Source organism: Bactrocera latifrons, unplaced genomic scaffold (genome assembly GCF_001853355.1).
Source record: "Bactrocera latifrons isolate USDA-ARS-PBARC rearing strain unplaced genomic scaffold, ASM185335v1 scaffold_34, whole genome shotgun sequence".
In the NCBI taxonomy this organism is placed as follows: domain Eukaryota; kingdom Metazoa; phylum Arthropoda; class Insecta; order Diptera; family Tephritidae; genus Bactrocera; species Bactrocera latifrons.
In genome coordinates, this window is record NW_017536979.1 from 939,819 (window position 1) to 1,083,997 (window position 144,179).

At 38.3% G+C, this 144,179-nt stretch overlaps 6 protein-coding genes across 6 annotated transcripts in view; 3 read left to right on the forward strand and 3 right to left on the reverse strand.

Moving 5' to 3' along the window:
- The window catches only part of LOC108971309 (acetyl-CoA acetyltransferase, mitochondrial), a 1,597-nt gene extending 331 nt beyond the window's left edge, over positions 1–1,266 (forward strand). Inside the window, exon 2 of the mRNA XM_018937276.1 lies at positions 1–1,266. This exon is cut by the window's left edge and continues 201 nt beyond it. Within this exon, the coding sequence (XP_018792821.1) occupies positions 1–1,046 (1,046 nt within the window). The 3' untranslated portion in view covers positions 1,047–1,266.
- A 104-nt stretch (positions 1,267–1,370) lies between these two features.
- LOC108971297 (glutamate receptor 3.7-like) lies at positions 1,371–3,564 on the forward strand. Its single transcript, XM_018937261.1, has 4 exons — positions 1,371–1,382; positions 1,473–1,879; positions 1,941–2,469; positions 2,569–3,564. The coding sequence occupies exons 1-4, from the start codon at positions 1,371–1,373 to the stop codon at positions 3,562–3,564; spliced, it is 1,944 nt and encodes a 647-aa protein (XP_018792806.1).
- A 727-nt stretch (positions 3,565–4,291) lies between these two features.
- On the forward strand, positions 4,292–6,306 carry LOC108971298. The gene is made up of 3 exons (XM_018937262.1): positions 4,292–4,659; positions 4,736–5,249; positions 5,317–6,306. The coding sequence occupies exons 1-3, from the start codon at positions 4,292–4,294 to the stop codon at positions 6,304–6,306; spliced, it is 1,872 nt and encodes a 623-aa protein (XP_018792807.1).
- Positions 6,307–7,553: 1,247 nt separating this feature from the next.
- Positions 7,554–9,552, reverse strand: LOC108971299. The gene is made up of 3 exons (XM_018937264.1): positions 9,227–9,552; positions 8,632–9,172; positions 7,554–8,567 (listed from the first exon to the last, which is right to left on the reverse strand). The coding sequence occupies exons 1-3, from the start codon at positions 9,550–9,552 to the stop codon at positions 7,554–7,556; spliced, it is 1,881 nt and encodes a 626-aa protein (XP_018792809.1).
- Positions 9,553–11,800: 2,248 nt separating this feature from the next.
- On the reverse strand, positions 11,801–13,872 carry LOC108971300. Its single transcript, XM_018937265.1, has 3 exons — positions 13,523–13,872; positions 12,918–13,452; positions 11,801–12,808 (listed from the first exon to the last, which is right to left on the reverse strand). Exons 1-3 carry the CDS (start codon positions 13,870–13,872, stop codon positions 11,801–11,803), a joined length of 1,893 nt encoding a protein of 630 aa, XP_018792810.1.
- Positions 13,873–58,475: 44,603 nt separating this feature from the next.
- LOC108971317 (carbonic anhydrase-related protein 10) lies at positions 58,476–111,725 on the reverse strand. Its single transcript, XM_018937287.1, has 8 exons — positions 109,696–111,725; positions 73,378–73,425; positions 66,887–67,023; positions 66,053–66,244; positions 65,752–65,914; positions 62,747–62,901; positions 58,685–58,816; positions 58,476–58,569 (listed from the first exon to the last, which is right to left on the reverse strand). Exons 1-8 carry the CDS (start codon positions 109,778–109,780, stop codon positions 58,483–58,485), a joined length of 999 nt encoding a protein of 332 aa, XP_018792832.1. The 5' UTR covers positions 109,781–111,725; the 3' UTR covers positions 58,476–58,482.
- Between the last annotated feature and the right edge of the window lie 32,454 nt (positions 111,726–144,179).

The following is a 144,179-nucleotide window of genomic DNA, read 5'->3' on the forward strand; positions in this document are numbered from 1 at the left end:
GCATCAGCAAGGACCAGGTAGACGAAGTTATAATGGGTAATGTCGTCTCTGCCGGCTTGGGTCAAGCACCAGCACGCCAGGCAGCGATCTTCGCCGGCTTACCTAAGAACGTGTGTTGCACAACAGTGAACAAAGTGTGCTCTTCTGGTATGAAAGCGGTAATGTTGGGATCACAGTCGCTGATGCTCGGCCAAGCAGAAATTGTGGTTGCCGGAGGAATGGAGTCCATGTCGAATGTACCATATTACATGAAACGTGGCGCTACACCCTACGGAGGCATCCAACTAATCGATGGTATCGTCTTTGATGGTCTCACCGATGTCTACAACAAATTTCACATGGGCAACTGCGCAGAAAATACAGCCAAGAAAATGGGTATAAGCCGTCAAGAACAGGATGAATTTGCTATACAATCGTACAAGCGCTCAGCAAAAGCATGGAGCGAAAAAGTATTTGATGCTGAAATCGCACCAGTAAAAATACAATTAAAACGCAAACCGGAAGTGACCATCACTGAAGATGAGGAATTCAAACGCGTCAATTTCGACAAATTTGGGCAACTATCTACCGTATTCCAGAAGGAGAATGGTACGGTTACAGCCGGCAACGCCTCCACGCTAAATGACGGTGGTGCTGCCACAGTGCTGATGACTGCTGAAGCAGCCGAACGCTTGAAACTGAAACCAATGGCACGTATAGTAGCTTTCCAGGATGCCGAAACAGATCCAATCGATTTTCCCATTGCACCCGCCTTCGCCGTGCCAAAGTTGTTGCAACGTGCCGGYATAAACAAGCAAGATGTTGCCATGTGGGAAATCAACGAAGCTTTCTCGCTGGTAGTTTTGGCTAATATAAAGAAACTCGACATCGACCCTGCCAAAGTGAATATACATGGYGGTGCTGTGTCCATAGGCCATCCAATCGGTATGTCAGGTGCCCGTTTGGTGACGCACTTGTCACATGCTCTGAAACCTGGCGAGTTCGGTTGCGCTTCAATCTGCAACGGTGGCGGTGGCGCCTCCTCCATTCTTTTGCAAAAGCTGTAAGGAAAAAAGGAATTATGTGAAAAATACAAAAGGAATCCCAGAAGTGCATTTATTTTCATAAATTTTTTATAGCAATTCGATTTAAGCTAAAAGCTACTATTTACATAAAAAAAACGTGTCATATGCACACACATGTGCTTGTTAATATTCTTTTTTATCATGTCTAAACAAATAAAGTCAATTATTAGGTAATAAATATTTTGCAAAGCAAAAACATTGATATTCTTATGTTGTSTTAATAAAACCAATATATTACAACCCATTTATATTAGGCATCGGAGTCCACCATTTTGACTCTGTACTATAGGATTTTCAGAATGATTTATGGCTTCAGGGGTACGCCTAGTATCAGCCTTACCTTTCAAAGTTCATTAGAGGCCATTCCACGAATATTATAGGCTTTTAATTTAATGGCACTAATAATAGGTACATCGCGCAGTTAGAGGCCCGGTAAATGAAATTTTATGTTTAATTGCAATTGATATGTGGTCGACGATAGTGCGTGTCACAATTTCTGCCTGCCTGTTGTCGCTGTGCTCTGTGCAGGCTAATGTTGAAGCCAACGTACTAACCACARGAACGCAGTTTTCTCATATGTTCGGTGCAATTCTGCATTACCAAGCGAATTTCTTCAGGAAATATACGAAGAGTTATTCGATCTCGATGCGCACAAGTGATGACGGAGCTGTTGATTATTTCATTGACTTGTTAACGTCGGTCTTAATGACCGCAAAGGAAATGAAGGTGGAGATCAATGTACATGCGGGTTTGGCGACACCGAAGAAWTTCGACTTATACAACATATTATTGATCGACTCGTACGAAGCGCTGACGTAAGTCAAGACATATTGCATAACCCTTGCAAATGTTATCGTTATTGAAATATTCTTTCAGTGACATTGACCCGGGGTTTCACGCCCAGCGTAATGATTTCAGCGAATTCTATTTGATGATCATGCCTCCGGTAACTAATCGTTCTCATCTAATGTCGGGATTATCAGCGATTTTCGATTATTGTTGGCGTCACTATATTTTAAATGTGGACGTGCTCGTGGAAGTTAACGGCACTGGTATAGAGCTTTATACGTACTTTCCGTTTTCGCGCGATCGCTGCAAGAGCACTCTACCGATTCAATTGAATCGTGGTAAATCCGTTACTGAGATGAGCAGCTCAGCACTRTTCCCTGATAAGGTGCGAAACTTTTACGGCTGTCCCATAATGGCAATTCTGTGGAATGTGCCCCCTTATGTAACGTTGCCCAAGCCCGAAAAGGGTCAGTTGCAGTATGGTGGTATGGAAGGCGAACTTTTAAATCTTTTGATAGCTAAATTAAATTTTGATGTGAATTATACGACGCCGCTACGTAACGAACAACGTGGATTGGTAATGTCGAACGGAACCTTGACGGGGGCCATTAAAATGGTGCGTATATCAAAGTATTGATTATAAAAAATGAACAAATTTTGTTAGGAATGATAGAAAACCTTACCTTTGCCCTTTCGTTCGTGTTTTGTATTTCAGTTGAGTGAAAAGTCGGGCGACCTAAGCTTGGGTTGCTTTCGAAGTACACTGGAACGTTCAACGGTGCTCACCTCRTCGTTGACATTTTATCAAACCAATCAAGTACTCGCCGTATTAGCGAAGCAAGAACCTTGGTCCACGTACGAAATTTTAACGTATCCCTTCAATATTTATGTCTGGAGCTCCTTACTGATCTTCTATTTATTGCCGATATTTCTAGCATTTATATTACATCGGTTAAGCCTACGCCTCTTATACTTTATCTTTGGCATACTGCATATTAGAGAGATGATTTTCATGTGGTCGGGTATTCTTCTGGCTCAAATAGCAATACCCGAAACGTCGTCAAATCTTGCGCGCTATATATTCGTCATGTGGCTACTACTCACCTCAGCTTTGCGGTCTTCCTATCAAGCTCTACTTTACGATTTTTTCAGTACGCAAAAACTCATCTCGGCACCTGCGACCCTGGACCAACTGATTCACCGTGGATACAAGTTGGTTGTGACAGCGTCCACGGCCGACTCTATGTCCAAAATTAAGGCAGTGGAAAGTCGAGAGATTGAACTACTGATGATGAATGTTAGCGATACCGATGTATACACTGTTTTGGAGGATAATCCGGAGAAAAATTTGGCAGCATCCACGCCCAGTGACTTTCTCAGATACTATATGATCAGTGAACAGAAAAACGGTAAATTCATTATATTGAACGAGGACATCTACGTACATCATATATCCGTCTACTTTACGAAACACTCTTATTTGGCAACGCCGGTGAATAAAATACTGCGAAACTTACGTGCGAGCGGCATAATCAATCACTGGTCACGGCTGTTTGTTGGGGAAATTCATGCGAATAAAAAGGGGACAGATTTACACAAGCCGTCATTGACACTAAAACAGCTCTACGGTATATTTGAGATCCAATGTTATATGTGGGTCATCGCATTGGTGGTATTCTTTGYCGAGTATGTGAGGGGAAATGAGGAGTAAATTCCGAGGAAATTCTTATTAATATTATACCTGTATATGTCTAAAGAATAATGATCTAAATATAATATATCAGAATCAGATAGGATTCCAAAAAAAATAATTTTACTTGATGAGTACAAATCATAACCGATACTGCGGTTTGGAGTAATCAGCTTAGGAGAGTTTACTCACGTTGAAGGTTTAACTATTTAATATCTGACCAAGTATCCTCTACCTCTGAACACTGAACTTTCAACCAACCTAGGGAAGACTCTTGGATTTTGAGGAAAGCAATCGCATAATATACGACGAAGAGTACACGAGGAGTGTTTGGTCTGTAAAGAAATGATTGAATCGGACTAAGGGCGCCACTTAAATAAATCAAAAATATTTTAAAAAACACTCRCATTACTATAATCCCGAAAATCGGGCTCAAGTCTACCACTTTATATGTGGACTCGTCCTGTGTACATCAATAACACTTAGCTGTAGTTTTAGTCCGCGCAAAATTCCGGTTTCACTTTCATCCACTTGTTCGTGAGTTAGTGATAACARCGATTTAATTATATTTTCATGGCGATTTAGTGGAATTATGTTAATAATTCCATTAACAAAATTATAGGAAGATAACCGAGGGTGTTATTAACGTTTGTTGCATTTCATATAAAAGAGAATCTCGCGACTACCGGCCGTACATTGCTATTCACGGGTACGTTAGAACCGAGTGACGTTCTCCAAGAATTTCGAAATGTGTCCTCAAACGGTTTTGTACGTCGCTGTGTTCCTATCGCTGTTCCGCGGCGGTAATACTATGTTTATGCAAAGAAAGGGAGTGGAAGATGGTCCTGACTACGCAGAGATTGCTGGAAATCTCTCTGCCGCTATTGTGGAGATGGTGCAGAGCAGCTTTATCGGCAACCGAAAGGTGCGCACCTATAACCTCTACGCCTTTGTTCAGCGGCCAGAGAGGCGTTACCTGCTTGGTGACATTATGGAAAATGTACTGTGGTCATCGGGTAAAAATACCGCAGTGCGCGTTGGTATGGCCGAACCGGTGCCGGGCGATTATGAACGTCACTATAATGTACTACTGGTCGATTCTGCAGCTTCTCTAAAGTTCGTGTGCAGAGAGTTGATACATTTTTGGTGGTACTTATCATATGTTTTGTTTTTTTCTACATCATTCATTTAGATCGCTCTATGCGGAGTTCGCCAAGTATCACCTCTACACGAACGGCTACTTCGTTATCGTCTTACATACCTTCGACTCGGCGCATTACTATGATGTGCTCTTCGAAATATTCGAGCTCAATTGGTTTTTGGGCATAATCGATGCCAACGTCTTGGTGTATGCGTTGACCAACTTGTCGCTGCTCTACAACATTCAYCCCTTCAATGAGTTCCATTGCAAAGGGTTGGCGCCGACTATAAGCAACCGCTTCACCAATTCACGGTGGTGGCATACCAACTTYTATCCCGACAAACTGGCAGACTTACATGGCTGTGCTCTGCTTTGCGCGACTTGGCAGGAAATGCCATACCGCAGTTTCAAGGGGCCGAGCGGTGAAGTCGGTACACTGGCAGGTATTGAAGGCAAGCTGTTGGAATACTTAGCAATGACTTTGAACTTTTCCTTGAAATTTCGTTTGCTTGACGACTATGAGAGCACGCATACCCTGGATAAGAAAGGTATGGTTTTTAAAGAGGTGAGCACAAAACATTTGACATTAGTCACATGTTAATCTGTTAATCAATTTWCACACCTCGAACTAGCTTATTGCGAACGGAACGGATTTCGTAGTTGGTGCTTTCCCATATAGAACGCCAGCTAAAGACGACATTTTCACGCCCACATTTCCTTATTTCTTCAGTACTTTGAACTTCATTGTCAACTCCAAYCTGGAGCCCTACTCACCGTTTAGAAAGTTATTTTTGCCGTTTAGAAGCCACATTTGGCGTTTGCTGTTGTTTATCTACCTCGGCGTATTTGCGCTTCGGCTGATTTTTTCTTTGATGGGCGTAACACGAAGTCACTTTGTGTTTGGCGCCACAAATCACATGCCGGGAATAAATATGTTTAACGTTTGTTTGGGCGGAGCACTCCCGCCACGTCAGGTGCCACGGCGAAATTTCGCACGGTACGTTCTAATGCTTTGGCTAATAATGACAATGTTGCTGCGCAGCTCCTACCAGGCRTTCTTGTACAACCTGATTAAGTCCAATATAGGTCGACCGCCGCCGAATACAATTGAGGAGTTATTGCGTCAGAACTATCAGCTGCTCATGACCGATGATGTGTTGGCCACTATACACAATTTGACCGTGATTTCTTCGAGCGCGCAAGTCTTGAAYATATCACGTTCTGAAAGTTTCGAGTTGGTGCGTCGGCCAGATCAGCGCATTGCCATACTAACGCCATACGAATATGTGGGTTACTTCAAGCGTTACAATTTGTCCTTTACCAAGGGCGTCCACGTGGTAGAGGAACGGGTGTTTACGCAACAGTTAAGCTTCTACATGGCGAGCAATTCCATGCTCTTACATCGCTTCAATGACATCATTTTGCGATACATCACTGTGGGTTTGTGGGAGAAATGGGTTAGAGAGCTGCTGGATATGAGTCTGCGATTCGAMAGTGGATCCGAGGAACCAATAACAAAGGTTACTGTTCAACAATTGTCCGGTGCCTGGTATGTTTGGCTTACCGGAAATGTGCTGAGTGCTTTTGTTTTAGTCGTTGAAAGGCTTTGGAAATGGGAGTAAACATCCCAATTGGTTACTAAATGTAAACGGCGCATTAAGAGAACTTTCAAATAAAATTATGAAGATAAATTATGACTGTGTATATTTGAAAAGCTTTCCTACCTTTTTATCTATTGGAGATATTTAAGGAGAGCAAATTTGGTGTGGGATTCATGGTGGGAGAGAGACTCCGTCGCCGTATGCTGGCATTCACCCTGGTGAATGAACGACTAGGCASGATTCGTATCAAAGCGAAGTTCTTCAACATAACGCTGATTTTCTAAGTCCCGACGGAAGAGAAGAAGGATGTGACCAAAGATGCCTTCTATGAGCGCTTGGAGCGCACCTATGAGAGTTGCCCCCAYCTCGTGCTTGACGACTTTAACGCCAGGGTAGGCAGTGTGGGAACGCTCCGAGGTCCCGAAGATACACACCCGCCTCTGCGTAGCAAAAAACGGACGTCAACAAACAAAAGGAAGGTTCGACATCGAGAAGGTGCAATYATAACTTGTATTCTTGCTCTCTGAGAGTATCTCGGTATAAGGGARCTGTGGGACGGTATTTCAAATTCTTTACTTGATGCTTTAAGTTTTACAGAACACTACTCAAATTGCGGGAACAGGTTTGAATCTGATTTTACACTCATGCACGAAGGACTTTATTTCTCTCTACTCGACTATTAATAACTCCAAATAATACACTAAATAAGGTCGAATTGATTAGGTCGTACTAAGATAATCTCTACCGATTACMCTGGACATAGCTATTTCAATGAGGCATCAAAGGTTTTGTCGAACGCATGACTTGAAAAGAGAAAGTGTAAWACCCAAAAATCAACGGAACCTTATCTTTATGGCACCAGACCAGGTCTGTTCAGATATTCACCATGTGGCAGAACATGGAAAATGGTCGCAATAAAGGAGCTTTATCTTTCGCCTCGTCTAAAATTTCTTTATGTGTGATTCATAGTTGAAGAGGTCCTTAAATGGATATAGGACATTCTAGCAGCTACGTTCCTATTCGCAACTAATAAATAATAACAWAGTCACCACACAAATTATCCAATACTTTCCAATTACTACTAAGTGTCCAAATACAAATAACTRCGGCCACCTCTTGAGATTTTCATAGAAGCAATTTTTATTCAGATGCACACAATTCGTGTTAAAAGAGTTAGGAACAATTTGGTTACTTCTATCAGCAATATTATTTTGTCTTCTACAAGTATTTCGTAAATATTTTATTCGGTTAATCACTGCAATTCTCGCTTAATAGTTCAAAAAATCCATCAGCATTTTAGTCAAAGGCGATCGAACTGTCCAAAGCTCCAAGAGGAAAATCAGAATGCATAGGATCAGTAGAGCTCCATAGAGGCTAAATATGCCCAGCAGCAGGAACAGTGACAATTTCACAGGCTCTTGTGATTCAGTGATCGGGTTAATCGAGCGATAACTTTTCTCAAATTTATCGACTATGCCTACTCCAATGAACTCGAGAATAATTCTGTTGATTGGCCAAAGCAGATAGGAATGTTTGGGCATATACATTGTGAGCGGCGTCATTATCAGCTTTTGCGGCAGAATTGCCACCCTTTCATCCTCCGTGGTCTGTTGATAGTTGAAATAAAGCAATGCCGGCTCGATTATAGTCAGTGCTTCCTTAGAACCGTGGGCGATTCGTTTCAATATCCTCGGCATAGTGTTTTTACCGCCGTCAATATGACCAATAGACGATTCCCCAAGCGCTGAACTCAATAACTCGGTCAATACTGGTGCGGTATTAACGGTGTAATTCTGCTCGGCTATCTCCTTAAATGATTTTAACGATGTGAGTGCGCGACCATCCTGCAAATTGATAAAAAGCTGCCCGGTATAAGCGGAGCGTAAAACCAATGTGCACAGCAACCACAGGCCCAGGAGATAACGCGAAAAGTTGCGATATGGTAATTGATTATGAATAACATTGCCGTAAAGCGAGGCCCACAGATTGCTGAACGGAATTCGATTACTGCTGCCAAAGACAAATGAAACRAGACCGTTGCTGCCTAGAAATTTGAGTGCGTATATGAGGAGCACGGCCAGCACGATATTGGAGCCAATCAGCGTCCAAATTATGAACTTAAAAGGTCTCAATAGGCGCTGCAACGGAGAGAGCGGACGTCCATGCGGTATGGCGAGCAATAAAGGAAAGCTCATGTACGAAAAGGTCGCATCCATAACTTGGGCACGTTTTTTCTCATACATTATGTATATAATCGTAATATTTGCGTTGGCCTCCGCTATCTATGGATTGGGTCGGGATTTTAAAGTTAATATCGCTAGAGCAAGGAGACTTCCTTTTACTCACCATTTTTGTGACGCCGGTAAGTGTGCCATTTTCAAAAATAGCTCCGCGATCTCGAGGTTGTGGATCCACAATTCTTATAGTAAAATTCATAGCTTCTGCTAAAATGGTGATCAGCAAGCCCTCGATACCTTCGACTGAKTTGATGCGACCGCTAACCGGATCTTGATCCAAAACTATAAATGGTGGATCGTGCCATGTCACTATGGCCAACTCACAGCCATGCAAATTGCGCACTTTAGGGGGGAAAAATATTTGGTGACCTTTGTGTTTGAACCTTGCCTGGTTGTTGCGAAACGAAAACAGTAGTTCGGGCTTGGCCGAATGACATTTGTTCGGCGTAAAAGGGAAATAGGTGTAGGCAAACGCAGTTGTGTCCATTAGCAGAAAAACGTTTACATTTATAACGAAAAGTTCGAAAAAACGGCTGAATATACGCTTAACTGTTGTTAAGCGTTCGATTTCGTTGCCGGTGTAGACGAGTACAAACAAACCACTGCGTTTGTATGTGCTCTTCGGATCCTCCAAATCCGTGGCTAGCGCACTAGAAAGTATACAAATAATAATATGGTTAGGTAGCATTGAGCTATCAACTTACTCAAAGGAGTTCCAGCTGTCGACGAACCAAACTGCGGCTTCTGAAAAATCTCCCCAGTCAGAGTGAGACTCATTGCCGAAGAGCGTTTCTTCCTCCATAAGGAAGACACGATAGTGCCGCTGCTGCAAATGTATCATCAAAGCTTCGATAAGCTGCGCCTGATAAGCGTGAGCCTGAGGGTTGCTCGCATACTGCGATATAACCAATGGTGCTGAATTATACTTCCCATAAGCGTGAATAATTGTCCAGGCAATGGCCATTACCATTGTGTAGTTTCCAGTATTCTCAAAACCACCATTCCCAAGGTCACCCAAAATCATATCCATGTCGTTTGTTACGCGAAAACAATTTTCGCAAACTGACTTCCGCCAGTCCCACATACGAACTATTTAGCATACTGTTCGGTAAGCGGCACTAGGCGATTTCGACTTTCACTTTGCATGTCTGACGCATCCGTTACACACGAAATGCTCTTAACCAGTTAAYCTAGGACGTTCCACTTCCATTAGCGTACATCATTTTACGATGGCACGCCGAATTTTTACACACCCCCACTCTTGTTGGCGCCATGCACAGCCAACATGTTGACGCTGTTGCTGCATGAGTATGATATAAGCCGATCCATTAAGATTTTCGTGATAGTGTAGTTGGCGCGAAATAACATAGATGGGTCTATAATTTTAGATAGCGATCGGCGAGGTATTTATATAGTTTATTTCCGTAATGGTGCGAACTTGTTTACAATTTGTAAATTTGCTTTACAAAATAGGTATGCTATACAGAGAAGGTCAAAGTTCAAGCTGAGAGTGTGTCGATTAAGAAATGAGGAATATTTATTTAAAATATTCGAAAGACATTTGAGTGTTCAATGGCGATTCTCTATACTTTCGTATGCAGTCCGACCCTCGAGCCCAGCAATCGAATGTTTATTCCAATTTTCTGGTCTAAAGTAAAAAATTTTGGAAGTTTGAAAGATTAAACAGTGAAAGACCCTTTACCCTTCTATTGGGAATGGTTTCACTCTTTCTAAGCTCGTCCATAAGCTATCTCAAAATTATTCTTCTTCTTTATTGGCGTAGAAACCGCTTACATGGTTATAGCCGAGTTAACAACAGCGCGCTAGTAGTTTCTTTTTTTCGACAGGAGATATTTCGTCTTGCCCTCGTTCACCACCTGACCCATTTGCTTCCATATTGGAGAAAGCAGAACTAATCAATATCATCAACATACACCAACAGCTGCACACTCTTATAGAAGATGGTGCCTTCTCAGTATAGTTCTGGAGTTCGAATTACGTTGAAGAAGTCGCAGGAAATGGAGTCACCTTGTCTGAAACCTTGTTTGGTATCGAATGGCCCGGAGAGGTCCTTCCCGATCCTGACAGAGCTTTTGGTATTGTTCAACGTCAGTTTTCACACCCATACTAATTTTTCGGTGATACTATATTTAGACATCGCGACATAAAGGCAACTCCTTTTCATGCTGTCAAAAGCAGCCTTAAAATCGACGAAGAGGTGGTGTTTGTCGATCCTGTTTTCACGGATCTTTTCCAAGATTTAGCGCATGGTGAATATGTGGTCAATTGATAATCTAGGTTTTTTCTGCTCCAGACTGGACAAGGAAGCAAAACAAATGGGTCGGGCAGTGAACGAGGGCAAGACGAAATATCTCCTGTCATCAAACAAACAGTCGTCGCACTCGCGACTTGGCGCTCACGTCACTGTTGACAGTCATAGTTTTGAAGTCGTATATAATTTCGTCTATCTTGGAACCAGCATAAACACCACCAACAATGTCAGCCATAAAAACCCAACGCAGGATAACTCTTGCCAACAGGTGCTACTTCGGACTGAGTAGGCAATTGAGAAGCAAAGTCTTCTCAAACTCAACAAATAAAAACTAACTAAACTGTAAGTCACTCATAATTCCGGTCCTGCTATGTAGTGCTGAGACATAGGCAATGACAACAACTGATAAGTCGACGTTGGGAGTTTTCCAAAGAAAGGACCTGCGAAAGATTTATGGTCCTTTACGAGATATACTCACACGACGCCATTGACATAGTTCAGCGRATTAAAAGACAGCATTGGMTAGGTCATGTCGTACGTATGGACGAAAACACTCCAGCTCTGAAAGTATTCGACGCAATATCAGCCGGACGAAGCAGAGGAAGAAAAAGACCTCCACTCCGTTGGAAAGTCCAGGTGGAGAAGGACCTGGCCACGCTTGGAATATCCAATTGGCGCCACGTAGCGAAAAGAAGAAACGCCTGGCGCGCTGTTGTTAACCCGGCTATAATCGCGTAAGCGGTGYCTACGCCAATTAAGAAGAAGAAGAAAGCCACACTGATAAGGTCCAATCAGTTTGTTGACGGTGTTCTTTAATCTTTCACACAATAAGTCGATAGAAGCTTAAGCTTAAGAATTTAGTATACTTGTAGATAAAAAAACGTGGTTAAGGCTGCAGCAACATTGGCTTCTCAGATATCCCAAAAACTAAAATGGATTTCACATCAAGGGTTTTTTTTTTTATTATAAAATTTTTTAAATGTTCGTTTTGCACTGGCTAAGCCTATCACATTGTCCATCCCCATCTGCCCCACAGCAATTCCACAAGAAATACCAGCGTCGCTAAGGCAACCAACGCCAGATACATCAAAAACAATCCACCCAGGTCGTCTAAATYCAGCGCATCGTTCTCTACGGCCGCAGCTGGATCAAAGTAACTCACRTCTAGATACTTCTCAGCCCAGTGATCGATCAGACCTTCGCTGCGCAATTGCATGAGCAAGAAATTRAACCGATCAATCAAGTAGCTATGCTTTGGGAAGTACATAGTGATGTGGTGAGCAAAGAATCGATCGGGCAGCACATAGAAAGCACCACGTTCACCCTTCGACATCACATAGTAAGTGAGATAGTCTTTTGGCGAAACGCCAGCCAACCTTCCACCTATTTGCTCCACCATTTCGTAAGTCTTCCATTCGTATGTGCTGTTGTTTAGTATAATTGGTATGTGACCGCTACGTATCAGGGGAGCCACATTCACTGTGCGCAGTGTAGACGGGGTCATTACGAGAGAGTAACCGGCTTCGATGAGTTCGAAGATAGTTTGTGGCGGTGTACGGTAGAGATCAGTTTGTAGTAGTTGATAGAGAAAGCTCTGATAGGCACTGCGCATCACATAACCATAAATGATCCACATAATCAGTACGAAACGTGTGAAGTTTGTGCGTGGAGTTCGTTGCACGGCAATACCGAGAAACAAGCTGTATGCGTTGATTAGGGGAGAACGTGGTTTCGGATAACCAATCATAATGTGGGCAAGCGCTGAGTCCTTGCTGCGATGGTATACAATATAGGCTAGAAGCATGATTAATTGGAAACTGAATAAGAGTCCAAACCAAGTCCCCGCGTCGAAGGGGAGTGTGAATATTTCCAAAGATGAGTAGGTTTCACCAGTCAAYTGGGCACCAAATATTTCCCAGGTCTGATAGTACGGCAGWGCACCAGTGAGCAGCGCACAACGTTCTACAGTGTAACGGAAGCAACCCAAACTTAAGTCCGCCATATGATCATGCAGCTGAGTAAGAAAGAGAWGATGAGAGAAAGTATGTAAGAATAATGGATTGGATAGCAATAAAGCTTTGATGAAATTAACGGAGGAAAATACTTAAGAAAGACTTATATACCAATTGCAAGGCGCCAGTTAGGCTACCATTCTCCAAGTAGCGACCGCGTTGCTCATCGTTCGCTGGCTCCACCAGCTCCATGCTAAAGTTGAGCTTCTTCGCTAATTCGACGAGCATATCGCCTTCGAAAGAACCCAACTGCGCAAAACCACTTCTATTGGGGTAGTAACTTAAATACGGCGGCGAGTCCCAGACAGCCACTGTGAGCGAACAATTCTGAAAATCCGTGAGCTTRTTCGGAAAGATATTCGTCGCCAGTGGCTTAGCCCAAGTGCCATTGTACGCATTAATTAAACGCACGTTGTTTGCCTTACACGCACTTCTATCCATGAAAGGAAAATATGTGTAGACTTCGACATAATYGGGCTTACTTTCATACAAAACGCTGACGTTGATGAGATAGTTGCGAAAGAAGTAGCTCAAGATGCTGGTGATGAGCAGATTTGGCATAAGAGATGTGTCTGGGTCTATTAGGAGTATCAAATAGTGCTCGGGGAAATCGAAGTCTTTCGTATACAATGCTGGATCCAGCTCACTGTGTGTAATGAACGATGAGTTTAGTTAGATTTAAACGATCGTTAGAGTATCTGCAAAGGCATACTCACCTTAACGCCTGCATTCCATCGATAAGCAGCAGATTGTAATTTCTTGCATGGGTTGGAAAGCGTGGCGCGTCCAAGGTTTCGATTTGCAGCTTGATGTTAAACATAAATGGCATCGCACAAGTGAGCAAATCCTGCATGAGCCGCCACGACTGCTTATGCTTCGCATGGGCGGACACCATCATTTCGCTGGAGCTTGGCACGAAGTATCTATTCACAATAGTGCTCACTGCATATCTAACATTGTAGCGTATCGTTGAGTTACAGAGGGTGTCCGGCAACTCCATGCTATAGGCCGCATCGGACTCAATCGCGTATGTCAACACGAAAATCAACACAAAATGTCCATACATGGCAACTGAAATTGGCGCGGATGTATTCGCTAGATATGTGCGTACTGTGGCGATGCTACATTGAAGACTGCCGTTATGCAAATGAGTGGAAATAAGCACGGCATGAAGGCAGTCGCATCGAACGTTGGTTAGAAGTTAATGCTTTCGGTGGTAATGGCGGGGCGTACCTTTTGACAAAACCGTTAAATTTAAATGAATGCTCTATCATTGTTGATATTACAGTTAGCCATGAACTAGAAATCAATTAGTGAGACCGAGAGAATCGGGAAAGAGAGACAGCTAGAGATTGCGTGAAAATGAGTCGAGTCTTGTTTGCTTTAATAATGTACATAATATATTCCCTGAGTGAAAGCTTAATTACTTGCTCACTTTGTTTTGTAATGGAAAAGAATGGTGGGACATAAAAAGTTGATCGTATCAGCGTAAAGGCTGTAAATATAATTGTGTTAAACTAACAAAAATAATGTGATGATTACATACTACTGTGGACAAAAACTAGTAAGGCTTTTTAATCTTAACTTTTGTGCGAAAACCTATTCGTCGAAATATTTTTTTTGCTGGGTTGGTAAAACTGTCAATGGCATCTATGCCAAATGTGACATCAAAATAATCATTAGTGTTTTGTTTTAAGTACATAAAGTACATTCGGCGATTTTTACGATGAGTGGAATTATTTAACGAAGAAGTTCCAATAAATTTTGTGTGCGGAATCAAATTAYTCGTGTCGAAATGTTCAGAATGTTGGAAAATGCCTTCGGTGATAATTGTTTTTYGCGAGCATGTGTTTTTGTTTGAGAATTTTGAGAAATGACGATTAACAGCTAGAGATCTTACTGRGATTGTTGGATTGTTGGAAGAATATGTGAAAAMTATTTTGAAAGATCATTTGGGCGTAAGAAAAGTGACAGCACGACTGGTTCCAAAATAACTAAATTTTTTCGAAAAATAGCTTCGCGTTACGTCTGTGAAACAATGTCTTTAAACGTATTATTACTGGCGATGCGTCTTGGATCCATGCTTACGATCCTGAAACAGACGTTCAATCGGCCGAATTTCRTGTCAAAGRTGAGACAAAGCCAAAAACCCATRTCAAAGCAGGTCAAAAATCAAGTTATGTGACAGTTTTCTTTAATCGAGCTTCGTGTGACTTTTGGCTATTCAGCAAACTCAAACGACTGTTTTGAGTCAATTGTAGACGTTAAACGTGAATYCCTACGCGCATTGAAGGCTCTTCGGGAAATTGACTTTAACAACTGTTTCGAGGGTTGGAAAAAACGTAGGCGCAAATGTGTTGGGGCCAATGGGGATTACTTTRAGGGGGACGACAGTCTTCCTAAACTTCTAATCGGTTCAGCGATCGTAAATACTTATTGATAAAACTGGGGACGGATATTCCGAATACTTGATCTTTGAAGTAAAGCCCTCGGCAATAATGTTCTGGAAAAGCAGCGAGATATTTTCAGGTAGGGGTCATGGTGTATGTTTGTTGAAAATAGTGAAGACAGCATATAAACAAATTCAGTTGAGGATGCAGAGCTTCAGCGGCGATCGTTTATTATTTCACACCTTCAACTTTAATATTTTTTTGTATTGATGTAACTTTCGAAATTAAAGAGCATATCAATAAGTCTAAGTATACTGCACGCGAAAGCCGATTCGACATTTTTTTTTCATCCTTGATACAAACTTTTTTATGTTTGCAGGAATTCAATCCAGTTATGTCAATGGTTGTGGTTGACAGGTGTTTATTTACTTCGCGAAAAATTTGTCTGGCGATTTTTACCATGATTAGAAATTTAACAATAATTGAAATTTTTTTGTTTCTAATGAAATTACGACTTCAGAATCGTTTTAACTGTGCCGGAAGTGTGGGAGGCTACTTTATGACGAGCACAAGTGTGGAGGGGTAGCAAACGTAACATCGAAAAAGTTAAAACAATAATGCTGGAAAACCGTTTAGTGATACCAGAGAAGTAGCAGGGGATCGCAATTTCTCTTATGGAACGACTCAACACATTTCGGTTAAGGTTATGGGTACCAAAATATCTTATTTCTTGCAAAAACGATGTGAGTAGATGTAGGAAAAAATATCGTTGATAATGTAGTTGAGAGTCCTACATACATCAAACGCTTTGTTACTGGAGACCAGGTTTGGGATTATGAGTATGAAGTGAAAATTGCCCAACATCTAGCGAATAGCGCTCTGATGGCCACCCCAGCAGAAGCTTACAATAAGCGATTGTATTAATATATTGGGTTGAAAAAGTATTTTCGTTTTTTGTCAATAGATGTCGTTGCAGTCGTATATCTCTAGTGCAACCAACAACATTGCGTCATACCATATAGTGTTGGAAAGATGAGATTTTAAGCTTCACCCAACCAAAAAAAAATTAAATTCCAAGAGAAATTGAAAAAAAAAAGTTACAGCTGTTCGAAAATGAGTGAAAATAATAAAGAAATTCTCTATATTTTGAAAATTTTTATAAAGATGGAAGARTTCCACTCAAGCCACCAATGAAATTTGTGACGATCAGTTCGAGTAGCACAACAATGGTTCGCTCTCTTTCGTTCTGGAAATTTCGGCTTACACCGATGGAATAATGCCTCTAGTGGACGATTGGCAAAACTGGTACATATTTGTTTATTTACTTATAGCATTAGTATATATATAAAAAATAAGTTAGAGTTTGATTAGAAATGCGAAAAGACTTTATCGATTATCCAATATACATATATGTACATGTATATAAATGCCGCATAACGTAAAAAGAAGATATCAGCGATTTCAAATATAGCGCAAATGATAATAAATTAAAAAAATAAATAATATCACTTTACCATCGCATGTCAATCTCTTACATTTCGAGCTAATTTGGTAAAGCTTACTATCTTTCAATTAATTTATCTATAGCTGAATGTGTTTTGTTTTTAATTTTTAATATTTTTGATTAACAACATGTCATTAACTTATTTCTAAATAAAAATTTCTATGCCGCAAAAAGTACCGCTATAAAGTGCTGTCAAATATGCACAATACTTGAAAGTTTTGAGCGGTAAGGTTTGCGTGGMCACGAGTGTATTTGAAAGTGCTAGATCAACGATATAAAATTATTATGCATTTTGTAAACTATAACCTTATTTAATAGGGTAATGTCCCAAAAACTATGAAAACCTTTGTTAAGGAATCGGTGGTCTCCGTATTTAATCAAATATAATCCAAGAGTTTTATGTAGCGACTAACGTAGTTAAGGCAAGATTCGGATTGAGTTGAGTGGTTCTGACTTAAGGAATATGTAGAACTACTCGCAGTTACTAGCACACCTCAAACGTGATAACTTCTCTACATTGCCTTCAAACTTCTCAATTTGTGTGTGTTGTTATTTTTGCTTCAAACTTTCAAACGCCCTTCGTTCACTGACTATATTTATATATTATATTATATATGTATCATGTATTACACATACATACGTCTTATAAAGTCCGATTGATACAAAACCTCAACGGGATTGCAATCAGCGTATTTTATGCGGATTCCCTAACTTTCCATTCGGCGGCACCCCGTATAAAGTTTACGCATTCTGATGTGTGTGCAGTCGGCACGCGTTGCACATGATGCACGACGCGGTGGCATGCTTGTCAGCGTAGGAAATGAAGACCTCACTGCGCCGCCGACCGCCCATCGACTATCAAGGGCCGAGCCGCCTGGCGCCAGACCATGCCCGCAACGCATTTCCATATAATGAACTTTTGCCTGATTGCCACGTGCATGAGTGCGTGTGTTTGTTAGGGAATGTTTGTGCATTWGGGTACGTGTGTTGCCACATACTGTTGCATATGAATCTGACAATGATTGTGGGATTGTCCTCTGCTGTTTCACCACACACGCAAACAAACGCGTCAATGCTTATGCATGAATGTGTGTGATCATCTGCCACATACATACATATGTATATCGGCATGTATGTATGTATGTATGTATGTAGATACCATATATTCCACTCGTATATTTTCTTTGCTGTCAACATTGCGCATTATACATGCAATGATTTAATTTCGCTCGTAATTGTGCTGTGGCAGGCAACAACCAAATAACCGCACACACATACACACACACTCATGCTGCCAGCTGTGGCAGTCCGTTGTTGGCAGCACGACATGTTGCTGCGGTAATTTTCAGTATTTCTTCTGATTTGGTGCGTGCCTGCATACATACATACCATACATATATATATATATGTGTGTGTGTGTGTGTGTGTGTGCGCGAAGTCGCTTGCTTCATCTGTTTCTTCTTCGTTATTTTGCAGTCTTGGCGCATGGGTGAGGGTTGTTTTGTTTCTTTCTGCTGATTTTAATTCAATTATTATTCAAATCATATAATTTCATTTCGCTACTGCTTTGTGGCAGCAACAAATGAAAACATATTTCACGCTGCGTTAATAAAGTGATGACACAATGCAGACAGAATTAGCACAGCTTGCTTGATGCGTGCTGGAAATTGAATTTCATGATTATTTGCCAACAATTTATTCCACATTTTATAACTGAAAATAACACGAGCTTTACTCATGTTGCCGCACAGATGCCAACACTACACATGTGTCTCTACTTGAGCGCATATTAATGAATAAGATAGTTATGATAAAAAAAAAATAAATGAGGAATGCTCAGCACGGTTCAAATCCAATGTTATTTTTATCTTTATCTCTATCCTGAACCTCATCTTTACCGTTCTTATTATTATCCTGATGCTTTTCCTTATCTTCATCCCTTTCCTCATCATTTCCTTCGACCTCATCGTTAACCTCATCCTTATCCATATCCCTATCCTTATCCGTATCCTTATCCTTGTCCGTATCCCTATCCTTATCGTTATCCTTATCCTTCCCCTTATCCATACCCTTATCTTTATCCCTACCCTTATCTTTATTCCAAATTCCTTATCCTTATCCTTATCCCTACCATTATCCATTTTCCTCGTCTTCTTCCTTATTCTTATCCTTATCTTTATAAATATAAAATACCCGCTGTTAATATCTTACTGGGCTTTAAAAATCCGTAATAAATACAATGCCGTGCAAAATAATCACTTTTGCTACTTCTCTTTATTTTTCCCTCGCGGCGAAATGCGTTTTCGTTGTGCTTTAATTACCATTCATTATACGTTGTCGCTTGTCATCCATTCCACGCTCTTCAGCCCGATTTTCATTATCATCCTGCTTTCGTGGCTGTTCGTCGTCCACCTGGCTCGAGGTCATTTATGACATTCATAAGCCTGTTTCTGTCGAATTGTTTACGGGCAAATATGTCGGCAGTGGGTGGCTGTGCACAAGTGTGTGTGAATTCGCGGAAGTTCGATCTTAATATCACAATTGTGTTCATATTTGTGGTTCCACTTGCCGTTCCCATTGCGCAGGCCAATTGCTACTTCTTCGTTCTTTTTTTGTTGTTCTTTAATAGACTTTCATCACTCATCTGTATGCCGACGGCGGCGTTGTTCAGCACAATACGGGTTATTAATGTCGCTCATTGACACTTCCGGAGTCGACTGGTTGGCGACTGCTGGTGGATCTCCTTTAGATCAATTAATAAGCTCATAGGCATATAATTTTTATGAATGTAAATCAGGCTATATATAGAATGAGCCCCAGTTTTGTGATAAAGAGAAAGATAATTTTCTTTTCGCCTCAATATTTGGGTCCATCCTTGTTTAGTTACCTTCTCTCCCAAATATAAAGGCTTGTGTGAAATTTTAACATTTTTATTAAATAGCTGACTCAAATAAAAATTGCAAATATTGCCAAAGCTTCAATTCGATGAATACACAATACAAAAATTCTCAATGCAAATTCCTAATTGAGCGAAAGGTGTCCTCTAAGGCCTGAATTGCAAGTTATAGAAGCAAAGATTATAACTTAATTGTCAGGTTCAGATTTTGTTTCATAAAAGATGCAGCAACAGCAACCAAAACCTTTCCAAAACCAACAGTTGACAACATTCATTAAAACGCTGCCAACAGTAGTCAAGACTACTGACATGACAACCAAAAAATTGCCACTAACAGTTGAGGAGTGGCTGCAGAGCAGTGCAGAGGGAAATTCAAAACGCTCCGAACATAAGGTGCTACATGGAAATCATCCAATCAAATTTAACCAAAACGTCAGCAGTTATTAACTCACACCGACGAGCAGACGAAGGCGAGCTCAAGGAAGAATGCAGGCCGACCGAAAATAGTAAATCTCACATGCAGGAATCATCACAGAAGGCGCACAATGAAATGAGCGCTTCACGTATGCAAGTGCGTGTGTGTGTGTGGGTGTTGAATTGCCTCATGAGTCCAGCAGTGCGTATGTGTCGTTCAAACACAGAAAGTATCTTCATTTAGTTAAGAACCCCAGTCGAGTGGAATTTGGCGTATCGTTGTGCGCTTGCAACAAGGCAAAAGCTTTCAAGAACTAAATAACTAACTGGTTGACATAGTGACTGCTTGAATACAACTGCGCGCCCATACACACATACTACTAGTCCGGCAGTCAGCGTTGTGTGCGGACCCACTAAGCTATTATAGAGCCATTTGTAGTTTGGTCGACCGGTCAACCAGAATTTAAGGACCTTTTGCGGAACAAGCATTATTGCTTCTATAAATAGACAACATGGCAACAACACGGCCCGTACTGCATTATTTTGGGAGCACATATCAACACCGAATGGTGTTGGAGAATATACAATGGAGTGAAAGAAATGTGGGCAGGGGCGAAGAATGGCATTGCTAGACAATAGGCCTGAAGAGTGTTGTTGCAGTTTTTGTTGTAGCGGTGCAAGTGAAAACAGTTGCTGTCTTGCTGTTTGATTGCCAGCAACCGAAGATATGAATAAAGTTGCAAGTGGCACTAGAACTAGTCAGTATATATACGTACATTTGTATATATTGCGGACTAGCAAAAGTTCGCCACAGTTGTGTATAATTAGAAGGAAAGTCGAGTGACGCTTGTCGCTTGCTCGTACTTTCTAAGTTTGCAGTTGCAGAGGAGTAAGGCCGCGCTGGCAGCAAATTTTTGTTTCTGCTCAACACGTGTACTCAAATGAACAGAAATGCATGACTTTATTTTCTATATATGCTTGTTAGTACAATCGTTTCATAATTAAATTAAGGCGTGTATTTTTGGGTTTAAGATGTAATAATAGCACTCTTTATCTTTATCTTTATCTTTATCTTTATCTTTATCTTTATCTTTATCTTTATCTTTATCTTTATCTTTATCTTTATCTTTATCTTTATCTTTATNATCTTTATCTTTATCCTTATCTTTATCTTTATCTTTATCTTTATCTTTATCTTTATCTTTATCTTTATCTTTATCTTTATCTTTATCTTTATCGTTATCTTTATCTTTATCTTTATCTCTATCTTTATTTCTATCTACACCTACATATATGTATGTAGTTGAATTAACTATGTAAGAAATGCACTGTGCCAAATGTCTTTTACATGTTTCACAACAACAATAGCGAGCATGACATTTGAATTGAAGTTGCATTTATATGAATTTATCTATATATGCTTTACAAACACCCGTATCTACTCGTATGTTTGAGTGTAACGTGATTCTAGTCAACTTCATAGTTTTGCAATCTGTTCACACGAGCAATTAGTAGAAATGAGACTCTTGCATAATGAAAAACTACTCAAATGTTTACCATTAGATTCTGTATATACATGTCAGCAAATACGAACGTCGAAATAAAAGCAAAAACTATGTGGTTTGTTGCAATCGCCGGCGCAAGTCAAGCTCTGTCAGCCCACAATGCTATGACCACAGGAATTATGGGTGTACTTCCTTCACACAGAGTCATATTTACAGTTACATATATATGTGTGCGTGTATGCTGTGTTTGTAGGGAGGTACAAGTTAACAGTAAATCAATTATGCAGGTGTTAGTACTTAAATGCCTGATGGAGCATATATCGGCATACAAGGAGGTTGCAGCGTTGCCACATGTTAAAAATATATAAATAATATTTTTTAAAAGTAGTAAGTAAGAAATAAGTGGTAAAAATAATATTTGGCGTCGTTTGTTGTGAGTTTCTGATCGGAATTCTTCTAATACGTAATGAGTTATTTAGGCATGGGATAATAAAAGAGAGCCATCAAGCACTCATTCTCTACTTTTATGCATTTCAATTAGCGAAATTTTCGATTTACAGAAATCGCATTTTCATATTTCTAAATTCTAAATTATTATCGCGAAAATGCTTCAATGCGCCATAAGAGGCGGCTGTGGCGTATGAATAACATTTTGAACTTTTGCTGCATGCTGCCAGCAACATTTGTGCTGTCGTCCCCGAATTGTTGACGGAGGCATGTTCATGATGGGTATGTGTCCGAAAATTGTGTTAGGCTATGAGTTCGAGCGTTAACTCTTTGTTGCTGCTGTGCCAGTGCTATCAATGGCACATGTACTACTTAAGTAGTAATTGTTGTTGTAGCTAATGCGGCTGTCGTTGACCACTCATTTCGAAACATGAAATTTCAATTAGGCTTTCAAACAGTTTTTTCCAGGTTACAGCATTCGATTTGTCTGCGGCGAGTATGCGGAACCACTCAGCGCCGCCTGTTGTTGTTGTTGTAGTTGTTGCTATTGTTGTAATTAAAGTTGTTGTTGTCATTGAAAGTTGCTACGAAGCATTAGCGCTGTCGGTTATCACGATTGTGTGTGTGTGCATTTGAGTACGCCAGGCTGTGGCACAGCCAACGATCGCTGTGGATTTCATGCCTAGCCACTGTGATGCCTCAACTCGCCCGCCCTCCGCTCCGCTTCGAGTGGCAATACTCAGTGGCTTTTATTTAATTTCTCCCCTCATTGTTGATGCCGTTTTCGGTCATTTTGACTCGGTGGCCATTTCTGCCGTTGCATCCACTTTTGCGAATGTTGTTATTGTTGTTGCCGCATTGTTATAGCTGCAGCAGTCGGTGTTGATGTTCGCAATGATTGCATTACATTCATTGCCTCTTAATCCGGGCAACAAAAACGGCAACGGTGGCGGCAACAGTTGTGGCAGCGCCGATGACACCAACAGTTTTCCGGCTTTCAACAGCCCGGCCCTCCGCACACACACGCGTGTAAATCGTCTGCATCCTTCATGTACACACATTTACCGTGCATTTCCCCGAGGCCCCCGCACACACACRCACGTGTGTCGAGATTTATGGCGAACGAGTTGTAAATGTTGCAATGGTGCAGCCCAATGTGCAACAGTCGTCGGCATTGGTAATTACTGTTGCCACATTTGCCAGTTTGTGGCACTCGGCATTGTTGCAGTTGCTGCTTCCATGCCTGACGCATGCAGTTTTTGATTGGAATATTTTCGTTACTTTCCCTGCGCCTAATGCGATTTTAGGCGCCGAAGCGAGTTGGAAACCTGAGTGAAAGCGAATGACGCGCTTAAAACGACAACAATGCAATTAAATGCAGCACACACAACTACCACTGCGTCTATTTACAGTGACACACACACACACCTGTCTCTTATACACATCTAGATGTGTATAAGAGACAGCGCATACATACATACTATACATATGTATATATATATGTGTGTGTGTGTGTGTGCGAAGTCGCTTGCTTCATCTGTTTCTTCTTCGTTATTTTGCAGTCTTGGCGCATGGGTGAGGGTTGTTTTGTTTCTTTCTGCTGATTTTAATTCNATATATTTATACATCATACAAAGGACAAATCTAATCGCTGAACGACCGAAAATTCGTAGAGTGCGCCGCCGCAGAGGCTTAAGGGGGCTGTGTGTTCTCGACTTCCTCGCCGCCAGCCAGCGGTCGCATATGTGCGTCCATTGTTTGCCGGCTAAATATTTGCAATGTTATTATTGTAGCAATATATACGTTTGTAGCCGTTGTTGTTGTGCTTTCATTTCTCATTTCTGTCGGTTCTCCGCGTGTTTGCACGCTGCATACACCGCTCGGATGTCCCAGCCACACGCCCGTTAGCGTCCATCCTCTTGGTCAGTCTGTGCGCGTTGATTTGTTGCCTCTCCTCTTGCTGCTGCAAGTAAATATGTACGCGCGGCAGTGTGGCAGCTAGTGGGTGTGTGCAACCGTAATGTGATGCGATCATTTACACGTCGTTGCATCGGCCGACCGGTGATTTTGCGAAAATTGCTCAACAATACAGCAATTGCCCGTCGCCGTGTTGTTGTTTTCGGTGTTGCAGCATGAATACGTTGCTGCGTGCTTACGTTTTCTCTTGTCCTTTACTCATTTTCAATTTTCTTTCCAATTTTCACATTGTTGCTCTTGTGAAACGTTCGCTAATGAATTGTTGTTGCTCACTGTTTATTTGTAAATGGTAAATGAGATCTGATTCCTGTTCCTTTCAAGCAGCGAAATGCATTACAAAGTATCTGCATTCGTATTTACTATAATAACGTTAACAGTACAGCATGCAGGAGAGCTAAAGGCGAACTAGCACTCAATGTTGAAGCATTAATTTCTGCTACCTTGTCTATATTGAGTGCTGGTCTCAGGCTCTGTGTTACAAACTTCTAGCCAACATACATTAAAAATTTGTATTACTTCTAGATATTTGTGTGGATTTGATAGTTATAGAACCCTACTATGGACTACAAGTAACCCATTGAGGTGATTCATCTTCTTATTCCCAGAAATCCGTGCGTCGGGTGAGCTCTTTTTGCCTATCCCGTATAGACAATTTTATAAGGTTGCTTCAAAACTTGAGCACCATTGTGCTAGTCGTAGTTGGGAGCTTCTCCCTCTGCCCTTTGATCCTAAGTAAAGTGCTAAGTAAAACATCAGAGGGCAGATAAATTACCTTTCAAGACATCAAATGGAATAATCACATTTGACTTTCCATTTAATTAAATATTTAGTTTTTTATCTTTAACTAACAGTCCTTAATCTATAATATTTCATACGTAATCGTTAATCGGTAATCTTGAAAATGTAATAATTAATATTCAATCTATATTATTTCATATTTTATAGTGAATGTCCTTAAACTTAAATCTTTTATATCTACTATAAATCTGTAGTCTATAATATTTTATATCAATCGACTATCTATTTTATCTTCATTTATCTTTAAATATTAGTGTCTAATCTTTAGAATAGACAGCCAAACGATTTTCTACTCGGTTTGCACTCCTGCTCTCTGAGAGCACTCGTCAACAACTCGGTATAAGGGAACTGTGGGACGGCATTTCAAACTCCTAACGTACAGCTGTAACCCAAACCATTGACTTTCGGAAAATGCAAATGAACAGCTGGCGCGATGAGGACTGTCGTATCGCAGCGGAGAGAAAACAGACTGCTGACTTCAACGTTACGATCGACCACAACGCGTGCGGGATGGCATAGATACCGAAAGTTGAAGTAGGAAGCAAGACGCATTTGCAGACAAATAAAGAGGCTGAAATGTGTGAGTATGAAAAGCTTGATAAGCTGGCCGACAGGGGTAAATGCTACGAAAAAATGCGGCGACTAACAGGAGGTTTCAAGACCGGAGCATACTCTTGCAGAACCCCTAGAGGGGATCTAGTGACTGATGCCCAGAGCATACTAAGATTATGGAGGGAAAACGTCTCCAGCCTGCTGAAAGGCAGTGAAAGCACAACACCAAGAGAAGGTGAACCCGATTCCCCAATCCATGACGATGGAGTGGACGTTCCATTTCCCATCCTGAAGAAGTTCGAAAAGCAATTACCCATTTGAAGAACAGCAAAGCAGCGTGGGCCGATGGATTGCCGGTCGAGCTACCGTGGAATAAGACTCCACATCGCGTATAAGGTTCTAACGAGTGTATTTAGTCAAAGATTAAAGCTCACCGCCAACTAACTGATTGGAGCTTATCAGTGTGGCTTTAGACCTGGAAAATGCCTTTATGCCGCTATGTCTAAATTAGGCATCCCCGCAAAACGAATACGGCTGTGTAAACTGACGTTGAGCGGCACCAAAAGCTCCGTCAGGATCGGGAAGTACCTCTCCGAATCGTTCGATACCATACGAGGTTTCAGACAACTCGACTCCCTATCGTGCGACTTCTCCAATCTGCTGTTGGTGAAAATAATTCGAGCTGCAGAACTTAGTCGAGCAGGTACAATCTTCTATAGGAGTACAGCTGCTGGCGTATACCGCTGATATTGATATCATCAGCCTCAACACCAGCGCCGTCAGATCAGCTTTCTCCAAATTGGATAAGGAAGCAATGCAAATGGGTCTGGTAGCGAACGCAAGACGAAATATCTTCTGTCATCAAACAAACAGTCGTCACACTCGCGACTTGTCTCTCATGTCACTGTTGACAGTCATAACTTCGAAGACATAGGTAATTTCGTCTATATTAGAACTAGTATTAACACGAACAAAAATGTCAGCCTCGAATTCAAACGAAGAATAACTGTTTCCAACAGGTGCTACTTTGGACTGAGTAGGCAATTGAGAAGTTAAGTCCTTTCTCGACGAACAAAAAACAAATTCTACTTGTACATATATGTAACTCATTTTGGCTGGTACAGACGTGGACGATGAGAAAATCGGATGAGTCGACGTGGTGCGCTTTGGTCACGGCGAATATCGCATTTGATGGAACAATAAGCTGTAGGAGGTATACGTCGACATTGACATAGTTCACCGAATTAAAAAATAGTGGCCAGCGTAGCCAGGTCATGTAGTAGGTCATGTTGTCCGAATGGACGAAAACATCCCACTTCTCCAGGAAGACCTCGACTCCGTTGTAAGGACCAAGTGGAGAAGGCCTGGCTTGGCTTGAAATTCGCTTGGCGCCACCTTGCGAAAGAAGAAACGACTGGCACGCGGTTGTTAACTCGGCTATAGTCGCGTAAGCGGTGTCTACGCCAGTAAAGAAGAAGAAGAAGAAATTTTTGTGACGACTTAATGATTAAAACAATGCAAATCATATATATATTTGAAACAAAACAGATAAAAACAAATAAAGTGTTTTAAAAACAAACTATTCAAACGGTATTTCCTATAACAATAAATCGCCTCACTGCCTGCTCCTTTGTAGCATAAAGCAATAAGCTTGCAACAAGTGCAACTAAGCATAATTGTGCAATTTCACTATTGTTGTTATTGTTATTCGAAATGTGGTGCAGATGCCGCACAGACGGTAATGCAACCGCTTTAAATGCCCTCAAATTATATACATTTTAGGCAAATTATTACCGTTATTAGCATATTTAAGCTCATTGAAGTGTGAAAGTTGCAAGACAAGCGAGCGGACGGGCGATGCCACAAGTGTAATGACTGCGTACTCGAAGCCAGAGAGCGAGGTGGAAGAGTGCAGTGCGCATTTAACTGAGCTAAGTAAGTAGATAAGTATGCAAGCGTAAGCATTTAAGCAAGCATTCACATTATAGTAAATTAAGTAAGTGTGTGTGTGTGTGATTGCCAAAACAGTATCACATAGCCGCATATTTGTAAGCGAGTGTGTGCGAAGAGTTCATTTGTGTGAATTTAGGTGCAGATGTTTGCAAGAGTGTGTGTGTGTGTGTGTGTGTGCATTAACATGCGTATTAATAAATCGTGCCATGAATTATGACTGACTAACTGACGTGAGCACACAGCTGTCACCAGAGCGCGAGGCAAACAAGGCTCAACTGCTTAGTTGGCTCTTTGATAACTATGCAGGTACACTTGTGTGTATGTGTATGTGTGATGCCTAGTTATGCATGCGTAAGTTTCCGGAAATGTGTCAATTTGTACATAATTTGCTGTTTATGATTCGCCGCCTGTCAAGTGCAGCCACAAAGCGGTGTTGGGCCGCGCGACGGGTGGTGCAGTGCGGCAAGAGGTGCCACATTGACAGACGGGCTAGGGTGGCAGCTGCAGCAGTGTCAGTCATGCATGCAGCCTGACAGTTGCTAGCTGTTATACATACGCACACACTCACACCGGTTGGCAACACGCATCTTAAGTCCCGCGAATTTTTAGTGTTTCACGGAAGCCTTCCTTCAGCCCCTCCTTCCAGTCGGTCGCACCGCCAGCACCGGCTCATTAAGTGACTAATAAACTTTTGCGTGCTACGTCGTGCAACAGAGCGAGAGAGCAACAGGAGAGGCGACACTCCAAGTGGCACTTGTGTGCCTTGATTTGCCTGTGCTTGCATGCTCGTGTGCCGGGAGCTTCTCCGCTACGCGACACTTTGTTTGTGTTTCTTCGTTTTGTTTGCATTCGCCATATTTCTAGCACTGCGTCGCAATTTGAATTATTCGCGAAGTTTTCGCTTCAAAATATTTTTGTATTTGCTTATCACACCTCGTAAACACTAAGTGAGCATGCGAGAATTCGCCACAAATATGCTTAACGTTGCAATAACTTTATTTGTCCTTACCACCCCGCGGATAAATAAACTAGAGAATGCGATTTTATGCGGATCGAAATTTACAGGGTGCACTAAATTTCTTATCGATGATTTTGAAAAAAACCAGAGGCCTAAGTTTGAGTTATTTGTACCGCGAACAGGGGTACGTTAAGTTTGTCACTAAGTTTATATAACCCAGAAGAAAACATTGGATACTCTGAAAAGTAAATATTGGGTAGTCGGAAAAATCTTCTCGCATTTCTTATCAAATTTCAACTAATTTTTTTTATAGTATTTATAATGAGACTAAACGAACCAACTATGTACCATTTTGGTCGACCACTTTTTGCTATTTTTCCGCTAGTGACAATGTATTCCATCACATAGTGTACAACATTGACCGAAACAAATGGTAGTCCGATGTTACAAAGTCAGGGTTATATGGTGGATCTATCAAAGCCTCCCAGCCAAGCTCTCCCAGTTTTTGCCGAGTCATCAAAGATGTGTGTGCTCTAGCGTTATCCTGATGGAAGACGAAGCCCTTCTTGTTGATCAGTTCTAGCCGTTTTTGTCTTGCTTCAATCCCATCAGTTGTTGACAGTAAAATGTAGAATCAATCGTTCGACAAGGCTGGAGCAGCTCCTTTCGAATCCCACGGATCACTCAGCATAACCTTTCGAGGCGTCAATCATGGCTTTGCGACCATTTGTTGAGTCCACGAGGACATTATTGTCACATTTGATCCACTTTTCGTCTTGTGCTACCATTCGCTTCAGAAATGGATGGATTCATTTGGATTCATCGAAGAATCGCTGAAGTCAAGGCTGCTTATTGGACGGTCCTGGCCAATTTTTCCCGTAACTTCATCGACTTTTTCAACGATCATCTTTCTTATCGAAATTTCCAGAACAGAAGCGAGCGAACCATGTTGTGCTACACGAACTGATACAGCATCGTCTCCGTAAACTTTACAAATTTCATTGTTGACTTGCATGACATTCTTCCCTTTTTTATACAAAAATTTCAAAATACATCGAATTTCTTCATTATTTTCAGTTATTTTTGAACGTCTGTAACTTTTTTTCAACTTCCCCGAATTTTTTTTTTGGTTGAATGAGTCTTACGAAATAAGTATAAGACGAAATAAAACTAGAAAACGTCAACTCGTAACATGCGTATAACTTTACTTTTTTTCTTTACTCTTTCGATCATCTCTCTCCGTATAGCAAAGATTTTGTCATGAATAAAAATTACTAATGCATACTATACTTTAGTTTTCATAAAACTTAAAAAATAGAAGTTAGGGAAAGTGAAATCTGTGGGTAACCAAGTAATGTTTCCTTGACATTAACGATTTTCATTGAAAAGTGACACAATTTCGGTTAATGTTTCGGTGAGAAATATGGTCAGAAATCTGTTGAATTGAGATTTTCAAAATAAGCCTAATTTAAAATTTTATTTAACATGGAAGTTTGCTCACTCTATATATGTCTAAGAATATTGCAATTCATTTAAGTCAAATACATTTGAGACTAAATGGCCAATTAAAGTTATTTTTTTTAATTTTCGTCTGCTGAACTGGAGAAATTCGTTGCAAAATCATATATAAGAACTGATTGTTGTTATAATCTCACCACACAGGCGAAGGAAGATGACGTTTTATCCGAATGGTAGGTTTCGAAAATAACACGTAAGAGGAATTAGTCGTTTTGTTTCTGCTATAAGCTTATATTAATTATTTGCACTCCTAATACCGTTTAGATGTAAAAGCGACTCAATTTTACACTACACTCACTTTTTTCACTGTTTGACTGACCACACATAATGAATTACTCTAGTTTATATCCCGATTTCCATTAAAATCTTACACCTGCCGCGACGCTTGCACCAGTGAAATTACACCAATAAAAATTTTGTGCACCACTTCGTCCTGTTGAAAGTACAGCGAGAGAATGAGCCTATCCCACTATCCCACAATATTCAAATTATTTTTAATTAGTTTCATTCACGTAATTTTCACGGCGGCTTTTATGGCCCAAATCCTTTCGGTGCTCTAGTGCCCTTAATTGCCTAATATGCGTCAATATTTGTTGCATTTTGGTGTAATCAACAAATAGCTAACGGAAGGTATGTGTGCGTGTGTTTGTAGGTTCATATGTGTGCTGAAATATTTCCCTGAAGGAAGCGCGAGTTTCGAAGTCACCAATTTGGCGAGCTAATTTGGGTATTATGTCAATAAAATGTCTATAATTTTTACGTTAGGGAAATATTGTAGTTTAAGTTATATATAATTTAAAATGAGTAAGGAAGAGCTTGGTACCGGCATAATCGAATATTTTATATTCTTGCAACTTGCTAGCATCAAACCCGGAGAAATACCTTCAAGTATTAGCAAAACGTCATGTTAAATAAGTGAGAAAAGGCTAAATTCGTTTGCAACCGAACATTTTACGAAGTAGTATTAATGTAAAAATTTTGGTAATTGTTATATGAGGACTAGGTAAAGTTATCGCCCAATTGTATCTACTTCAGGCACAATGACATACTGTTATGAGTAAAAAATGTTCTGTAATTCATTTGATTGTGATAATACAAATATTGGCCTCTTTGATGCACAGAGTAACTATTGCCAAGAAAGGATTCTGTTTGAATTTCAATTGTATACCTCACAAATTGGCCGACATTTTCGATATATGGGCTTCAAAAAATTTATTGGATTTAAACGAGTTTTGATCATAAATACATTATTCGTGCAAAGTTTCATCCAGTTGTATCAATTGCTTGCTTATTTGTGTACTGCAAAGTGAAAGAATCAATTAGAATTTAAAAATGTGTTACGTGGAAGTAGGCATGGTTGTGGTCCCATATCGCCCGTTTTTACGTAAGAATATAACAACACTGCCGCGTACAGAGTTTAGTAGAAAACGGTAGGTTGGGTACCGAGATACGTGCTTTCACCCAAAAATTTACGTTATATATATATATTTATAACAATACCGTTATATTGAGATTGAACGGTGTTATCTTCCCATTTTCACACTGTCGGCAGTTCCTATAATATTTTGGCTCAGCAAATTTGGTTGCCATAGCTTTAGTGGATTAGAAGATACAGCTTTAGAGCTTAATTTAGTGCTGAGTTATGGCACTTTATACGTTTTCGGTTAATGGCGATTTGTGGGCATGTCAGTGGTCCAATTATGCTCATCAACGATTTTTTTTTTGTACTAAAAAACCCACATACCAAATTTCATTGAAATATATAAATTTTTACTCAAGTTAGAGCTTGCATGGACGGACGGAAGGACAGTCAACCGGATTTAAACTTTTCTCGTCACCCTGATCATTTATATATAATATATATATACATATATATAAGTATATAGTATAAGACTATCAATCTTTATTAGTTTTAGGTTGGGTGAACAAAACTATTATACTCTGTAGCAACATGTTGCGGGAATATAACAACGCCCCAATGGAAAAAATACCATATGCTTAGACCATGTAATAATATATTAAGAATATGAAGATATTCTAAAAGTTCCGCAGTTATTTATGAAAATATTACAATGGTTCCAGTGCCTTTGTAAAAAACCTCATAAGATCAAAACCTTCAATAGTTTTAGAGGGATTATGAACGATTAACTGCCTTCAGCAGACAGTCAAGACTGGTACAAAGGCTCATTAATGCTGACGATGACTTTAATGCAAAATTAGTTCGGTTTTGCTATGTAAATAATTTTTCTAATTGAAAAGACAGTGAAATCTCCCTTAAGCGGACACTGATGGGACCAAAGTAGTAGATTGTCCTTAATAAACACCAAAAAATGTTAAGATCGACCAATGTGCCGCTTGGGTTAATGGGTATTACCGCTTAGTACACCATCGGTTTATTATAGTTATTAATGAGCTAATTAAATTACATTTTGGTACTCGAATTAAAAAGCAAGGTTTAATAATTCCTGACTAAACGAAATAAAGGGTGAATCAAAATTCTAATTACTTTCAAAAGATGGAAATCAACTAAGAAATATTAATATAATATATTTATTTATTATGTAAGGAAACAATTAGACTAGCACAACATCTCTTATGATTCGCTCTCAAAATATTTGGTTAATGTTTTGGTGTTTGGTGTGTGTTTGAAGTGTGTCATTGTTACTTGTACGAAAACACTTGACTCTTCTACAAAACATGCATCCATCAAACTCAACATTACTGGACTTATCTTCATAAAAATGAAGTTGAAACTGTCTAATAATCGGCAAATGGCACTACGAAAATGAGTCCTAACCGAAAAAATCTAAATTCGACGAAGGCCATGCCAGCCGAAGCTTCTAAGAAATGTATGAAAAATAGGTTTAAACATTTCACCAGGAGTCTAGTCTGAAGGCTTTAATTAAGATTTTTATTAAAATACGTAAAAATGTTGTTTTCGTTGTCTGTTCGGGTCAAACTTATATTTCTTATTTTGATAATTATTCAAAACACAAAAATTTTAAGTCCGGTTTTTTTTTATTTTTTCGCCATTAATCAATTTGTATTTGCCTAGGAAATTATAATTAAGTACCGTATAGCTGTTTACTCGTTCATCAGCAATTGCACTTATACACAACAACAACATAGTAAATATTTGCAAAACACTTCGTTCGCTCACTTAAGCCTGAATCACCAACGTCTCGCCTCCTTCCGTACCTCTCTCTCGTGTTCTTCTCACTTGCTCAGCAACATACATACATACTGTCGCAGTCATAAACATGTATATGTATGCTTGTCAGCAATGAAATTCCGAAGTTAGCCGTTGCCGTTGCGTCTGCTGCTGCTGCAGTCATTACTGCGAATGTGTCCGCTTATCGCTGCCGTAGTTGCTGCTGCTGCTGTTGCTGTTTATCGCACTCCCAGCGACGTTCTCCTAAGTGATTATGGGTTTATTGAACAGCATTGGCAACATTTGTATTCAGTAATCGATGTAAATGACGCTTAGCCAGCCAAGCGGTGGGCGGATAACGATAAGTGGCACTGATGAGTTGCAATGAAGCTAGAAGTGGCGCGCAACAGTGTAACGGTTATGGCAAACGTTTGTACATCTCGACACTTGTGTGCATTGCTGTTTTAGTTGTCTTAAAAGGTATAGATGCTGCAGTTATGGGAAGATTCTCAAGCGAGTTGTTTGAGTTGAAATCTTTGGATTTTGTGAATTTTCGCTTCAAATGCTCAGTAAAATAAAACTGAATGATTTTAAGTCAACATAGATTTTCTTTAGTCATATACATATATTATATATATATGCATATATAAATAGGTATGTATGTATATACATAACAGCGAAATTGCAGTTTTTGTGTTTATTTTTTGAAGCTTAACCCAGCAGTTGGAAATTAAAGTTATTTTTTTAATTTCGAAAATTATGAAGATATTTTGATTAATTTTCCAAAAAACTGAAATCTTTTTGGTATGCTTTACAATTAGAGTTATATTGAGAAAAAACATTAATTTCGGCAGCACCGTAGCTAGTATACCCTTCACAAATAAAAAAACTTTTTATAAACGAAATAAATTTTTTTCGGTCGGTTTGTATGGCAGCTATACGTTATAGTGGTTAAATCACAAACATTTTTGCGAATATTTTTGTTTGTCTTTGGACATTAATCTTTGCAAAATTTCGTGGTGATAACTTTGTTATATAAAAAGTTTTCAATAGACTTGATTAAAATCATTCAATTTGTATTGCAGCTATATGTTATAATTGTCCAATCTAAACAGCTTCTTCGGAGATGGTAGCCATGCTATGAAAAATAAGCCATGGCAAATTTTGTGAAGATATCTTTTCAAGTGAAAAAGTTGTTTATACAAAGACTTGATTCCGATGAATCAGTTTGTACGGCAGCTATAGACCATAGTGGTCCGATATTGGCGGTTCCGACATATAAGTAGCTTCTGTCACAAAAACTTAGTTCGCATATACACAGACGGACAGACGGACATGGCTAAATATTGATTTAAAACTAGCTCCGTGCGACATGGCGTATGAGTAACATTCCTGTATTAAGTTACTCTGCGCTTTGTGACTCTTTCAACATTATTTATATAACAGCGCTGATTGTTAACCCTCAAGAAACATCTAGCTGAGCTAAGACAAATATCTCAAATCATAAAAAAATATCTTTTCAGTAAGAAATCGAGTTCTTCTGGAGAGTTTAGCGCGATATTAGGAGAAACTTCCATTTATATGAAGGCACATACAACTCTTCCCTGTACAATTTCAGAAAGCGAACAGCGCGGAGTACTCCATTGCAACTGAGCATCATTATTCTCTTTCGTTCGATTAGTTTTCAATGAGTTTTCAATTGAGTGCATCGCAGCGGAGGAGTCGAGTGCCTCCAAAGGACCTGCGAATAACTCCACAGCCTTCGATTGCACATAAACTTCGGCTGCTAACACGAAACGTATATTGGAAGACATGAGATCATGAAATAGTGGAAAAAAGGACGAGACAATATTGTCGAAATTCGCCAAGCTGTGCGCTCCAAAAATCGAAGCGAGACTGGCTGAGTTGCCCGCCAAGATCTGCGCAGCGTGCGGCTGCTTCAATTTCACTACTAATACATATGTACTTAAGCATAATAAAATTTCTGAAACAGCGGAGGCGACTCCATAAAAACACATCGCATTTATTGTCAATGCTGCTCGAGTTTTTGTTGTACAAGTGCTCATTATTCATAATCCGCGTGCAATGGATGCGAGTTAGAGTGGAAATAGATGAAGCGCAGCGGATAAAGGAACGGATGAACCGCATCGATGGCACTGAAAAAGATGCAAATAAAAAGACGTTATGGAATTTTAAGACGCTTCGAAGGGCGGCGGGATAGCTGGCCCTCGAAGTGCTCGGCTGCGTGGAGTTGAACGCATTCGTCGTTTTGGCTGCTACAAGTGCAAAGGCATAAAAATGAGCTGTTCGCCGATTTGACTCACTCACTTCAAGCCTTGCAGCAGTGACTTCTTAAGCTTCAAACGCAAGCAGCACTTCTCGGCAGTGCACGAGTGCGGATGTGTGTGAGGCTTGCTTGTGCGCTCGCTTGTAATTTTCTATGCTTACTTAAGCTTTTTGAAGATTTATGCAAATCGATTACTTCTTGTTGTTGCAACATCGATATTTGAAATTACATTTGAGGACACTAGTCTATGCCATTGACTTGCTCTCTCGCCAGTTTTGCGTCGACTTGACTCGGCTCATAAATTCTGGACTTCACTGTGCCATGAAAGTGACATTGTTATTGTTGTTGCGCTAATGCATGCATTTGCTGTGCGTATGCAGTTGTCGTTGCCGTTGTTGTTGTTGCATTTATTGCTGTTGTTGTCGCTGCTGCCGGGTGTGAAGTGCATATATTGGAAATTAATTACATTGAAAATTTATGTAAAATGGCTGACACAGCATGCTGAAGCTGATAAACTGCTATGGAATCACTTAAAATGTACATATTTAATCGTAATTTCGTATTATCGGCCAATTGCAATTTGCCGTAATTTTGCTACAATTTGGTGATGCGAGTAGTGGAATTGCTAAAATTAGGAGACATTTAAGACTTCATTGGATTTTAATTTCCTCAGTAATGAGCACACATTGTGGATATTTCTCTATATTTGGTTCATAATGAGAAGTGAAAAGGGGAAGGTTGTTTCTTAGAGGGGGTTATTTAGCTTCATTTTCGTCGAATTTCGTCAGATTAATCAGAAGAATAATTTGTCATAGCGGCTGTAATGTTTCCGTTCACTTTTGGTGATCTTAAATATGTGCCTTGGGGACATTTTGAGTCTTTGTGCACGTTTTTTGAATTTAAATTTCTCGGTAGACATCAGCTTCAACATGAGCCTTAGGAAGCCATAAATGAACATGCTCTTCGAACTTAGTGGAATGACTGGAGTTGACACTAACATATCTTTCCAAAAGTACCAGCGTTGTTCGATGATTGAGTACTTTGCGTACAGTAAAGAAGATTCTACCTGTGATATCAACCCTACGACCTAACTAAACCTATTTATTGCAAAAATATTTTGGAGCAGAGCTTAGAGTTCTCAGTGATACTACTTTGGTTTATGTCTATTAATTTTTACACAAAATATATAGAAATTTATGATTTAGATTAAAATTCTACAAAAATAAGGTAACAATTAAATAAATATATCACTTAAACTAAAACCAGGATTAAGGGTGTTAATAAATAAATCCCTAGAGTGAGAAAACTCAAGTAGAACTTTCTCTGAAGTCGAGTTAAACTCACGCATAGTACGCTTGAGAGGGGCGTGATCTCAATAAAATGCGGAAATAGATCTGAAACAAATCTGAGGAGTATTGAAACTAATTTTCCCTAATAAATAGGGACAGTCAATACCTCAATCACATTGAAAAAAATGAAAGGCAGAGAACGGAGCGTCGATTTTTAAGTGATTTAAGATGTAATAGCAATAAACGAAATGTTTACGATGGCATGGGGTCAAAAAATTTTAAGGAAAACTTGGAAGCATTTCGACGGTCAAAGCCAAATACAGAGAATAGTTTGGAAGTGATATAGGTGATGTCATTAATGAAAGAAAATCTACTCTCAAACATTATCCCAAGATATTTGATTTTTGTTAAGCATTTTAGAATGCAATTTTAAATATTTTAACTATTGATAAACAGCACAAAGATAAGAGAACCTAGAACGCTACCTTGTGGCACACACACGCAATTAAAGAATCCGACAACACTCCATCGATAATAAGAACACAACGTCTATTGTTCAAATATGACTTAATCCTCTGAAAGAAGACTGAGTGAAAACCTAAAGAGAATAATTTTTTAATTAGAATATTATTATTTGAAACTTTATCAAAGGCTTTAGAAAAAATATGTGTAAACACAATCTACTTGAAATCCAGCGGTAAATTTGAACGACCAGAGGAAAACCCATGATTACTGACGAAAAAAAAAAAAAAAAAAAAAACAGCTTAGAAATAGGCCTGTAATTAAAGACTACATACTTTTTAAGTGGTAGTGAATGTCAATTTCCAGTCTGAATAAAATTACCAGAGACAGAGACTTATTGAAGAGAATCAGGAGAGGATATAACAAGGCAGGACAATGTTTTATATGTGCAGGCGGCAGCCCATCCAGATCCAATTTGAGAGAAAGCTTAATATTCCAAATAATCTTGGCAATATCATCCTGCGAAAGACACGGAGTTCCAAAATTTATGGATGATTAGCTGAAAAAGGGAATGTAGTTCCAAGCTTCCAAGTATTGAGCAAACAAGTTGGAAATTCACCAGGAGTGCATGTTGGCTTATCACCCCAGCGTTAAGCGGTAGGAATTTTCGAAAACGCCTTTCTAGTTCTAGATTTTATGAAGTTCCAAAAAGACATAAGCTTCGACTTAATGATGGACTCCGTGCTGTCAATAAACCTTTTATAAATTAATTTATATTGACAAGAGCATAATGATAAGTATCAATCTCAAACGTTAAATAAGAATCATGAATGGTAGCTGAAGTAATTGAAAATAATTCATCAAGAAACCTTAAGTTTAAATTATCACTGAGAAAGGCTAAAACTATTCTAGTATGAGTTGATTTGAATCAGATTGAGACTAAGCAGGCTATCAATGAGAAATTACTAGTGAGAAAACGACAAATTTGAGAGATATGGGAGCAACACAATATTGCTTAGATTAAAGTCACCAATAATACAAATATTTTTCTAATTGCATGAATCTTATGCATCCCTCGTATGAAACTACAATGAACAGAGCGTCAGATCGCAAGAAGAATCAAGAATAAAATCATCATTATCAAGCATTATTAAAGGAGGACGAAATTTGCGATAAACTGCTAAGACTTGGCGTGCTAAGACAGTCAATTTTATTGTGATCTCTATCCATAGGAAACAAAGTAGAGTTTTGAATCGAAATATTCACTGTCATAGTACATATGCATAATTGATAATATCAAAGCCAATTGTGAAGAACAATTGCGAATAATATCTGAATAAGATTTCATACCCGATACATTTTTATAATACACCTTAAGAGAAGAGCCATTAGATGAAGGTGCATAAAAAGGATAAGCAAACTTCTCTCTTTGGAAAAACTTAAACGGTCGCACTTAATGTCTGGTAATTAGTTTTTGTTTACGAATCTTGACACCCGACAATTGAAACTGCTCTATCAATTTCATATTAATAGTTATTTTCAAATCAAAGTTACCTGAACTTAAGCTCACTCAATCAACACAGTGATTTCGAATAAAGTAGAAATATAAAGTATTTGTTGAGTTAACCATTAATTGACCGCAAAAAAAAAACATTATTTTCCCAAATTCTGCTGTTTAAATTGAAAATCTTCATACTAAATGGTATCAACGGTGAACAATTAAAAGTAATTAACGCGATTAAGCAAACATAAAAAAGTTATAATAAATCAAATTTTAATTGTAAATATTAGGCATCTGTCTGTTTTTTTTGTTGAAAATTTAAAAGTTGAATGTTGAAACTCAGTTTCTAAGCAAAGAAAAAATTGCTAAATTAAATGAAATTGTATTAAATTTTCAAAGAACTCGCAGCAAATGTGTGTGAATTAAATACTTTTCCATTTCAAACTAACAATTACTCAGCGAAAAGCAGGACAAAACATAATTTAACACCAATATGCAGTGGTGTACACACATACTTATGCATATAAAATTTAAATGTTCGAGAATGATACTCCTGAGGCATTCAAATAAAAAAAAACTTAATTTGACAAATACTGAACTCTGAATGAGACAGTTTTAAGGCAATTAAACAGACATCACACTACTAACGGCGAGTTTTTGACCACTGAATATACCATCTCACAATATTTGACATCGGGTGATACTTAGTAGATCTTTTGTGACCTTAAAGCGAATTTCAGTGAAGCTCAAACTTAGAACAAGCCTTAACCAACACAGCGCAATCATATAATTTTTTTTATAAATTTCAAAAGATAAAAAAATTAAACTTAACTATAAGTTGGTTCTGAGAAGCCTAACAGTTACCTTTAAATAAGTGCATGCTGGTTGGATTCTTACAACCGGCTATAAAGTCCTACAGGGCGTATACTCAACAAGCTACAAACTACTATATTAGGATAATTTAATCATCTCTTCCACAGCAACCACTCATTTACACAAAAACACAAGCAGATAGGTAGAGGTAAGTTGTGTATGTTGACTCCAGTATTGTCTGTATTAAAATTGATTTATGGTTTTTGCATCGGATTTTATTAATTTACTGCCTTTTTTGTGTAATAAATAGTAATTTAATTTAAGTAATTGCCCTTTTTTCAGGTTTGTAAACAATTATTTTTTTTGTTTGTTAATTTCTGCGTTTCTTACTGCTAATAATAATTACCATTTCATACGAAAAAATATAGCTACTGTTATTATGTTTTGCTTGATTAAAAGCAGACTCAAAAGATAAAAAAGGGAATTAAGCTGGCTTTGAATGAATATTTCGCAGTTTTTGTAGAAATAAGTAATAATTAATGAATTGTGTGAAGTTTTACGCAAAATTTTAAAAGTCACATCTATCAAAATGTGTAAAATATGCATATATTAACGGAAGTTGTTTTGGACGAAGAATAATTTATGCCATATACGGACCATGAATCTAACTTCTGTACTTGATCAATTTGCAATTTTAGAGTTATTGCTGTTCTCTTATATTATTCGAAAAATAATGGTCTCGTTTGCAGCTGTATGTAAGGAGCCAATTGCTGATGAGAGCTCTCAGAGAGCAACAGTGCAAGTCGAGTAAAAAATCGTTCGAATGTCTGTTGTGATTACAGCTTCTCGACGTCGAACCTTCCTTGTATTTGTTGACGTGCGCTTAGTGCTGCACAGAGCCAGCCTGCATGTATTGGCCGGAACAATATAGATAGAGAATAGTTTGTGGTTGTGTTGTGTCCCAAATGCATGGTGACCAGAGAACTTTCCTCACTTGCAACTTCTACATATGGCCCTATCCTCAAATATGGACATACATGTACATATAATATGATTTTTAAGCTTGATCTTTCTAGCTTATCGGGAATAATTTTATTATGCAATATAGCACAATCCATATCAAAAATAAAAGAGTTTGGCTTAGACGAAATGAAAGCCACGTCAAAGAGGCCGCAATAGAAATCCGAACTGCACCGTTATGCCACCCTCCACTGCTTGCACAGTTATTGCGCTGATATTCCACCAAAATCAGGTTGGGTTGATTTGCAAATCCGACATGGAAATAATAATCACACGTCGGCAAATAAAGGGTTCTGCAGCAGTCACGATGTCAAAATGCAATGCAATTGTCCGAAACATACAAACATGCTGCCGCAACAGCGTTGCATGCAATATCGAAGTAGGTAGTCATGGTCAAATGCCGACTGCCTGCTGTTGACTGCCGACTGCCGCCAAATCCGAAATGCTTTATGTCAAACTCAATGACATCTTTGTGCCACGGATGAGCTGGAGTCGATTATGCGCCTAAACACACACACACGCACACGCACCTAAGCATACTGCGGCATTCGCAAATACACATTTCTTAGCGCACACGTACCGTTATGCTCGGTGTATTCAAATGATTGCCAGGTGTGTGTGCGTTGCAAATCGAGTGCGAGTCCTGATTTGACTTTCATGGCTGCGTATAGAGCCAAGCAGCGCTGGTAATGCGTGCTACATTGCTGCAACAACTGAGCAACCGAGTATGTGCATACAGTTGTCGGCTTTTGTTGCTGGCAAAGACGGACATCGAACCAGCAAATCCATTCGTGCAATATTTTGATTGAAGGTGGTGCGGTTGCAGCTGCACACGTACAATAATGATGCAATGAAAGCAATCAATATACCGTTATATGCGGCAGCATATCGAAAGCTAAGGCCGATGAGACATTGAAAGGCTGCCGAGGGGTCGTTCGACGGCGGCAGATGAGGTGTCATGATCGGAATAAAAGAGCTGCTGCTCGTATTAATGTTGAACGTGTTGAAAATCACGAATACGAATGTGCAATGAACATGCAAAATGTAATAGAAAATATAATCCAACCGCAGACGCCAGCTCCATTGTGAGTTGCGCAACAGGCTTCTGGCATTCATTGACTGGTTGCGATGGAAACGTGTGAAAATTGCAAGTATCATGTTGGCTGGCCGGGGCAATTGTGAAATCTGCATAGAGATTGTTTGAGTCGAAGACTTTTTCATTAATTTTGGCTTTGCATACATGTGACTCGATTGGGTTTGATGCTTGTATAATTTCGTCAAATAATACTTGAATAGTTCTTTAATAAATGCGCCAAAATGTAGGCTTCTTTTTCGATTAAGCTATTTTTTGGAAATCAAGAGGAGCTTATAACTCTGGCAGGTTAGAATTTTGGTTTTAGGTTGAATTTTCTTTGAGTTATTTCTTTAATGAAAGAAACTTTGCTAAAGTTTTACTTCATCCAAATATAAAGTCTCCATTTCCAATGCGTGATTCCTCAACATTGACTTCCGTCTGAGCAGCACTGCGTGTTGTGTATGTGTAGACAATGAAAGCCCGAACCTGACAACCAAAATTATTAGATTTAACTTGTAGCTGAATTCCACTTGAGTTGCATTGCATGCTTTAAGGCGGACAGTCATGTCCAAGCGATTATAATAATAAGAAATTCGACTCGGATACCTACACATACACATTTATGTAAGAAATAGGGAAAAACAATAAAAACAATGATGCTTTGTTGTGGTTGTAGCGAAAGGTATGAAACGCGCTTTGCATGCTTACAGGCGCTTTTAAAATTTATTTACTAAACGCCCTTTGAATGCAGCAACCGTAGCGCGATTTACACCCAAAAACCGCTTCGTGTAGTTTCGTGTATTATTTGCCACATTTGATGCTTTAAATGCGCTTGTAAGTACCGTTGCTGCAGTTGCTCGACCGTCGGATATTGCCGTTGTTTTAACTGCCGTCCATAAATCGTATTCTCGCTGTAATTTTTGCTCATTCAACATCTGCCTTCCATCCTTCGTCCGGTGGCTACGTTTCACTGCAGCCGACTTTGAAATCGTCGTGGCGTTTAGAAAGGCTGGAAGTAGCGAGGCTAAAGCGGTCTGCGGGTGAGCGGTGCCCTGGGAGGTTGCTGTTTAGTGGGTGTGTCTCGGCTAGCGGGCTTTGTTGCCAATTCAATAAACGTATTTATTAGCTGAGCACCTTGAGCTAGCAACAATATTTGTGTTATTATTGTTTTCCCAGTGGATTTCAGGGTTCTCCTTTTTTAGTTTCGTCTTTATATGTCAGACTGAATGGCTGGAAGTACGTTTTGCATCGTTTGTCTGCGTGAGGTTTCCATAAGCTTTAGAGTTAGAGACACGCTCAGTAAGAAAGGTGAGATATTTTATTTTGTGATTGGCATTTCTGAAGAACCTAAGCTCTTGACGCCAGCAGTTGTACAATCCTGTAGAAGATTATACCTTCTCAGCTCAGATCTGCATTATTTGCTCCAAGAGAAGATTGAAGATTTTACTAGAAAGGGAGTCGCATTATCTAAAACCTCATTTGGTATCGAACGACTCGGAGAGTCTTTTCCGATCTTGACGAAGGTTTTGGTATTGCTCAAGGTCAGTTTTCACAGCCGTATTAGTTTTGCGGGATGCCAAATTCAGACGTCGCGGCATAAGGCAGTTCCTTTTCGTGCTGTCGAAAGCAGTTTTGAATTCGACGAAGAGATGGTGTGCGTCGATCGTCTTTCTAAGGAGCATCTTTTGTTTGTGGGCTTTAGTCTTTCACACAGTTTGCTCGATAGAACCTTATATGCGGTGTTGAGGAGGCTTATCCCACGGTTGTTGGCGCAGGTTGTGGGGTCTCCCTTTTTGTGGATTGGGCAGAGCACACTTAAAGTAAAATATCGTTGGGCATGCTTTCGTTCAACCAAATTTTAAAAATAATCTGATGCATGTTCCTTATCAGTTTTTCGCCGCTGTTTGCTGCTCTTCAGATGGGTTGTTGCTATTCGGACTAAAAGTTCTGCTCCATTGTCATCGATTTTTCTCTTTTACCTCGTATATATTTTCCACAGGGTTGCTACTGCTCTTTTCCCTCAAATATTTTTGTAAATAATTTAGAAATTTAATAGTGCATACTTATAAGAGCAAAGTATGCGCACATGCTGTGTAACCTTAAAGCTAGGAAAACTGAAAACTAAAAATATTTGTACGAGCATGATTTGGTATATTAAATTCAATGCAAGGATGGAGATATTAGTAGTTGGCTTTACTGCTTAAAGCGTAAGCTCTCAGGCGCTTAAAAGCCGACAGCGCGCCGTTAGCAAATATGAAACCCCACACGCACATATAAAGCGTGAAACATTTACCTTGCATGACCTGAGTAGACTTCAGGCTATAAATTCTTTTCTCACCATATTAACATTTCTTTGTCATGCTGCTTCCGCTCTCACAGCCCGCTTCACAGTTTCGGTTTCGGTATCACTCCGCTTTTGTCTGCTAAAATAACATTTCGCCGAGCGCGTCTGATGCGCCCGCAAAAAAGCGTCTAAAAAGTGGCAGCCGCTTTGTAGTGGACGCAGTGGAGATAACAAATTCACGCCGACACACATTCAACCGAAAAACATAAAGCATATTTTTGGGTGTGTGGTCTCCAGCGCCGCTGCGGCTTGTCTTGCCTTTCAGCGCCACTTGGTGCAGCTGCCACTTGGCGTTGGGGCTTCAATTGTTATGGCATTATTATTGCTTTGTTGTTTTGCTTTGACTTTTTGTTGTTGGCATTAACAATTTGGCGCCATTAGTTGATGTCTTAAAAAATTCAAAAATGATAATAAAATATTCATGGTAATCTGGGATCATGCTGTCCATAATAAAAAAATGGAGACCGGGCGTTGGAGCAGAAGGCGAGTTTAAGCTGAGGGAGGCGGGAGGCGTGCATTTTTGTTATTGTTATGGTTGACCTACGGCTTGCGCAGCTAAAAATAAGGGAATAGCGGAGAATATGTACAAATTGACTGTGTATTTGTGAGTGTGTGGCAACGAAGGCAATGTGAAATATTTGAATAGATGGATATCACCGCACTCGTCAGTCAGCGCCTTCAGTGGCCGCTGGCCTTTTGGAATTTTTTTTATTGCTTCAGCCGCTTACATTTGCCTTGGTGTTGGTGGTGGCCTGCTGCTGACAGCCGTAACGGAAACGAAAACGGGAAGTGTGAGCCATTGGGCTTATGGCGGCAGGGAGCACGGGTGTGTGCAAGTGGGGAATGAATTCACACACCTTCAGTTCTACAGACGGCAATACGCCCTCACTGAATTGCCGTTGTTCACTCCCGTCACGCAGGGTTTTTATGCCTTCGTTCGCTCAGCCGTGTGGTGCAATCAGTGGCACGCGGCTTGTTAGTTCTTGCAACAAATGCAGATGTCTGCTAGGCAATCGACTTCTTATTGCTGCATTTGGAAATATTGGTTTATTCGGCAGCCATTCTAGATTATGTTGTTATGACTGCAGCTTTAAGGAATATGAGACRGAAAACTTTAAAAATCTGTATTAAAGTGTTTTATAATCAAAAAACGAGTTTCAGTTTATCAGGTGTAGAACTATTTTTAATAAGCTACTCTATTCTATATTCTATATTCCATATTCTATAATTTCGAAAATAAATTTTACTTCCAACTTTAGAGTAATGACATTTGACAATCGAAAATATGTCTGATACTTTGCCTCCGATGCTTTGGGGGTAGTCAAGTAACTTCGGTGAGTTCATCTGCATAAAATTTGTACTTTCTTTTAATGGTTGCTGTTCATATTAACGTCTACAGCACTACTTGTTGGTAGCTTTTGCTATTTTCCGTTTTCAATCTTTCGATCTCTAGTATTTCCAGTTAAAAAAACTGAACAATTTAAGTAGTGTGTATATATTTCTGTTTCTAACCTTTGCTCTGAGAAATTATGAACTTTTTATCCCAAAACCTTCCAGAATTTTCAGCATTAATAGATAATATTTGTGGGTCTTTGTTATCTACCATGGTATGTCCACTCTGTTTTAATCTATATTTTATCACTTAGTTAAAGTGAGTACTATCCTTGATTGATCAGCCACATCAAAGTGGCCCGAAAACAACTACCACGAAGAGTATAGTAATTAAATTTAAAGATCTAGGATTGACAGAACAACTTTTAAAGGGACGCCTGCCTTGAAAGATCATGTTTGTCATATTCTGTATGAAATAGTGGGTATGAGAAAGCTGACAACGCTATGGGTGCCGCGTGGCTCAATGCGCATACCAAGTGAAAAGGAAAAGCATTTCACAGCCGTCTTTGTTACTGTTTGTGGGCAATCCAAAAGAGTTTCTGTGTCATTTCAAGACGAAACTATGGATTTGAGCTGGTGAAACTGGCGCGAAGAATGCGAAGACTGTTCTAACAGTGGAAAAGGTGAGGACCACTGTTTTCTGAGGTACGACTACCTGGACCATTGGTTAAATATTTTTTTTTTTATTATCTTATTAAATTCTAAAGCATCTAAAGAATACTATATTAAGTTCTCAAGTTCATATAAGTAATAGCTTTGGAAGTATAGCCTTGAAAGTAACTTAAAACTTTAAACGCGTTGTTTTCGAAATCTTAATGATCTTAATGAAATTATACACGAGTCTTCGAGATATAATTTACAAGGTCTTGAACGTCCTTTCAAAATTTCACAAGATCTTTTTAAAATATGCATATTGTACGGCGATTCAGTTTTAACAGAAACATAAGCTTGTGAGTAGTAAAAAGCCTTAACAGACGGTTGAGAGATTGGTGAAGACATGCCTCGTTCTAGACGACCTTCGACCTCTTCAATTGATGAAAATATGAAGGATATGGTGCTTGAAAATTGTAAGGTAATTGTTATAGAGATGACAGGGAAGTTTGACATATCTCGCGGTTCGTGCGAAGGATTTTGGTGGATATTTTGGATGAGCGTGTGCCTTCTTGATCGACTCGTCCCGACAAAGCTGATTTTTATTCAAGGTATAGTAAATAGGTTTATTTACACATGCTTAATCGTACGTATTGCAAACCCACATTAACTGAGAGAATTTTGAACTGCAGATGAGACGGTTTATGAGTTTGACTTCCAAAAACGTCAACAATCATCGGAATGTAGGGAAAAACGAGCTGAAACCAAAAAAAAAAAAAAAAAAAATGACAAAACCAATATGTCACCGTTTCAATATTCGGGATTTGTTGCATCATGAATTTCTCCCAGAGGGTGACCGTCTGTATAAGGAGTTCTATTTGGCCGAATTGAGGCGTTTGCGTAAGAACATCCGTCGAAAACGGCCGGAATTGTGGAAGAACAACTCCGGATTTCACACGATGATAATACACCATCGTATTGAACCACGATTGTGACCGAATTTAAAGCCAAAAACTTAATGAATACCATCGATCAACGTGCTACTTGTAATTTATTTTTGTTCCTCAAACTGAAATTGCTGCTCCATAGACCCCAATTTCATTCGATCGTAGAGATGAAACAAAACCTGCTGCTTGTGAAAAGTGTTTCGAGGACTGAAAAAATCATTAACATAAGTTTTAGTTACAATTTCCGGATACTTTTTGGTCACAGTGTATTTTGGACAAAAACTTTTGTGTGAAAAAAGTTATTAAAAATAGGCCGCTTTTTGCTCATGTAACACCTTCAAAAGCTCTAATATGTTGAAAAATTGTTGGCGATAAATTGCGAACGAAAGAGCTTCATTCGGCATCCGTCTTGAAAACGTGCCGTCGAACTTGTTAAATTGGACTATAGTCTGTTTTTTATTTCCAAGCTTAGGGAAATCAGTTGCCGCACCGCTTTGCAAGTCTATCGAACTAAGAACAGACTATGTTACGAAGTAAATTACCAGTTTTCCAAAATATGCGCACAAATACAGTGACTAATATACATACTTTAAAAAAAAAAATTTCATAGAGATTGGCAACAAAGTTCCTTACAACAGCTTTAAAGAGATTTATGCATGTCTAATCGGCAACTGCATTTGTTAATAATATTGGCTCCAGTGCTTTTGATAACAAAAAAACAACTCCATTATGGAGCGAGGGACGACTGACCTTTGGCTGTAATTTTCTTTTGAAGTAAATGCCAATTATCGGCCGACTCAAATGGCTTTCAATGCAGACATTTAAAACTTTTTGCGATTTTAATTACTTACCTATTTATTATGACAGCATTATACTCCCCTCTTCCGCCATAGTTTGAATGTTGAGCGATAAAATATCAAATAATGAGCGAAAAAGGGCTTCTTCACTTACAAACACTTCACAAAGCCGTGTTAATGCCGAGTGCTCGATTTCGCAAAAGCCGCATGCATTTAATAAAAAATATTGGAAATTAATTAACAACACTTTGCACGTTGCACGTTGCGGCATGAAGGCTGAATTCCGAGCAGGCCGCGCTTTGTGAATTCGAGAGCTGAACACGTTTACATACACTTATACATATGTATGTGTGCGTGCGTGTATGCAGGTGCGCTGCACCACCTCATTAAAGCTTCATAACTCCGTGCATAATACAATAAATATTTCGCAGCCGATTATTTTATGCGCGAATCGCGGATTAACGCCTTCACTTCACGTGCATTTTAATTAGTCGCAAACGCGCTGCGGCTGTGTGCGCGCTCGTGCCGCGTGTGTGTGTGTGTGTGTGAGTGGACAGCGGATGACGGCGCTGGGAACCTACAGCACGCGACATGAAGCGTATGACATGTGGCATGCAACACATGTATGCGCAAGAGACGTATCAAGTTGCAGCCACATGTAGCGCCTGCAGTGGCATTCCGCTCCAGCTCGAGTTAGTCGTGCGGCGGTGCGCTTTTGGCGGCGCATTTCACGTGCTTTCAACATGAACCAGGCGTGGTCCGCCGCCATTTTCACGCGCCGCTGGCCAAATGTATTGTTTTGAGTGACACACAGAGATATATACATATATATGAAAGCCCACACTCATAGCCCACACTCATACATATGCGTCACGATGGCATGCACACACACATACACACAAAATTGCTTTATTTTCGGCGCTCTGCAAATTTATTTGTGCAAGAGTTTATTTTAATGTATTGTTGCGGTTTTGCGACCAAATAACGGATCGGCAAACAAACGAAATTTCGCTTATATGACAAGCACACACGCGCTTACGCACATACACACATAAATTAGCATGCGCGCACATGTTGCTGCTGCTTGGCGTCATGCGCTCAATTTGAAACCAATTACATAATTTAATAGACATGACACTCGCTCTGTCACGCCAGCCAATTGTTTTCCAAAAACTATTCGCCAAGGTAACATTCCAATTATAACCGCGCTGCACGCGGTCATTTAGGCGTAAAAGCGTGCGCGTTCATTAGGTGCGGCTGATTGAGCTTTGAGCTTTGGGCTCATCCGTTGACTTGACATTCTGCAGTTGGGCTGAAAATTTATGCATACTTTTGTGCGTTCACACAGAGACAACTAATTTCGATAGCCCAATTCTAGGCGTTTAGCCCATAAACTGTTGTTGTTTACTTTGTTTTGTCTCATTATTCCATTCAACTCTGGCAGCTGGAAAAATTAACACTGATGCTCTCCACGTCAGAGGCTTCAGTGCCATTTTAAAACAATTTAAACTTATTTAGGCATATCAAAAATCGTAAAATAGAAACGAGGTTTATTAAAAGGGTTACCTTTTAAGATTACAGCATAAAATGTGAGTAGTCTCCAAAAGTAAATGTAACAAGTTACATAAGAGCGGAGGATGAGGCCATGTGTAGAGCCACAAGCGATTCTCTTAGATATAGCTCAAGCAGCTTACGACTTCCGGTCTGTATAGTTTACTCTGGGTAGTCAACGTGAGAAGGGGAACACCTCTCATTGTAAGTGAGGTTTGGGACCTGCCACGTAAAAAGCCCCCCCCAATTCAAATAGGAAAACAACCTCAGATGAATGCCAATTGAGCTAGAACCCCATAAACGGTGTCTGCGCCATTAAAGAGAAGTTACATTTCAAGGAAATCCTGATAGGTTCATAGAAATATATGTAAATGTGTATAATAAAATTCAGCCAACCCAATAGAAATTGTAACGATTGGTTCAATAATTTTTTTTAAACCGACTAACTGCTATTACTTTCCGCACAAACCCTGTATAAAACTTAAAATGTTTTTGATGCATTAAATTCCATGTCAGCAGGTGGAACGCTGCTGAAGCTGCCACAAACGTTGATGATGGAGGTGGCATAGCGCGTTTTAGCTTTTGTTCAACTGTTTAGGACGATTAAACGCTGTGTTTTGCATAAGTAGTTATTTTGAATAACAATGGGCGTGAACCCATAAACAATGAGAACAACAAATAAACACGCAATTTTTTGGTATTTTTTGCTCACTACTATGGTACGTTGAAGGTTTTACCCAAATAATGTAAAATTCGCCTGAAGTACATGTAAATGGGTCTCGGCATCAACCCAAGTAAAACCAAAATGATTTTATTCACTAAAAGATACAAAATCCCGGTAACTCGGATATCCTCATATACTTTGACTGTTTTGACTACATACCGGATCATCTAGACGAGTCGCCAAACCTGACTCTAGCGGCTCCTTCTCTGCCCATATACCGACGAGGCAGCTATGATTGGGAAGACGCCGTTGAAGAAGATGGGCTGTGAACTTTTTCACGGATGGATCAAAGCTTGGGGGAAGGTGGGTGGAGGGGTTTACTGTCGGGAGCTTTCTATAAACTCCGGTTTTAGACTATGTCTATTGCTGCGTCTTCCAGATGAGGTTGCAGCCATCAAGGTAGCAGTAGATTTGCTGCTTCGCAGTGCGGCTTCCTTTGGAGAAGTGACCTTTAACTCAGATAACAGAGAGTCTAACCTCGCTATCAATAGCATCGAGTGTCTTTGCGATAAGACTGGCGTGGTTGATGGGCCATAGCGGAATTGCAGGTAATTACCCTAGAATCACTATCGGTAGAATGGGAGCGGGTCGGTGCTCTTGTATTCTACTATTGGATAGCTGCTAGGCCACCATCGGTACTTGCGCCGTCGCAAAATTCTTCTGGTCCAAGATCAATCTCAAGAGATTTAGTGAACTCTTTACCCTCAGTAAGTCTAGCTTCTCCCTAGTTGTGGCCTTTTAAATTCCAACGATAGCCTTAACTCCTGAGCAGCAGTTTACCAGGCAGGGAGAGACGAGAGAATAAATATTTCTTATCGCTGTTAGTGTGCTCGAAGCCTATTTGAGAATATTCTATATAGAGCGAATGAATGAAAAAATATTGTAATAAAAATATATACAAAAATACTTTCATAGCAGCTCTAATATCCTCATGATTCTTCACAAGAGTTCAAATTGATTTTTCTCCCACTACAAGAGAGAGAACACGCTGTGGGGCATATAAACAAATCCGAAGATAACGGTAATTTTTAAAACTTTCGAAAATTCCATAACAGTAAACATATTTTGGTAGTCGCTCAAAAGAGAAAGCGCTCTAGCCCTCTCACCATTCTGGCAATTTTAATTTGTAATTAGTTTTTGAGCAAATAACCGCAAAGAGATTTTTCACGCCAATTTTAATTTGTGCAATTGAAAATCAACAGAAATTACCAAATGTTATGCAGCTGTTTGACAGAGAGACGGGGTAAAACGTACATTACATAACGGTCAATGGCTGTCTGCTGCAGGAGTCAGTGGTGGGGTGTCTGCGTATCCGCTCAAATGCGTGAGCGAGTGTGTGAGTGTGCTGTGTGCGGGGGCACGCAGGAAATGAAAATGGCGCTGCAATGCGGAGGCTGAGGGGCGCTTACAATTTACTAACGGAAATTACAATTGCATATTTTAACGGTTTTAGGCCAAATATTCGGTGGGTGTGGCGAATGTTTGATGATTTCCAATGATAGCGAGCGAATGGCGGGAGGTGAGTGCAAACGGCAGGGAGCATGGATGTTGAATGGCAAGGGAAGCGCAGCGGATGCGGCGTGTGTCTGGCGGATATGTTGATTAATTAATGGCATTGCATAGTATTTGTATTTTAAATGCATTCCATGATTATGTTTCGCAAAGTGTTTGAACCTTCCAAAGCTCATTGGTAAATTGACTAAAAGTCAAATAAAAATTTACTATTTATGTAATCAGTTTGAAATGTTGCCCTTTCATTTATTTTTGGCTGAAATTCTGAGAGCTGTTTGTTTTATGAAAATATTTTCAATAAATGTGAATACTAAAATTAGGTACATTGGTACATTTAATGGTTGGAAAATAAAGTAGCTGGTCGGTAGTCATCAGATTCAGTAACAAAAGAGTTGAAAACTCTAGATTATATGAGAACACTTTTTCAGACAACAATAAGTTCACTGAGCCAACCAGGCGGTTAAAAATCGTAAAGGAACAGATTTAGTTGTAAGGTTAGTTGACTTCAGCTTTAAAAAAGCCAAAACATGTTTGGCAAAGATCACTGATGGTCCGATCAGCTTAGGTTTCAGTCACCACTTGATGAGTGAAGAAGCAATAATTTGTAATCTAAATCACTTCTGAATGATAATTTCACCGAAAAAATGTATGAATTACATATGGTTATATATGGTTGATTTGTGGACATATAGGACTGCTTCCTTATTATCTTTGAGCAAATGAGCAAATCCAAAGTGAAAACGATGCTCATTATTTTTTTTTTTTTTTTACAGCAAAGGCATGGTCCACCATGAACTTGTTCCTCTTGGACAAACCGTCAACGCCTAGTTTCACGAGGAGGTCCTCCCATGAGATTCAAACGAAGGTTCAATCGGGTCCGAAAAGATATCGCTGCCGATTTGAAGTTGCACTGCCTTTCTTGCACTGCCCTTCTTGTGGCGGGCATCCCAACGATTTCTCTGCCGCCTCACGGCCCAGATGTGGCCTACCCGGACTTTTTTTTTCCTTGCCTGAAAAGGCCGATGGAAGGCGGGCATTTTAAGAGGACAGAGGGTATTAAAATTGAATCGAATATAATCCAAATTTCTTGTGAGGTGTACTTCCATAGTTGCTCATTGAAACATTAAAATTACTCTTTTTCCGTTTGATATAGTTTTAGTTTTTATTCTTTTCTCGTATCGTTTTTGCTATTTTGCAGTAGAGTTTTTTGTTTTACTTTGGCTTTGAACCCATCAACTCATTGCATATATAACTTTACAATCAATTTCCTTGCTTATTTCATAAATATTTAACTTTTAGTTTTTGTCTGCTTCATTTGTTAGCGGTAAATATCAACTTATCAACTTATTAATTAATTAATTTACTTATACGCCATAACTAACGGAATATCTTAACTTTTTGCACAGAAATAATTAATGCATTGCACATTTTTACAAGTGTCTAATAATTCATTACAAATATACGCACCTCCAATTCATTTTAATCATATTTGCCTCGCAATTATATATTTAATGAATTTTTACATTAGTCCATACATACATATTACACAGTTATGAGTTATTCGTATGCGAAATTAACCAACAAACACTTAAATAATGACTTCCTTGTGTCGCTTTGTTTACTTTGTCTTTTGATTACTACTTTTCAATATTAAATATATTCAACTGAATTGCACACATTTACTAACATTTTGCAGCCTTTGCACTAAACTCTATGTTCTTTAGTTACTAACGTTCTTATCAGCTAATAATTACTAGGCGTTTCAACTCAAAACAAATTGCGGTCGCCTACTTTACTCACTGGGATTAATCTCTAATGATTAGCGCCTACTGAGAGCAACACAGTTCACTCCTCCTTTAAATACTTGTCTTTTTTACTTTTTATTTAATTTACAGTTTCTATGTTAACATGAATATTTATCGTTTTAATATGCTATGCTCAGGGACAAAACAACAGTTTGGCGTGTATGATAATTGCTGTGGTTGTGGATGGTCTTCAGATAGGCCCTTAATACAGTATACAACCAATAAATAAAATATTGTCAATGAATTGATTAAAAATTTCTCGAATTAATGGGTATTCGTACAAGGACTTCGCTTAGTTGCGACATTTTTATTAATACCATAGAACTTAATTGAAGTTTGCACCGCAATCTAACCGTGTTCTCTTCTCTACCATATAACGGATGATCCGTGTGGAGGTACTTTTTTCAATAGCCTTTTGTGGACAGACCATGCGTGAGTGGTGTCAAGCTGTCATGTTATTTTTGTTCAATCTTTTTTGGCACTTTATCGCAGAAAGACTTACGTCTGAACAACTTTTACAAATCGTTCAACTTTATTAAGAAAATTTACTTTCTATAGAGAATGTGTTCGCGCGCTTCGCTCAACTTATGGTCAACATAATCGGCTGCAAAAACATAATATTCGCAATATCATCACCTATATTGAGACCCAGGATTTATTACTGAATAATATTTAATCGAAAAAACTACGACCAGCAGTGGAAAAATACAGCAGTCATTGCTGAGAGTGTACACAGAGTTGATTCGGTTCCGTTCGCAGCAACAAGGACTGACGTATCGAACGACTTGGCGCATTTTACGTCGACATCTTAAATTAAAAGCGTACGAAATACAGCGACATCGCTTCGCTCTATGAGCTTTTGAAAATTTTCTAAGAAAATGGGATGTTTTGTTAAGCGATGAGACCCATTTCTTGCTCAATGAATATGAAAATAAGCAAAATTGTCGAATTTGGGAGGAAGAGCAACTTGAAAAGTTTCAAGAGCCTCAATTTCACTCAAAAACTATGGTGTGGCGTGATTTGTGGGTCAGTGGGATCATTGGTTCATTCTACAAAACAGATGCCGGTGAGAATCGTCAATGGCAACCGTTATCGCGCCATGTTAACTGACTATTTGATGCCTGAAATTGAAGCAACTTATCTCAGCGACCTGTGGTTTTAACAAGACGGTGCCACTTCCCACACATCGCATCAGTCAATGGTTTTATTGAAGAACACGTCGGTGAGCAGATAATTTCACGTTTTGGGCCGGTCGAGATCGTGTGATATCACACCGTTAGACTTTTTCCTGAGGGGATATGTAAAGCCCAAATACTCGAACGAGTCATCGAAAATTGGAGTCATCGGTTAAGCCATTTGAGACGTAACCGCGGCCAACATTTGAAGGAAATAATCTTCAAACAAGTAAGGAAGGGCTAAGTTCGGGTGTCACCGAACATTTTATACTCTCGCATGACAAGTTTCATCAAGATATCTCAATTTTTACTCAAGTTACAGCTTGATGTAACCCTTATTCAGATGAATGGCTTCAAGCACTTTAAGCCTGCGTCTATATAATGCTGAACAAAAGTTTGTGGTTTCATAGCGCAAAACTGGCAGTTTGCACAAGAGATTATGCCTATGTTGGACAAGTGTTTCTTGAGCCTGCAGTTCTCAGTGTAGAATGCGATTGTGGAGCATATCTGTTGCTTGTTGCCAATAACTTTCTTTGTCTACTCCCTTCCCTTTGCGCAGCAGTTTCTTTATGTTATTGGAGTCAACCTCAATTCTGTTTCCATCATCTTAGTAGTCGCCGATATCCTTGCGAAATGTAAGGTGCATTATTAAAAACCTCCTAAATTAATAGAAACAAGTGATGGAATCATCTTCCTTTTAAAGTAAATATTTTTGAAAGTTTTGCTATTACTGAGCACTAAGATTTAGGAGTTACCGCTAAAAGTGTTACTAAGAAAATTAGAAAGACACCAGAAGTATATTTTTTATTCGATTCAAATACTGCAGGTGAATCGGATTACTTTTCTAATTTGAGTTTACAAATCGAACGTCTGTTAAAGTGAAAGTTACATAGAACAAAAAATACTAAACCAAAACTAAAGCAAGTCCACATATTATGACAATAACTTTGAAATATACAGTGACGAACAAAAGTATTGGCACAGCAAGATACCTTGATTTTAGYATTGTTTTTTACCACTTATAAAATATGTTTTGATTCCAAAAAAGTCCTTAGATAGGACGAGTAATTATCAATTATATTTGTCTTAATTCATTTAATTATCTCTTATATTTATTTAATAGTAATTATAAAAGAAAAAAATGCTAATAATAGCGAAACAAAAGTATGAGCACATGGCATATAAAATAAGGCAACTTCGGGTAATTTTTATTAATTATGGCAACTCTTTTTTAAAGTGCCGTTATTTATACATAAGCAAATGGGTTTTTGGAAAGAATCAAACTTTAAAACTCAGTGTGCCTTTATTTAATAATTCAATTTGCTTTCATTTTATTAAAATGGGGAGCAAAAAATGTGAAACCAACGAATCTCAGCGGAAAATAATATTATATTTGCATAATCAGGGTAAATCGTACGCCGAGATTGGTGAAATGATGGACAGAAGCCGATATACCATACGGAGTATTATTCAACGTTTTAAAGATACTGCATCTTTACAAAGCGAAAAACGAACAGGCAGACCAAGGCTTTAAGTGATCGCGAACGTAGTCAAATAGTCAGGAAGGTAAAAAAGAACCCCAGAATATCATCCACACAAATGGCTGCGGAAGTTAAAGAAGAGATGGAAAAGATATCCAATAACGGTCCGGAGGACGCTGCATGAAGCTAATTACAGTTCTCGCGTAGCTAGACGTTAACCTCTCATTTCGAATACGAACCAAACGAAGCGATTAGCTTATGCGAAGGAGTACATAAGCAAGCCTAGGGACTTTTGGGACAGTGTACTCTTCTCAGACGAGAGTAAGTTCAATATATTTCAATCTGATGGTCGGCAAACTGTGTGGAGAAAGCCTAACACCGAACTGCAAAAAAAGAACCTTGCTGCTACTGTAAAACATGGCGGTGGATGGGTAATTGTGTGGGGTTGTATGTCCGCTGCAGATGTCGGTGAGCTGGAATTCATAGACGGCATTATGGACAAAAAATATTATATGGAAATTCTGAAGAGAAATGTAAAAAAAAATGGCGAAAAATTTAAATTGCCAGAATCATTCACATTTCAACACGATAATGACCCGAAGCATACGGCTTATGATGTACGCATGTGGCTGGCACATCACATAAAACATACATTACCGCATCCCCCTCAATCTCCCGATCTTAACCCAATAGAACATTTGTGGGAAGAACTAGATAAGCGAGTTAAGAAGAGAGCAGTATCAACAAAAGCTGAGTTGAAGGTGGCACTAATGGAGGAATGGCAGAATATTGGTGCAGAAACGACACAAAAATTGGTATCATCAATGCCAAACCGGCTGGAAGCAGTCATCAAGCAAAAGGGCTTGGCCACAAAATATTAATTTTATATATAGTTCACTACTTTGTTATTGTTTTTTTGTATTTTTATGGAGTGTGCCAATACTTTTGTTTCGCTATAATTAACACTTTTTTTCCTTTTATAATTACTATTAAATAAATATAAGAGATAATTAAATGAATTAAGACAAATATAATTGATAATTACTCGTCCTATCTAAGGACTTTTTTTTTGGAATCAAAACATATCTTATAAGTGGTAAAAACCAATGCTAAAATCAAGGTATCTTGCTGTGCCAATACTTTTGTTCGTCACTGTATGTTCCGTTTGGCTAGTTTCAATAGAGAAAACTAGTTAGCGAAGAGAGTGAAGAATGGTTCCATCATCTGGAAAGTATTTACATTTAGCCTGCAGTTATCGATAGTGCTGTGACATAAAACATTTCTTATTTGTTTATTTAATCACTGAATTATCAAGCTGTCACTGTCTAACTATCTGAATTCCACCACACTTAAAAACTTGGTCGGATTTTTTCGTATATTTTTTTACCAGCGGTTTTATGTTGGTCTAAACGAGAAATAAAACAGATTTTGAAGTAACGGTAACACTACTCATAACCTAGTTAGATTAGGGCTATAAAATGAATACATGACTTAATGAATTCAGGCATTAGCTTTTATTGCCGTTGCTGTATAGGTGATAGTGAGTATGAGTGAAGCAGAAGCGGTTAATTATACATAATTATAGTTTTGACTAATGAGTAGATTTATTGAGTATATAAGCATGTGTCGAGTTCTGCTTGCTGGAGAGTTTTTATTTGTTTGTTTTTTTTCCTTATTCTTCGTAAGTAACTATATATGCATGTGTGTATGTATATGTATTTACGGTGTCCATTAATTAATTTTTGCTAGTTATTTTGTAGTTATTGTCCGCCCATACAGTTTGCATATTAATTCATTATTATGAGTTCTATTTAGCTACAATTATTGTATATTTTCTGTGTTGGAGTAACGGCATAGCCATACAATGACCCAAATGCGCACACACATGCGCACAAATGTTGCTTGGTATGCATATAACCCGTTAGTATTGATCTATTTGCATATTTTTCGCCCATTAAATGTATGAAGCTTTCGAGTTGCGCGTAGTATAACTGATGCAACAACATATTCGTATGTATGTATGTATGTAATTTGTTAATTATTTTTGTTTTTTTTTACATAGTGTTGCCAAACTGAATCGAATTACAATTTAATTTAATAACGAAAAGCAACGAATACTTTAAATATGTTCCACACGAGGCATGCACCATACACGCACACACTCACAAAAATACATGTATGTATGTGAGTGTGTGCTGCGGATAACTGCATTTGTGTGCGTATCGGCACAATAATGACAAATGTGCGAAATTAAGCGTGGAAAAGCGCGAAGTCGGAGCGCGCGCTGGGCAGCGCGGAAAGTGGCAGCAACAGTTGCAGCTGCCGCATTGGCGCATTCGGTGCGGCTTTGCGGCTATCTTCGCGACTGCCGCGCACCGCTCGGTGTCCGTAATAACGAATTCGATTATTATCGCGCACATTTATTGCTGCACGCAAATTGCCGACACTCGCCGCAGCGCTCGAACATATTGCTGGTGTTTGGCGTGTGCCATTGTTGCCACAATTAAAGTTGTCACTTGTTGCCGTGTTGCTGTTGTTGTTGCAGCTGCAATTCTGACCGCAAATGCTGCGTTCATAATTATTCGGCATACTACGGCAATCTCTCAGCGCCCCAATGCTGATGCCGCTGTTGTTGTTTTTGTTGTTGTTATATTCACAGTTACTGCCGTGGTTGTACGCATGCGTGGCGTAGTGTTTATTACCGTTGTCTTTACACTTATCGCAAATGTAGTTGCTGATGCCACCAATACTGTTACAGTTACTCACGTTATGATTACCATTACCATTACCATTATTGTTATTATTATTAATATTATTGTAATTTATTTGCATGTGCCCTGTGTTGGGTCAACGAATCAATAAGCCGGTGTCCGGTGACCAGCGATTCGCTCGGTAATACATGTCCTTGTACATGGTCGGACATGAGTTTTGATTCTGCAAAGAGAGGCAAGTAAATCGTGGCAGTTGCATTAATATTTCATTGCAGTTTTTCTTTAAAATTGCTTATCGCATTATTTGTGTGTTGATTTTTAGTTGTTGCCTTACTCACCTTATTACGCTTAAAGTCTATATTTGTCCTTACGGTTCTATGGTGTAGTCCTTGCACGGGACGCGCATTATTGCCTAGTGGCGCTTTCGGTGTACTCTCGGAGCCTTGCATCAGTCGTCGGAGTTGGTACAACTGCAATCAAGAGGAAGAAGTAAGTTTAGCATTATTTTTGAAAATAATTTTCATGGTTAAATTCTTAAGAGAAGCAATTTTATGCCTAAATTTCTCTCTCAAAAATAAAAAAAGTATCGGAGCTATACTACGCTTTACCCGGACGGACAAAAGGAGAGTTAAACGCACTTTGCTAAATCAACTCAGCGCGTCACGCTGAACAATTATATATGCAATTTAGAGCCTCTCCTACTCTGGATGTTACAAACTTCGTGACAAACTTAATGTAATTTCTGTTAACAGTGTTTTATTTATGGGGTGATGCATTTCGAAGTTCTCTACTATTTTGAACAAAAAACACAGAAAATTCGAATTGAATGGGGAATGCTTGTTATCATTCGAAAGAACATTCTTTGACATTTACTTTTTGCAGATTATCTCTCCCAAAAGTTGGCTGTGGCTACGTCTCAGATGGACCATTCGTTGATTCCAATTTTCGATTACTCGTTCGAATTGGCGAATGACACGCATGATACTTTACTCCAAGGCCTGAATCGAGGTACATAGACTTTAGAATTTACTTATTCGCACATGAAAAAGTCTAAATTATCCTCTCACCGAAGTGCTGCCTCAATAAATCAATTGATTGATACGATATGTGGAAAGTGGCGGCCGTCTTGTTGAAACCAAATGTCGTCGAGATCATGAGTTTCAATTTCAGGCATTATAAAAAATAAAAATAAAATACACTAAACCGTTGTTTTTCTTTGTGAAATGGCAGAATCTCTTCAGGTTCGTCTTTTGCTAGTTTACATATCCAGTGAGCCAGAAATGGCCTCACCCCTAAATAAAGTTTGGCTCGAAAACATCGGATCTTCTTGGAACTTTTCAAGAGCCCATAGAGCGAAGCGATGCCCCTTAGTATGGTCGAGCGGCTTCAGCTGTTGCTTAAGCTACATTTTGTACGCTTTCAATTTAAGATCTCGCCGTAAGCTCCGCAAGTCGTTCCATACGCAGCTCTTACCTACGGCTCGAATAAACGCCAATGCCTTTAATAGTTGGTGAACTCACATCTAAGGTTACACTTTCTATAATCTCAACTGAACTTTATAACAAAATTATTGTATAGTATAGTAAAGCAAACAACTAGTAATTTGTTTAAACAGCACGTTTAAATAAATTAAGGTTTAAAGTAGAGTTGCAAGCATTTAAGTCAACTTAAAAGTAAATTATGTGGCACACATATGGATTTTTAAAGCAAATAATACTCACACACAATTATTTAAATTTTTTATTGCTTCGTTAGGCGCATAATTTATTCATTACGATGGTTTTTTTCGAGCCTCCCGAATCACTTCCGAGAGTGTAAATATTTAATTTTGAGCTTTTATCGGCCTACACTCAACAGCGACTTTTTGCCAATAACTTAATTTGGATTTAAACACGTCTGTGTGTGTGGATTGGGCAGTATTTTTGAATAAGCATGTGTATATGTGTGTGTTTTGTTGATTGTAAACATTATTGAAATTGTAATTGTTGTGTGAAAGTATGAAAAAATCTGCAATAAAATGCTTTAAACAAATTACAAGCACTTAACACGTAATTACGTTTATATTAAGCGCCAGCGATGTGGTGAAAGTGAACACACTGCTCTACATACCACCGCATATACACTACAGGCTACCACTTGGGTTGGCCGCGAACGAAAATGGACGCAACTGTTCGATTCACCGCCTGCATTCACATCTCTTATTCATTGCAAAAAGGTTTGCTTGCATATTGTCGAAAAAGGCAGATGACCAGAACGTTTCAATTAAATACCACTTTACAGTTATGTACATTAAAAATACATATAAACATACATAATTACGCCAGTTACGCATTTATTGGATCAAGAAATTTTCGGCTGAAAGGGAAAGTACTTCGATGATATTTTGCGATTTGGTGATATAAAGTATCGTGCTTGAATTCAAACACGGTGGCGAAAAACTAATGAGGAGCATACATCAGTTTCTTTGTAGAATATGGTCGGACGAAAGCATGCCCGATGATTGGGAATTAAGTGTGCTCTGCACAATCCACAAAGACAAGGGAGACGTCACGATCTACCCCAACTATCGTGGGATATGTCTTCTAAACATCGCAAATAAGGTTCTATCGAGCGCATTGTGGCAACAAATTGATTGGACCTCATCAGTGTGGCTTTAGACCTGGAAAATCTACAACTAACCAGATATTCATCAGCAACCAAATCTTCAACAAGAACCCTGAAAATAACATCTTCACACACTACCTCGTCGTCGATTTTAAAGATGCACTGTATTTATGCCGCGATGTATGGATTTGATATCTCACAAAACTAATAGCAAAACCTTCGTCAGGATCGGGAAGGACCTCTCCGAGCCGTTCGATACCAAACGAGATTTCAGACAGGACAACTTCCTTTCGTGCGACTTCTTTAATCTGCTGTTGGAGAGAATAATTCGAGCTGCAGAACTAAATAGGGAAGGTACTATCTTCTACAAGAGTGTACAACTGCTGGCGTGTGCCGATGATATTGATATCATTGGTCTCATGGATAAAGAAGCCAAGCAAATGGATCTGGTAGTGAAAGAGAGCAAGACGAAATATATTCCGTCATCAAGCAAACAGTTTTCTAACTACCGACTTCGCTCCCAATTCACTGTTGATAGTCATAACTTTGAGCTTTTTCGTCCAACTTGGAACCAGTATTAACAGCATCAAAAATTACCGGTTCGTAATTCAACGCTGAATATCTCTTGCCAATGGGATGAGTAGGCAATTGAGAAGTAAAGTCACTCATTATTCCTGTCCTGCTATATGGTGCAGAGGCATGGACGATACGTTATTTGATGAGTCGACATTACGAGTTTTCGAGAGAAAGGTTCTGCGAAAGATTTATGGACCTTTACGCGTTGGCCATAGCGAATATCGCATTCGAGGGAACGTTGAACTGTATGAGATATACGACGACATTGACATATTTCAGCGAAGTAAAAGATAAGGCTGCGTTGGCTAGGTCATGTTGTCTGAATGGACGAAAATATTCCAGCTCTGAAAGTACTCGACGCAGTACCCGCCGGGGGAAGCAGAGGAAGACCTCCACTCCGTAGAAAGGACCAGGTAGAGAAGGACCTGGCTTCGCTTGGAATCGCCAATTGGCGCCACCTTGCGAAAAGAAGAAACGCCTGGTGCGCTGCTGTTAATTTGGCTGCAACCACGTAAGCGTTATTTACGCCAGTATAGAAGAAGAAGAAGAACTATTTGATCATAACATCTATTCTTTTGGAATAGTCACTTTTTCGGTTTGGATGTAAAATACTTTGAGCAGAGAAATCATTATCATCGCCTGACACCGTTTTTCGGAGATATTCCAGGAGATCGGCCAAGAGATCAAAGGGATAAAATTTTTTCATTGGATAATAGGCTGACCCTCATGGCTGAGCAGAGTGACAGTAGGCAAAGCAATCCATTAGTAAGCTTGGCTACCTCCAGCAAGCTTAAAAAACAGTTAAATTATTGAACCAGAGCTGAAATTTGAATAAAGTAAATAATATAGTATTAAGTATGATACCAAATAACTGCATTTGTTCGATTAATGTCGCCACTAACCGTACTTATGTACACACACACCAAGTTGTAAGTTCGCATTTATTTCTGCAATTAAAATTATACGCAGAATTCAATTTGTAATTTAACCACCGAAATAAACAAATTCGCTGATGCGGTTAATTAAGTTCAATTAGGTTGTAATTATGCCTTCATAACGTATTGACGCATTCACACACACACACATGCGAATATTTTTATTGGCCGCTTGGTTTTGCCGAAGCTTACGTCAAAATGATTAAATTTAGCGTAAATTTGATACATATTTAGTTAATTATCGCACTAGTGTAGTTTTAGTGTGGTCAAAGGTAATGTGCTCACCTCTTGCTTTGTGATATAAATGGGTTTGTTTACAATTATCCAAACGGTGCTCTCCCAGCAACCAGGATGCGTTGTGGATCCTTCGTACGTGATGTAGTGATCCGTATTTGGCAACAGTGATCGCACTGATATGTGCCTGATGGGTGTGGAAAACCCTAAAAAGGAACACAATTTTTGGTTATTGAAAAGGAAGATAGTTTTATTTAAGATTTTTTTTTTTATTCTGACTGTTGCTTTCATACACACATAACATACAAACTACAAAAATTTAAAAACAATTTGAGTTTTGGTTATAAAACGGTTATAAAATGGTTATATATTGGTTATTATATCTGCCAGCGATTTTGATACGCCTTCGTTTGATGATACGCTGTTTTGCATTTTAAGTGACGATATACATTATGACCGAATTAGAAATCACGATGACGAGGTCAATTGATATCAGGTTTGTGATTCCATGACAATTTAATTGGAAAATAATATACCACTATATACATATATGAAGCAATTATCTACCAAAAATTTAATAGGTAATGAATCACAGATCTTTTACAAACCCTCTTAAGCTCAAAACCTAGAAATCCCCATATGTTTAAGAAGCGATTTGAGCCTTTTAGAAAACTATTGCTCGCTTAATTTCAAAATTTGCTGATTTATACTGATTTATGATTTGATATCAAAGTTGTTTCAACCTTAGTCTAAGGCAAGCTGGACAGTCTAGCAGAAATAGTCTTGAAATATTTCTATCTCCACAGAAAATTGGCGTCTGTCAAATTTTTATCCTCATTTCATATATGATTCTTGGGCATTGTCCGCTTAAAACCAATACTAGAAAGTTAAATTAGCTTAGATAACGGTAAAGAGTCCGGTGCACCTCTAGCGTCCTATCCTAAGATTCGCCAGCGCTCTCAAGAGGACGTTCCAAAGCATTCCCAGTTTAGTTATAACAGGCGACCCAAGTACTTTATTCAATAGCCATTCCTTGACAGATCACGCGTGAGTCGTATCAAGCTTTAATATTATTTTGGTTCACTTTTTGTTGAGTTAGAATTTTTCCTGTGGAGATATGTAAAGTCTTAAGTCTATGCTTGAAATAAAACATTACGCGTGTCATTCGCCACTAACCAGTCGAATTGTTCGTACGAGTCATCGAAAATTGGACTCCTCTGAGATGTAGCCGCGATTGACATTTGAAAACGGTAGATCGGAAGTACTCAAAGTTCCTATTGGCATTCGATTGAAAAGACTATAGGAACATGATCGGAATTCAAACTGGTTACTGTCTGGTGGCAACATACGCTTGCAGAATGGGGTTGATAGATCGAGAAAACTGCAGGAAACGCCTAGAACGGGGCACCAATGAAACAATGGAGTCTTGTCCACTTGCCCCGCTTCGACAAGACTACGCTGTAAGCATCTGGAGTCCCGACAGTATGATTCATTAGAGGATGTATCGATAGTGAGGCCACATAATCTTGCGGCAATCGCAGGCATCCTAAAGGATGACTACTCCTCATGCACCTAGTATCTGAACTCCATCTGGTATTACTAGGACCAAAACTGGTTTGTGCATGGCTCATTGACCTATTAGAATAACCTTTTGCGAAGTAGTTTCAAACAGACAAACAGAGCGTAAGCGAGCTTAAGACCGTTATTACCGTTCTGGTATCACAGTGAATATCCACATTTCTGCCGGCGAGTGAACTCCACTTCAATGTCAGAGCAGTCGTCTGGAGATCTGAAACTAGATCTTGCGACTACGTAAGTCACTTCAAGTTATTGCCATACACAATTTTTTAAATGGTAGCGGTAAATTTTCGTCCACACATAGTACTATCGCTTTTTGGCTTTAATTTTTCTACTCATAATCCTATTTTTAGTTTCGGTTTCTATTTTTATTTATTTGCGCGCTTTTACACTTGTAACCCTTGTCCATTTCGAGCGGCGATTTCTTCGCAGCACCATTTTCCCGCCACGCGATCGCACCTCGAAGGTGCCTGGCGTGACGGTTCCGTATTGCGCGATTGCTGMTAGGGAAAAATTTAACTGCCACCTTACCTTTTGAATTTATTGCAAGTCCAACAGCAGCAGGCCGACTATTACCACTGATTGGCTTTTCTCACTTGTTCCTTTTTACTTTTCACTTTATTGTGCCGAGGCAACGCTGGCACCTTCAAATGACGCGAGGCGCCGGGCAACCAGCTGGACTTGTGGCCTTGCTGGCCATTTTAGTGGCGAAATGCACAGCGGAAGGCCGAGTGGCAATTGCAATTGTTGCTGCCCTGTTATTATATTATGAGCGGGCGTTTTTATTGCATTTGGCAGCGCATAATTTTGCGCCGACTCGAAGGTGGTAAGCGAGTATTAAGACGGTCGTCGACGAGACATAAGCTTTGAGCGCGCGTGCGACACGCTTGTTGTTGCTATTATTGTGGGTGCTTTGAACCGCGAAAAGGGCAAATGAAAACGTGCAAACATGCATAGAATTGTGGCTTTGATTTGCTTTTACTGTTTTATTTCCTTTAAAAGCCGGCTTGTTTGATTGCGCGCTGCCGGTCGCCAACACTGAGACGCGGCTCTTTTACGGTTCGTAATGGCTGTCGTTCTGGACGGTAGAGGCTCGCCATATTGATGATTTAAGCGACGAGAAATGGAAAAGTAAAACAGCTTGTAGAAATAATAACTGCTGCCGGCCGGCCTATATTTGGCGCCGACCTCTGCGCACCCACGCCCTCCGCTGTTCTCTGGACTTGCTTGCGGTGTCCCTGCAGGGCGAATGCTTGCACTCGTTCGCACTCGTATTTGATTCGCCTTTGCACTTTGTTGACCGGAAATAACTTCCATGTCTTGTTAATTTCTTTTTCGCCACGCACACACACACACACACACAACTGAGCTTGGAATCGCATTTGAAGTGCATGTCGTTGACATTTGAAATCCAAACACACACTCCAGCACCCCCGCTGTGTGATTCTGCTACACAAACAGAAATTCAACACACTTACCTCGGTACAAAACCTTGTTGAAAGTGGTGGTAATAATTCGCAGTTCGGGGTTTGGCGTGTCCCCAATTTGCACCATGAGCGAGAGCGCCACAATGCCCTGTGACTTGTGTTGCGCCTCGGACATATTGTGATAGAGTTCCTTGTTGAAGCCGTAGATTTGTATCTGTGGAAGCAGAAAGAGAGTTTGCATGGATTAGCGGTAAAGTGAAAAATGCTTGCGTTAGCCAACAAGTTGTCACTAGTCAACTGTCAACTGTCAGTAGTTGTCGGGTGTTTCATTTACATATATGTGTGTACTTACCTCGCCGGGGAAACTGTAGCCCTGTATGTAGTGCTCTGACCCCCGACTGTTCTCAGTGCCGTAGTGTATGTAAATCTCCTCGAATTGATAGCGATAGGCAAGTGGGCCGCCAGTGATGTTCACCGGCTGCTTTGTGTCCTTGTCGACGCGGAAGACGAGCGATTGACCTGTGTTGTGTAGTGTACCGGAAACCTGTGCGATAACAGCCAACCAACGAGCCAACGAACCGACGAGCCAAGACCACCAGCAGCCGGTTAGCCAAACAAACAAACAGTCAGTCCAAAGAGTCAACCACCGAATCAGTCAAAAAAGTAAAGCGTTCAAACAATCAGCCAGTCGAGCGAGCAGGCAGACAGCAAGCGATGCAACGAAAATTTGAAAAAAAAGAAAAAAGAAGACTTTGAGATATTGATTGTACACATGGTTTTTGAACGATTAGTGGGTTGTGTGTCTGTTTGTAGACAGTATGTCTTTCACTTTGTGGAAAAGGACAAAAAGAGAAATGATATCACAATGTTTATACTCCAAATGTGTTCTAGTGACGAATTAGTAAGGAGCGTTACTAACAAAATTTCAAAGTTAGCATGAATGCTATATGAGTTAACCTAGCTATAAAAGTCTGCATATTTTGGTACGAGCACAATTCGGTTTTTGATATTGCTGGAAATGCCACCTTGTTGTACAATAAAGTGAGACGCTTAGTCTCGAGTTTATGACATAACGTGAATTGTGAATTGTGGTAACCCAACCAGGTTGAAATGTGGAACTTCAACTAATTCTAAATATGTGCCTGAATATATTTACGATTTTCCATAACTTTAAAATTAATCTTACCTTGTGCTTATCGATGTGCAATGGCCGCAAATATGGATCGAAGAGTAATTTGTCGGGCACTATGTCTATTGGTGACTGGCGCCGCCCTTTGTTGCACATATTCCATTGTGGATTGATAAGGCCCCAAAAACTTGGTCCTATACAATTGAAATAATAATAAAAATAATTTAGTTATTGATTTATAGCATTACAAATAATTAAATTGAAAGAGCTGTTATATTCTTGGTTTGTCGAACCGCATCTAATCAATAAGCTAGTTCCATAACTCACTTGAAGCAAAAAAGAAGACAACAGTGGAAATATTTTAGGTCTTAGAAAAGTAAATGCCTCTAAACAAGTTGAAGTCTCACTGCGAGTACACAAAAGTAAAATAAACTGTTTAAGTATTAAAACTGACTAGAGATCAATGGTCAAGCAGCCGACTGCGGAGTAGACGCGGGAAAATATTTCGATCTGGACATTTCTCTCTCCATCCGTCTACCGAACTAGGTAGCCTAACATCTTCCAAACGTAAGTACTGGGCATAGAGAAGTCGAAGCTTTATTGAATAAGTACGAGAGGATACGAGTATATAAAGGAACAAGATAGGCCTGATCGCCGTCTATGATTTTTTCTAGCGTAGTCCCTAACTGCAAGAGGCACTGAGTTCACTAGAGGACAAGCTCTACCTAAACTAGATCTGAGTTCCCGGCCACGGGAACATTTTTGGCAACAAATAAACCAGATTAGTTGGCAAAGGCAGGAGCTTTTCTTTTAGAATCTGGCAGCCCGCTAGGATCGATCAGGAAAGAGCTCAATACACAATTTCAACAATTAGCAAACAGCAGAAGCAAAATATAACAAAACGCAATATAACTAAACCGTTATTGTCAAAATATGACAGATAAAGAACTAGCGACTTATTAAATAGTTCCAGGAAAAGTATTTGCATGCGTTGGTACTTGGGTATACCCTACAACAAGGAAACAATTTTCCACTTCCTCTGTGAATGCTCAGCCCTATCGCAGATCCGACACTTGGAATCCATCAAGCACCAGACCTTGAATGGATGGAATGAATGGACAAAAAGCATATTAGTAGCTTCATCGAAAGCAGAAGATCTACGACTAGCGCGTCAAATTGACGCAGCTGGTGCTAATTAAACCCGAAATATAACAGGACTGCACTCCTACCTACCTACCTACATAACTATACTCGTTAAAATGAATCTCGATAGAAAAAATACAACCAACTTATGTCTTAGACGTGCCTACTATCGGAGGGCTTAGATACGATTTGGATCATATGACTACAAAGCTTCCACTGTTACAGACAAAGATGAAATGCCGGCTGTGGACTCACACAAATTTTTTAGGTCAATTAGGAAAGAAAAATATTTTAAAAACTTGAAATTGTATAGAAAGATTCGCAAAATATTTCGAAAAAAATGTTCTCTTCTGCACGCTAATTCAAACAGCCATTTCGATCGAAACTCCCATATCCTTCAGAAGAGCTTCATTTTACATGCTATATTCTTGCATATCACTGCATATATATGTCCCATATGTACATATATAGTACAATGGTCCTAAAAGGGAGTACTAATTTATATATTTTACCAGCGTGAATTAAATCGGCGCCTTTAAATAAGCACTTTTAATTACTTCCAGTTTAAATGCAGTCAATGGCAAATTCAATGGCGCACATGTCAAGGCGGCAATGTGAAAGTCAGTCACTCACTGTGCGGAAGTTTATCCAATGTCAGTTGCCGGATTTGCAGGCCACGAACCGCAATTTGCTAGCAACACCGCTAACTCCCAACTTCGTTGACAAAAGTTAGGTGAATGAAAAGCTCTGCTCTATTCTATCCGATGCCATCAAAGTGAACGCGCGCGTAAATGGAAAGCAACGAGTGAAGCATTGCGAACGCTTGGCGCTATAATGCTTATAGTTGAGTGCAACTCGGCCAAATAGGGCTCTGCAGTTGGGCTGAGTTGGTCTTCTACATATGTCCTCTTTCTATTGTTACCAATATTTGTTGGTCAACTTTCAGCTATCTGGAGGAGAAAGTGGTTTTAGTTCCTAAGATAAACAGTAGACCAAACACATTATAAGTGTCTTCCCCTCAGTGGTTTCTCTTGTTAGGTGTTCTTCGTGACGACTTTGGTCAAAGCTTGTGGTGTGGTAAATAATTTTAAAATTTGCTGATTTCAAATATTTAACTCACGAGCTCGAAAGTGTTCTCTCAAGCTATCGACACATCCCTTTTCGAGAACCCTTTATATATACGAAACATTAACCGGCCTTTCACTGAATTTTCACAAATGCATTTTTGTACTTTTATAGCGGAAATATAAATTTTTTTATTCATTGCACGCATATCCAGCTGTCATTTCTATACGATTCAGTCGACGTTTGTCGCTCATATTTTCGTCAGTCGCTGCATTCTCCTCCCACATGGCCCACCTGTCGTGCTGTGTTGGTTGTTTCACCTGTACACCTCACACACACACAAATAGGTAAACAAATAATTTTTGTCTGCACGCAAACTTCCCGACAGGTCACATGTCACTCAGTCAATTCAGTTGCGGCTTAGCTCAATTGTGGCAAATGCAACTACAAGTGCACTAACAAACTCAATACCTATACGAGTATACCTTCATACATACAGACAAATTTACACACATATACACAAGCTTATAGATGGGCAAGTATCACAAATAGTCACTTGTATTTGCAACCAAAGGGGGGTGTAGGCAGTTGGAGTGACTTGTCAAAATGCGGTTAAGTCAGTCGCTTAGAATACCGTTATGCTGCACATAGCGCGGGCGGAATGTCGCAGTGGGTGGCGTTTGTGGTGCATACAACAATCTTGTATGCAACAATTTCAAAGTTTCCGCGCTTATTATTGCACTTTGATTTCTGTCGCGGGCTTTAAATTTACAAGCAGTCACCCTGTGGCCTACAATAAATTCTACTTTTTATGGCAATAGTGTCGGCTTTCTTAAAGTTTATATTATTTCTGAATTTATCTTTTTCACTTAGTTGCAATCTAAATACACGTAAGAAATGTTGTATCCAAATCAGCTATGCTACAGAGAACGTTCAACTGTTCCAGAGCTTTGGAAACTTTATCGGCTTATACAACAATAGAGATTATCTACGAGTTTCAAGCTTCGAACGTCTAAGTACAAGAAAAACCTATGGCTATCGGAGTTTTGTCGCCATCAGGCGAGATGTGTTTTAGAACGGATATCGAACTTAGATCACTTGTTAACCATATCTTCAGAGGGGTTTCTTAGTAGCACTGTATAGTTGGTCGCATTTGTCTAATATAAAGGGTGATACATTTTGAGGAACCCTGCTTTTTAAGAACACAGTTCTTGCACGAGCTATATTTTTTACGCTTTCAATTTAAGATCTCGACGTAAAATACGCCAAGTCCAAGTCCATGCATCAGTCCGAGTTGTTGTGACTCAACTCACCACGGTCTTCGTGTACACTCTCAAGCTTAGTATCCAGCTCTCAAGAAATGTAAAAACTTCATATAAAAAAACGCTCAAGAAACGGTCAAGTAACTTTCCAGCGATAAATTTACTTGTGCTAGTATGCAGCTCTAAAGTAATCTAGTACTAATGTTTAATACATTTTATCAATAAAATGCGAATATGGCAAACTTGGTTTTGCGAAGAAACATCAAATCAACAATTGTTTCTTGAAGGAAATTCAAAGTTCGTTCAATCGTTAAATTCATCCTAAACTAGTTAAATTCATTATTATGAAGTATATTTCTTTTCGAAATGTTGTATAAAACTTACCAATCATCAATGACATTCCTTAAATCGCAATGAAAAAATTTATGTTACAACACATATACATGCATAGATATTACGCAAAAAGTTTATTTTCTTTCGTTCATTCTCTCTTGCTCTTCTATTGTGGATCATTCACAATGCGCAACCAGCCGTCAAAATTACTTGAAGAAATAATGTATTTTTTTTCTTGAGCAATTACTTGAAAGCTGGATACCAACCTTCATCTACGACTGCTGTATTTTCTTCAGTGCGTGGTAGACGCGGTCTATTCGGTAGAATATTATCCAATAATGTATGCTGGGTCTCAAGATGGGTGAATTTGCATAATAAATTTCAACGATTTGTAAACGTTTTTCAAGCATAATAAAATGCCAAACAATACTGATATGTTAAAAAAGAGGCTATTGGAAAAAGTACCGCTACTCGGATCACCCGTACAAGCTGACCGATTAAAGTTCTAATAAAAAATATTTTGTATTTCTGAAGGATATTATAACTTCAGTGCAACTGAAGTTAACGCTTTTTCTTGTTTTAATTTTTATTGGAGAAATATTTTTTAATATTTGTGAAACAATATAGAAAGACTATTATTTAAATTTTTCAACGATATAACACAACCATTAAACATGGTGTACCTTTTTTTAATTCAATGATTTTGGTCATTAATTACTTGTTTAGCAACCAGTAACCTGTTTTTTAATCAATAATTGAAATAAGTGGGTACTTATACCTCATTCATACCCATAACGTTGAATGGGTTGTGTACAGGAGCAGCTAATGTTCGCCGCGCGTTTTCGCGTTGTCCCGTTTGATTGGTAATTTATGTTGCTGCACGTGCAGGTTATGATTATTCTCAATAACTGTCACTTTGGATTGATGTTAATTGATTTTATGAAATGTGCGCGAACGTAGGCGACAGCGAGTTCGTCAAAAAGCCACTACATATATGTATATGTATAGATATATTTGTGGAAATCTGTAGATACAACACGATACTGAAAGCGCCAAAGTGCAATGGACTTTGAACATATTGACACTTCTAATTGATTGAATTGCATAATTCTTTGTATATTTTGCATAAATGCATATATAGTATGTGGGGAATTGAGTTGTTTAGATAGAAAAATAGTTTCGTATTTACAAGTGTTGGAATAAATTTATTTTCCGATCAGTTAACTAATATTACTCCACATAACTTTATTAAAAAGTGTTGCTGCTTTACACAGCTTTAATTTCGGGCGAGTTATATGAGTAATATTTTTTCAGTTATGATCGCATGAATTGAAATGTGAGCTTATTATACTCTCGCAACAAAGTTGCTAAGGAGAGTATTATAGTTTTGTTCACAAACGGTTGTGTGTAAGTCCTAAAACTAAAAGAGTCAGATATAGGGTTATATATACCAAAGTGATCAGGGTGACGAGTAGAGTTGAAATCCAGATGTCTGTCCGTCCGTGCAAGCTGTAACTAGAGTAAAAATTGAGATATCATGATGAAACTTGAGACACGTATTTCTAGACTCCATAGGAAGGTTGAATTCGAAGGTGGGTCAAATTCGCCCCCAGCCACGCCCACAAAATGGCGAAAACCGAAAACTTATAAAGTGTCATAACTAAGCCATAAATAAAGATATTAAAGTGAAATTTGGCACAAAGGATCGCATTAGAGAGGGGCATATTGGGACGTAATTTGTTTGGAAAAGTGGGCGTGGCCCCGCCCCCTACTAAGTTTTTTGTACATATCACATAGCTATGTCCACCAAACTCTACAGAGTCGTTTTCTTCAGCCATTTCCATATACAGTTCAAAAATGGAAGAAATCGGACAATAACCACGCCCACCTTCCATACAAAGGTTATGTTGAAAATCACTAAAAGTGCGTGAGCCGACTAACAAAGAAAGACAGAAACACTAAATTTTACGGAAGAAATGGCAGAGAGAAGCTACACCCAGGCTTTTTTTTTTTAAATTTTAAATGGGCGTGGCGTCGCCCACTTATGGACCAAAAACCATATCTCAGAAACTACTCTACCGATTTCAATGAAATTCGGTATGTAATATTTTCTTAACACCCTGATGACATGTACGAAATATGGGTGAAATCGGTTCACAACCACGCCTTCTTCCAATATAACGCTATTTTGAATTCCATCTGATGCCTTCTCTGTATAATACTCGTATATACATTAGGAACCAATGATGATAGAGGAATAAAACTTTACACAAATACGGTACTCGAGCCGAGGTATGCCTTGTGGAAAAATTGTCGTGATCGGACTATAACTTTTCAAGGTCCCTGATATCGAACACGAAGAACTCAGTGCCTAACCTAACCTAAAATAATTTTTCACCGAAAATATCGGTAAATCAATACAGTTAAAATAAATGAAAATACAATTCAGTACTCAAAGTACAATACAAATTGATCTAATTTAATTAATTTTACAGCAAAATAAAAAAAATATGTAAATGGCGGTCAATGAAATCTCGATTATCACTTTATCATGCGAGAGTATAAAATTTTCGGTGACACCCGAACTTAGCGCTTCCTTACTTGTTTTTTTTTTTTTTTGTTAATTTCATATCTACAGCAAAAGTTTTATAATTTTTCAAAAGTTGGCTTAATAAAGCTCTAATTTTCAGCTCAGAAATGCTTTTGAAAACTATACTTACTGGAATTAGTTTTAGCCTTACTTACCGGATATGCCATCATATGTCCACCATTCTTCCCAGCTGGCTTTGATTCCTGCAAAGAAAAGGATAGGAATTACAACTTAAATGTTACAAAATATTTTTTCGTTTTTGAATTAAAAACTTTAAAGGCACTGAAAGCCTTTGCATTTAAAGCAGAAGAGGATATAATATGATTGCTTTTCATATATGAATTAATATCAAAAAGAGCGATAACCAATATCCTGAAGTGGTCAACTTGTTTTGAAAGTATTTGAGTATCAGTATTAAAAATAAAATAAAGCATATATGTATACATATGTAACTCTTCTTCTTCGTTGGCGTAGACACCGCTTACACGGTTAAAAGTACATGTATGTGTATATTAGGGTGGGTAAGAAAACTAAATATTTATTTTTCGCTTGCTGCTCTGAGAAATAGGTTCTTTAACACCATTACAAAAATATCTCCAAGCTCTTAATTATAACGGAAAGGTGCTCTGGCTTACAGTGTTCGATTTGTTTCTTATTATCGCATAATATTTCGCCTCAAACCTCATATACCTCAAAAAATATGTACATACATATATCGCTTCATAGCCTTTGTAAGAAATTGAATGCTTGAATGACTTTTCCAAATTAAGAGCTGATAATAGAGACATTTTCGTAGAGCTTTGGAAGAACCTATTTTTCATGGCTTAGTAATAAAAGTTTTTGGTCACCAGTAAAATGTTTTCATACAAATAGCATCTAAAAAATCCTTTTCCTTAAAACTGTCGCAATTTTCGAGCCGTTTATCATAACATATTTTACATCGAGGGCTCTTGTAAAGCACAAATATCCGAAAACAGCTTGACTTTTAACCCGAGCTTAGTAGTTTTTTAGGAACTTTTTTTTATACTCTGATCAGGGTTTCATGAGTTTTCCTCATTTGTATTACGCTATAAAATACATTTTGTTAGTCGAGGAAGTCTTTTCGTATTTTGTAAATTTTTTGTCAATATACGTCGTTGCAGTCTTATATAATATCTCAAGTGGTACCTATCACATTGTGTCATATACAGTTGGAAAGGTGAGAAAGAAAGGTACAGCTTACATAATCGCTAAGGTACTTAGCATTCGTCATCAAACAATTTTGATCCATTTAAAAAAGGCTGGCTACAAAAAGAAGCTCGATTTTTGGGTACCCCTTGAATTGTCCGTGAAAAATTTAATGAACCGAATTAACATCTGCGATTCTGATCTGATGAGATTGAAGCAAACAATAAAAAAAACGGCCAGAATTTGAATTTTTATTAGAAATACCAAAAGACTTTTTCGACTACCCAATATATAAATGTTGAGCTGATTAGATGAACCAGTAAAAAGTATGTTAGCATAACTGTCTTACAAACTGAACACTTTTTGTAAGAATATTTTTGTTTGAGAAAATAACTACAATTTGACACTATATACTTTCAAAGCCATCACCATAACGGCCGGAGAAATTCTTCAGACCACACCATTATAGCCAATACATAGCAGCCATAAAAACTACATACCGTCAAAATTTGTTTATTTGTGAAGGGTATAATAGCAACTGAAGTTAACAATTTTCCTGGTTTTCTCTCTATATTGATTATTTTAACCCATATACTCGTTATGTTAACTTTTGGATCACCCTAATAGGTCGAATTAATAAACTTCAACTGGAAAACATTGAGATATTTGTATCCGCAATTTCCTTCATCTTCTTCTCTTATTACAAACTTATTACAAAAAAGCGGACTTCCCACAAGGCACAAGGAATAATAAAGCCATGACTTGCTGCACACAGTCACAGTAAAGAAATCCATTTAAAATGAACGCCGCGCTTTCCCTGCTGCACTTCATTCACACACAAGAATGTCAACATGATCATTAATGAAGTACAGTGTTGTGCGCAGAGTTCATGAATGCACTTCATAAAAATTTAAATGAAATGAGGAAAAAATGTTAATAATAAATCCGAACGCGAAAGCGACTTCGGCAAAAGCCAATTACAATAACCGACGAGCATTTCTGTCACATGGCGATAAAGTAAGAAATAAATATTGCGCTATTTTTTTATTTTATTTTTTATTAATTTACAAAACTCATTTCAGCACTCGTGCCTTTCAACGCTTTTAATGACAAAATTTGCATGTGTGCGCGTGTGTGTGTGTGAGCATTATTTATTTGTGCAATTTTGCCGGCTGTGATTGCTAGCGATATTGCCGGCGGTTGGCGAAAAGCGAAAGTAGTCACAAGTACATCTGTGTATGTGTTGGTGTCCCACTTGTGAAGGCGAACAGAAGGTACCTGGCGTTGGCAGCGCTGCAGTGCAGCTTAACTTTAATGCCGAAATTATTTTTACAAGTATTTGTTGTTTTTTTTTTTTTTTTTTTTTGGTGTTAACAAGTCTGTGTGTGTAATTTGTCATGTTTACCGCGTTAAATATAATTTATGGCAGTTTTTAACAGGGCGCTCGTAATGTAATAGCTTAAAGCTTACGCAATAAAAAGCTTCGAAGTGTCACCGTGAGTGCCAGTTGACCTCGCCGATAAAAAACGCGCATAAAAACTAAGAATTTTTTCGAATTGATTAAAAACAATTTTCGTAAAAAATTTGTTGACAAGCAGCGCGCCAAAAAAGTGTGTTCGTGTTTTTTCGGAAATCATTTATTATTTCATTAATTATTAAATATTTGCATGTAAATAAGTGATGTGAAACTTTAAACTCGATTTGCTATGGTGGCTCGTGCCACCGGCGTTAGCGCTTTAATGCCATGCAGACGCGCGCTGAGTGACACCGTGGTATACGAGTGACGCGCGCCGCGCCAACACTGGCCAAACACACACACGGGCGCATGCATGGCGTATTTTGCAGCGAAATTTGCATTCTTTGTTTGTGCAATTCTGCTTTGTTGATGCAAATGGAGTCGATTGTGAAACCAAATATTTGCACAGATTTTGTGAAAATTCAACTGCATGTAATTCATAGTGCAAAGCCAATAAAAAATCCGCTTCATTTCATTGTCTGTCGTGCCCGTGCGCGTTCGTGTGTGCATGTGTGCGTGTGTGTGCTTGTGAGTTTTGCACATGAGTTTGCAATTTAAATAATCCAGTTTTGTGAATTTTTTCGCTTTTGTGCTGCAAATTGTTTTTGTTGTGCTGTCGTTCCAAAATCAAAGCGAAATTAATATTTTATAATTTCTGTGAACTGACATTGAATGCGGCAATGAAAGTGTTTACACACTCATAAACGACACTAACAACGACAAAGTCGCCATTGTGGATTAAAGAGTTCTATTTGAGTCGTGTGTTAGAAAAAAATGTTGCCGATGTTATGATAGCATCATCATCAGCAGCAGCATTTCAATTAAAGCTAATGGCGCTTCAGAGTCCAGTGCACAATAAAGCTCAATTTTCAATGACAACTTGTTACTTTGAAAAGCTCTCTCACACAAAGGTTGACAAGAGTTCACAAAGCTTGAAATGAAAATAATTTAAAATAATTTTCAAATATTGCTAAATTGAAGCTCTCCATATTTCTTGCATTAAAGATTTACATAAATATTTTAAAGTCTTTGTGTTGCATTAAAGAGCTGTGTGGAAAATATAATTTGAGCACCTCTACAGGGTGCGTCAACTATTGAACCTTAACACTTTTTACATTTTCTAGCCTTTGGAGTTATTTGAAGATATTTCTGGAACCTCAACTCAGTGCAATTATGGACATAAACCGTTACAGATGGAAGTAGCGCGCCAAAATAGTCTCCTTTTAGATGGAAAACAGTCGTTGAAACAAGCAATTTTCAGACAAAAATAGGACAATTTTATGTTACAAGTTCCATTCTACTATATTTGGGAACGTTCATAACTTACATTTTGCAAATTTTTCATTTGAAATTCGTAAATCTGCATCTATGCCAGGTAGGCGCATGAAATCATGTTTAAAAGTTCATGCCTCTGAGGCTAGTTCTCTGACCGCCATACACTTGGGAGTGGCCAGAAATGATTCTTTTACATAWGGCTCAAGCAGCTCACGACTTCCGATCTTAGATCTAGTATCCTCTGGGATTAAATGGTGGCATCACCGCCGTCCAAGAAAAGCGGTGGACGGTACAATTACTGGGGAGAGTAGGTTCTTGTGGCATTTACTACAGTGGTTATATAAAGGAGTGAAAATTCGGCGTAGGATTCGTGATGGTTTCTCCACGTCCAGTCCTGGTATTCAACTAGGTGGATGAACGTCTAGCCGCAATCCTCATTAAAGCGCAGTTCTTCAACATATCGCTCATTTGCGCCCACGCCCCGACGAAAGAGAATGACGATTTGATCAAAGATATCTTCTACAAGCGCTTGAAGAGCAGTAGTGAGAGTTGCCCCCTCCACGATATCGAGATCGTGCTTGGCGACTTTAACGCCAAAGTAGACAAAGAAGGTATTTTTGGTGCGACAGTCGGTAAATACAGGCTCCATTATGAAACGTCCGCAAATATGTTAAGGCTGATCGACTTCATCGGGGCCCGAAATATGGTTATCTGTAGAACTTTGACTCGGATCATTATCTTGCTGAAACCAGTATACGCACCCGGCTCTGTGGAAAAACCTCAACAAACACAAGGAAAGTTCGACGTCGAGAAGCTGCAACAATAGGAGACAGTCTAACCAGTTTCTACTCGACTTCCACTCCTGCTCTCTGAGAGCACTCATCAGCAAACTATTCGGAAAAGCCAAAAGAACCGCCTACTTTGTAGGCACAACACGTGCGGGATGGGATAGATGCCGAGACCGAAATGAATGAGTATGAAGAGATTGACAAGCCCGACTAAGAAGAAGTTCGAATAGTAATTAACCGTTTGGATAACAACAAAGCGGCGTGGGCCTATGGATTGCCGGCCAAGCTATTCAAACACGGCATCAAAGAACTGATAAGGAGCAGGCATCAGCTTCTGTGTAAAATATGGTCTTACGAAAGCAGGCCCAACTATTGGAATTTAAGAGTGCTCAGTCCAATCCGTAAAAAGGAAAACCCCAAAATCTGCGCCAACTTCCGTGGGCCTCCCCAATATCAAAAACTGATTGGATCTTATAAGTGTGTGAAGAGATTTTAGAATGGCGGCAAATTTAAATATTGTTTTAGTTTTTGAACATCCTTTCTTTTAAATATATGTAAAGGTGATTATATGGTTTTTACGCCACTAATCCCACATTTTTGTAAATATGTGTGTATTTTTTGCAAACCATGTGCTTTGTTTTCACTTATTCTTGTCTACTCATCAGTTGATCAACACTAAATGTTTCTTCAGTTCTTTCCATCAGCTCTGCGTCAGGGCAACAGTAATGCATGAATTATTAGTTCTCAGAAGTAAAAACAAAAACAAAATATGAACTAACTGCACTAAAAGTAAGCACTGTATTATTTACGCTGATGGCAACAATCGTCAAAAAACCGTTAGGCAACCAGCCATCCAGCCAGCCAAAAAAAGTCAGAATTGCACATCCATTCAATGCGAACTTGGCAGCAACAAACGAAGTGGTCTGAAAATATAACGAGAACTTAACTTCGCAAATAACAAAAAAAAAAAAAACATAATAAATAGGAAAACAATCAATTTCACGAAGAAGTTTCCGAAGACAGCCCGGCAGCATGGCAGCTCAGCGAGCTGACGCGTCAGAAAGTCTGGCGCCAGCGAAGTTTTTAAGTTCCTCCTCAAAGCCAATCGACAGCGAATGGGAGACACAATTGCGGCAATAATACAAAAGCACTTAAATATACAAAAAACTGTGTACATAATCTTGAAGTGAGAATTGTAATGCTTGTGAAGGACGGGTATTTTGCTTCTCCCTGCCAGAAGCTGGTGGTGGCTTGTCGAACATAAATATGTAGTGACTACCCGTTTTGTTACAACTGTATTGAAGTAAAGTATTCTCAGCTTATATTTGCCTTAATAATATTTAAAATTTCTTGGATGAAAAAATGAATAATTCGAAATATATTCATTGAATATATATATATATATTTATTTATTTAACGGTGAATCACTTACAGATAGTTGATGACAGAGATTAGTATTGGAGCTATCTTTACTTTGTTGAGCAAACCACGAAAACACGTCAGATCTATCAATTATAGCCACTTATGATATTTTTACTCTCCTGTGACCTCAAACTGCCAAGTTAACTATGTATTGCATTTCTGAGCCTCTGTAGAGAAATCAAGGTAAATACACCTCTTTATCGAAGAGTTTGGTGAGCAGTTTCTTCATCATATTTTTTAAAAACGTTTCGTCACTTTATACTCAAAATACCAGGAAAGCTAAATGCGTCGCATCGAAGGAATGTTTGTTAATTTTGCTTGGGATTGCAAAAAATATATAAGCGAAGTTTGAAACCACAATCGGTTTGTGCCTTTGCTTAACACCCTACCATGAAATATTTATCTCTCTGTTATAATCATGTCAAGCGCAATATATAGGGGTTTGTTGTGATGACCCTGTGAACGTGATTTTAGTAAGGTAAAATGAAATTTCGTTCGATTCACTGCTGGGATATCACTGAGTACTCCTCCCTTCCTCAAGCAAAAGGTCTCTTCTTAGGCGTGCTTGCTTCTATGACACTTTTTTTTTTTTTGAGTTGGTTGTTTTGACAGCTGTTACTTTGATTTGTACTTAGATGGGTTTGCCAATGATCTAAAATAAGTTAGCCACGGATTCCGATTTTCACAAGAAAATTTTGTCTAGTAATGAAGTCTTTATCTGGTATTCATTATTGGCAGAGGGAGTCATTGGTCCATATTTCTACAAAATTGCCCTGCCCGTATTGGGAACAATCTAGGCTATTTATGAATCTAAGTGACGTGCATCTCTGCGGCAACTTGAATTGGATAGGCTTCACCACCCAGTCACCTATTTATGCACTAATGGCTGCCAAAGGTTGACTCGTTTGCCTTATAAAGCAATTTTTGGTCGCCATCTACGCCTTAGTAAGGCTATCTAGGCAATTTACCATACATACAACCAAAAAATCAATTTATTGAAGGAAACTTTTGCTGAGAGCATTAGCGCAACGCGGAGCTATGGTATAGACTTCAAGATACAAGATCTTGAAGATCGTGCGATTTAATATCTATTCACTATTTTTCGTGGGGCCAATCTTCACAGTCACTGAAACCCGAAATGATTTTTAAAACATCGCGCAGAACGCTTATATTTAAAATAGAGCTAAGTTCTTCTGCAATAATACCAAATCATATGCGTTTAATTTCTTCTTGAAAACCACATGTCTAAAACACCCTTTATAACTAACGGCAGGGAAAGCGGCAGCAGCGCAGTTAGATTGCAAGCGAACCAAAAAACCATGCCACACAAGTACTTACCTAGTAAGATAGGAATATGTGTGTTGCTTGGGGCTAGAAAGTTAAGAAAAAAAACTCCAAATGACAAATAAGCTGCAAAAATTTAGCAGTTGAAATATTAATAGCGACGAGGAGAAATTCACGATAAAGTAGTGAAATCTAAAAATTGCTCAAACGGAAACACAAACATAGTCGGAGACACTTCCGCATCCGGCAGCAGCTAACAGCCGACGCGTCACCACGTCGACTGCGGTGGCGCTTTGCTTTTGTTTTCGTCGTAGCACGCAGTTGTGGCGCCTACTGCTGGCGCGCACACAGCGGATGAGCCACCGATAAATACAAAAAAATGCCGGGTTTCGTGTGTGAATGAAGCTTTGCCGCTATCGAACAGTGGTTGCTATTATTTTCGCTTGCCATAGTGTTGGTGTAGTGTTGGTTTTTGTTTAACGCTGCTTGGAACGACGTTTTTCTCGCTTTGTGCGCATTGCTTGGCTGCTTAGAGCTGAAAAGTATGCTATTAAATTGGCGACTAACTGACTGTGGAAAGCAAAACGAAGAAGAAGATGCTGCGCCAGGAGAAGGCAGAAAACAAGCGCCTGCCATTGCGACAGCGAGACCAAGCGACAACAATGTTGCAAATAATAAAAATATATCAGCGTCGAAATTGCTGTGAAATGGCACTTAGAGAAGACAGAAAAGAGCAAACGGGTAGATAAGGAAGGGAGCGGGAGAAAGGTCAACTCGTAAAAGCGAACAGACGCTTAGTCTGTCCGGCGCTGGGTGCAGTCTTGGGGGTTGCAAGCAGGGGTATTTGCATTCGTCATCAATTGCTGCCGTTTTCAGCTTCTCCGCACACTCCGCACGCAGTTTATTTTATTCAATTTTTTCGCATACACACACACACACACGCACAAACGCTCATGCACACGGTTGTGTCTGTGTTAGTCTAGTTACACTCAAGCACTCGACTCTCCCTCTAATGGCAACGTCGATGGCTGACGATAGCGTCGGCAGTGCTTCTGTTTTGTTTTATTATTGATATTGTTGTTGGTGTTGTTATTGCGTCTATTTATTTGAGTGTATCAGGTTGCACTCCATTCAATTGCTTAAATGCAATGCGTTTATTTATCTCGTTTTCGTTTTTGCTTTTGTGTTTGTGTTTTTGGCGACGTTGACGCCAATGGCTCGTCGATTCGGTGGCATCGATTGGTTAGCGGAGCGCGGTAGGCCGGTGGTGGATAGCTGCGCTGAGGCGTGCCACAATGGCGCCACTTTTCCGGTTATTGATGTTTTTCTATGTTGCAGGAGTCAACTGCGACTCCGCTCATGTGTGCGTTATTTGCCACATTTGGCTGCGGCGTTGGTTGCTGCTCAGTGCCGTTGCAATAGTCGTGTTGCCAAATCGGTTTTATTTGTCGCCAGCAATATATTTTCGGTCGTTTGCACAAAAACAACTCGAGTGTCGGCAATCATTTGTTGTTTTTGCCATTTTTTGCGTTGACAAAAATAAATACTTAAAGCGCTCAGCGATGATTATGCCGCGTAGTGCTCTTTATATTTGCAGACTATTATAAATTTAAATTCACATTTTACGAAGTGGACGTGTACTTTATAAATGGAGAGCTCGGCGCCGAGCAATTAATTAGTTTTTATACAAATCTCTGTCAATTTAAGCCGCGATGCACTCGTGAGTGATTGACGTCATTATTATTCATAAAATATTAATTGAAAAATTAAAAGAAGCAGCGAGTAAAATTCGATAGAATTGGAATTTCAGTTTCGTTTTTTCTTGTAAATTGTGGGGTTATGTCACTGCATGTAAAAAGAGTTCGTCAGTGATTAATTTCCGTCATCAATTTTAGCGTTAAGTCTACATTTTATAATGTACGTTGCTTTTGAGATTTGGAGTACGTATGTATAAAGGAAGGTAAAAGTCAATAATGATTAAGACTTCCGCCTACCAAAATTTTATATTCATATATAAAAACTGGAAGGCTGTTGTTGTTGTTGTAACAGTTATACCATTCTCTTTCGGGTAGAAAGCTTGATCTTGGTTGCCATCGAAGTCATGTCATTTAAGGGTAGGTTCAGAAAAAGAGCTGTTTCGGCGGAGTTAGATCATATAGAAAAGGAAGTTGGGATGAGTGGGGTGTGTGGGACATGAATAGCGCTGATTGGTGTCATGCTGGATATATGTGTGTTTGTTATGTCAGGGTCCATTCTGGATAAATAGAGCTAAAGCTTTAAATTATATATTAAAATATGCTGCAGTATCCAGAACGAAGTTGTAATTCTGGTGGCAACTCCAAGTCTTGCAATGAGTGGAATCGGTAAAGGTGTTAACAACTCCATGAATGGCTGTCAGTGCATGTCTGCTGTGTGAGTTACGTTCGAAGTCTGGTTGGCCTACTGCTCGATGTCGTTGAAGTAGTCAAGGAAAGACCTCTTTACACTCTGTCACAAGTCATTATATGATAGTCCGAAGTGTAGTGTTTTGACACGTCTGCAACTTCTTCGTCTGAGTTTGATCACATCCAGGCGACCAGTAGTGGCGTAGTTTAAGACCGGCTAGCCAATTGCCCTGTATGTTGCCTACAACATTCCTTGGTTTCTCCATGCGCTTTCAGCAAGCCACTTGAGGATTTTGTTGCGGCTCTGTGCTTTGGCGCAGGCTGTTAAATATGATATCTATAATCGGAATTTTAACGCAATGGACTGAAATGTTAAGACTCAGATGGTAGTCTCTCGTCCGGTTCATAAATATAGTCGCTGTGGATTTAGTTCGGGAGTGTGTTAAGCTTCTTGCAGAGACTCTATTACCCCTGTTATGGATATAGTGGTTGAGGAAGTTTCGAAATAAGGAAATCAAGCAGTAACGGGGTGAGGACACCAACCTGCGGAGCTCCATATTTAATTCTTTGAAATGTTTAGTTCTGAACTCGAAACAGTACGGGTAATTGCCAACCGCTCATATAATTCATTGTTCAGCTCTGAAGAGAACATGGGTTGTGGTTTAAAACAAGTTTTTACTGAAAATATGTTTGAAATATTAGTTAACATTTTTAATATGTTATTTTTAAAGGGGTAACTATTTCCACACTAGATGTGCTACTCACACTGTCAGAGTATGCAATGTGCCAACATGTATGCCATATATCCCTATTAGGAACTCAAACAGTAATTGTACAGCTCTGTTAAATAAAAAGCACGTCACAACAAAACTTCTACGATATCGCGGCATTCAGCCGATTGAGACGTATTATCTTCCACAATGTTGAGGTTGAGTGAAAAAAGTAGAGAATTTTCTGAGAGCAGTCTAAAAAATATTACATAGTGCTTAATTGGATTTGTTGGAAGAGTAATTATTTGTCGGCCTACTCTCCGGGAAGCTTCCAACAGAGATGGAACATACTCAGAAACTATGCTTTAGTGTTGTTAGGGTGGTGTAAATAATTCCCTTTTAGTATATCTGAGTCAAATTATTACCAAAACATACGGTTGAAATCAGTTATAAACTAACTCTTTGCCTAACTTTGCCACTTGTCTGAAAAATATTAATAAAACAATTCATAACAGTTTCATTGTTAAGGCCACTTTCAGCTGTAAAATATTTCACAAAAGCTATTTTTTTTTGGTAAGTCGCCAATTAATCAAAAACAAACAAAAATTACTGGTACTTCGATCATTACCTTCAATCATCTACTGTTATAGTAATTTATTTTGCTTTTTAATTATGGAATAATTTTAAGCAGAAATCTAAAAATCTATTTCACCAACAGACACCCTTTTACGAACATTCTTCTAATCCCAATTTTAAATTCTGTAAGTGCAACCGCGTATATTTTATTTATCAGAGAGTCTTACTCATTTCGCATAGCTCACATAACAGTACAAATGCACGAAGTACATTTAGCGAGTCATGCGTGCATTTTCTGGAAAATACAATAAAATACAATATTAATGAGCAACTGTAATTGTCCCCACAATCCTCCGTCTCGCTTTCTGAAAAGTTCATAACTCATTTTCGTGACGAAAAATAATTAATATGCAAAACGTATAAGACTTTCCTCGCAGACAGGCAGACTGTGCATTGAAAATCAGAAAAAACACCGCGACAGACAAAGCTTAATAGAAAAACTGATGATTGCCAACGAGCATAGAGGAAATGACAGCGACGAGGGGGCGAAGTTTACTAAAGAATTAAAAACCAAAGCGAAAATGAAATTAAGATTCAGCAGCCAAACACAAGCACGAACAGACGCAGGCACGAGATTGCATAATGCAAATGCACAAACACATATACACACATACATGCAAAAATAAAATATGCTGTTTCAACGCGGAAGTCTGAAGAAACGATTAAGAAAAACACAACGAATTAAGCGCGAGCGACAGCGACGCCAGGAAACGACGCTGTCTGCCAGAGTAGAAGAGCTCTGCTTGTGCAGACGTGATTATCTTGGAACGCGAGCAGTGGCGCTAGGACAAAACACACAGCAAAAGAATGCACTCATACACACACACACACACACACAGCCACAACTTTTGCCTGAAGGTTGCGTTCCATAAGTCGAAGTAAAAGTCAACAAAGTAATTCATCACTCAGAGTCGCTGTGCGTTCGCGCTTGTGATGCTTATCAGGCGACAATTAAAAACGGAAGTGGCAGCAATAAATCCACCGCATTAACACACACAAGCACACACCAAGATAGTTAAGTATATGGGCATACGAGCGCCGTAGAGACATTATCACGTGCGCTTTGGCTTAAATGTAAGTAATAATAAATAATGGGCTGCTACAATTGTCAAACGCCCAAATGTATGCTACGGCGGCAAGTGAAACTGTGCATTACGCGTCTGCTGTTGGCAGATTCGTCACCCCACATAAGCCACAGCGAACGTACAATGTGTGCGTGTGGCTGTGTTCGCGTAGAAATTTTAATTAAAATCGATGACATAACGGTAATTCAATATCTAAATGGCGCCTATTAATTTCGATGAGCATTTCCTCTCCACCATTGAACCAATGTCAATATCTAACGCCTGCAAACACCATAACTCAATGCATACACACACATACACATATGTATATACGAACACACACTATATATCAGAATATGGCTGTCGTTATGCAATGCCGATGTAATGAGTAATGAAAAGGCGAAATGGATTGATGGCATTTATAGTTGGCATTTGAGTTGGCTGGCGGCGGCGGTTGGGTGGGGGAGCGCAGTGATAATAGCGCGGCCATAATAATGTACTATTGATGGCGTTCTACAAAATGTCAATATCGTCTGGTCAGCTGTGATGGATATGTGTGGTGTGGCATGGAGGATGTATGTGGCAACATGCTCTTTGTGGGTGTGTGACGAAGTGATTGTAATGACAACAAAAACTAGCTTGCTTTCCAACTGTGTGCACCATCACACATTTCAACTTCACACATATGTATGTATGTATGTATCGTGTGAGGCGACATTGCGTGCCACATGCATTCACTGTTAAGTGGGTGTGTCCCGTGACTGTGTTACGCCTGTTCGAGGTTTTGTTTGTCATTTCTCATTTTGATTTTGTTAATTTCATTGCTTCACTGCTTTTCTCAGAAATCAGAGCCGGCTACGCATATATTTACAACAACACTGCTGCCATTTTGCGACTGCTGCCTTGTCTGCTGTCGTACAAATGTTTCTATAAATACATATTTGTTTATTTTAAGGCATTTCCTATAATAAATGTGATTGCTTTTGTTATTGTAGTTGCTGTTACTGAAATTAGTACAGTTTGTGTATACAATATTTCTCTATTCAATATTAAATATACACCTTTTAGCTGCGCCTAAAAGCGTCTCACAATCTATTACCAAAGCGTTTATTCCAGTAAGCAAAATGTTTCCAATAATATTGATGGATATGAGGATTTTTCCTTTTAAGATCTGAAATATATTGCGTCACTTTTTTAATATCGAAACATTTGCTTTATTAAATAGCCAAATGTACTCACGGCTCTGTTGAATTTAGCTATTTATAACTGCACTTTCAGATATTAGTCATTTCATAATAGCATTCAAGCTGCCAATGCTAACGGCGAATATTCTCGACTTCAGATTAACGCCAAGAAACTGGACACTCTTGCTTTGTGTTGCGAGAGTTAGAATTAGTGATGATACTAAATTACAACTCTCTCAGTTAATAACGATATTTTTAATACCTCATTTGAAATAAATTGAAATAATTCTATTTTGTGGCTTTATTTTAAATGGAAGTAATGCGAAGACTATAAAAACATGGGATCCTTGGTTTAAAAAAAGGAAAATTCTTAATAAGAATATTAGTTTTACATTTTAAGACTGATTTTATTACTTATGTTTATATAATTTTCAAGCAAGGTGTCGCTCCCTTTTAAAATGCACTAATACTAACTACTCAATGCACTTAATGACCGCTTTCTATTCCGGTGGGTTTGAGTTCTGCGCTGTTATCAAAAACTTTTACATGGGGAAGCAATAGGCAGTTACAAGAGTAAGAGAGGGGAAAGAAAGTGAAAAGTAGAGGCGTATCCAATGAGAGGCTTTGGGTTGCACACACCGCCCCTCTCAGTCAAAATCAATCGGAGATTGAAATTCAAATTCAGAGAAATTTTCGAAGTCATATCACTTTTAAAAAGTATATTAGAAGAAAACCGCCTCCTCCTCCAGTGATGCAAACTTTTACAAATCGTTTTGTACACCAGTTCACCACACCCGCAAATTTTTTACAAATCCCAATTATCGCTTGGGAAATAACACTTTCACCGAAAGACAAAAAAAAGTTAGAGCGATTATACTAAGTATGTAACTGTTCAATATTAATTATTTATTTCTAATTTTATACCTTCCGCTTAAAATCTCTTTCAATTCGAGACCCAAAGGTGGACAACAGAAGTAAGCGCTCCGAATCAAAGGCTATAAGGTCCTGACTGCACTTGCAATGTACAACTGGCTTGACCTCACAGAGGATAGAAGCAACAGGAGAAGTTTTGTACTCTCGATTTAGACAGTGTATTTGTAGTACGATGAGCTGTACGAGATATACGACGACATTGACACAATTCACCGAATTAGAAGACAGCGACTACGCTGGCTAGGTCATGTTGTCCGAATGGACGAAAAGACTCCAGCTCCGAAAGTATTCTACGAAGTACCCGCCGGGGGAAAGAGGAAGCCCTCCACTCTATTGGAAGGACCAAGTGGAGAAGGAATTGACTTCGCTTGGAATATCCAATTGGCGGCACGGAGCGAAAAGAAGAAACGACTAGCGCGCTGTTGTTAACTTAGCTATACGCTAGTCTACGCCAGTGAGGAAGAATTGCAGTGCCAGAGAAAAAGTCTATCTGTATCATATTCATGCTCTTTATTTATTTTACTCATTCTCTAAAAATGAAAGTGGGAATAGAATGATAATATGTGTCTTGTTACTTTCATGTTTGCTTCCTTTGTTTGTTTTTTGTTTTCCTTTTTTTTAGGTAGGGAGAAGAATCAAGTGCTTAATTTCAGTCCGCTAAACCTAATCAACTCCCACCTTCAGCCTCTCCCACGGAAGCACCTTATTAAGTATTATCTTGCGGAAGTAATAAAACATTTAAGTCTCCTCTATGGCACGGACTGACGAACACCTAATTTGCTCTATATGTCTCCGTTTTGTGATGATAGAGACTGCCGCTTCACTGACAGCGTTCCAGTTCTTGGTGGACTGACCCAAGAGTTTCGTCAAATTTTGCACTGTAAAACTTCCACCGAGTGTGGTTTTTAGATTTTCCCTTGTACGTAAAAAGCGTGGGCAATAAATAAATAAATGCTCATAATAGCCGCAAAATAAGTCATAATAATTATTATAAGATATTGAGGAGCGCGTATGTAATTCAGAGCATTGATTACATATGTTTGCACACTTTGCTTAGTTGAAGGCCTTCTTCGTATCAGCGCGTGTTTCTATAGCCTTCCTTTTACTACGCATTTCGCAGTTTCAAAGGCATTGTTTGGAGCGTCAATAGTGGATTTCATTTTCATAAAGAMGGAATGTCTTTCAGATAATTCATCAGCTTTCTGGATTGCTAGCTCAAAGCGGTTTCTTAAACATACTCATACACTTTTCTAATTGTGTCAGGTCGATATGATGAAGCTTCCTCTGGAGACGTTTTTGGTTTAGGAAGTAGCATTATACATTTTTGCGAATAAATTTGGTTTTAAAGTCATGGCTTCCTTTAATGCTCTGTTTAGTATGCAGTCTAATCCAGACGCTTTGCTGCTTTTAATTATTCCTGCTATGGCTAATACTTATTCTTCACCAACTAGAAGTGGTGCCTCTACGGCTTCGGTTCGTAGCTTAGCATAAGAAATAAGGCGATGTTTTGGAAACAACGTTTCGACAACATTCCTCATGAAAGATGCGCTTTTGGGTTGATGTACCTTGTTTTTGAATTTTGACATACAAATTTTGTATGCTGCTTCCCAAGGGTCTTGGTTCGCTTCCTCAAAGGCTTTTTCAAAACAATTCTTGTTGCTGCAACCAATGGCTAACTTAAGAAGTTTCTTCTGATTTTTTCTTCGTTCTTATCGCCTCGCAATTGTAATTACGGGCAGCGTAATTGGATAAAGTGCTTAGATAGTTTGACTCTCTTCAAGATTCTATATTCTAGCTAACATGGAAAAGTTCATTTTAATATCATCGAATCAGCTAAGCAGATGTCGCTTAGAACTTGTGGGACCATTAATTTAGCAGATAATAGACGCGCATCCCAAATAGGAGCCTTTCAGCCACAAAACACAAATGAGAATCAAAACACATAGTTTCTCTCAAGTTTTGTTTAATATACTTACACTTTTAATAAGAATTTATTGAAGAAAAAGTTTTCACAAAATTTTTTATATATTATTTATTGCTTTTAAATTTATGTTTTGAGTTCGCATTAGCTTTAATATGCTGTAGTAATAAAATATGTATTATCTTGTAAAGCAATTTATCACTTTCAGCTTTCAATTTAAAATTATCTCAGGGCAATTAGGAAGATATCAGAAAGTAAACAAAAGCAAATTTCGCTTAGTGAGCAAAGGATATTGCATATAAATCATAATATTCTCGGTTAAAAAAAATAATAATAGGAAATATTGTTAATGGATGGAAAAGCAGTATTACTAAGACATTGATTTGGAAATGATATTTACTGTTATTCACAGTTAATTATTGAAAGCTTTAAAGTGAGAAGTTGCATTAAAGCATTGAGGATAAATTTAAAACTGAAACTAACCAAAACAATCCCGAAATCGTAGTTCAACAGAAAATAATGCAAAATAAAGATGAATTTAAAATAAATTACCTTCGCATTTAAAATTCTGAAAATCGACGAAAAGTAGAATGATACAAAACAGCGTGAGACGTGTATTGCAATTACCGTTAATACATGTGTATCCACTCTCGCTCACTCCATTATTGGTATTGGCGTGTGGTTAGCCGCCTCATGTCGCCCGATGAATGACTGAAACGCGCATGTGACCTTTTTCACGGCTACCGGGCAATGCAAGTACAAAATGGCAAAGTGAGAATTACAACAGCAGTAACTTGGACCAAGGACAATAGCAAAATAGACTAAAAATTAAATTCCTGCAAGTAAGTAGCCAGGGCCAACTAATAAGTATAACATTCCTTTCTTACTCTCTCTCTCTCACCCTCCCACCTTGGTTGGTATGTGGTGAATACTTTGCCCACTGTGCTTCGTCCATCGGACACGTACTACGAAATGGTTACTACTTTTAATCCTCACTAAATTGTGCAACCAACAACATTTTGTTCGGTCGGCAGCGCCAACAACATATCAACAACAGTGGCAATAATTCACAGCAACAAAAAGGGAATCGGAAGAACAAAAACAGCAAATTCTAGTGCAAAAACAATTGGCATAAACGGTTCAGAATTTATTTGTATCTACTTTTATATGGAGTGTTGAAACCAGTGTTTGTAGAATAGTTGTATGCCAGGGTCACCCCTCAGAGTTTCTGAGGAAATCATTCAGGGGCACATGGCATGCAATCTTTCTCATCGCAAATTATTTGAACTAAATTGATTTCGGTTCACTGTGTGTTCAGCCTAAGCCATTCTTGAAATCGTATCTCTCAGAATTTTTTACTATTTTAGTATCTTTGAAGGAAGTAAGGACCCATTGTTTTATGATTACAGCTATCTGATTTCTAAAGTAAACTAAATCGGAATGATTTTGAATTTTGCAGCATTTTGGTAATTTTCAAATAGCAAATGGCAACCCTTTTGCTTGCTCCAAAGTGGTCAGTGGAACATATATGAAGGTAGTCTTTATGTGTGTATGTGTGTGTACAATATTCGCATGGGTATTTGCCATTTATTGCAACTAATGCCAAAGAGTGCGAGTATTTCGACTTTACAGCAAAGCGCAAATAAATTGCAATAAGAGCTTCACAAGCTCATAGAGGTACAAGCAAATAGCTACCCATATATATACACAGCATACAAATACACTTATACGTATAAATATATACAGATACAAAATGCATTCACTTGAAAATAGCTTCTCATTGCAATTCGCCTGTATTCAGTAATTAATACACACATCTTAACTTTTTGCTCTGCAACAAAACTGGTAACTTTCCAATTTGCTTTCGAATTGTTATGAATATTCAAGTCTTTTCTCAGAAAAACTGTTTGGAACTTTTAGATGTTGACTTTGTTGATGAAAAAGCATGTTTTACGAATGCGAAGGTGTTTCGATTATGATAATATTTCATTTCAAAAACGCTGAAACTTATTTGTGAAAATAACTTAATGAAGACATAACTCAAATTCAATCATAATATTGACATAAAAGTTTGAATTATTTGTAACAAAATAATATATGCCAAATTTCATGAAGATATCTAGTCAAATGAAAAAGTTGTCCATACGAGGACATGCATTTCGTCAGCCAGTTTGTATGACGGCTTTATGCTACAGTGATCGAATATCAACGATTCCGACAGCAGCAACCTCTTGAAGAGAAAAGGGTGTATGCAAAGTTCCAGGTCGATATCTCAAAATATGAGCTAGTTCCTCAAGTATATACAGACACAGACTGACATGGTTAAATCGGCTCAGCTCGTCATTTTGGTCATTTATGTATATATTTTATAGAGTCGCTGGCATTTCCTTTTGAGTGTTATAAAGTGATTCGTGAGAGAATTTCTACACCCTGTTCGGGGTAAAAAAGAGGAAACTGAACTGCGGAGGACCTTTATATTAACGAGTATATGGAGAATTTTTTTTGAGATGCATAAAAACCAATTTTGCGGAGTGTAAAACGAAACATAATAATAAAGTTTTTTACACACCCTAATGTCAGCGGCACTGGTTATAATCACTATTCAATGTTGGCGAAGTTTACCCTTCTCATTTAGTAGTAAATCCAACATAAATTCAACGGACGCTTGCAATTTAATGCTTCATTTAAAGGGAAGCAAGTTCTTTTGTAAGCAAATTAAGAAGGTATTTTAGCTATAATTAGATCCTTAATGAAAGTGTATTCCTAGAGTTCGGATCACGATTACTGATTTTCAAGGAAGTTCGTTAGTGATCATTTAAATGAAGTTGGCTTCTCAAACTGTAGCAAAATTTCTATAGGAATTTATAAATTAAATGATTTATAAGTTCAAACACTCTTGTTTTTCACAATCGACTTCTACTTAATGTAAACGTGACTTTTACTTAATCATCCGCTCATCAATAGCGATGATCTATCAATCGATTGGTGAACTCAAATTACAAAATAAATTACTAAGTAAGCACATTTCAATATTTTCGCATTTGTAAGATGCCTTGCAGCATTATTGTGGTGCATACTGAGAGAAATACATACACCTACACTATATATACATACTTATATACAGCGCAACATTTGTAAGTTTGGTTTTATATTGAATTTTCTCATTGACAAATTTCCTTTGTTGATATTTCAGCATTCACTTCACTTTTCTACTCTACGCTTTGGATAAAATTTTTTCGAGCTCCCAGCAATTTAATTGAAAATTGATTGATAGCTCGCTCCCATTGCAGTTGTTGCATTTGTATTTTGTCGCACAGGTTACTTATTCGAGCAATCGAGGAATCGAGGAAAAAGTTGGTAGAAAAGTAATGATATAACATTGGGTAGGAGTTCATTTAATTTGATTAAACGATATTGCGCAATGCTGAGATTTCATGTGAGTTTGTGACTAAGTGTGGGTTATAGCTTAAACGCCTAGGAGAGAAGATTTTAGGAACCATCCCTTCTTGTTCTACAATCTTTTTTCTTTTCATTTTTTTGGACGGCTTAAATTTATTAATTGATTTTTTCTTCTACCAAATATAAACAATTATCTCAGTGCTCGTCGACAATAATGCTGTATTCGCTGAGTCCATGAAATTGTATTAGAAAAAAAAGAAACTAAAAATAGACTGCGGCAACTTTGCAGTGCTCACATTTAAATTCAATTAGCTGATGCCGGTGTTAAAAGTTTATCATGAAATTCACTGTGCTATAATACAAACATACAAATGAAAGTGAAACGGAGTTTTTTTGGCGCTTGCCCCTGCAATATTGCTATATACGAAGCAGAGATGAATGCCGGGTCGAACGAGAGCGACCACTGCAGGCAGACAATAAAATTTGCCATTACAAGCATCCGGGAAAGTTAGCACTTAATTAATGCGTGAAAAGTTTCATTTTTTTCTACTCACACACATGCACATATACACATACGGCTGGGGTTTGTGTGTATGTGACAGCAGCTATACTTATTTACCTATGCAAAAATAATTGCGTTGAACCACAACTACCCTCTCTCAATGTCTGCAGCAATCATACATATGTATGTGCTTGTGTGCGCATAAAAATTGTTATTTTATGCAACTTTATCATTCCGGTCCGTCAAAATAAAAGAGTTCAAAATTTGGAGCAAAACCAAAAATAACTTTCAGCTAATTTTTTTGGTAGGACTAACTGATCGAATGATTGAAAAAAATTTAATTTAATTTTACTGCATTTATTCAAAACTTTTAGGGGCAACGAAAATGCTTTCATTGCAAAATGTACAACAGCTAATCAGCAGATAACTGTTAACTTTAATTTTAAAATTAATTTATTTGAAAAGCGCTGCAAATGTAGATGGATTTATATTGGGTAGTCGAAAAAGTCTTTTCGTACTTTGTCAATAGCTGTCGCTGCAGTCGTATATCTCCAGTGCTACCAACCACATTGTACCTTACCATATAGTGTTGGAATGGTGAAATTTTAAGCTTCATTCCACAAAAAACAAAAAGTTACAACAAAAGTACAAAAATCACGCAAGCCACCGATGAAATTTGCGAAATTTACACAGACGATACTGCATCAGTTCGTGTGGCACAACAATGATTCGCTTGCTTCTGTTCTGGAAATATCGATTTGAAAGATGCATATCGACTCTGGTCGACCTTTCGTAGAAAAAGTCGGTGAAATTATGGAAAAGATTCACCAGAACCGTCACATAAACAGCCATGATATTGCCAAGGAACTTAACATTCATTATCAAAGGGTTTTGAACAATTTAAAAAAGGCTGGCTAAAAAAAAAGCTTCATGTTTGGGTACCACATGAATTGTCTGTGAAATATTTAATGGGCCCAATTAAAATCTGAGATTCTTTGCTGAAACAAAATGAAATTGAACCATTTCTGAAGCGAATGATAACAGGAGATCAAAAGTGGAACAAACACAGCAATAATGGGCAAACAAGATCATGGTCTAAGCGTAATGAAGCTCAACAAATAGTCTCAAAGCCAGAATTGATGCCTCAAAAGATTATGCTGAGTGATTGGAAAGGAATCCTCCACTATGCGTTGCTCCAGCCTGGTCGAGCGACTGATTCTGCATTTTACTGTCAACAGCTGATGAGTTTGAAGTAATCAAAAAAACGGCCAGAACTGATCAATAGAAAGGGCTTCGTCTTTCATCAGAACAACGCTAGATCACACACACTTTTGACGACTCTGCAAAAACTGGGAGAGCTTGGCTGGGAAGTTTTGATGTATCCACCGCATAGCCTTGACCTTACATCATCGGACTACCACTTATTGCGGTCAATGCAGAACTTCCTTAATGGAGTAAAGTTAGTTTCAAGAGAAGCCTGTTAAAATTACTTGTCATATAATAAATATTAGGGAGAGACATAAGTTAAAACTTTTCTAAAGTGAATCCAAATAAATAATCATGAATTGCTTGCGTTGGGACAAAGCAAGACCTAGAACAAATGTAGCGCTTTAAATTTTCTAAAATGTTCAATTATTTTCGATCATTGCAAAATTTTTTTTTTTAATTTTGTTTTTGGAAATTTTTCGGAAAGGAAGAACGGTAAGCCGCAAATAACTGAATTAAGGAAGTGCCATGGTCTTTTTTGCCTTTTATTTTAGTTGTTTTTTTTACGGTTGTGTTTTATGCTAACAATTTGCTAAATTGAATTGTTACCGAGGGCGCTAAGTGTTCTGTGGATGTGTGCGTGAAGGAGTTGATGTGCGCAAATGGCTCAATGTTGATGTGAGGGAGGAGGGGGTGGGTTTGCGCGCATGATGAACGAGAACTATCGCACTTGTAGTGGTTGTTATTGCTGTTGTAGTGGTTTTTATGCTTTTCGCAAACACCAAATCACCGCCTCACACTAGCACACACACACCAATTGTACATACGCCAGCGCTTATCCGCATAAATAAGTATGAATTTACAAACCCACAATGGCAGACACACACACACACCCGCACGCACACATTTGTACACGTCATTAGAACGGCGAGCTGCAAACTCTTCGCACTAGCAGTACTCAAATCCAACTTAAAATCCGGCGAAAATGGCACGAAAACGTAAAGCAAGAAACCATGAAATTGTTCCGTTGAACTTTTGTGCATTTTTTCTAAATTTATTTGTCAGTGTTTATTTTACTTACACAGTTCTGGCTGCTGAAATTCTCGGACGAGTTTCTTTTTTCCTTCCGCCCCTACGAGCTGATGCATTGAAAAAGTTTTCATGTTAGCTCATCGCGTGAGCAGTTTTTAATGTTTAAAACGCAATTACAGTCGCATCCATCCGACACACTCCCAGCCACACACACACACGCACACAAATACAAATAATAATAATATTAAATGGAGTGACGTATGTAACGGCGAGGGACTTTGGGCTCAGATTCCTGCACTTTCCAGTGAAAAAATTACCTTTCCGTGTAGAAAATGCTGTGACGCGGGAGTCATGTTTAGTTGGGCTTGAACTCAAGTTCCTCAACTACACAACTCACTTGCCGCGCGCAAGCATATTGTATTCGCCGGCCACTTGCCGACAACACGCCGAGTAGAAATCACTGTGTTTGCGCTGCAGCACTAAACAAATGTTGCGCAGAGTCAGGGCACGCGGGTCTAGGCAAGGCATGGTTTCGACCGGCTCGACTTTAACTAAATAGTCGCCGGCCAGTCGCTAAAAACTTTGTCCTCTGCATTGCCACACACGCTCGTACAGCCATTCACATGTGACTTTGTGTGTGTGTGTTCTTGTGTGGGCAGTTGTATTCCACTAAATGGCTAAACAACCGAAATGCCAACGACGAGCGTCCGAGCTGTCGTGTGTGTGTGACTTTGTACGCAACTCCCGTCCCGTTAGCATTCCAAAAGTTAGTGGCTGATTGCTCGCTGCTCTGCATTAAAGCATTTTGGCCACTTGGCGGTCATTGCGTTCAACTGTCCCTAACCACTAGGCATGTTATGAGGCAATCTAGCAATCCAGCAACCGACTAAACCCTCGTGGCCATATATGGTCTGATAAAAAAGTAGAGTTGTGGTTTCAGCGCGTCGTGTCACGCGTGTTACGGAAGTATGTTGTTGTGATTTCCATGTGAAGAAAAAACAAAATTAAAGAAATTTAAATTGAAAATTAAATCATTACTCTATTTCTGCTTCTTTCCTATATTTTGTTTTGCTGCTTTCTTTGCGATGTAATTAGCGCTATGAAAATGCTTAAAAATTTCTCACTTTGAATTTATTCACTTTGCTTGAAACTTTAAAAAAATATTTTTTTCAAAATATTCTCCAAGATCTATATATATCTGTACAGTTTTCCGTGCGTTTGAACCAATTGTCGAAGCATTTTTGCCACTCTGAAAGGAGGTATCGCCAAAACATGCCTTTGAAGCATCATCCGCCGCTGCAGGTGCCGAAAAACCTGACCTCTTAGCTTATTTTTGAATAAAAAGAAGTCATTCGGTGCCAAGGACTATATGAAGAATAAATTATCAAATCAATGTCTTGGCTGCTCAGAAGTGAAGTGAAATGTGAATGCTTGCATTATCGTGGTAAGGAGTCATTTGTCTGCGATGGTTGGTTTTCCTGGTTTCTTAAAAGACAACTGGCAAACAAATTGGGTTGTTCCTCTTAGAATTTACTGTTCTGCGTTATTCCACCAATATGTTTGCGACATGTCCTGTTTTTCCAAAAAAATGGCAACCATGTCCTTAGAAGTGCTTCGTGCGCGAGCAACTGTTGGTGAATTTTCCTCTTCTTAAAACACCCATCCAGTCGATTGTTGTTTACTTTCGGATTGATATGCGTAAATTCACGATTCATCACCTGTCACGATGTCATAGACGTGTTACGGATCACCGTTCATCTTATTTTCTTAACATTTCACTCGATCAATCGAATCGAACCTTTTTTTGAGCCATTGACAAATTGTGTGGGATCCAACGTGAGCAATTTTTTTCATGTGTTCATGTAGCTAAGGCATTCATTAAATATTCTTATATACCTGCAGGCAATTCCAGAGTCAACATCTACGTAGACAGTCTTGGAATATCAGCCAAGCAGCAATCAAGGCAGTAACCTCGTAATCGGCTAGAAAGGTCTTGGGAAGTAAGGAAGCAGCTGAAAGTATTTGGGGTCCCCGCGGTATGAGACACTTGAAGAGGTATAGATAGTGGGCCACAGAGTCTGTTGAAGTTTGCGTCAAGCGCAGGCATTCTAAAAGATAAGGAATGGACCGAACTGGTATATACATAGGTCATTGGCCTAACAGACTAACCTAACCTGAGTTCTTAATTTTTCCATTGGAAAAAATAATGAATTTTAATCTAAATATCAAAATAAATAGTGTTTGGCTTTGAGACTTATTTATAGACATGGCGAAAGTTAAACCAATAGGAAACTGTAACTTTCTTAAGGGGAATGTATTTTCTCATCTCAGTGTCATAGAAATATTTTGAAGCATACACATTTTTATTAAACTTTGTAGTCAAAATAATTGCTTCAAACATATTTCCGCTGATATTTTCGATGATCAAGCGTAATTTTCAGCAGGATCACTAGACTATAGTTAGACAAGACAACCGAAGAGTTCATCGTTGCATTGCTCTGTGCTAGGCTTCGAGGGAATATTTGCGTTTTCGCAGCACTTTCCAAACTCCTCTAACTCGAATCTGCAGCGTAAAGCGCTGAATCGATAACTTGATCAAGGAATGGCACGATAATATATGTATATATATATTTACATATATGAAAATAAAGCCCACAGTAATTAACAAAAGAGGACGAAACACAATGTATAAAAGAAATATTATAATTCTCTCCGACAATTCTATGTGTTCTTCGTGTGCGAGTGCTGAAGTCCTTAATTTGACTAATGCAGTCTAGACGAGGAATGATACTGTTGTTGTTACATGCTGTATGTCGTGTACTTGCACTAGATATGTATAGCCATGTAATTACTGCAACAACAAGCGAGCGTGTTACTCATAATCAGACAAGAGTAGTGAAGACTGGAGGTTAAAAACTTAAACAACTTCTTTCTCCTAACATGAGAGTGATAATGAAAAAGCTTACACGCATGCTACCAAACACACACATATACAAACATATAGTTAAGCACATATCTTTGAGCGAAAACATATTCAGATATAACACACATACACACATTCACACACACGTACATGTGGAGTCACAATTAAGTTGTTGGGAACCAGAAGGTAACAAGGTGCAAGTTGGCTGTAAAAGCGAGTGTGAAGCGCAATTTGGATAATAAATGAGACGGAATTAAATGCGAAAACATGTCAGTGGCAAGCAGCAAATCATTCATATGCGCACATCTACAATATGTTGTAATAACCAGTGGTGTGTGTGTATGTGTAGGCGGAAGGAAGTATTAAACTAGCGACCATTGCTAGCTTGCAGATAAGAAGGGATTGCTGCCGGTGCGGCGCTTTTCACAACGCTAATGAGCAACAAATGCGAAATTTACTGAAATGAAGGGGGTTTGCGGTGGCGGTCGCTGCTATTTACATTGCGCTTGACACTTACACGCTGACATGATTTCATACTTACTTAAATTAGCGTAGAATTTTGGTCTCCGAATAATTAAGCGGGAAAGCGGAAGTCTAGCAGCTCAGCTGACTAATGAGTGAAGAAAAAGGATGATATTTTCATGTAAAATTAATTTAAAAATTCTTGTGATAATTTTACATATTAAGAGAGGTTTACATTTAATAAGTGGAGTTTAGTTTATACTTTGAGTGGTTCAAAAAATACTATTTTTTATAAAATTATTTTTTTTTTCCGGTCCTCCAAGCGTTTTTCTTTAGTACTTTTTATGATTGTTTTATCTCTTTGATCGACTGAAAACGGTTCGTTTTCGACAGGTTTTCTCACGCAAACGCCTCAAAAGAGCCAAACAATTTTAGAATCATTTTTAGATAAATATTCAAAGCAGGATAAAAACATTTCATTTCAAGATATATTAAACCTAAATTTTTTGAGTCTTAAACGTTCAGCTTGAAATCATTCTTTTTCTTCTTATTCAAGGGCGTAGACAACGCTTACGCGGTTATTGCCGAGTTAATACAACAGCGCGCCAATCGCCAGGTACTTCTCCACCTGATCTCTCTAACGGAGTAGAGGTCTTCCTATTCCTCTACGGCCCCCAGTGGGTGTTTTCAACCTCGTTTGGTATCGAACGGCTCGGAGAGCTCCTTCCTGATCCTGACGGAGCTTTTGGTATTGCTCAACGTCAGTTTATATAGCCGTATTAGTTCAGCGGGGATACCAAATTCAGACATAGTGGCATAGAGGCAGCACCTCACCTTCAAGGCTTAATATAATTATGAAAATATATTAGGTTGTATCGCCACTCTGCCTTTTTGCTTTTCTAATTTCGCGGCTATGTATAAAGCACTACAGAGCTTGTATCTGGCCATACTATATATCTTTGAAAGGTCTTGACATAACCTCTAAGACGACGCTTTGCATGATTAATTTGGATATTGCATTCAACATTTAGAAAAACGCCGAAATTCGCGCTATTTTAAAGTTTTCCTTCGTTAAAGGCAAATCCGCTAGAGAAACTTTCCGTGATATTAATGGTGTTTTTGGGGGATGGTACTCTATACTTCGAACTGCGGAGGAATGGTTTCGACGATTCAGAGCGGGTGAAAACGACACCTTGGATAAGACAGCCGTCCAGACCTGTGACGACAAATGCCGATCACATAATGGAAAACATCGAGTTAGACCGGCATGTCCAGAAGATGGGAGTTAGTCACCAAACTGTATTAAACCAACTGTAGAAGTCTGGATACACAAAAAAGCTTGATGATTGGGCGCCGCAAGATTTTATGCAAAAAAGCCTTCTGGACCGAATCAACGCCTGCGATATGCTGCTGAAACGGAATGAACTCAACCCATTTTTAGAGCAAACGGTGATTGGCGATATGAAATCGACCACATACGACAATATGAAGCAAAAACGGTCGTGGTCGAAGGCCGGGGAATTGTCTCAACATTGGCCAAGCCGGGATTGACGGTCAGGAAGGTTTTGCTGTGTGTTTGGTGGGGTTGGAACGGAATCATCCACTATGAGCTGATCTCATATGGCCAGACGCTTAATTCTAGCAACTACTGCGAACAACTGGACCGCTTGAAGCAGGCGATCGACCAGAAGTGTTCAGAATTGGCCAACAGGAAGGGTTTAGTGTTCCACCAGGACAATGCCAGACGACACACTTCGTTGATGACTCGTTGATGCCAATTGATTACCACCTGTTCCTGTCCATGGCTTACGCCCTTGTTGGTGCAAAGTTGAACTCAAAAGAGGCTTGTGAAAAGTGACTGTCGCAGTTCTTCGCAAATAAGAAGGGGGATTCTACGAGGGGAATATTATGAAGTTGCCGCTTATTCGCACTAAATCCGATCAATGTAACACTTTTTATAGAGCATTGCATAAAGAAAGGCGGAAGGGAGATATTTGACAACCTAATAAATTCTTTAATTCTAAAATGCCAAATGTATACACATTTTGATTGACTATGAGAGGCGTTTAATCGACTTTGAGAGATCTGGAAGAAAGGCGACTTTGACATGTCACTATAAATAATTCTCTCTTCCATACCATTATACTTGATTTATACAAAATTAATTAATTCAACCACCTTGGGTACTAATTACTAACCGAAGTGAAAATGAAAGTAAATTTTGTGGAATTAAATCTTTAAGAAAGTCTTTGCAAATAAGTAACGCATTCAAGTTTAAACGAATCGAAATTATAGTACATGCACATATGTATGTGTATAAGTTACATGCGTAAATAACGGTACTTGTAAATATATTGCCCGTCATGCCGTCATTGCGCTGATCGTTAACTTGCAACACACATAACCGTACATCGGCATGTGTGAACTTGTATTACACCCTCCGACATGGTCAGCTGTGAAAAACGAGTGAAAGTAGCTCACGTGCCGCTGAGTAAGTGGCAAATGCCTGCGGCTTGATTCCAGGCAGCACAAGCGCACGCACGCGGCGCGCAGCGTAAATAAACTGGCGCACATCCGTTTAACTAAATATATGTATGTATGTGCCGTATCAAATGACGGCATGTGGGGCGATTTATACGTGTATGTATGCGCGCGCGTATGTATTGGTTATAGGAAGCAAGCAGCAAGCAGCCAGCAGTCAGGCAGCGCACATGACGCCAGTGGGTGAGCACACAAAGCGTTGGCGCCGCCCCTCTACGCCGCTCGTCGAACACTCGTTGACGATGCGAGCGGGTGACGAAGGGCGAAAATAACGGGTGGAGTGCCGGCGAGCGCCAGCACGTCTCTGGGGCGAGTTTAACGCAATAATTTGCACAATTTGTCGAAATGCCTTTAAGCTAAACGCCGAGCGCACATCTCCACCCACATTAAGCGCAGCACACACACACAGAGAGACACATATATACACCCACATAGTATATGTTACATGTAAGTGCGTGTGTGTGTGCGCTCATGCTATTGTATAACCGCACAAATAAGCGGATGTGCTTGCGCAAATACAACAACAAACAAATAAACAAATAAATATCCAGCAGATGTGGCACATACACACACACACACACACACACACACACGTGTAGCGTTCACTAATATTTACATTTGCGTTTTTTATGCATCCTTCGCTTGAGCTTGAGTGTGTGTGTGTGTGGTTCATTCATGGCTGCCGAGCGTATTTGCGAAGCGACGACAAAAGCGACTGGGCGACTGTGCCGCAGACAGAAGTCAATTGTTTGCGCTGATTTTAAAGCAGATTTGCGCCTTGTTGTTGTTATTGCAACATTTTCGTCAGAATCTCGCATTGTTGCCACAGCGCTTTGTTGTTCTCATTTTATCAGCGTTCTTCATTCTTAATGTTTCATTCATTTCGGGCAATTCACATTTGTCCATTTGACTCCATATCATTTCTCATATAGTTACATATTTATGTATCTGTATGTGTGTGTGCGTGCAGTGCTCGTTTGCGAGCCTTTTGTCATATTTTCCGTTGTGGCGGCGGCGGGAGCAGGCCAGTGGGCAGACAAATTAGCATGTTGGACATTCGCTAGACAAATGACGAAGCACAACGCATGCACCCTGTATATTTGTATATATTTGTCATAATAATTAGACATTTGTCCTTTGGCCATTGTTCGCAGCCTTTTTAGGTGAGCCCATTGTGCCTGGGGTTGCAGTGCTTACATATGCCTTGTCTCCGCATTGTCTTTTAATGCCTTTCTATTTATTTGCATAATCTTCAGTGCGCGTGTATGTGTGGTTCTGTATGGGATTTGTGTGTTCGCTGAACTCTTGAACTACATAACGGCTTTCACTGATATTTGTATAGCTTAAGCGATTACGCGGATAAATATGAAGTAACATTCTTCCGCTGAACTCCGTAATTTCACTTTTTTGTGTCTTTAAGGCTTTAAATCTGTCGTATGGGAGTTTTTCAGGTATTGCATGAGCTGTAGTACATAAACACTCTCAGATCGGTAGTAAGCGTGAAGTGACTTTAATAGTTAAATCAATAGCTTTATAACGGAGTTATTTTCATTTTGGTGCCATCCCTTTCTACTTTTCGCGATATCAAATGAGTCTAGCCCCTACTGGGCATGAGGCATCTCAATCCGCCGTTTTTTAAACATGAACGTCCTCAGCTTCAGAGCAAATTTCGAAATGATTTACTGAACAGTTCAGTTCACTGAAGAAATTCAAAGAAATTAAAATTTAAGATTCTTCATTATTACATAAGCTGTCTCTAAAGTACCAGTAAAAGAAATATAAAAGATGAGCTTTCGGAATATCGAAATGATGGGTCATAAAGTGTCCTGACCATATTTACTTCGTAAAGAGTGATCCTTATTTAATTGCTCGAAAACAGTAATAGCTTTACAGAAACAGCTAAGAATTCTGATCTTCACGGATAATATTTGGAAAACAAAACCCGAGGGCCATTCGTTCCAGCATTTAATAAAGAGTAAAAAAAAAGTATATTTTGAAATAACGCTTTTCGCGATTTACCCCTTCTACATTAAATACTTTACGAAAGTGTTTTCTTTAATTTCTTATATTATTTTATAAAAAGCTTATAAAAAACGCCTATGAGTTATTGGCTTTAGTGTGGTTTATCCTGATCAAAAGATCATAGAAAAGAAAAAAGATGTGAATAAGTAAAGAAGAGTTAAGTTCGGGTATAACCGAACATTTCATAATCTTTCAACTTGCAAGTATTAAGGCCATAGAAGTGTCTTCAGGCACTTTAGGCCTGTTAGTTACATGAGGTCTAAGGCGAGGTTTTACCCAATTTTATTCATTCTAAGCACAAATATACACCGTGGGACCACGCTCACGTTTTCAGAAATATTTCCCGCAGATACTCCTTGTCACCTAGCGAAGATAAAGGAATTTAACGGCTTTAGACTATATACTCCGGATTGATGTTAAAACAAAGATGTACGCCAATAATCAGCAATGCTTTAAGGGCTCGAAGGCAACATTCAGCGCATTGCAGCCGAAATTACAACCGAAATACTTCACTAGGTCATCGAAAATTGGCGTGATTGGATGAATTTATGCAAACGCAGTCCTAGTGGCTATTTGGTAGCCATCAAATCATAAAGTCCATATAATTATCTGCAAATCAAAAACAAAACAAAAAAAAGGAACTAATTTTGAAATTTTTTTAGTGTTTTACTTCATTTTTATACAACATCGTTCCTGTTCGCAGACCCTGCATACATATTACTCGATTTGTCTGTAATTTTCTATATTACTGAATACTTTTTGAAGCAAAATAAAAGAAAAATAGTTCTAATTATGCTTAACATGCTTACGTTTTCCCATCAAAGGCAAAGTTTGTGAAAGCCCATTATGCTTGTGAAGCTATAATTGACACTTTTTTATAAATGACTCGAATTCCTTTCTACATTCAAAGCTTGAGCATGTTATATCATATGCCACTTAAATTAACTTCTCGGACCCGCACGTAGACTTCCTTCCACGAAGTTTTGAAGTCTTATGAGTAAGCATAGTGAAAGGTTTCACCAAGAAGTTTTGTCGAAATTTATAACAATGCTACAATGGATAATGGTCAGCAGTAATGCTTTCTGATTTGCGTTGATCTATTCGCCTATGAACCCCAATGGCATCGATCAAAAGTGAGATATTTTAGTATTATTTCTAAAACCTGTTTCTGTAAGTATAACCACACTTACTAGTCGTAGGGGAATACTTAGCAAAATATCCTTAGTAATCCTGCACGAAACAGTTTGCAGTTCTCTTCTCTTTTCTGAAGTAAAATGAAATACTCCGGTTCGCTTTTCGAAGGAGGCGGAGGTATCAAATAAAATTTTAAATTAAACGAACCATTCCGCCGCAAAATTTCTTGATTTGACTTATCTGACTCTATTTTCAATATTAAAAAGACAAATTGCTTTCTCTTTATGTATAAAATCGTAATAATTTAGTACATTGTAATGTTAAATCTGAGCTGTTGGAATTTTTGCTTTCACTGGTATTGGTATGGTTTGCATTTCACTGGCTTTTCGGAGCTCGACTAATGCCGCACGTATGAAGTTTGCGCCCAAATATTCCAACAAACAATAAACTCATGCATAAAAACCAAAAAGTAGAAATAAAATTTGCTTTTGCATATCAGTGTAACTAATTACTTTTCACGTAGCAATATTGTAATGTAAACACTATTACAATAATTACACTTAAATTAACTATCGAATTAAGTATTTCCTAAGCTGCAGCACTTATGATTTATTTATTATCAATTGAGAGTCATTAAAAGCGAAGACTTAACTAACAAACAACAACAAATTGTATTGTGTAAATTAAGTATAACGGAGCTCAATTGCCTCACATATAATATGTTTGGAGTTGTCAAGGCAAACGTGTGTGCAGCGGTGTGAGATGTTCATAAATTGAACGCGCTTGATTGCATAAAATATAGTATAATATGTGTGGCATATATTAGCTTATACGCGTATACGAATGTATTTATATACTCTTATTTCCAATATATTTAGATGTACGTATATACTTGCTGTACTATATAATGTTGTTCTGCAGGCATATTTCTACTTTCAATCAGCACCTCAACTTTCAAAAATAAAATCAATCAAATCAAAGCGAATTTTCAAAAAGCATTTATGGAGATTAACATCTGACCTTTACAATAACAACAAAGTAATCCATTATCAAGGCATTAATCCATAAATTTATTTTTGTGGAGATTTAGTTGGAGTTTCAAAAAGCTCTGTAAACTTCTTACTTCTATATTTAATAGGTATTTTTTTTTTGTGAGTTTCTTTTTGCTTGTAGTAAAGCTTGTTGCTCTAAGTCTACTATTTAAGGATAAAGTAAGGTTGAAACGGCAGCATAGAGAACAGGGTTGTATAAAAAGTCATGAACTGAACCGCCAGGAACTGGAAAGATTTAATAAATAGTTGAGCCTTCACTTCAAAAATCGTAATTAACCGAAAACATATAAAGTGTCATAACAAAGCACTAAATTCAGATATAAAAGTATAACTTGACACAATGGATCGCAGTTGCAAGGGGGTACCTACGAGAATTTTTAAATATTGAGCATTTCCCCATCCTCTAACAAGTTTAATATCTTCCAAACTACTAATGCTGCAACAACCAAATTTGCTGGGTAAAAGTCTTATCAGAACCGACAGTGTGGAGATGGATAAAGTCGGAGGATAGCCCCGTTCACTCACCATATAACGGTAAAATTAAAAACTACTGAAAGCGTGATAAACCAAGATCATAAAGAAAGGTTTTATAAGTGCCGGTGTGAAATTTGGACAGACAGATTTCGACTAAATTTAGTATATAGCTTTCTTTTCGTATGTTTCTGACTACAACAATGCCTACTTTTCATATAACATAATTTTAAATTATAATTCGTTAAAAATATGCCACCTCATAACCAAAAATTTCCCAAACCCAAACAAAATTATTCAAGCCTCTAGGTACCGAATATGTGGGTGCAGTATATATAGTTGACTTTGTCAGCCAATGTCAATGTGTGAGATATACAGCTGACGTTTGGAAATTATTCTTTCCAGACAACACTAATTCTGTGTATCATAAACGGGTTGAATCGGATCAATATTTCCGTGATAGAGGATAATACGACCCTGATTTTCTATTTACAATGATTCTCGTTTTTTAAAAAAATCGTATGCCGAATTTGTTGGATAGTGTATGAGTTACACGTATAGTGTATAGCATACGTATATATTAAATTGCTTAAATTCCAATCCACTAGTTGACGTTTTACATCTTAAAGCATTTCCTTGGCTTTGATTCCTGCAAGTTGCAAGGGCTGCATTCGAACTTAGCCCTTTCGTACTTGTGTCTTTAATGCTTGTTACTTCATCTTTCGTTTCCAATTGGTGTCAATCTTCTATGAATTTCTTTCTTTTTTTTCTTTTTTTAAAATTTTTACAGTTGACAACATTATACCAAATTCTAACCTATCTAGTAATTTTTCTAATTCGTGTTTATTCATTTCTTTAGAAGCGAAAAAATTTTTCTTTTATTTCTTACTATTTAATCCAAGCAGTCTATTTATGCTTGGTTTGTACCCTATTCGTTACTTTCTAAGAACATAACTACAAAGAATCGATTTTATAAATATTTTCACCAAATTATGTGTACTTTTCGAAAAATTCTAATTTCTTAAAAATATCAGATTTTTGCTTAGCAAAATGGCAGCACAATTAATTTCCGTTTTCACACATACAAATCTCGGAAGAGAATAAATTAGAAATATATTCATAAATGTGCTGAGTTTTACTAGTTTTTCTATGCTGAATGGTATGTATATCTTTTCATAAACAGAAACATGCACAGACAATAGCATTACCGGCGAATAAATACCTACAGAAATTAATCGGACTAATCTGTAAAGAAACACTATTCACTTGTTGTACTGCGAGCAAACATTGAATTTGAAGCAATGCACACATCCAAAAGCATTTCGAGGATACCCTGCAGGAAAACGTAGATTCTAATGCAATTGCATCAGTGAAAAGTTAATGCAAACGAAAAAACGAATAGAGTTTTTGCATGTTTTATCTTTTCCTACTTCGCAACTAGTTTCAGAAGTGCCAAATAAAGCTTAGATTCTTAGGTCCTCAGACCTTTCGAGGTTAAAGTCTACAGTTGCATGAAGAAAACGGAATAAGGCCACCAACTACAGACTTCACGCCTCAAGCCAGTTCTGCATAAGTTCTTCATTTTCCTACAGGGCTTGTACTGCAGTAGAATGAGTAAGGCTTGCACTTGACTACTTAAATGTGGAATTGTGGGCAAGCAAGCAAGCAAATATGTGTAATGATATCAACGGAGATGTATGTATATTTATATGTACATATGTATGCAGTTATGCACGTGAGTTCACTCGTGTAATCCGATGCCTTTGCCGTCAATGAAAGTACCGGCGGAAGATGAGAAGAACCCTTTCCGTATATGCTTTGTGCTGAACAGTTCATAATGCAGCAAATGCAGAAATGAAAAGCGAAGAGTGGAAAGCAGTTGGCGAAGCGGAGGATGCACTGAATGGCAGTTAAAATGAAGAAGCGGAGTCGGGAAGTCAGTCTGCTGCGTGGGTACAAAGTTACAGCTTCATTTCTGATGCGTCTCCCTCCTTCTTCAGAGGCAGCAAATGTACAACTGCAAGTGTGTGTGCCACACGTTTTGTTGCGAAAATATACGCTGCAACTACACCAACAAAAACACATATGTGTGTGGAACTTGAAAGATACTACCTTGGCATAAAAGAGCCGAATCAATAGGGACGAAATGTCAGAACGGATATGTGCTAAAAATCATATGCGTCGCAAAAATGGAAATGTTGCATGCCACTGTTGCGTCACGTGTACGCTGTTGCAAATAACATTGGCATATTTGGTGTATGTAATGAGTATTTACATAACTCCATCACACTCTTTGGCGATCAGTTATCGGGCCGAAATGGACTCAGCTGTATCTAAGATATTTAAAGGAGAAGATTGGAGGCTTAGATAGATTCGAGATATCAATCGAGTGGGCATAGTTCCAAAGAGCACTTCATAGACAGACTAAAGCAGGGCTGGATCCACTTATAATAGAGAGGAAGATCGTTTAGCCTATATGTACTCAATGTTACCCCGAAAAGAAATTCTAAACTTGGCACTTTGGTGCCTTGTCCTACGATAGTTAGGTTTACATGAATTCAGAATCGCATCCTGGTAAAAACTGTCACTTCAGTAGCACTCTCCAAAACAATTTAATGTAACAATAACAATGAAAATGTTAAGAATGAATCACCTAACAGCGGAAATGAGGTTTTTACTATTAGTAATGTTCAGTATCGACTTTTAGCATATTTTGAAGACCTTCTTTGTTTGGATAGTTCTCTATCGTGAACCATAAAATCTCACATCCTAGTAGTGTACCATCTTAAAATCTAAATTAAACGATTATCTCGAAACTGAACATTTTTTTTATCCCTTATATCCTTTAACAGATATGAATCTGAATGACAATATTCGTAAGTTATAGAAATCTAGTCCGCAATCGTGAGAACTCGAAAAAAATTAGGAAAACATAGCTTTTACATTCAAGGCACCGAAGATCAAACTTTCAAGTCTAGAAAGCATGCATTATTTTACTTGACAGAGCATACTTGAAGCTCTTGAAATAATCTATTTGCATATAAACACTCAATAGAAATTCAAGTTCGAGCACTAGTCGAAAGCGGGCTGCGTTGACTTGTATATGCAGCTCTGCATACGAACTGTGTAATGCGACATGGCAGACAAAAAATTGGAGCGGCGAAGAATGGCATGTATGAAAGAATAAAAGTAAAATGTGCTGCATACTTCAAGGCGCTCCGCATGGTTGGACGCATTTCAGCACAACTGAAACCGCATGCGGCAGCGCAAAGCCAATACAAACGAGGCGCTTAGCTGCCTGCTGCAATGCTCATCTTTGCTGCAAGAGTCTTTCTACTATTTTAGATTGTGTTGCATAAAATTCAAGTGTGTGCTTGTGGTGTGTGAGTGTGTGTGTGCCCCTCAAATGATTACATGAGCATGTGGCTGAGTGAATTTCACTTACCGGAAGTGCAAAGCAAAACGATTGCTGAATAAGCGATAAATCCAGAGGCGCGCGAAGGCGCCGAGGCGGACGTCGCTGACGTCATGCTGTTGCTGCAGTCGGCGCTGTATGCTAACGATGCGGTGGGTCCTGCCAATAACGGCGACTATATGGGTGCTACTGCAAGTAGCACTTGGTATTAGAGTTGAGTAATAGTTGCTGCTTCAGCAGTGGCAGCTGCATGCCGCATGTGGCATGGCCTGCACGCGTGCAAGTTCGATTGTTCGCTCGGTTGATTGTTATGCAAAAAGTCTAAGCTGAAGTTGGTACGGATAAATGCTGGCATGCATTCATGTAGCATGTGGCATGTACCACTGTTGCAGTTCGTGCGTGCCACTCTGTTGCTGGTTTAGTATTGTTATTGCTCGCTGGCTGGCGTTGTTATCCTTTGTGGCAATGACAGTGACACTCAACAACCACGAAGCGTACTGACATTTACTTGCCACACGTAAGGCTGTGGGTGGTTGCGGGGCACCAAGCTTGCTTTGTTGCTGCTACCAGCTAGGGACTGTGTAATTAATGCCACAAACAGCGCCGTCTCTTACGCGGTCTAGGCGTGCAAGTGCTTGTATTTACCGTTAAAAAACACTCACGCACACAGGCGTACTAACTCGGTTTCGTTTTTTGCGAGAAAGCGTTAATAGAAAACACTATACACTTATCACTCCGCGCTGAACACTCTTCACTCCTCACACCTCACTCTTCAGTTTTCATTTAACACTTGCTGCGCCTCCGTTGGCTGCAGGGCAAACAAGATTGCCTACGTCGGCGTTGCGGCGCAGCACAGAAATTGAAATTGCAGTTAGCAATGGTGTTGATTTGCGCCAACTCTTTTGCCTGCTATATTTGTACTTGTTGTTGTTTACACAATTTTTTCCACTTCGACAGCCACTGCGCCTTCGCTTATTGCGTATATTTTTTACTCAACGCGTGGCGCCACACACACATAAAAAGTGCACTAAAGCCGGCCGGCCGCCTCCGTTGTCAGTGCGAAATGCTCGGTCTGATTTTTTGCGCCGTGGCAATCGGCACAAGTCCACACGTTTTAAGCGTTGTGTGCCGAAAGCTCAGACAGCGTTGAAAGTGAATGCCAGGCAATGCAAGGACTTGGCTCCTTTCACATGCAAATTTTAATTTCCTCTACTTGCTTCCTCGACACTTTGATGTGGCGCGCTGTTGGCCGTTGTACAGGCTCTAGCGGCAAGTGTGGCCGAGGTGGCGTTGCGGAGCGGATGAGCTAAGCTGTCGTAGCACTTGATATTGCAGCTGCTACTGATAGTCTCGTTTATGTCACAGCCCAGCGTTGCTAGCTGTCGGCTATTGAATGCTGTATGACTGTTTCCATGAGGTACCGCCAGCAATGGACACAAGTTGCATGCTTCATTTCCGCCAATAATTTCACATATACTTTTTTTGCTCCTCTTTTGTTATTTTGTGTTGTTGCACAGCTGTGGCACGTTGCCTAGAGAGGCTGTGGCGACTCTGACGCCATAGTCAACAATTTCGGCGGCGTTTTTTCTTATTTCCGCTATTTCCTTTGTATGTTCTGTGCGCCACTTATTTGCACACGTTTGATTACACTGCTTTCAGCTACGAGTCTTCCTGCACCGCTTTTTAGGAAAGCACTATTTAAACTTTCTTTCACTATTTTTAGTAGCCGCCTTGCTTTGAGCCATAACTGTACAGAGTAGTAAGCTCAGCGTTTGTTCTTGCAGCTGGTCGCTGGCTGCTGCGAGTTTGCTGTGTGGCCGCGGTGGCAGGTGCGCTGCACCGGCGTTAAGCGACCGCAATTTCGGCCAACAGTAAATTGTGCTGCCGGCTGCGCGCAAAGCTGCGGTTAACGGTGTTGGTGCGAAATTTCACACTGCTTTTCGGAAGTATTCTTTTTTACGACTTTTAAATACACACTTTTACAACGCGTATTTTTTTTATGAAAAAAATTATATAAATTATTTATATATCTATATTTCCTGTAATACAAACAGTTTTTGTCCCGCGCGCGCTCGTACGTCCAGCTATTGCACTTGCTCGTGTCTTCCGTTTCGCATGTCCTTTTGGTCGTGCGTGCAACATCAAACTGAATTTTTCATTGCCAGTCGGCGCCGACAAAGCACAACAAACCGCACACACAGCAGCAAACCCACAGCGTGGGATGCAATTTCAAAGTAAAAAACGGGTATTTCAAACACTCTGTTCATTTCCCAGTATTGTGCGCCTGAAAGCGCGCTATGCTCATATGCTTGCGACGAGTGCGCTCATACTTAGACTTGCTCGCACCAAATCTCAACTGCCGCTCACTCACACTATGCGCTCTTCGCATGAGTGGCACGCTCTTATACCGTTTGTTTTGATTTTGCACGCCGCCAAGCCGCAACTGACAGCCGAAGGCCGCCGGCCGATTAACACAACAACAGCGCGCGCTTGGCGAAATGCTACAGCTGACTCGCCGCATGCCGAATCATGTGTGCAGCGTGGCCTCGTGCGAGCGCTTTGTTTGTTGCAACGCCGCCAGTGCGGCCGACAGCTGTTGGCAGTTCCGGCACAGCGCCTGCGTCATGGCCAATTTCGTTTCCAGCGAATTGCAAAGCGTTGCGAACACGTGCCGCCGCTGCTCACCGCGTGGGCTGGTGGTGGTGGCTCACCATGTGATTGTGGGCCTATGGCTGTGGTGCACGCTTAGCTGGGAGAGCGTGCTTCAGCTGCAAACGTCTTTCTTGGTGTGCGTGGGTGCCAAGCTGTCTTTGTTGTTGTTGCTTTGTTTTTGTATGTGGCATATTTTTATTGAAATATAAGCGTCGTTACTCTTATCAGCGCACTTGGTGTGTGTGTGTGTGTGTGCGTGTTGGCTGCTTAGTGTGGGCACTGGCCGGATCTTATTGGTGCACCAACAAGCCTCGCACATTTTGTTTTATTGTCTTTTGCGCTTTTTTGGTTTTCTTTGACATTCATAACATTATTCATATTGAATATGCTTTGTATTTGGCAACAAATTGTGGCCACAATGGGTGTGTGCGCCGAAAGTGCGTTTAAGGTCTCAGCTTTAGCATTGTTTTGGTTAAGCTAACGGTTATAGACAACGAATTGGATTTGCTCGCCTAAATTGCTAGTCACGACGCCGTGCTTGTTTAAATGTAAATTTAGCATGAAATTCAATTTGCAAGTATTTTATCTGATTTGTGGCGCACGGCACTTGCGAATGACAAGCAACTGAACTCGCAACTGAAATATCACTCATACGCCCCAACCGAACACCTTTACGCCCTCACAACTGCCGACTGCTTTACGCTATGTTCCAAAAGTGAGTTGCATTGCTAAAGTGAGTAATTATAGTTGTGCCCCAAAACCGACACTCAGTCAGACAGACATCGGCCGCGTAAGCTAACACCGTAATTTTCAACTCAACACAAATTCAATTGGGAAAAAACGCAGCCTTTGTGTGGGTGTGCTTTTCTAAAGTAAAACAATTGCTAGCCGAAAGCAATAATTTAAATTCAATTATAGTTATTTTGGCTATAAAAACAACAAAACAATAAACATGTAACAACAACAAGGCTTAGATAACATTCGATATTTTGAACTGCCGACTATGCCACAGGGGAGCAGTTTCGCTCAAGGAGATTGGAATATTCGAAATATTTTGTTTGTTTATGGTGAAATGTGTAAAATAATTTCAATTTTAATAAATTCAATTATATTTTAGTTTCCAAAAAGTTTCTAAATTGTAGCTAGTTCTAGAAACAATTTTTCTTAATTTTAAAATTTTTTTATATTTCTAAAATGTAAGTATTGCTTTATATGTTTCCAAGAAGATTTTTCAAAATTCAAATTATTTTTAGTGATATACATACATTGTGGTAAAAAATGCGCGGTTTACAATAATCGCCAATTGAAACGCAAAATATTAAAATATTCATCAATATGGCCTCAATACGGTCAAAAAGAACTCCGTAGCTACCGTATGTCCCTCCGGAAGAAATTCATGGTACATTAAGCACAGATTATCGGTAGAAGCAATGAGCTTTTGCGTGTTTTTTTTTTTTTTTTTTGTTGCCTCGTTTTGTCTCCATTCCGAGGATTTTTGACTTGTTTGAATATCAAACTCATAAATCCATGTCTCATTGGCAGGTATAATGCGCTCCTTGCATGTGGAATTGGAATTAGCAAGATCAATCATGTCCAAAGAAACCTATTTGCTATCTGGTACTTTTTTTTTAAACAAAAAAAATATATATATATGTTTCGTCGGGATGAGTCGAGCAGGAACACTTTCATACCCGAAATACACACCAACATCATTAAAACGGAGTCGCGAGAGGTGTGTAACTCTCTTAACATCTCCCTAATATTTGCCTGATAATTTCAAGTATCATATCCTTCACTGTTTTAATATTTCCATCAGTTGAAGTGGTCAAAGGTCGTCCAAATGTCCAAATCGAGACATGTCTTTAAAGATCTCCCGACCGTCTTTGAGGGCCGTGTACTAATCGTAGGTTTTCGATAAAACTGAATCACCGTAAGCCTTTTCCAACAGTCAATACGGTTCCGCACCCGAGATTTGGTTAGAAATGCTTTAGACAAATTCTTTGTTCGACATGTTCATCCATTGTAAAAATCGAAACGCACTACACCTGCTGTACGCAAACTGGTCGACAGTTCGTGTTCATATTTGGCACAGTAATTAAGGACAATCTTATCAACTTAGCAAAAAACATTTGTTTGAAATATCATTTATCCGGAGAATTTAGTTACAATTTCCAAGTGATTTTTGAACACAATTTAGGTAATATCGTATATAGAGATAAAAGCGAAACTTTCATCGCGTTTTTCTCGAAATTGAAAATTTTTAGTGTCTTTAAAGGTTTACATGGTTTTATGGGTTTTCTTAAAATCGATTTCTTTTATTTGCCTTATTAAATTCTACACAATATTGTCTTAAATTTTCAAGTTGATCTGTTTAATAGTTTCGGAGATACACCCTTGAAAACTTGTGCGCTCGAGGCTAATCGCTAAGTGCGCCGTCTTTAAGCGCGTTTTTCTCGAAACTGCGTTTTTGAAGTCGGTTGGGAAGATTTATCGAAGACTTCTCAAAAATCCTTATATAATTTTACACAGGTTTTTTTTGCGATCACAACTATTTGAAAAAATAGTTCGCGATATTTTTTCTGAAATTTTAAGTTATTGTAAAAATATCTGTCAAAAATTCAGTTTTAAGTTTTTTTCCTTCGTCCAGGTATGTACTTTTCACTTTAGATGATCCGATAAGGAGTTAACCTAATCAAATATTTTTTTCCAAAAATTTCACAATTTCTCTGTTTATAGTGTATGTTTCTAAGAATAAAAATTTGTATTCAAATATTTAATTTTTTCTATCAGGAGGCTGATATTAAGTCTTATTAAAAGGCTGTTTTTTACTCGAGGAAACTCATGTAATCCCTAAAAGCACTTCAAAATTCCTTGAAATTTATGCCCTACAGTAGAATAATCCCTTAAAAAATGCCAGCGCGGGATAGTTTTTGAATTCTACTTCATCAACAAATTAACATATTTTGTCATTCGAATTTATATTCAGTCTGTCTAAGGACAACATTGATGAGTTTATTCGTAACAGAGATTCCAATGATCACACTTTGATGTTAATCCAAAATCTACATCCACAAAATATTTAATTTCGAAATTTTTAATATTCCCATTCGCATTTTTTTCACCACAATACCACTGTGCGTGTGTGAAACACTGTTTTTGTTTGTGTTGCACATGCACGCCCACCGACATTAGCATAATTAGTGGTTTCGATAATCAGACTTTTTTCTCAGCGCTCTTCAGCTAAACTACGGCTATTTCTCTTTTTAAAAGCGCTTTAAATAAAATCAGAGATTAGTTGCAACCAACCACAGATAGCAATATGCCGTCTATTTTTTTCCACAAGCAGTTGTAAATCTGTATTCAATATACTGTTGCAAAATGCCTATTGAATTAATCATATGCGCGAGTGTGCGTACGCTCGTTGTGCGGTCTGCTGCACTAGTGAAATTACCCACACATGCATGTGTGCAGCGGTATTTTCGTATTTTGTGGATAAGCCAGGCGTGTAAAAAAGCAGAATTGTTTATCTACAATGGTAAATTGTGGTTAAACTTTGCTTTCGCATGCAAATATTGCCCAATTCACGCTAAGTCGCACACACACCCACATTCACAATGATGCTCACATGTATTTGCTATATTTGCAATTATATCATTATACAATTTTGCAGTAACCAGTATTCTCGGTTCGCTTGCGCTTTTGTTGCTGATTTATTTTTAACCTTTTCTGTGGTTTGAAAATTACTTTGCTTAAACACAAGCTTTTATAGGCACCTATGCACCTACATATAATACATAAGTTATAGCTACAATATTTGTATAGCATATATTGCGCTGAATTAAAACAATGGCGTTATTTGTAGTGAAATTGAAATTCGCAAAAAAAAAACAAAATGGTTTAACATTCTAAATTAAAGTTTTCTAAAAATAACACTGGTACTTTCAAAACATTTTGCCAACCAAAAGTTTACATCGAGTACTTGAGGTAAAGTGCAGTAAATCGATGTACATTCGAAAAAATCTTTTCGTAATGAAGCGAATATGTACTATTTTAGTTGACCATTTTTTACCATTTTTCCGCTGGAGACTTCAATCCATCAATGTAAAACTTTTCTGGTTTCTCGGCGAAAAGCTGAGACAAGAAATTTTCACAGGCTTCTATTGAAGCCAACTTTACTCCATGAAGTTCTGAGATCTGCATTAACCGAAACAAATGGTAGTCCGATGGAACAAATTTCAGGGCTATATGGTGGGTGGGTGCGTCAAAAACTTCCAAGCTCTTCCAGTTTTTGCCGAGTCATCAAAAATATGTGTGGTCTAGCGTTATCCTGATGGAAGACGAATCCCTTTCTGCTTATCAGTTCCGCCCGTTTTTCTTCTTTACTACTTGCTCCGATCTCATCAGTTGTTGACTGTTAAATTTAGAATCAATCGTTCGATCAGGATGATTTCTTTCCAATTCCACCAAACACTCAGCATAACCTTTTGAGGCGTCAGTCCTGGCTTTGTGACCATTTTTTGAGCTCACCACGCTTGGACCAAGGTTTTTTTTCCCCATTATGATCGTATTTGATTAACTTTTCGTCTCCTGTTACCATTCACTTCATAAGTGGTTCGATTTCATTTCGTTTCAGTACACAATCGCAGGTGTTAATTGGGTCCATTAAATGTTTCACAGCCAATTCGCATCGAATTTCCTTTTTCAGTCAGCCTTTTTTAATTGGATCAAAACCGTTCGATGATGAATGTCAAGTTCCTTAACGATGTCATGGCTGCTTATTTGACGGTCCTAATCAATCGATAACATCAATTCACCTTTCAGATTTGATTTAAAAGGACATTTGTTTGCAAGTTTGAATTTGTTATTATCATAAAATAACTGTTCTTTACAAGTGAGTTTTGTTTGAGAAAAAAAAGAATGCATATGTAATGTAGATCATTGTGGGTTCCATTACGCTGACACTATTAGTGGTTTCATAAAATTTGCTCTCTATTATAGTTAATTTTTATTTTTATTTTCATAAAAAAGTAGTAAAACATGAAACCAAATAACAGATACATTTATAACATCATTTTAGTTTTGAATAATAAGGATTCGTCGAAGTAAACATAGAAACAAATTTTACTGAGTTCCTCTTTTATGATTTCCCAATTGGCAATTCTTTTCAAGGATCAATAAGAATACGCCATGTTAGGGTGGACCTTGGATACCTTTGATCCATCACTTTTTGAATAAAGCGAGTTTCTGTTTCTCACAATAGTTGATGATCACGGATATAGACTATCTGAATGCACTTATTTTGTTCTAGATGCTCAAAGTTGCCAGTATATTTTCAAAATTTCTCTACAGTATGGGGTTTCATGGTTACCTAGGCAAGTTACGATTTTTAACACAAACATTTGTAAGTTTCACTTTCCGAAGCAGTGATAGCTTTAATAAATCTGTATCTTTTACGAATTTCCATATCTAAAGACCGAAAAGTCGCCCAGCTTTCAATTTTTCAACGCCAAGTTTCGGAAATTTTCTAAAAATATATATACAACAATATCTTCTATATCCAACTGTGCGAAAAATGGGCGCAGAACCCAAATTCTGATTCGAATAATAAATTGTATTACCCGTAAGCCGACCATTGATATGGTAATTGGTTGACTTTACATAATTAGACAAACAGACAAAATTAGATTATTTTCATAGAACACTTATATTATATAAAATAGGTGTGTATGTATGCATTCAGCTAATTGTTCCAAAAATATCCAGAAAAACAAATAAACTAGTGAAAATTATCAAAATTACAATGCATATTACCTAAATACAAACAAATTAGAAAATACAATAACAAGCATTTTATGAGTAATAGCAATAGCTAATAGCAAATACCAACATTATATAATATTAACACAATCTGCATGTTTGCCTGTGTGAAATATGTCCATATACATCTGCCATGTTAATATTATTTTGCTGAATTTAGAGTAAAAGTCTGTGTTTTTCTTTTGCAGTTTTGCTTCTATTAACATTTTGTGTTATTGCAACACACACACATACAAGCGTTTGTGTTAAGCGATTACATAACAAATATTAGCTTATGCCATTACTAGGTAATGAAGTGTGGTGAATTAATGAATTATTCAAAAAGGCCAATAAACTCAGGTGGAACCAGAAACATACGGCGGTAAGTGCCGCAGAGTAAATGTTTTGACTGAGTGTTGTTGTTAATATGATTACTAATTGGTTTTGAATAATTGTATTATTTTTTTCACATTTATAAATAAATAAATAAAATTGAATATGTTTAATTATGAATTATTTGTAATTTGAGCCAGCTTATTGATATTTTAAAAATATACGAGCTTAAACGCGTTTCGCATTAAAATGTATTTAAATACTTGAACTGCTCTCGCTATTTCGGTAATTTAATAACAAATTAATAATAATGTTACCAAAGAAAATACAAAATATATTTCATTTCTGCTTCAGAGTGTATAATATTACATTTTTTAAAGAAATTTTACAGTTTTGAGCTTAAATAAATTTAAAACAGATCAACTTGAATTTTCTCCTGACATTTCCCCATAAAATAATAATATGTTTTTATAATTAAATATTTCATAATCTTAAATATATTTTTATTTAAACGGCAAAATGATTTAATACGAAAACATTGCCGTAATGTGTATAGGCAATATTTTTATTCTTTTTTTTTTTAAATCTATATAGAACTACAGCAATAATACATTCACACCAAGTATTTAGAAGTAGAGTTTTCGCAGAAATAATTGAAATGAATATAGTCAAATAAAATTCCTCTGATATCTAGTGTATGTATATGATTCGCTTCTTCTGCCATAAAAACAGGTCATCCTATACAGAAATCTAAGGATGCGAGTTAAAATTATGTCAAAAAAAAATCTTTCCAGCGAAGTCTTTATTGACCGTCTGTCCCTCTTGAACAAATTCATGATGCACCAAACCACGAAGATCGAAAAAAACAATGAGCATCACTTTGATTTTTGAGCGGCTTTGCTGCGGTTTTTTGGTTTCGGCTCGTTTTTTCCCTCTATTCCGATGATTGCATGTCAAACTCATAAACCCATGTCTCATTGGTAGTTATAATGTTCTTTATTAATGTGGGATCGTAATTTACACGATCAAATGTGCCTAAACAGCTAAATTTCAGTCAAAATTCAGCTTTATCGGCACGAGTCCAGCATGAATGGGGTTTTTACCAAAAAATATTGACCAAAGTCATTCGAGAATTTAAGCGCTTTTTCATCTCTCTAGTACTTACTGACGATTTTTAAACATCATTCACTTTACTTTTTCAATATTTTCCTCAGTTCAAGAGGTCGAAGGTCGTCCAGAATGAGACGTCAACGATCTCTCAACCGTCTTCCATTTCTTTGTATCAATCGTAGACTTATGTTTTTGATAGAGCTGAGTAACCGTAAGCCTTTTCCAACATTTGCAACGATTCTGCACACGAAATTTGCTTAAAAATACAAAATTTGACACAATATTTTTTTGTTCTGTAAAATCATTTATCCTGGGATTTAATTACAATTGTGTTTCTTTGTTCTAACGTCTATACATTACAATGAAAATTAAAAGCAATATATGAAGAAAAACTAATTTTTTCTATTTTAGTATCTTCTTCTGCAGTTAAGGAAACTACCGTTAAGCGAAATTTGAACACCTAATCTGGTCTACCAGGTAAACACATGTTCATAATGCGAAAGATGTTCTGACTCGAATTCTAGTCAAAGATTTGTTTTCTAGCATATTACTGTAATTATAGTTAATACCAAGAAGAAATATTTTTTCTATATGCTTCGTAATTTTTGTCTAGCTGCCAATTGCCTGAATTTATTTGCTTTGTAAATTTCATATCGTTTACTTCTCGGGGACTTTAAGACATTTTTCAACCTAAGATAAAAAAAAGAAAACTATTTTTAATTTCAATTTTATATATATGATTTTAGTTGATATTAAAAAAAAATATAACAAAAATATTTAAATAAAAAAACTCTGAAAAAGAAATTGCTTCTTGGTTGACATAATTCCTACACTGGTAGTGATCTAAAACAAGCAAATTGATACAAATTTTCATTTGTAAAAGTGATTCTATCATATTGGCTTCTGCTAAAGAAATAGGCTCGTTCAAAAACGTTAAAAGAGAGTTTGCTCCTTTACTTCGAATTTTTTTGAATTTTTTAAAAATACTTAAAATTCAAAATGGAATCGGTTGAGTAGACGTTGAGATATCCTGTCAACCATTTCAAAACAGTAGTTTCGGAGATGATTTGAATTTGAAAACGTAATTTTATTGAAATAATTTAAAATATCTATGCTAACAAATTATGAAAAAATTTGATGATTTTCATATTTGCAAACTCAATACTCCCTTAAGAGTACCACAACTGCGCAATAATGCCACTTTCCTTATTTGTTTTAAATTTTCGAGGGAAGTTATAGACTTTAGATTAAGAGATTTATTTTCTAATTTGAAAAATAAAATAAACTTTCACATACATTTTAGTAATTTTTGCAAATATTTCAGTATTTGCAGCTTAGAAGTGATTTATTTCACTTTTCTATGAACTTCACCGTTAACAACACAATACTTTTCCCATTTTTAGTTGCAGCATATAGCAAGTATTTAGGCTAAAATAAAAAAATCGATTGTAAAATAGGAAAATATGCTTGCCTCGTAGAAAAAATTAAAAAAAAAATCCAATTATTTAGTTTCAAATTGGTGTTTTAGGCGGTAATTGCAGGTATAAGCGCGTTCACTTTAACAAAAAACAGCCAAACTAAAATTGACCGCACTAAAGCGCAATTAAATTGTGTTCTAAGCCACAAAAGCGGGTTTATCGCGCTGTCCGAAAGACACACTTACATACGCATGCATTTATTTGTATGCTGGAGGCACCACAAAACTCTAATAGTTGCATACACGTATTATCTGACTTTAAAATGTATAACAGGGATTTTGTTTGGAACTTGCTGAATCCGGAGTGGGTGTGGCAGTAGATCTTTGCACAGCAACGCTAAATGGTGGCCTGCACGCCGTTAAATGCCGCTGCAAGCTGCAAGCCGAACTGTACTCAACAAATCCACTTCAACACACACACACACATACACATACAGGCACGGGGCCTGGCTTTGTCACCGGAGTCAGAAGTTGCGCAAACTTCTGCATACTCACAGCATGCAGAATGTGCGTCGTTGCTGTTGTTGCATGCCACAAACTTGTTGAAATGCTCGTTAAGTCAACGAGCAGAGGGCACCAAACACCGAACTCTCAACGCCGAACACCGAACATACTCTAATTACATTTTATTTGGCAATTTTGACACCGGATATGCAAATGCCACACACAATCCCTCCGGAGCGGCACATACCGACCGGCTGGTTTGCGTGTGAACGCATGTGAATGCAGTTTAATGTTTTTTATTTGCTTGTGTGGCTGCCATTTCGCTCGCACAATGCCACTCAACACACAATTTTGCGATTAAGTGGCAGTCATTAAAAGTTGCACGTAATGATGGAGTTAGATTTTTGATTTGAAAACTTTGCATAGACGACTGTAGGGCTTACGCCTCAGTTGCAAACACATGAATACAGGCATGTTTACTTTTGAGTAAATAACACAATAAAATGTTGCTCATACGCCTACGCCAACACAGCACGAGCGCTTGCCACAGTACATACATCAGCCACCACCGGCATGTAAATTGAAGTTAACGGTTTAATTTCGCACAAATGTAATGTTAAAAACTTTTTTATTGCTCCCTCCTTTGCGTACTCTCATCCGCGGCAGATCGGCTTGTCGCACGATTATTGCAGCACCTCGGGCGTCAATCGAACAAACAGCAACCGAACAATTCAATCAATGCAATTTCCGTCTGACATTTCAATTACATTTCCGTAAGCCTGCTGGCCGCATCAGCCCTGTTTGTAAACAGCAACAACAACAACGACAACAAGGGCGGCAACAAGGTGCTGGTGAAATGAGATTTCTCACAATAAGCCAACAAAGCGTTTATCAGATCAGATGACCTGTTTTGCCGCATATTGACTCCACGATGCCTACTCACTTTCAGTGGCCCAGGTATGCGGGCGGGGAGAGTGCTGCCATACATTACGCTGTATTATTTTTAACTTTAATATTAAATTTTTTGTACTGCGGAATGCGAATTGAATTTATACACAATGTAATGTATTCAATGGTAAAATTTCAAAATGTGTTAGTGAGTAGTTCTTTTTTCATGTTTTGTATGGCAAAACTATTTTGTCTAACTGCCATTCAGGGATTATTTAATACAACTACTACTGATATTGGGGTACATTGGACAAACTACTTTAATAGGTTTTGTAATAATATATAATGGTTTAAGGATAATGATTTTTCACTAAATCAAGTCGTATGACATGAACAATTTCTTCAATATTGACTTCTAAAGCTTGAAAAGAGTCTAGTTCATTGTAAAAGACTAATGAAGTCGAATGGTGTTAAATCACAACTTCTTGGAGGCCATTCAATGTCACAATTTCTTGAAATAAACAAAAAAAAGAATAACTCGGCTGTACTACGTAGCTCGGTTTCATTGTAATCAGCCGTTGTTAAGAACAACTTCTTTCAATTACGGCTATATAACATTGGTTATCTTCGACCAATACCACTCTCCATTGACAGTAACGCTGTCACTAACTTCATGTGAAAGAAAGTACAGACCGATGATTCCACCAGACTACACCAAACTGTCAACTTAGGTGAATATAATGGATGTTCATGAATAACTTAGGGATTTTCTTCGTATCACAATCGATAGTTTTCTCTATTTACCGCACCACTGAAATGAAAGTGAGCTTCATCGGAGAAGATAATATTCTTAAGATTTTTTATTTTTTCCAAACTTTTCTCAAAATCTGCAAGGTTGTAATTTGAGATAATTCAAATTCTTTAGAACGTCTTGAAATCGACAAATTGCGATCTTCGGCAACACTTGCCTGATCAGCAGCAATATTTTCAATACTCACTGAAGCATTAAAAAATTACAGCTCATTACATATTAAAAATGCCCGAAACGACACTTAGAAATTGTATCAACCCTCGGTAGTTCTTAATGGGTACTCGAAGTGCCTTAGAGAGAAATTAATAACTTTAGAATACTTTTACTGGATCATCTTACGAACAAGCATACATAAGTTTTATTTCTGTAAACAAAACAAAAAAAAAAAAAAAAAAAAAAAAAAAAAAAAAAAAAAAAAAAAAAAAAAAAAAAAAAAAAAAAAAAAAAAACCTTCAGGGGTGCATTTCGTGTAACATGAAACAATTGCAACATATTTTTTTTTCGGTAACAATAATCCAAGCAAAATTTCTTGAACATATTCCGCCAAATGAAAAAGCTTTCCTTTAAAGTGCGTCATCCGATCGTTCAGTTTGCATTACATCTAAATTATATGTTATAGAATACCGATATCGCATATATACATTCAGATATTCGGATAGACGGACATGTCTAAATCGATTCAGCTCGTTACGCTGATCATTTCTATGCCGACTTTGCCTCTTTCCTCTCTTCCTTTTTCGATTCCTTTTGGTATTACAAAGTTCGTGGCAAACTAAATGCGCCCTGTTCATGGTATAAAAAACGGTGTCACTGTAGCTTCTTTTTGAATTCTTGCGTTTTCTTAAATATACGTGGGCCTAATAGAAGTAAAATTGCTACATTCAAACAAAAAACACCAAATAATAGAAACAGTAGGTATAGAATTCTAGAAAATTTCGGTTCTTAAGATTTCAAAAAGCCGTCTTTTGAGAAGCAGAGATCGACCGAGTAAAAACTGAGCTAAGCTTACAAAATGTTGAAAATATATGAAGCTTACTTACAAACAATGTTGGGAAGAGCTTTCATTATATTTCAAAAAAGCGTTACCACAAATTGAAAAGTGTTGAACTTAAAAAGTTGGGGCCAAATAGCATCATTCGATTATTGCACAAGTCTTTTCTCAAGAAGCTGTCAGCACCGCCGATATCCGACCAAAATTGTATAAGACTAACTAAGGTCTACCAGAATCAAGTTTTTGCATGAGTAACTTTCATGTTTGGCAAGATAGATAAAACGTTAATATGGCATATTTTTAGTAATGATGGAATCTCTGAAAATATAGTTTAGATGAGTGCATATTGCTGCCAGTCAAACTGGCCGATCAAAATCAAAAAACCGGGGTTTCATCCGGTCTACTTCAGGAATGTTTTCTGCTGCCACAACAAAAACAACTGAAACATAAGCACTTTCTAAAAGATTATATTTTCCTATTAAGCAACCTTAGTTGGACTTTAAGGTTGTTTATATCAAACAAAGTGACTAAAACGAACTAGTAAATTTTCAGTTTTTTATATAAATATGTAGTTGCTATCAAATATGCACATTTGAGTGGTATATAGTATGAATTCAATGCATCTGAAGTCAAAATTTTATTTGTGTTCTATCTGCCTTTGCATATTTGTTTGAAACTAATGTTATGAGCTAATAAAAAAATATTTGCAAACACTTCCTCTTGTTGGCGGTGGTATAATGATTTTAGTTATTTTGAAATCATTGCTTCTTAAACAATTTCGAAAATCACTTATGTTTAATTTACTATTATAGGTATATCGTTGTAAATTAATAGCAATAAAACAATAAACGCGTAACACTCAACGAGCTATGACGTGCTACTGACCTACTTCCGAAAAATGAAGGACGAAAGCATAAATGAAATGAAAGTAAAATAAAGAGCAATTACACATATTGAAAATAAGCAAACATACATATCAATTATATGTTTTTAGTATGTGTGTACCATATAGATCATACACTCCATACCATTTACCAGCAATAAAGCGGGGGGCGTTCTGAAAAAGTATTACTTAAGCTCTACATATGAGATAGTTGTTGAAAGGCGGAAGCAGAGTAGCTCAGTTGATTATTTTACTTCTATCAGCACCTCTTTAGTATGTGTTTTGTCTTCCAAATTTCAATGAATATATATTAGGTATAATAATAGAATTTGTGCACTAACTGTATGGATTTAAATAATATTAAAAAATTTGTATTAACAAAACAAGAATCAAAAGCACATAATCATGAGAGATAATAACAATTTCTACGCACAACATTCCAGCATTGTTTACATTCTTCTGTTGACCACTCCTCGTAGTCCTTGGCACTTTTCTATTAAAATTGTTAATCTTTTTTTATTTTTCTGCATGCAACGTTGCCGGCAGGCATCACTGTATACGTTTATAAGAATGATTGAATACAACAAAATGCAGAATTTTACTCCAAAGGTGCATGTTTATGCATGCAAGAGCATATTTATGCACAGCTTTCAGTTTCAGTTTCCATTTCAATCAGTCAATCAATCAATCAAAAAGCTATTATATTCTGAGCAGCGATGACGCCGGAGAAAAGTATAGAAACAAGCTGAGAAATATGAATATAATTGCATATTTTTGTGGTGAGAAGACGAAGCTTGTTCTACGAGAAATTAAAAATGAAGAGAGTAGGAAGCAGCAGAGGTGAGTAAGTGAATAACTGAGAAAACACAAATATTCTAGAAAACGAAAATATCTTCAGGGCATGTTACAGAGTATATACAGCAACATAAAATCAAGGTTATACATATATATATTTGTATAAATGTGCGTATTAGGGTGGGCCGAAAAAATACTCTTCGCTTTTTCATCTTAGATATATTTTTTTAAATTCTTATTCTTAGAATATCTTTCGGAATATTCAAAATAAATAAGGTATTTTACGATTTTGGGGTATTATTTATATATAATTATTACAATTAATTACAATTTATATATAAATTGTTAAAATCCTTAAAAATAACTTTTCATTTAAACTGTACCATAATTCAAAAATCTCAAACTTTACACAACTCTTTTCGTCTTTTTTTTGGAAATAATTGACATAAGAAAAAAATATACGTTTTAATATGCAAGTAACTTAACCCTTCGTTGCATGATTTAAGTTCAGTGAGAATAAAATTTTTTTGAATCATATTTTTAATGTGCTCTATTATAAGATGACAAATTTGAAATTTTAAGATTGCCGTGTTTCTAGTAAAAGTTACGTAACATTGCATAAATGCAAAGCATGCAGCAAACCTAATAAATTTTCAAGGATGTTACTAAATGGACATGCTCTTCATTTTATTGAATAAAAGTTGACAGAAGTAAATTCATTACTTTTACAATAAATTTCAGTTTATTCTATATGAAATTTTTTGAAACAATTTCTTGATTTGCTAAACATTAATTAATTTCACCTTTTTGCAACTAACATGTGCTCATATATCCATCACAAATTGGTAATTTGCAAGTGACTCGAGTGTCCACCCATGTTGGCCCATGTTGGTGATCCATGTGGTTCATCTGTACTTCATTGTCATTGATAGGACGACTTCTTCTGGTGATATAGAAATAAAGTATAAGGATTATACTTATATGTCGCAAGTACCACTTCTTAGAGCCATTTTGATTTTGTATCCGCTAATAAAGGAATCTAGCAAATCAACACCCTTCATTCATTTGTTATACTTTGATAGAACGTTTGGGCGAGCGACACTTATTTTCCGGCCGAATTTCGCATCAAACCGTTAAACTGCTAGTACTTTGCTCCAGTTTTGCTCCAGTAGCTTGAAATTAAAAGTAAGAATTGTATTATCTCTTCAGAAAACTACAGATATATGAAAGTTATCCACGTTTGCATATTAAAGCGATTTTTCGTGTGCTTTCTTCAACGTAATTTCTCGTCTAGAAGCTTTATATTGGGAATTCGGAACCTACAAACTGTTCCCAGTGAGTAAATTCCAAGTTCATATAGGTGGCAAAAGAAGTGTAGTAATTAACAAAAAAAAAAAAAAAACTTTTTAGTTCTTTCATTCATATCCCTTAGTAATCTTATAACAATGTTGGCACTTGATCCCAAATCAATTTCCTCAGGAAGTCTTTTGATGCTGTTGTTTTCTTGGCCAATATATATTTCGAAGTTGTAATTGTATCCAGATATACCAGCAAAACATACAACTTTTATTTTTTTCGAAATTATTAACTGACATAGTATTCCTGTATTCATTTTATGCCTACTGTTGGCGTCGAATATCTTCGAATATTAGGTATTTGAACAACAGACATCACAATAGATATCCGCAAAAAGATTTTCAGATCGTGTTATATCGTGTTATATCACTCATTTTGGCTCTTTTTGTCAAGTGCATAAATTTGCATGAGATCATGTGATCATCCTGCGTCTATTATAACATTAGCTTCTTTAAAATTATTTATTGATTGGCTTGCTTCTTCCTGGTTATATTCGTATTGAAGTATATCCAACTCTAAATTTGCTTCATCACCATCATCTAAATACTCGTCTTTGCTTTCATCCCAGTTTTCTATTATTCGTGCGCTATCATAACCGCCCTACAAGTAATAATTTAGGCTTAAATGCATGGTATTGCACATGTGCAATGATTCATTATAGCTCTTGCAAACATAATTCGTGTCAAGACCGAATTTGTTATTTGAGCAAGAAACTCTCCTATTTAATTGAAAATACTTACATTTTATTATACATTATAAATAATATACAAAAAATAATGAAAATGTAGCACAGCATTTCCAATACATCAGAAGGAAGGTTACTCTTTACTACGTATATTCACAAAAATTCAACAATATTTGCAAAACTCTACCAAAGGAGAATAGTAATAACGTATAATTTTCATTCGGCGAAAAAACAACTGTAAATTAAGAAACGATGTAGCTGCCAGATCAACGAGAATTAGCATTGCATATATGAAATATTCGAGAAAAAACACAAATTATCAAGATCACTCAATTTGTTTTTGTGTTTTTTTTTTTAAGTATTAACATTATACAGCAACAAAAAGCTTCAAGTTCAGCACAAAAAAAAAAAAAAAATTCTAATAAATTCACGCAATGTGTAAATTAAAAATATTTTGCCGTTATGGGAAATAATAATAATTTTTGGCTGAACTCCTGACGCCAAACACTATTTTATACTACTTGTCACTTGAACTCTTTTGAGGGCGTTGCTATGCGACACCAAGTTGCTTGCCTTAAGTTGCTTCACTTCAATTCAGCTTATCAAATATTTGCTTGCGAGTGCGGAAAATTTGCTTGTACGACGACAGACGTTCGCCCAGCAGTCAAAGCGCCAACTTTCTTACTCACACACATACAACACATATGTATGTAGCCAGCTATTGATGTAATCGAAAGCTGCGAACGCGATATTTCCAATAGTCGAAATAAAACGGCCGCCCACTGACTTCCGTAACACAAGCACAGCAGAATTGCTTGTTTTTCATTCATGTTTGCTGTGTTCGCGTCTCCTTTTTCACCCGTTTTTATTATAGCGAATAAACATGCATAAATTGAAGCCAAAGTCAAGTCTGCCGATGGCGAATTGGCGCTGGAAACCTTTTAGTTATATTAGATTGGAAACACTAGCAGCGCAGCCAGCTAGTAGTGGCAAATAAAAAGTAATGTTAAGCACAACAACTACATACACTAACACACAAATGCCAGCTCCTTCATGGGTGTGTGTGTATTTGTGCAGAGCGAAGGTCATCAGCGAACGCTGCGTTGTAGCAATATTTCATAACAATCTCCAATGTGCCAGTGTACGTACATGCATAACAGTATGTGTATATATGTGTGTGCTCTTAGTAGCGTGTCGAACGCGCATGGGGCTCGCGCTGCTTGTCTACTTATACATTTTCCTATTTTCTTAATTTATTCCATTTCAATAACTTTCAGCCATAAGTAAAGGGATGAGCCTTTTTATGTGGCCAGTTTACAGTGGTTATTTTCCTCTATCGTTATTTCTCTACGAAAATAAACCGATATTTTCAAAGTGCAGTAAACGCAGAAGATTAAGTTAGTTTAGGTTGTAGCGTTAATCAAAAATCGATGATTCTCTGTTAGACAGATATTTTTCCTCTGTTACCCAAAATCTTCTTAAAGTGCATCACCTAATAGATCGACTAAGCGTTTTGAACTTACCATAAATTTGTTAATAAATCAATCCCCTCTACTTCGCTAAGATCTCCAAAAGTGTTTCTCGATATTTTAATGTCAGTCTGGCAAAAACCGGACAATAGAGAAGAAAGTGATAGAGGCGTGGTGAATCCACCTCGCTTGATACGTATAGCTTTCGCAAAGGGTCATACATAAAGTAAACACTACATAATCGAAGGCGTCTCACGCTTTATTTTGGGCTTCTTTGTGCACGATTTTATGTTAAGAGGGAGGGTAGGAAGTGGAGTCTTTTATGTTGAGCTCTCCATAAACTCAACCAGCCCATCGTAGAGTCTTCCAAACGTAGCTGGCTGCCATTAATCGCCGGAAACTGTAAAGGCGATGAACTGTCCTCTTGCCACTGTTGGAGTGGTTAGACCAGTGTAAGCAACGGAATCGAAGTCCCGACGCACTTTACATATCACCTACCAGCTATGACTAAATGTGCAACGTGTCAAATCACATTGAGTGCCATTGTTGTTGTTATCCTTAGGGCGCCATAAATTTCGACACCGGCCGCTTTCTGAACACGTTCCAGCTGCTTAGCTAGTGTAGATTTTCCGAGCACTTTCCTCGAAACCAGAGCGAGCCAGAACACTATTTTTGATGAAAGCCTCACTTTTTTTTCACCTTTTTCTCTTTGCTCATCTACCACATATTAGTCGACCGAAGCCATCCACACTCTCTTCTTATTTAGCTTCCATGAGAGTTTCTTAACCAGGTTAGTAATTAAAAATAGCTTACGACAGTTTCCATCTTCAAGTTCCTTCATAACGTCCTTCACCATTAGCATCCCGATCAAGGGGGAAAGGGAGTCATATTGCAAGGAGATTTTATTTACTTCGCGAATTGTCCCTGCACTTCCTCCCTCCACCACAACTTCACCTAATTTTAAGATGATATGCTTGAGACTAGCTTTGACCTCAACTTGGTGGGAACTACGTTTTCAAAAGCCCCGCAGTATCAAGGATACAGAGCATAGTCCTTTTGTATAAGGGCTCCCTCCAGCCGTATCACTATAGAAGGCGCGTTGAGCACATAACAGTCTCTTCCTTGGAACTCGACCACTAATGTATAGGTTCATGACTTTCTCTAACATTTTTAATAGCAACGCGGAAAGAGTGATAGGTCTGAAGTTCTTAGGAGTGGCATATGTAAGGACTTTTACCGCCTTCGGGGCGAACGCGACTCTAAAACGACTTTACGCCACCGGAATGTGGCCTATTCGGTTGTTGTGAGCTCGAGTTATTATATCACTATCCTCATCTTCGCTTTGATTCTAATGTAACTAACATTTTATGGTAACTATCCAGCCATTCACTATATCTCGTAAAGGCTGCATCGATCGTGACAACATATTTTGTGTTTGCATATTTAATTTTTTTACGCTGAGCAGGGTATATTAAGTTTGTCACGAAGTTTGTAACACCCAGAAGGAAGCGTCAAGGACCTTATAAAGTATAGTTTTGAATGATCAATATGTTGAGTTAAGTCCATTTAGCCATATCCGTCTGTCTGTCTGTCCATCCGTCTGTCTGTATATATAAAAGAACTAGGCCTAAGTTTTTAAGATGTCGTTTTGAAATTATGCAAACGTTATTTTCTTTTCAAGAAGCTACTTATTTGTTGGAACTGCCGATATCGGACAACTATAACATATAGCTGCCATACAAACTGAACGATCCGAATCAAGTTCTTGTATGGGAAACTTTCACATTTGATGAGTTGTTATGAGTTATTGTTCATAGAAATAATGTAATATCGGAAAAAATTGTTCAGATCGGTTAACTATAGCATATAGCTGCCATACAAACTGAATGATTGGAATCATATGCTTGTTTGGAAAACTTTGGCCTTTGACGTGCTATCTTCACGAAATTTGACATGGATTAATATTTAAGGTAATAATATAATCTCCGAAAAAAATTGTTCAGATCGCATTACTATAGAACATAGCTTCCATACAAAGTGAACACTTAGTTACTAAAAGAAATGCATCTGTGAAAGGTAAATTAGCTTCGGTGCAGCCGAAGTTAACGTTTTTTCTTGTTAATTTTAAAGCGAAATACTTCTTTCAAGTATTCAGAATCAAACGAAAAGCACAGGCGCATGCTTGACAAAAGAATTGAGGAAGCAGGAAAGACAAAGGAGAATGAACTAATGGCGGAATCTATGGGACGAAGAAACTACGGGGAGATGGGCGCACAGGCTTATAGCAGAATGGATAAAACGGAAACACGGGGAAACTGATTTTTATCTTACGCAGTTTTTAACAGGACATGGATGTTATAAAGAATTTACATGATCGAATCGAAGGTGGGCCAAATACAAGTATTGACGACGAAGTCCAGGATTTAGTACGCCCACTAAGAATCGTGCATATCGTCAGGAAAAATTACGATATCTTTGAAGATTCCCCCTTCGGGAACACAAACAAAAAAGTATTCCGTATCTGTATTGAAATCTACCAGAGAAATCAACAGGCATTCACAATTTATTTCCCAAAAACGGAAAACTTGTGCTTGATATATCTCTTTCTATGTCATTTTGCTACATTGTTGAAGTTAGTTCACCATTAAACTCGGAATAATCTCAGTGTTATATAATATTGTCTTCCAAGTATGTTTAAAATTATTCTTATATAAACAGACAAACAGATATCACTTCTGAGTCTGACTGAGTTCTGCCACAAATAACTACAGGTAGTAAGTTTTTATCTTGATTTATAGCAAAAACTTCTAAAGCGGATAACGACTTAAACCTCATTTGTGTTCAGCCGTTCGTTGCATTTTTCTATCATAAATCGATAAGCTAATTCCATTACATATATTAAAAATTGTGTTCCTTTTCTTTTTCCTTTAACCTCATTTTATAGCTTTTCGGACAATATTACTATATTGAAGTTGAAAATTGCCCTTAAAGCCTTCAAAGAGATGAACAAATCATCTATTAGCAGAGCTGAAATATCATGAATTCATATTGGCATTGAACCTCTTGCGATAACTCTACTTGTTTTGGCAAATTGAACAATAGATCAGGCCAACTCGAATAGCCAAAGCAAAAAACTGTATGCTAGACTACGAAAACACACACATAAACGTGCGCTGGCATAGCGGAAGAGTGGCCGTAGCCATAATACGATTATAGACTGACTATTTGTTAACATTCAACTTAGCCCCGAATTAATTCTCCGGAATTGCTCTGCTCCCTCTTAAGCGAAATGCCACAAAACAACAACTGAATGTGTGTGTGTTATTGTGTATGTATGTAACGGAATGCGCAATTACATTCACAATTACGCCAAGAGAGAGTGTGGCGCGCATCAACAGCATCAATTTCAATTATTTCTAACCTGGTGGAATTAATTACAGTTAAAGTGAATAACCACGAAGCCGCACTGGCACACAACTACGCAAACACACATACGCAGCCATACCCAACCGTATGGGCGGCTCCCGGTACAAAGCGTTACATATAACGGGATCAATGTAACGTGTTGATGGTCGCGGTGTGTGCGTCTGGCGCTGGTCGAGCCACATTCCGTTTACGTGTTTTGTTGCTCTTTTGGGTATTTTTCCAACAAATTTTCTGTGTGGCGCTTTCGTCCCACTTTTTTGTCGAATTTGTTTGTTGCGCTTTTAACGGTTGTTACACTTGTTCGCCACTAGTTTTTGGCGCATCGCACGGCTTTCCACTTGTAATTGTTAATGGCCTTGGGACTTTTATTGTATTGTATTCTGGTGCAGCGCCTGCGTGCGGAAGTGCAAACGAACATTAAGTGATATCTTCGGTGCGCTCGCGTTGACCTTTTGCACGTAAATCGAAAGTGCACAACCTCAATTGTAGCATACTCCACGGCGCTTGTGGGTTATTAGTGGCAGCAGGCACTGCCAATGCCGCTAGAAGGATGCTGCCTGCCGACACATAAGCGGCTATATATTCGAATCGCGCTGATAGTTTGAATCCTCGCGCAGGTGTGATCTAAGTCTGTGAACTGCGTCTGTATGCGTCCATATGGCTGTGTTAATTCGTGTGTGCGTTGTCTGTGCAGGAAGCAAGTAATCACCGTTACCCTAATTGGACGCGCATTAACTGGGGAGACGGCAGGAGCAAAGCGTGCAGTACTCTTTGAGTATATTTGTATGTCTTTGTGTTTGTGTCTATGTGTATAACATAAATATAGCCAATACAAGTATGTGAAGCTCTATAAATTTCCACGAAGGTATAGGTGCGTTCAAATCTATAAAGCACAGTAAACGGCTGTTGTGGCATTGTGGAGGAAATGCCAGCTGCCATAAATTAATTACATGATTTTGCCAACGCAGCAGTTGAGGAAGTGAAGAGCGCCCAATCGCTTTTATGAAATTTGTGAAGCTTGTGTGAGCTGCCCAAGTACAGGAGCGTTCAAACTGTGCAATGTCATATTGTCAATGTCTAAACAATATGAATTCAAACTTCATACTGCTTTGCCACATTTTTACAAGCTAAGCGTTATGTAATTCAAAGTGGATTTATTGAAAAGGTTGAAAACCTTTAAACCTGGTAATTACGTTCCCATACCGGCGACTTGTTGTGATTCAAATTTGGTTTTATCTGTTTTTCTTCGTTGCTGCTGAAATTCCTTATACTCTACTACTTTTAAATGATTTATTTTTGATGAAAAGTAGAACCGCAGATTTTGACGACCTGCAACCTTCTAATCGAACAAAGTTAATTGCATCATTGGCTGCGATTCTTTTTATGCGATACAACAAATTAATTAGCACATTTAGTTAATGGTTGAGACTTATTAGCAAAATATTGTGTTAGCTATTAGCAATATTTTGGGCAGAAGTCGTTGCTGAGCTTCTGGTGAACTGGTTAGAGAGGATTTTTTGATAAAGAGGAACATCCCTTATGGAACCTGTTTCTAGATTTTTTTATACGACCAGTTTATCCCTTAACTTAATTTATTATCATTTATTTATATTCATTTTGGCAGCATTAATGTAAATTTTAAGCTAAAAATTTTAGGTAGAACATGAATCAGCGACTCATGCCAACCGTCTCGAAAACCACTTTCTTTCTAATTCCGACTGTTTGACTAATGCGAGACAAAAAGAAATATCGACGCCTTAATCTGTAAGCTTAAATGCACAGAATGAGATTTTATCAAATGAATATACTGAAAGTTAGACTTTTGGTGGGCATTTGAAAAAAAGTTTAGACTTTTGTGTGTCTTTTGTTTTGTGTTTTTTGCTATAAAAATTTAAATTTTGGATTTTTTGTTGTGTACATGTTCTGAGCGCACACTACAAATTTCAAGTCATTCGTTAAAGCATTTTTGAGATACGGTGGAAGAAAGTTTGCAAAACACAGTTCTAAGAAAAAAATGCGTAGAAAGTTTCAAATTGGAATCACCTCTAACTGCTGTATCTTTCAGAAGACTTTGTGTCTTCAAAAATCATCTAGAATACGAAAGCAATGTGATTTTCTGAAAAACAGAAATAAATTTTTTGATCCCAACGTATGGGATGACCCGCTTAAGAAGTTGTCTTTAAAAAAGATATTGTTGAGTGAGTTAAAAAGAAACATTTATTTCGCAAAACAAATAAAATTTGTTTTGAATATTGATATTGACCCAGCAACTATCCAATATAAAGGAAAATATGAGAATCCGAAGTCCAAAAAAAGTGCCAATGTTGTCAAAAAAGAACGTGCAACAAAGTCTTAAGTATGCTGAAGAACATGTTCTTTGGTCTAAAGAGCAATGGCCTAACCTTCTCTGGTCTCATGAAGCAAAAGTCAACTTAATTAATTAATTCTGATCGAGGTATTCATTACGTAAGAAGACCGAAGAATGCAGCCTATAACCCTAAGTATGCGATAAAGATCGTTCAACGTGGTGGCGGAAACATTATGGTTGGGTATCGTTTTCATACAATGGTCACGGGCCGCTACATACGATACAGGGGACTATGAAGGCAACAAATTATGTTGCAATACTACAAAAATGTATGCAACAGTATGCTGAAGAGAATATGTCGCAAAGATAGTTTCTTGAAAGAAACGACCCAAAACACACGGCTAAGTATTCAAAAGAGAGGTTTAATAATCAATAATATCAATGTAATAGAGTGCAAATAAATGTTGCAAATAAAATACAAAAGTTTGCAAAATATCGATAAAACTGAATTTGTTTTCAACTTATTTTTAGTTTGTTCTCAATTAATTTGATTAGTCAATTGTCGTTGATTCGCCCACATTCTGAATTTCACTGCAGACGCCTGTCCTTATTAACCCTTTTGCACATAACTGTATATAAATAAAAGATCAGCATGACGAGCTAAATAGATTTAGCCATGTCCGCTGACTGTATAACGCATTGTTGAGTAGCCGATCTGAAAATTTGCACACGTCTTCCTTCCCCAAGAAGCTACTCATTGGCATACAAACTGATCAATCAAAACCCTTTTTATATATATAAAAGCTTTCCGATCATAATCGAGATCGCGATTTAAAACAGATATTTTTCACTCTTTAGACTAACCGTGATTTGACTTTAGGTTGGTTTATCTGAAACTGTTTGGCTATAAGCAATGCACTCGAAAGTGCATTTTCGCTTTTTCATGTATTAAGAGAATTTAGTGTATTTCCATAACTTCAAATTGCTGGTATTGGGCTATTGTACGTGTACCATATATTTAATGGTAACTGAATTTAGGTTTTGATAAGCTTCGAATGAAAGAGTATATTGCCTAAGGTCATTATCATTTCTAATATTAATCGAAACTACAATTCGGTTTCGTCGCAACAGAAACATACTAAGTAAAATAATATATTTGTGAAAATAATAAGCTAATGATCCGATACTCGTATTCGTCATTATTAAACACATACACATTCACGTTTCCTCACACTTTGAACGCTTCCTGCAAAGATAAAAATGACAAAGTGTAGATGGCTTTATGTTGCATCTACAAGTATATTTTTCATAAGCAACTCAGTCCACATTCGCTGATAAGAGCAGCGCGCGAAAAGCATCATTAGCGAAGAATCTCCATACGCCTGAGAGTAGGTTTCCATAAGCAAAGATAGCTGAAAGCAAAAAGAGGCAAACGAAAACGGTGCACATAAGCAAGTGTTGAAGCTTGAGTAAACAAAATCTGCGTATAAAAAACACAAACAATGAAAAATTTAACTAAGCAAAAAATCACTTCAACAAAGCATCAGCCGAGCAGTTTGAGGGGCGAGCCCAGCAGCGCGCTTTTGATGGGGGTTGAGAGTAAAAAAAAATCGTTTTGGTGTTAAATGCGGATTGTCGGAAATTGTCACACGCGTGAGTTGATGATAAAACAAGCGCTTTTTCCCGGCGCCTCTCTCACACATCCATCGCCCACCCGCACTTGATTACGCCACACTGGCGGTGCCGCTTCATCTGGTTTAAGTGACTTTGAATTTGTTTGAGGGTGAAGCCACGCCGGGAGCATGGCGGGTAGCGGCGGCTGGCGCCGATAAAAACAACCACAAATGTGTGGATAATATTTAATGCCACAGCAACTTAACTCAGCGCGACGTGCAACTCAATTTGGTAAATGAACAAATCATCAGCGAGTGACGTAAACAAGCGCAGGCGGTGGAGGCAAGCAAAGGCTATGCGTTGTCTCTGCGCGTGTGAGTTTGTGTGCGAAAGAAAGCACTTAAAAGTTAAGTCACTGATGAAAAGCGCAAATTACCAACGACCAAGTCAGCGTGGCGGTCGAGGGGAGCTGGCTATGATGGCTGAGTAGTGGGTCTTAAGACGCAGAGCGTATTTTGTAGCTTTACATTTGAGGGGTGAACCCACAGCCATCAGATTGAGTTGGCGATGACAAGGTTGTCGAGCTGACGCCTTAATGACTCTGCGAGTGACGGGGAGACAAACTGACAACCATTCATTGATGGAGCCATCAAAGTGAAAGGTAGTTTTGCTGCGATTTTTTCCGTCATATATTTTATTGTTGTTGTCTTGAGGTAATGAATTTTGAAGTGTCAACACACATACATATTTTATTTAGAATTTTTTTCAGCAAACCTTGCTGTCATCTTAAGGGGAATTATGCGTTTTTCACACTCGTTACATGGCCCGCCTGCGCTTTGAGGTGTGTATGCGCCGAAAAGCGTGCTTCTCATAAATTTCGCTTGGCGTTGCTCATGTTCGCTGAGCCGCGCTGTTGAATTTAAATAAAACATTATTATTGTATGTGTGTGCATGTGTGCCTGTGCTAGTGTCGCCTTTTAGCCGTGGCCTGTCATTCGTAGCGCATTTATTGTTGAAGCCATGACAGGTTGCACGCTTCAAATGCGTCATGCTCTGCACCCAAAAGCAGCTTCTTGTCATTCGCGTGCGTCCGATCCTCCGCCCTCCGTCGCAGCACGACTTCGCTTTCAATTTCGCCACGCAAATTGCACAAATTTGTCTTTAACCAGCGCGTACAAGTGAGCACGCGCTCACGCCCCTCCGCGAAGCGTGAGGAGGGGTTTTCTCAGCCGAATGCACACACACACACGTACGTGCCTGCATTTGCATGACATATGCGCTGCCATCGGCAATTCTTCTGGCAGTTACACGCGAGCACACACACACATGTGCCCATTTCAGCCGTTTTGCATGTGTGTGAGTGAGTGTATGCGTGTGTGTGCAGAATAAACAGCCTTTTCCTTTATTCTTCGCTTGCATGCATGCAAAAACACACCCATACAATCCTCATACTAAACATATGCTCGTTTAAGTGTGTGTGTATGTGTTTCGAGCTGCCTTCCGTCGTTTTTAAAATGTAAATAAAATATTGCGCCCGCATTAAATTTCCATTTTGATGCGGTTTTTATTCGCTTTTAAAGATGATTGAATCACTTACGTTTGAGTAAGTGTGCGGAAAATGTCATTTATTTCTCAGCGTGGCCCTTCTTATGGGTTGTTGTTGTTTTGTGGTTTTTTCGCCGTTATGAAATATGTTATTTTGTGGTTACTATATCTGCTTGAATTACCCAGACGATTTGTCAAAGAAAAATGCGGGCTTAGCGCAGTCGGTTTGTCCTTTAAGGATTTACATGCAGTTAAAAGAAGAAAATTTATTTTATTGCAAAAACAATTAACTTTATGTAATACATATTTAATGCGCATATCATGAAGTGATAGCTCATGCCTCTACCGCAGTTTTAGAAGAGATGCCAAGAATGAGTTTCCTTCGCATTCCCATTTTAATCAATGGAAAATAATTGAACATAGGAGCATGAACGTCTAGCCATAATCCGATTCAAAACAAAGTTATTCAACATATCGCTGATTTGTGCCCACGCCCCGACGGAAGAGAAGGACAATGTGGCAAAGATTTCTTCTATGAGCGCTTGGAGCGCACCTATGAGCGCTGCCCTCGCCACGATGTCAAAATCGTGTTTTGTGACTTTAACGCCAGGGTGGGCAAGAAAGGTACCTTCGGCACGACAGTCGGTAAATACAGTATCCACGAGGAAACATTCCCAAACGGGTTGAGGCTGAGGCTACGCCGATGCCGAAATATGGTTATCAGTGGTACTAGATTCCAGCATAGAAAAATTCACCGAGCTACCTGGTTGTTTCCGGATCGAAAAGCTACCAAGCAGATCGAGCATGTTGTGATAGACGCAAGACATTTAAATGTGTGTACGATTTTCTATTCGACTTGCCCTTCTGCTCTCTGAGGGCATTCGTCAGCAACTTGATATAAGGGGAGCACTCAACATTGGTTTTCAGAAGCAAAAGCACTTAAGCTAATATACCCATCACAGTGGCATTTATTTTAGTAACTATGTGTTCAGTTTTTATGGAAGCTATATGATATAGTGGTCCAATATCGAGAGTGCCGCAAATGGGCAGCTTCTTGAAGAGATAATGACGTTTGCAAAATTTCAAACCAATATCTTAAAAATTGAGAGACTAGTTCATATATATACAGACGGACAGACAGACGGACATGGCTCAATCGACTCAGCTCAACTACTGATCATTTATATATGTATATACTATTCAGGGTCTCCGCCGCTTCCTTCGTGGCAAACTTAGTATACCCTGTTCAGGGTATAAAAAGATAAAGGTAATACTCGAACACTCTAGAAGAGGATGCGACGACTAACATAAGGTTTCAAGACCGGAGCATACTCTTGGTGATCTATTACCTGAAGCCCAGAGCATACTAAAATTATGGAGGGAACACTTCTCCAGCCAGCTGGATGGCAGTGAAAGCATAACGCCAGGAGAAGGCGAACCCGATTCCCCAAGCGAAGACGATGGAGCAGATGTTGCATTGCCCCACCATGAAAAAGTTCAAATAGCAATTACTCGTCTGAAGAACCACAAATCGGCGGGAGTTATTGGAAAAGATCCGTGAAAGATCTTGACACACTGTCGATTTGAAAGGTGCTTTTGACAGCACGAAAAGGAGGTGTATTAGTTCAGGTAGTTTTATACATATTATACATATTTTCATAAAATATTTCAAACTTTGTCGAACACTTTGGCAGCAATTTTGGAAAAAAAATGTCAAGAGTTAAAGGCATTACATGAAATTGTATTTAAAGTTTTATAAAATGAAATAATTATGTTTTTTAGAAACCATTTTATTACTTAGCTATGGAAGATTGAAAGCTTAGAAATTGAATATTAAAGAATGACAATAAAAAGAGTGTTTAGGATTTGCAAGTTTCTTAAACACAATCTGATGCTGATAAAATTTGTATAAACTGATTTACCTAATTTTTATTTTCATTTTTATTTTAACATTTATGTATTTATCTGCAACTCTTCGAGATGTTTTGGTGGGTTGATCGAAAAGGGAAGTGAAAGAGCGTCAGACCGCACTCGGACACACTTAGGTCATCATTAGCCGATTGAAATCCCGGATGGTAAACCTAATTCAGTAACACCGTGGAGTTGGTAAAACACTTACAAATGGAAGCATTGAGAACCGTGGAGTATATTCCATCTCATACCACTGAAGTTTCCAGGTCTCCTCATCCTTCGTGCATGCTCTGCTTTCCGCCGAATCTACTTTTTCAATTCTCTGAAGATGGGATCTTAAGGGTAGGTGCCTTTTGATGACCTCAACAATGTTACTAACCTCCCTTTAGCAGGGATGGAGTAGCTTTTTGGTCTTTGCACCATCAAAAGTGCGCCAAAGTTCCTTTTTAGTATACCCATAAAAGAGCGAAATGATCGGAGGCTGTATCTGCCGTTTCCTCTTACACTTAAACGATTGGGTACCCGGATGATATTAACCGATTTACCCACTGAAAGTCTAGTTATTGCCTTCTTGCAGTGAGACTTACCTAGACACTACAGAGAGCTTCAAATGTTAGGTGGAACAAAAACCGATTTGACACCTTCGAAACGGAATTGTAGCCATTTAGTTTGAAGCTCCTGTTTATGTTCTACCCTTTGATGCGTCAATGAATAGGTAGATTTCAGCGTTTGAACTGTCAATCACGGAACCATTGACTTTGGAGAATATTTGGGAACATTTTGAAAACTACTTGTATTTTGCAAATAAGTTTTAGAAATGTCAATGCAGCAGGAGCAGTTTTTAATCTCCTTTGAGCACTTCTCCCTCTCTTTTTGCGCTAATGAGACCGTTGAATAATAAAATACCGTTATTTAATAATGGCAAAACACCTAGAAATTAGTCACACTACAAAATTTACAAATATTAACTATGAACATCAGTACGCCAATAGCCATTGAGAGTAGTATTTCTGTTAAATACCTTCAAAAAATTCAGGCGAGGTGTTAAATTCAAAATCGCTCGATATTTCAGCTTTAAAAACTCTGTCCAATGCATATCCTTGACGCTTGGCTGCTATTGAACTTGATTTCCAACCGAGCCAGACTGAATTATCGCTCGTGTCAATCTGCAGGAAATTGAAAAGTTTCGCAACTTTGCGACCGCAAATGAAAAAGCAGACTAAGCACCGAAAATTACAAGCTCACAACCACCAAACACACAAATCTAAAAATAAATGTGGAAATAGTTCGATAAAGCCAGCGCGTAGTGTACGGTATACTTGTACGAAGTGAAGTATTTTTAAGCATTCGACTTTTTCTACATTAAAAGCGCAACAGAACGAAAGCTTAAAGCATTACTCAAACTCTTATACATATATATGTATGTGTGTATGGGCCAAAGCGGTAAGTAGCTCAAGTAGACGAATGAATAAATAAGTGGGTGAATGAAGTACCAGAAGAGGGATCAGCGCTTGATAGTGCGCTGCCGCCGAAAAAAAGGCGACGCAAGTGAGAAAAACGTGAAAGGGATTTAGAAAGATTGATATGCGTGATAGTGGCGTCTAAAATGAAGTATTTTCAATAAAAGCAGACGGTCGGGGGTCGAAAGGTTAACGGTGGCTAGAAGGAGTGTAAGTGAATGTAAATATTCAAAAGTGTTGGCTCTCTTTGGGAAGCGTAAATGACGCTTAAGATCAAATCCATCATTAAAGCCGCAATCCAAGCAAGCGAGTCATGCCAACCGAAATTTAATCAAGGCAATTTCATTAAAAAATCGATAATTGGAATTCTTGATTCGATTTCTTAAATCTAATATTGAGGTTTCGAATAGCATTTCGCCACATTTTTTCAGTGTCGTTCGCCAGGCTTCCTCATCGCCCGCGCCGTACGTGTGTGGTTTATCAATTGAGCGAGCGCAGCAACATACTCGCAGCAACTCTGTGTGTGTGTGGGCGTGTTTGCTGTTTTGGCGCCTCAAAGTATGCACGCCTGCATTGTGATTTCACAGCGGTCACCCACCTCTTTCACTCACACCCGCACTTACCCGCGCCAACAGTTCACGCACGACTACACGATTTTCTGCCACCTTCTTCTTCTTCTTTGCTACCAAAGAAGTTTTTTTGTTTGGTGAATTCATCGAAATCTGCTTTGCATACTTAACTCGCTCGCTGTCGGAATGTGGCGCTTGTATACGCGTATATATGCATTTAAGGGCACGCGGATACCCTCGTATGTAGCTTTATTAGCTTTTAATACACAGTACTAGCGTAGCATTTCATTGCCTTATTGGTTTAGGTGTGAATAGCACATTCTTGCCATTGGCTTTTCCCTTCTCCGGTGGTATTGCGTGTGAACTGCAAATATTTGAGCAACTTATTGATATATTTTAATGAGCTTACTATCTGCATTGGTTATATCTACAATTTTAGATAGTGATATGACAATCTCGACACTTTATTGCTATTGTTTATTATTATCCTTTTTTAAGCTTTTATAATTTTTAGCAATATTTTGTTTTTTTTTCATCACTATTAGGGCAAACTTATCTACGCATTAAAAGCAGGTACAAATATTCAGTATTTATTGTATTAAGCTTGCCGCGTAGTAACATTTAGAAATAAACGCATAAAACCCTAAAAGACACAGGCTTACCATAGTAAGACACAGTGCAGTAGCAAGGAGCAAAAAAAAATATTAAAAAAGTGGTCGTTACCCCCTAATAAGTTCAATGTATATATCTCTTAAACTACTAAAGTTACAACAACCAAATTTATCCGGTTCAAATATTATAAGAAATCCTACCTTATGCCACCTTATGAGCAAAATTTTATGATTGAAACCAAAACTGTTCAAGCCAATGGGTACCGAATATAGGGACCCCGGAGCTTATAGCTGACTTTTTGCTGAAAATGATGGTCAATTTGTGAGATACATAATCGAAATTTAGAGAGAGCCCTTTCACGATAATAGTAATTCTGTGTATCAAAAATGGTTTGAACCGGGTCATCTTTTTCTTAGCCGCCATATACCTAAAATAAAGATCTTCGAACTTCAAAAAAGGCTCCAATTTCAATGATCATCTCTTTATTCGACGAAAATTTCGTCCTACCGAGCATTCTCTTGAGATCTGAGAACATGAAATGATCGCTATCTGAAGAATTCGTGGGACGCAGAAGAAATTCGATGTTCAATTCATGGATTTTTGCCATTATTTGGGGCCTTGGTAAAACAGACCAATCTTTCCCTTCAAATATGGTCTCTTTCAGCGATTTCATCATTCAAAGGAAGTCGATTGGACTTTAGAATGCTCGAAAAAGTTCAGTTTACCGTCATCCAAAATTAATTTGTGGATTTTTCGTCGGTAAAAACTTGTTTTATGTGCTCACAGCGTTCACAGTCTTCGGTGCTTATTTCATCACGTATAAACTTGGTATATCAATCCTAGATGGCTGATTTTCCTGAGTCAGTGTTCGAAAACTAATCATCAGTCCTTCAACTTTATCTTTTGCCCTTTAAAAAGCAATGTTATATCAGAATGGGAAATTCATTTTTATCCAGTTTCTTGACAAAAACAATAGTTCCTTCACTCAAAAGGATATAATTCACAAAATAATTATGCGACAGCTGTCACTTTTTATGCACTCGCCTCTCGAAGGATAGTTCTAACTAGAAATAATGGATTTAGTTCTAGTAGCGCCATCAGACGGGCTACCTTATATATATATATATTAATGGTCAGCGTGAAAGAAATAGTAAGTCAATAATAGCCCTGTCTCTCTGTATATACCCGAACTGAGGTTGCAGTTATGGAGATACCGATCCGAAATTTTTCTCGAATCTTTTTCTCGTCGAAATCGCCGTTATTGTTCTTTATACAAACTATACTTTCGAAGTCAAGCTTTCGTATGTTGAACTTTTTATATTTGACAAGAAATCCTTACAAAATTTTGAATGATGGATTACCAAAGACAGCACTATAAC

What these genes read in the sequence shown, in the direction of transcription:
- LOC108971317 (XM_018937287.1), bottom strand. Translation starts at nt 109,780, where the DNA reads ATGACGTCAGCGACGTCCGCCTCGGCGCCTTCGCGCGCCTCTGGATTT. An exon ending in CGTTTTGCTTTGCACTTCCG is followed by an intron (nt 73,426 to 109,695) that starts GTAAGTGAAATT and finishes TTTTCTTTGCAG; the next exon opens with GAATCAAAGCCAGCTGGGAA. An exon ending in GCTACAGTTTCCCCGGCGAG is followed by an intron (nt 65,915 to 66,052) that starts GTAAGTACACAC and finishes CTGCTTCCACAG; the next exon opens with ATACAAATCTACGGCTTCAA.